We start from the raw sequence: 144179 nt of genomic DNA, 5'->3' as shown, positions 1-144179 counted from the left end.
TGCCATGATCTTTAGAAATGTCTTTCAAAACGAAATAGCTTCCCCACTTGCTCCAGCACGCATTCGCACAGCGCACAATCGTTGCTCCAGCACGCTGTGCGCATGCGTGCTGGAGCAAGTGAGGAAGCTATTTCGTGTCTAAAGACGTTTCTAAAGATCATATTACAGAGGCATGTGAAAAACAACACAACAGGCCTATGCTCTATGTAAGCACAACTAGCGATTCATCAAGACAGATTGATGAAAACAACCGTTTCGCGGCAGAAAATAGATTTTTAGAAACTGCATTCTAAGTGCCCCGACCACCGCCATTACATGGATATACTGGCTCGCGCTGGATTTTACATTTCTTCTACATGCCTCCGAACTACACCAAAGTGATCTCGGTGAGTCAAACGTCTTATAATATGTCGTAAATAAGGTCCAGGTTGTCAAAAACGAGCATTGTCCTTTAAGTCTCCTTTTACTGCACAACAAATAGCTGTGGTAATAGCCTAGGTCTAAAACTAATGATTGGCCTGTCCTATATCACACATAAGGCAGGTGAGTTGTCTTAGCCCACCAGCGCATTTTGACAGTGGAGAGAAAAAAGACTGCTTGACTAACTTTCAGGGGGCAGCCCTAGAGACAACTGTAGCCTACTGTTACTCACACATCGTCGTTTAAATAACAAACAAAGTTCTATTGATTAGATTAGCTTCAACGTTGCCCAGTAGCCTGAGTAACTGAGTACTGGGACGACAAAATGCATTTACTGTACACCAAAATGTAGTTGACACTGAATAGCGTTTTTTCTTAATAACGATCCAATCACATATTCCTAAATCTACATTAAACTAAGTTACAATTTCCTAATTATTATTTGTGAAGACATTGAGCTTATTTCCCATATTTTTTCACCGCACCGACAGCCATGTTTCATATTACTGCCTCATTTCAAAAAGTTTGCAAAGTATTATGTGAATTTTCAACAACCCCCTGGTTTCAAATCAGCATTTGAAAACCCTCGCTTTGAACGTCCGCTAGCCCTCGATATGCCCACTAGCCCTAGGAGTAAACGGAAACAGGACACACTACACTACACAGGAATGCAATGCAAAATGTAGGGGTGGGGCCAAAGGCTAGGGCTAAGGGGGGGTATTAGGACTGCGCCTGACAGTAACAGGCTGCACAAACATAGCCCAGGTCCCCAGGAGGCATACAGTGAGGAAGTGTGGTGTAGTGGTAGTAAACATAGCCCAGGTCCCCAGGAGGCAAACAGTGAGGAAGTGTGGTGTAGTGGTAGTAGTAAGCATCATAAACATCCCCCCTCGGGGCTCAATTGCGCCTCCAACTCCCTGTCTCTGTCCTGTCTCTGTCCTGTCTCTGTCCTGTGATCCCACCATGTCCTTCTCTCTCTTATTCCCTACATCTAAATAAAGAACGGGAAAAGGTGGGTGTCGTGGCGCTGGCCGCTCTCTAAAACACACAGCCCCCTCTCTCTCTCTCTCTTACCTTCAATATGTAGAAGTCGAAGCCGTAGGCGGCGTCTATGAGGTCCAGCGTGCGCATCGTCACAGCAATGGTGAACTTGTGGTCGAGGATCTCACTGTACAGTTCCCGGTTGAACACCTGAGGCTTCCATGTTCTCCTCAGACGGGTGGAGAGCTGAGGAAGAGCGCGCGCGCGCGCACACACACACACACACACACACACACACACACACACACACACACACACACACACACACACACACACACACACACACACACACGACAGTCCATTGTTTATTGTCTATTTTTTTTATACCTTTTCACTTTCTTTATCTTCTAACCTGCCCAGGGAATGCGGGCGGAAAATAGCTTTTTTGCTAAAACAGATACAATCCATCTCTCCTTGTTTTACAAGATTAATGTGTTTCGTTTGTACATTGTCCCTGGTCAAATAAAGAAAAAAAAAATCCACAGACACGGTACTGCTGTATGGTGCTCCAGTAACAGTACAATTAAAATCCCTATCACAGAGTGACCTCAAGGATTCTGAGAAAGCTCACTTTCTTTGAGAAACACTCACTTTGTCATTGTTGGCGTATCTGAAGCCTGATATCCAGCCCTCCCCTCCCCACAGGCCATCTTGTGACTCTGGGGGGTAGTAGATGGGGATGGGCACGTCTTGTACCCGCTCCTTGTGGCCTGTCTTGGGGTTGGCTCGATACTTCACCCCCAGGGGCTTCCAGTGGACTGGGGTGGCCTCCTTCTTCTCCTCCAGAGAGTGAAGGTAGTGTTGAGGCAGACGGGAGTAGATGCCCTGCTTCAGCTTCAGAGCCTCCCAGATCTTCGGGGGATACTTGTGGAGAGGCATGGTGGCTGGTTTGAGTTAGTAAGCCCACTCCAACCTAGAGCACAGAGAAGGAGGGAGCACAACACACAAGCAGACGCAATGTGTTTGTTACTTTGAATATGGTGAACTAAAAGTCTTCTTCGTTTGCAGCTACTTTTGGAGATGGGCCAGTGTCAATTCCCAAGACTGATATCGGTCATTCTCAGAACATCCTCGTACAAGAGGATGTTGACAGCCCAACCTGATTTAGCTAGCCTGCAGCTGGCGAGCTTACAATCTAGTTGCTTAGATAGACGATGAAGAGTATTTGATGCTAGTACCTCTTATAATATAATATTCTGAATAAATGTGTCTTACCAATCAGATGAACAACGAGTTGCACCATTAAACGCACAATATCATTTCCCACGTTTCTTCATAATCAAGGACACAAGCTCGTTTCCGTAAAACCTGGCGACGCCCACATATTGCACGATCATTGGTTAGCAAAACGGAAGTTGACAGTAATGATTGGTGTACTGAACTTGTCTTTCATCATTCACATCCGGCCAGGGTTAGCAGAGGGTAACATTGTTATATACCCTGGGGTATGCCGATCGGTGGGCTTTTTATTTTTCAGCGATAGTTCGAGAACGCACCTGGATTCGGGTTGCAAAATCGACTTGTAGTAGATATGTTGAGGAGATTGTGAAAGCATCTTCAACAAAATACAACTTTCAGTCACCTTTGTTTTGTTTCGCCCGAAAGGTGGAATTGAACCACTCTGCCGCTAAGCAGCTACAGGTTTGAAGCCTGCACCCCGGACCACCGAGGCTCATCCGGGCATTTTGTAGAAGGCGAACGAGGTGTATTTATACTTGGTCAATATCAAGAAGAATCTTCTCATGGTTTTTCCAAAAGGAAACGTGTTAGTTTAATGCACTTCAAAGAGGGATTGTATTTGATTCCGTAATGAAAGACGGCAAGGCTCTTAGACATACGTTTGTGAAATAAACAAAGATATGAACGCAGGATTTTGCTAAAAAGGCGTGGTTTAAAATCATGCAAAACAGACCCAGTTTCATTGGCTCACCGGGGAGCAGAGAAGTGGAGTCTTCATGCCGTCACAGCCCTAGTGGAACATTACAATAGCCAATAAAGCTGCTACGCAGCGATGATGCGGGGCCAGGCAATTTCCGACAAGTTTAGGAGCAATAAGCGAGAGAATAGGAGGACAACAAGAAAGTTGACATTCCAATGTTCATTTTGTACATTCGTATCGTATTGTAAAACATTTGTAAAACATTTTGATGCATTGTAAGCTCGATTTTGATAATTCAACAATCTGGTCAATGAGTTTGTGAATTACAGTCTGAAGATCCAGTGTAGCAAGTTTGGTGTTAATTGATTGAAAAATGTGGGATGAGATATGTTTATTAATTTTTACAGGTTTTGTTTGCTTTTCTTCATAATTGAACATTAACTTCAGCAGCTGTGTAGGCTACTTAGTCAGTTGCCAATCAATCGATTTAGTCATTGTAATCCTCGGCGGGGGTTGGGTAGGGTTGCCAACAGCGATGTCTCCGATTCCTGGAGCTTGCGTTGGATTGTGGGTAACGTAGTTTTCTCTGTATGAAGTGTTGGTTTCAGAGGACAGAATTAAACATATTTTTAAAAATTCTATTTTTGAGATAAAATTCTGAAGAAAATCACACTAAATCTTGGATATGTGGCCAATGTTGTCACTTTTTATGAGGATGATCAGACATTGATTTGGCGAGAATTAATAGGAACTGTATACAGAACTGTTAACAGTAAAACCTTTTGATGTGCTGTGGGCTCAATTTTTCATATTTCAAAAATCTGTGAAGAGCGTTTGGTAAGGACAGTCTGAAGATACAGTATATCAATTTTGGTGTCAATTGAACAAAAAATGTGGGAGGCTATATGTTTGATAGGTTTTACAGTTTATGAAGAAATCAGAGTGATGGACTTCAAAATTGCTGCAAGGTCAGAGCGTATGAAAGTTTTGTCACACTTGGGATTCACGTGGTGGTTTTACAGTGATAGCACCTATGGCTGATTTGTTATGATTTTTTTTAAGTTTTAAACTTTAGACTGTTGCTGTAGCGCCACCTTCAGGTTTATTGACCTACAATGCAGGTTGAGGACTTTGGGTACAGTACTGGAGGTATGTGCACATTTTTGTGTTTTTTTGTCCACGGGAAGTTAGACTTCAGTGGAAGATGGAGAATAATAATATAGGCAAATACAATAGGGTTCCGGCAGCTACACTGCCTGGCCCCTAATTATAGGAAGGACTTACTTGCCTTAGGAATGAATAGAATTAGAATAAATATTGGAGCTTAGTACAGTCTTCTGTAGACAATACAACTACAGCACTCTTATGTAGAATAGGGATTCATATTTGACTTGATGAACTTCATCCAGCAGCGTCAGCAAATTACCCAGGTCTCTGTTCTTCCACTCAGTCATCAAGCATCAACCAAGATAAAACAACAAAACAGCTTGTGGTTGAAGATTTAAAGGTGATGGTTTTATTCAAGCACATTATGGTGAGGACAAAAGACACAAAGGAAAATAAAAGCTTTTATCCATATAATTTATCAGGATCACATACGTACAGTGTATGATGTCACATCATGTACTGTGCACATGGCCCACAACATGAGAAGGACTTAATAAAAATGCAACCCCTGTAGGAGACAGAGCACTGGCATTGAGACAGTCTCAAGTAACAGTCTTGACTTGCACATCTATTTGTTTGTACAGAAAGTACAATGACATTCATGATGTGATTGACATTTGACACACATTCCATTACTTTTACATATTACATTACACCATTAAAGGGGTAGTATGCTATTTTGGACATTTAACATGATTTTTGATCTGTCTACCATGGCAGTCAATGAGGCATACGTAAATGAATTGGAAAAACTATGATGAATGTGCTTTTTGTGCATGGCTGTAAGCCAGCACCATAGATAGCGTTTGTCGGGTTGTCACTCCCTCCCTTCCTTAATCTGGTCAATGTTGACCTGCATTTCTCTGTTGGCACCACAAGAGGCAGTAGTCCCAGCACACCAAAATAAAGGACACCAAAATCAACCCGCCGATCTCCACTGCACAAGTAAAGTAGCGGAGTAGCGGTGAAAGTACTGGACTCCCACCCGGGAGACCGAGGCCGACGGGGATGATTTTATGGGACTATACCCCGAACCTCCACACGTTCATCCTTTCACTCCAACCTTTTCCCAGATAGCACACAGATATCGGTCCTCCATCGGAATCAGAGCAACAATCCGCTGGAGTGTTTCTACTGGGGGGTGTCTAGAGGGGCACCATTGTTAAACAGCTGGAGAATTTCTGCTGGCGAGTCGGTAGCGGTCTCCGAGCGGAATTCCACTCGTATTCGCATGCAGAACAACTTGTCACTCACCTCAACAACTCTCCTTTTCCACTTCACCCTGTGCAGTTTGGGTTCAGAGCTAATCACTCAACCGAAACAGCAAACTGCTTCTTTTTGGAGTCTGTTCAAGCTAAAATGGACAAGCGCAGAGTGATTGGACCTGAGGAAGGCCTTTGACACCATCAGTCATGACGTACTCACCACCAAGTTTTCCAGGTTTAACTTCTCACCAACTGCAATAAAATGGATGACATCATATCTCGAGGGTAGGACACAACTTGTCAGAATTAATGGAGAAACATCACCACCCCTGGAATATGATGTCGGGGTGCCACAGGGATCAATCCTGGGCCCTTTGTTGTTCAGCCTCTACGTCAAGGACTGCCCATTGTCTGCACTGGCACAACAGTCCAGATCCAGATGTATGCAGATGACACCGTGGTTTATGTACATGCTCAGAACAAAACTCAGGCCGCAAATATACTGAACACAATAATGACCCGCATAGTTAAATGGCTCTCAGATAACTGTCTCCACCTCAACGCAAAGAAAACCGTCTGCATGCATCTGTAACACCTGACCTAGAGATGTAACGGTGTGAAAATTTCATATCACAATTATAGTGACTAACATTATCACGGTTATCAGTATTATCACGGTATTGTAAAATGTGCAGAGAAAATTCTACAACTAACGATACACATGCTGAAATAATATATTTAATAACATATAATAACATATAAATATACATATTTATATGTTTTATATTGAAAACCACAAATAAAATTAGCAGCACTATGCACTTTTTTGTATTAACATTAAAATAATGCGTCTGAGACTGTTGCTAGCTTTGGTTGATGCTGGACAGTATTTACAGTGAGTTTTTCAAAAGCGGGGCAATCAAGCACTGTTTTAATGATACAATTATCACGATAAATTTAATCAAATTTAATCACGTTTATCATTATATCGGTTATTGTTACATCCCTAACCTGACCCAGATGTGTTTGCAGCAAAAGAGAGGCTTGAAGTGGTCACAGAATTTAAATACCTCGGCATAACCCTGGACTCAAACCTCACCTTCAAAAAGCAGGTAAAAAAGTCACACAGACAGTTAAATACAACACAGTTAATTTCAAATACATCCGTAACTGCCTCAATATGGAAACCGCAAAACTCTACTTCAATGCAATAATCTTACATACGGTCTAACCAGCTGGTCTCAGACCTGTAAAACCACTCTGTCACCAATCCGATCAGTTTATAAACAGGCTTTGAAGGTTCTAGACAAGAAACCCATTCGCCACCATCACTGCAACCTCCTCAAAAAGCATGCCCTTCTAAGATGGGATAACATCTTGAAGCTCAGTGATGCCAGCCTGGTATTTAAAATCCACCACGGTCTACCCCACCACCCCTCTCTCAGTTCTTTACAGAGAGCAGCAGGTTCACTAGAGCTGTTGTAGAGGGAGACTTCATCATCCCAGTGAGGAAAAGCTCTTTCAGCGAATCGGCCTTCTCTGTTAGAGCTGCTGAATCCTGGAACACCATCCCATCACACATCTGCAGTATTGATACGCACAAGTCATTTAAACACACACTCAAAACCTGGTTGTTACAATATCAGGCATGTGACCACTAACTAGCCCTGTCACAGTCTAGCTGCCTAACTCTGTGTCCCTGCCCGTTTGCCTAACTGTGTGTGTATGCTTGACTGTCTGACTGCGTGCTTGTCTGTGTAGTACTTGATCTTGTGTTGGCCTTGCTGTGTCACTGTATATAATGTTTATAACCTGTCCCGCATAGTGTGTGTGTGTGTGTGTGTTTGTGTGTGTGAGTGTTGCCTGCATGACTGTCTGCCTGCTTGCCCATCTGTACTCTGCGTTGCTTGATCTTGTAATGTTCTTGTATTGTTGTATTGTATTGTATTGCTATTTTTATTATTTAAGTTCTAAAATGTATTTTTATTTAATGTATTTTACCAGGCTTTAACATCTAGCCCAAGGACTGCAGCTGAAAATTAGCAACCCTGCTAATGCTTTATAGTTTTATTCAATCAATCAATCAATCAAAGCTTTATTTGTATATCAATGTGTATCAATCAATTTGTATCATGCTTCATGTCTATCACGGTGGATTGGTATGCACTGTCCCTGATCAAATAAACTCAATAAAGTAAAAGTAAAAATATATTAGGCTGTACTTTGCATGTATTTACCAGGTCAATGTTTAGTAATTGGGGGACTATGAAAGGAAGGGTTACCAAAACATTTTCAGATTAAGTTAATTTAGCAACATAAATCCATAAGCCTAGGGCCAATGGGCCTAGGATATAGACAATAAACTACCTGTGGAATGGTGGTGGAGCAATAGCGGGAGCATTTCAGATTACTAGCGGACCGCTGTCCTTGACACTAATAATCTGCCAGAGGTCCGCTTGCCATTCGATGTGCCAGGGACCTGCCAGCGAATTCGGGGACCCGCTGTAGGTCCACTAGCCTTGTGTTATATTCCGCCGGAGGTCCGCCAACTCATCCATTGGGGACCCGCTGTAGGTCCGCTAGCCTTGTGTTATCTGGGTTTATCCCTTACCTTTGTCCAGAAACAGAAGTTGAACCAACTGCAGCAAAATAGCTAACGTTACAAGAATCATCAGTGTAACTGCTTTAGTCACTGACCGCTACCATTAATGTTATGGAAGCTGCTGCTATTTGCTGTGAGCTCATGAGCTAACTGGCTTTCCCGATCCTATTGTGCTGAATTAGCATTGGAAGCATTGGAACTGATTTGTCCAGGCGACAAGACCCATCTTAATTTATCAGACATTATTTCATGTCATTTAAATTCATAACTATTTTAGTGGCATGACTAAGTTCTGTCCTACCAGTCTTGAACAGAAACAAGCCAGCCATGCACATAATCCAGGCTGGACCTGGCCTGGTTTGAGACAGGAAGCATAGGGTGTAATCTTACCATTCTCAGTATGCTCTCCTGTTAAATGAATCGCAATCCGAATATTTGCAGGTGTTTGGCATGACTTGCACGTAGTCCTCTGTGGGAAGAGTGAACACAAGCTAAAGGGGAATGCTATGTCCAAGCCATGCCAAACATGTAAAAATATTCGGATTGTGATACATTTCACAGGAGAGCATATTGAGGCCAGTAAGATTACACCTGTGCTTCCCGTCTCGGAAAAACACTTCATCATAGTTTTTCCAACGCATTTACGTGTGCCCCATTGACTTCTATTGTAGCCCAGTGAGAGCCTACATAAAAACTGTAGCTAGCTCAATGCTGGAACTATCTTTGAAATTATGGTCTCTATGTTTAAGGTTAATGGTAGAGAGACCACAATTAGGGCTAAATGTCCAAAATAGCACACTACCCCTTTAAATGCACAATATAATTTCCCCCGCTTCTTCATGATCAAGGACACAAGGTTGTTTCCGTAAAATCTAGTGACGCCCACACATTGCACGAACATTGGTTAGCAAAACGGAAGTTGACAGTAATGATTGGTTTACTGAACTTGTCTTTCATCATTCACATCCAGCCAGGGTTAGCAGAGGGTGGGGGGCGAGGCACCTTCTCGTAGTGCCCCCCGTCAGTAGCTGCGAATAACCACCATGAGCGAAGCAAAGTCCGTAAAACCGACGTCATCGAGCATTGGCCTGCACCACCAAGGCCCTCGTCATTCTCCTCCAGGAGACCCACTGCGTAACAGCAGATAAGCCAATTCTCCCAACTTTCGCTCTAGCTGGGTCTACCCTAAGCAGGAAGCATGATCTTGCTACGTTTGTCCATCAAAGGTTGAACTGGACTCTCGTTGACCAATCCCGACCTGCTCGGAGATTGAATGGTTGTGCATGGACATTGCCGGCTTAAAATTTGTCAACATCTACAACAAGCCTCCGCCCTTGCAAATGCCCTTGCGAATCACACCAGTGCATCTTCCAGTCTTCCCCCACCCCTGCCTCTATGCTGGCGACTTCAATTGGCAGCACGAGGATTGGGGCTACAGCACCAATACATCCGATGGAGAAAACCTGTCTGCTTGGGCAGCTAACAATAGCCTGGCCCGATCCTAAGGGAACAGCCAGCTTTGTCTCAGGTCGCTGGAAAACTGGGACGAATCCTGACTTGGCATTCGCGGGCGTCGGCGTTGATAACCAGCTCCCTGATAGATGTGTGCTGGGTAGTATGCCTACGCAGACGATCTTGTGCTGGTGTAGTCAGCTGGAGACTGGCCAGCTGTGAAGGAGACCTTGAGCCAGGACATGCAGACACTAGCGGCATACCTCCAGAAATGAGGATCGAAGCTCAGCGAGGCAAAGACGGTGTCTGCGGCCTTCCACCTTAACAACAAGGAAGCTAAATGTGAGCTCCGAGTGCACATCGATGGAACACTCCTGGAGTCGGGTTGCAAAACCGACTTATAGTAGATATGTCGAAATTCCAATTCCACACACACTGCTGTATGGTGCTCCAGTAACAGTACAATTAAAATCCCTATCATAGAGTGACCTCAAGGATTCTAAGAAAACTCACTTTCTTTGAGAAACAATCACTTTGTCATTGTTGGCATATCTGTAGCCTGATATCCAGCCCTCCCCTCCTCACAGGCCATCTTGTGAGTCTGGGGGGTAGTAGATGGGGATGGGCACGTCTTGTACCCGCTCCTTGTGGCCTGTTTTGGGGTTGGCTCGATACTTCACCCCCAGGGGCTTCCAGTGGACTGGGGTGGCCTCCTTCTTCTCCTCCAGAGAGTGAAGGTAGTGTTGAGGCAGACGGGAGTAGATGCCCTGCTTCAGCTTCAGAGCCTCCCAGATCTTCGGGGGATACTTTTAGAGAGGCATGGATGCTGGTTTGAGTTAATAAGCACACTCCAACCTAGAGCAGAGAGAAGTTTGTTTGTTACCTTGACTATGGTGATCTAAAAGTCTTTTTCGTTTGCAACTACTTTTGGAGATGGGCCAGTGTCAATACTCAAGACTGCCATCGGTCATTCTCAGAACATTCTCGTACAAGAGAATGTTGACAGCTCAACCTGATTCAGCTAGCCTGCAGCTGGCGAGCTTACAATCTAGTTGCTTAGGTAGATGAGGGATGTGCACAGATAGACACAAGGTGGTGTTAGAGCACCTGCCCTTTGCCCTCTGGACAAGGCAAGTGCCCTTTTGAAAGTTACTTTTTTTTTTCTTACAATGTAGGCCTACTGTATGTGGCCCATGGTGACATCGATCAATTCTCAATTAAAAGCGTAATAATAATATATTATTATTATATAATTGTAATAATAATGCCCCAAAAGGCGTTGTAATTTTGCCAGCCCCAGCATTTGTTAAAATAGACCCTTTTGCTGAGGTAAGTGAAGTTTCATGTTTATCTGACACTTGTAAACTTCAGCGCCTCTCCTAACTAGGCCGACACCGATTTATTTTGACGGCAAAGTGAATGGACCGGCAAAGGACTGTTGTCTGGCATGAGCGAGCGGAATGCGACAATGGGACTGAGAAGGGCTAAATCAATTCATGGATTTAACGTAATGATGACCACCACACGACCAATGTCGGTAGAATTTGTTGTTGGTACAGCATGTGAAGCTATCAGTATACTTGTTGAATATTTAGTATTAAATATTCAGTCAGTCGGTCAACAACTCGCACGACAATCAAAAATCTCTGTCAGCCCCCCCTTCAACAACTCGCGCGACAATCAAAATACAAATTATCTGTCAGCACCCCCCCCCCCCCATTAAGGTATATTTGGTGCAAAATAGCTGAGCAACTGTAACAGTGAATTTGTACTTGTAGAAAATAGCCACACATGTGTAACTGTAAATTTTTAGTTGTAGAAAATAGCCACACAAGTGTAACAGTAAATTCGTAGTTGTAGAAAATAGCCACACATGTGTAACAGCAAATTCGTAGTTGTAGAAAATAGCCACACATGTGTAACAGCAAATTCGTAGTTGTAGAAAATAGCCACACATGTGTAACAGTAAATTCGTAGTCACAGAGGAAAAGTTGCACACCTGTAGAATATTTTCTCACAAATACAAATACTGCGCAAACACAAGTCAAACACATTAACTACAACCGCTTAAATCTGCCGCTAGGAGTCACAAATCGCAAGTTCTGCGCGACTGTGACTTTTGCTCCTAACCTTGCGATACCTATGGTGCAAAATTAACTTGTACACTTGTAAGCTCGTTGTTGAAAGCTTAGAGGTGGTGGGCGGGTGTAGTGATTGAGTGCAGTGCTTGACCAATCACAAGTATGGTGTCACATTTATGTCAAACGTCAGAGCGCGTAAAACACACTCACGGGCAGATTATGTTATTAAACACGCGCAGATGTTAACTGCGCACTCGCACGATGTAAGTCCTCGCGAACAAACATAACAACCGAGAGCGATACAGGCTGCGGGCGTATGGAGCCACCACGCGTGAGAGTATCTTTTAGTCGAACACTATGGACGTTTTTTAGGCTCTTTATTCAAATAGCAATGCATTTTGCAATTGGCAATTCAATGTGCAATTTGGTCATGCAGTTTGAAAATGCATTGTACAATTGGCAATTCAATATGCAAAGTGGTCATGCAATTTGAAAATGCATTTTGCAATTGGCAATTCAGTATGCAAAGTGGCAATGCAATCCTCAATTCACTTTGAAGAAAAAATAGAATGAAAGCTGAATCAATTGAATTCCATATTGCCATGGTTTTTTGGTCTCTTTATTCAAATGGCCATGCATTTTGCAATTAACAATTCAATATGCAATATTATGGGATTAGAATCATGCCATAATTCGAAACTGAAAAAAAACGATGTGAAAAGTTGTAAATCAGTGTTTGAATGCTTGAACACGGTTTTGCAAGACTGAAAATAAGTTTTGAAGGCTTGCACAATGTTTTGATAGGTTGAAAATAAAATTTGTTCTCTGAAAATGTTGTTTTAGCTGCAACACTCCTTTTTCAACCATTCAAAGTCACTTTTTCAGAGATTTGGCCACATACCTGCGAGGTTGCAAGTAATGTAATTTTGGCAGCGTTCTTCCGCAGACGGTTTTGAAAAGGTGGACTTGAAACTCCGCAGCAGCGGTCTTAAATGTAAAGTTGAAACTCAGTGTTTGAATGCTTGAAAAAAGTTTTGCAAGCCCGAAAATAAGTTTTGAAGGCTTGCACAATGTTTTGATAGGTTGAAAATAAAATTAGAATCTCTGCAATTACTGCAAACATGGTTTTGTATTTGAGTTTTCCTTTTTCACAGCTGCAACACTGCTTTTTCAAACATTCAAAGTCACTTTTTCAGAGATTTGGCCACACTTACAAGGTTGCGAGTCATGTCATTTTTGGCAGCGATCTTCCGCAGACGGTTTTGAAAAAACGACGGACTTGAAACTCCACAGCGGCGGTCTGAAAATTGTTTTTGAATTGAAAAAAGAGATTCTAATTTTATTTTCAACCTATCAAAACATTGTGTTTGAATGGTTGAAAAAGGAGTGTTGCAGCTGTGAAAAAGGAAAACTCAAATACAAACCAACATTCAGAGATTCAAATTTTATTTTCAACCTATCAAAACATTGTGCAAGCCTTCAAAACTTATTTTCAGTCTTGCAAAACCGTGTTCAAGCATTCAAACACTGACTTACAACCTTTCACCTTTTTTTTCTGTTTCGAATTATGGCATGATTCTAATCCCATACAATTTGGTCATGCAATTTGAAAATGCATTTTACAGTTGGCAATTCAATATGCAAAGTGGCAATGCAATTTGAAAATGCATTTTACAATTTGCAATTCAATATGCAAAGTGAATGCAATCCTCAATTCACTTTGAAGAAAAAATAGAATGAAAGCTGAATCAATTGCATGTCATATTGCCGTGGTTTTTGGGTGTCTTTATTCAAATGACCATTCAGTGTGCAGACCCGCCCCATACTCTGCCCCTGATTGGCTTACTCTAACCCTAACCTTAACTAACGAGTACCAGCCAAGTACTAAGTTTAAGTCAGTTTAGCCTAGCTAGTGAGTGTCCCAGTGCCCGCGTTGCACTTAAAATGGTGACCCACCGAATTGTGTGACCGGAGAGATTTGTTATCGAGAACGGTCAGTAAAATCAACCAAATGTTAAGAGGTGGACATCATTGGATTCCTCTCAGCCTACACAATCTAGCTATATGCTTTTAGCATTTTTCAGTCGATTAGTGTTGTTATAAGCACAGAGAATAACCATCCATGGCTGCTGCTGTCAAAAGCCGCCATAGAGAAGAGAATGAATGGGGAAATATATGTCGCTCCTGAGCCTAAGTCCCAACTGAATGGCGGTCAATGGATGGTTATTCTCTGTGCTTATAACAACACTAATCGACTTAAAAATGCTAAAGTGAAGGGATTAAGAGAGGATGTTTTTCTCCAGTAGGTATTAAGCAAATCGTAACCCATAACCTACAATTATGATGGGATCTGCAAGTTAAGAATTTCTTGTAATATGGCTTCTGATCAGTATTTCTGTTCATTAATTGAGCTTTTTTATGTTTAGGTACCATAAAAGCAAGTGAACTACCTGATCGACAAAGGTATGGCGTCAAGAGCAGCAATGCAGTCATCAACTACGTTTCTTCAACAACTATGGAGTTGCAGAAACACATGTGGACCTTCATTGTGACAACTGCAGTGGACAAAACAAGAACAACTTTGTGCTGTGGTACTGTGCTTGGCAGACCATGCACAAGCTTCACCTGAAGCTAGACCTACACTTCCTGATTGCAGGCCACACCAAGTTTGCCCCTGACTGGTGCTTTGGCTTGATCAAGCAGCGCTATAGGAAGCAGAATGGACACTTTTACTGACATTGCTGGGGTGGTGAGAGACAGCGCTCCTGTGAAGAAAGTCAACATCCCACAGCTTGTCGGACTTGAGGACAGAACAGTGCTTGTTGAAAGCTACAACTGGCACCAGCATCTGAGTAGCTATTTCAAAAAGCTCCCAAACAAGAGTTACCAGCACTTCAGATAATTATCATTGTCATGTATTAGCTATTCCATTTTATGGACATGGTATGGTTGTATTTTATTTGTGTCCAATATTTTAATGCACTATTTTAATGCACTGTCTCTCTTCTGTTCTGTTGCAGCTTTGATGCTGGGATGCCTGGTGTGGTTGAGGCCAGAGAACACAGTGATGCAAAACCAGTCAGGTGTCGGCTGCTGTGCTACGCTGATGTCCAGCCACCCCAAAGATGGACTTCAGGTGCAAGCCCCACCCGGACTGGACATGGCCAGACAGCAGTATCTGATCATGGATGGCTGTGACTGTGGCCATAATACAGGCAGTTCAATTACATAACATGTCAAGTATACTGTACAGTAGTATACAGTAGTGCAGAGTGAGTACTCTATTGTATAAACAAGGTGTTCAATAGCTCAAGTGTTGTCAGGTGTTGGTTCGAGTGTACAGTGGTGCAGAGTCAGTTGTCTATTGTATGTGCAAGGTGTCACATGTTCACTTCTGTTATGATGAGGCTCAAGACATCACTTGCCCCCTGCCAAAGAGTAGCTCGGAAGAAGCCCCCTGCCAACCAGCAGCTCAGAAGAAGACTGTCCATTTATAGTACTCTGGTTGTACTATATATAGGCCCTCACTCTCATTATAACAATGGCACACATGCCACCCCCTGGACCAACAAGTGAACACGTGACACCTTGCACCTTGTCTATACAATAGACAACTGACTATGCACCACTGTACACTCGAACACTTGAACCAACACCTGACAACACTTGAGCAATTGAACACCTTGTCTATACAATAGACAACTGACTCTGCACTACTGTACACATGTGCATTACATGCCTCTCTTCTTTACAAAGATGGTCACAACCACAATATGTCCTGTGCATGCAAAATAACAACTTATGGCTACTTTAATGTGCATGTCTGTATGTTTAATAAAGCATTTAGGAAAAGTTTCAGTCAAGACTTGAGTATTACCTATTCTGTTGAGTACTATGTTTACAATTGTTCATTCATGATATTACAATTGACCTTTCAAGTCTACCTACACTAAGTTACTTAGCTAAGAACCATTTTAATTACAATTTACTTCTAAAGGCAAATACTTTACTTTAATATCTTCATATCAATATAATATCAAGATCCTAGTAGATGTCCAAATAACCCACTGTGTCTTGGGTCTATTTATCCACCACCTAAAGGGAAGTGCAAAACAGCAAGTCATGACTTTTATCCAGAAGCAAAAGTTGAACCCATTGCAGCAAAATAGCTAACATTACAGGAATCATCAGTATAACTGCTTTGGCCACCGCTACCATTAATGTTACTGAGCCCATGAGCTAACTTGCTATCCCGCTTTTATTGTGCTGGATTAGCATTGGAACTGATGTGTCCAGGTGACAAGACACATCCTTATTTATCATTACCGTCCTTCCAGTCCCGCACAGAAACAAGCCAGCCAACGCACAAAAGCCAGGCCTGTTTTGTTTCGCCCGAAAGGTGGAATTGAACCACTCTGCCGCTAAGCAGCTACAGGTTTGAAGCCTGCACCCCGGACCACCGAGGCTCATCCGGGCATTTTGTAGAAGGCGAACGAGGTGTATTTATACTTGCTCAATATCAAGAAGAATCTACTCATGGTTTTTTCAAAAGGAAACGTGTTAGTTTAATGCACTTCAAATAGGGATTGTATTATTTGATTCCGTAATGAAAGACGACAAGGCTCTTAGACATACGTTTGTGAAATAAACAAAGATATGAACGCAGGATTTTGCTAAAAAGGCGTGGTTTAAAATCATGCAAAACAGACCCAGTTTCATTGGCTAACCGGGGAGCAGAGAGGTGGAGTCTTCATGCCGTCACAGCCCTAGTGGAACATTACAATAGCCAATTATAGGAAGGACTAACTTGCCTTAGGAATGAATACAATTAGAATAAATATTGTAGCTTAGTACAGTCTTCTGTAGACAATACAACTACAGCACTCTTATGTAGAATAGGGATTAATATTTGACTTGAAACTTCATCCAGCAGCTTCAGCAAATTACCCAGGTCTCTGTTCTTCCACTCAGTCATCAACCATCAACCAAGATAAAACAACAAAACAGCTTGTGGTTGAAGTTTTAAAGGTGATGGTTTTATTCAAGCACATTATGGTGAGGACAAAAGACACTAAGGACAATAAAAGCTTATATCCATATAATTTACCAGGATCACATACGTACAGTGTATGATGTCACATCATGTACTGTGCACATGGCCCACAACATGAGAAGGACTTAATAAAAACGCAACCCCTGTAGGAGACAGAGCACTGGCATTGAGACAGTCTCAAGTAACAGTCTTGACTTGTACATCTATTTGTTTGTACAGAAAGTACAATGACATTCATGATGTGATTGACATTTGACACACATTCCATTACTTTTACATATTACATTACACCATTAAAGGGGTAGTATGCTATTTTGGACATTTAACATGATTTTTAAATGAGCTAACTGGCTATCCCGCTCCTATTGTGCTGAATTAGCATTGGAAGCATTGGAACTGATGTGTCCAGGCGACAAGACCCATCTTAATTTATCAGACATTATTTCATGTCATTTAAATTCACAACTATTTTAGTGGCATGACTAGGTTCTGTCCTACCAGTCTTGAACAGAAACAAGCCAGCCATGCACATAATCCAGGCTGGACCTGGCCTGGTTTGAGACAGGAAGCATAGGGTGTAATCTTACCAGTCTCAGTATGCTCTCCTGTTAAATGAATCGCAATCCGAATATTTGCAGGTGTTTGGCATGACTTGCACGTAGTCCTCTGTGGGAAGAGTGAACACAAGCTCCAGGGGAATGTTATGTCCAAGCCATGCCAAACATGTAAAAATGTGATACATTTCACAGGAGAGCATATTGAGGCCAGTAAGATTACACCTGTGCTTCCCGTCTCGGAAAAACACTTCATCATAGTTTTTCCAACGCATTTACGTGTGCCCCATTGACTTCCATTGTAGCCCAGTGAGAGCCTACATAAAAACTGTAGCTAGCTCAATGGTGGAACTATCTTTGAAATGATGGTCTCTATGTTTAAGGTTAATGGTAGAGAGACCACAATTAGGGCTAAATGTCCAAAATAGCACACTACCCCTTTAAATGCACAATATCATTTCCCCCGCTTCTTCATGATCAAGGACACAAGGTTGTTTCCGTAAAATCTAGTGACGCCCACACATTGCACGAACATTGGTTAGCAAAACGGAAGTTGACAGTAATGATTGGTTTACTGAACTTGTCTTTCATCATTCACATCCAGCCAGGGTTATCAGAGGGTGGGGGGCGAGGCACCTTCTCTAATGCCCCCCGTCAGTAGCTGCGAATAACCACCATGAGCGAAGCAAAGTCCGTAAAACCGACGTCATCGAGCATTGGCCTGCACCACCAAGGCCCTCGTCATTCTCCTCCAGGAGACCCACTGCGTAACAGCAGATAAGCTAATTCTCCCAACTTTCGCTCTAGCTGGGTCTACCCTAAGCAGGAAGCATGATCTTGCTACGTTTGTCCATCAAAGGTTGAACTGGACTCTCGTTGACCAATCCCGACCTGCTCGGAGATTGAATGGTTGTGCATGGACATTGCCGGCTTAAAATTTGTCAACATCTACAACAAGCCTCCGCCCTTGCGAATGCCCTTGCGAATCACACCAGCGCATCTTCCAGTCTTCCCCCACCCCTGCCTCTATGCTGGCGACTTCAATTGGCAGCACGAGGATTGGGGGTACAGCACCAATACATACGACGGAGAAAACCTGTCTGCTTGGGCAGCTAACAATAGCCTGGCCCGATCCTAAGGGAACAGCCAGCTTTGTCTATGGTCGCTGGAAAACTGGGACGAATCCTGACTTGGCATTCGCGGGCGTCGGCGTTGATAACCAGCTCCCTGATAGATGTGTGCTGGGTAGTATGCCTACGCAGACGATCTTGCGCTGGTGTAGTCAGCTGGAGACTGGCCAGCTGTGAAGGAGACCTTGAGCCAGGACATGCAGACACTAGCGGCATACCTCCAGAAATGAGGATCGAAGCTCAGTGAGGCAAAGACGGTGTCTGCGGCCTTCCACCTTAACAACAAGGAAGCTAAATGTGAGCTCCGAGTGCACATTGATGGAACACTCCTGGAGTCGGGTTGCAAAACCGACTTATAGTAGATATGTTGAAATTCCAATTCCACACACACATGGTACTGCTGTATGGTGCTCCAGTAACAGTACAATTAAAATCCCTATCATAGAGTGACCTCAAGGATTCTGAGAAAACTCACTTTCTTTGAGAAACAATCACTTTGTCATTGTTGGCATATCTGTAGCCTGATATCCAGCCCTCCCCTCCCCACAGGCCATCTTGTGACTCTGGGGGGTAGTAGATGGGGATGGGCACGTCTTGTACCCGCTCCTTGTGGCCTGTCTTGGGGTTGGCTCGATACTTCACCCCCAGGGGCTTCCAGTGGACTGGGGTGGGCTCCTTCTTCTCCTCCAGAGAGTGAAGGTAGTGTTGAGGCAGACGGGAGTAGATGCCCTGCTTCAGCTTCAGAGCCTCCCAGATCTTCGGGGGATACTTGTAGAGAGGCATGGAGGCTGGTTTGAGTTAGTAAGCACACTCCAACCTAGAGCAGAGAGAAGTTTGTTTGTTACCTTGACTATGGTGATCTAAAAGTCTTTTTCGTTTGCAACTACTTTTGGAGATGGGCCAGTGTCAATACTCAAGACTGCCATCGGTCATTCTCAGAACATTCTCGTACAAGAGGATGTTGACAGCTCAACCTGATTCAGCTAGCCTGCAGCTGGCGAGTTTACAATCTAGTTGCTTAGGTAGATGAGGGATGTGCACAGATAGACACAAGGTGGTGTTAGAGCACCTGCCCTTTGCCCTCTGGACAAGGCAAGTGCCCTTTTGAAAGTTACTTTTTTTTTTCTTACAATGTAGGCCTACTGTATGTGGCCCAGGGTGACATCGATCGATTCTCAATTAAAAGCGTAATAATAATATATTATTATTATATAATTGTAATAATAATGCCCCAAAAGGCGTTGTAATTTTGCCAGCCCCAGCATTTGTTAAAATAGACCCTTTTGCTGAGGTAAATGAAGTTTCATGTTTATCTGACACTTGTAAATATCAGCGCCTCATCTCACTAGGCCGACACCGATTAATTTTGACGGCAAAGTGAATGGACCGGCAAAGGACTGTTGTCTGGCATGAGCGAGCGGAATGCAACAATGGGACTGAGAAGGGCTAAATCAATTCATGGATTTAACGTAATGATGACCACCACACAACCAATGTCGGTAGAATTTGTTGTTGGTACAGCATGTGAAGCTATCAGTATACTTGTTGAATATTTAGTATTAAATATTCAGTCAGTCGGTCAACAACTCGCATGACAATCAAAAATCTCTGTCAGCCCCCCCTTCAACAACTCGCGCGACAATCAAAATACTAATTATTTTGATTTTTAATAGTTACTTATTAACACAAGTCATTTACTACAACCGCTTGAATCTGCCGCTAGGAGTCACAAATCGCAAGTTCTGCGCGACTGTGACTTTTGCTCCTAACCTTGCGATACCTATGGTGCAAAATTAACTTGTACACTTGTAAGCTCGTTGTTGAAAGCTTAGAGGTGGTGGGCGTGTGTAGTGATTGAGTGCAGTGCTTGACCAATCACAAGTATGGTGTCACATTTATGTCAAACGTCAAGAGCGCGTAAAACACACTCACGGGCAGATTATGTTATTAAACACGCACAGATGTTAACTGCGCACTCGCACGATGTAAGTCCTCGCGAACAAACATAACAACCGAGAGCGATACAGGCTGCGGGCGTATGGAGCCACCACGCGCGAGAGTATCTTTTAGTCGAACACTATGGAAGTTTTTTAGGCTCTTTATTCAAATAGCAATGCATTTTGCAATTGGCAATTCAATGTGCAATTTGGTCATGCAATTTGAAAATGCATTTTACAATTGGCAATTCAATATGCAAAGTGGTCATGCAATTTGAAAATGCATTTTGCAATTGGCAATTCAGTATGCAAAGTGGCAATGCAATCCTCAATTCACTTTGAAGAAAAAATAGAATGAAAGCTGAATCAATTGAATTCCATATTGCCATGGTTTTTTGGTCTCTTTATTCAAATGGCCATGCATTTTGCAATTAACAATTCAATATGCAATATTATGGGATGAGAATCATGCCATAATTCGAAGGTTGTAAATCAGTGTTTGAATGCTTGAACACGGTTTTGCAAGACTGAAAATAAGTTTTGAAGGCTTGCACAATGTTTTGATAGGTTGAAAATAAAATTTGAATCTCTGAAAATGTTGTTTTGTATTTGAGTTTTTCTTTTTCACAGCTGCAACACTCCTTTTTCAACCATTCAAAGTCACTTTTTCAGAGATTTGGCCACATACCTGCGAGGTTTGTGAGTAATGTAATTTTGGCAGCGTTCTTCCGCAGACGGTTTTGAAAAGGTGGACTTGAAACTCCGCAGCAGCGGTCTTAAATGTAAAGTTGAAACTCAGTGTTTGAATGCTTGAAAAAAGTTTTGCAAGCCCGAAAATAAGTTTTGAAGGCTTGCACAATGTTTTGATAGGTTGAAAATAAAATTAGAATCTCTGCAATTACTGCAAACATGGTTTTGTATTTGAGTTTTCCTTTTTCACAGCTGCAACACTGCTTTTTCAAACATTCAAAGTCACTTTTTCAGAGATTTGGCCACACACTTACAAGGTTGCGAGTCACGTCATTTTTGGCAGCGTTCTTCCGCAAACGGTTTTGAAAAAACGATGGACTTGAAACTCCACAATCCGTGTATGGTTCGTTCTTTGGTTTTTCTGTTTCAAAACGAAATTGGAAAAACAAAAAAACGAGTGAATTTTCGTTTTTCCGTTTTGGTTTTAAAACAAAAAAAGAGAAAAACCAAACCGAGAAAAACCGAGATGATTTGGTTTTGTTTTTCAAAACGGAAAAACGAAAAATCTGAAAAACAAACGCTGTGTGGTTTGTTTTGGTTTGCGTTCGGTGTACGCTCGGCGCATATACCGGCTGCTGCCGAGTGGGCGTCATCTGCCTGTCATCCATGGACTGACTATGAAACGTGCCTAACCCCCGAGTCGCTCTGGCTCCTTCCGACCGTAACACATCTAGAAATCACCAGGGGGGTGGTTATTCTACCTACGGCTCTGGGAACAAAGGGTGCTGTTCCTAAATAAACTAGGTTGATGCAAACTTTTGGCTTCTTCGATCAGTCCATTTTGAGGCAGCATTCCAGGGTGCTGAACCGATCGACACATGCGTAGCCTACAGCATTCATAATTGGCTACATTGTTGATGGAAAATACTCTTTTACATTCTAAGTGCCTTATATATATTTCATATATTTTCATTTATGAATCACCAGTGACAGGCCTACTTGTGTTCCCCACAAAAGTGCCATTGCGAACGCAGCAGAATGTCTGACTCTGAAAACATCAACTGACGCAAATAATGTCCAATAACCCTGATAAAAAATCGGAAAATAAATTAAATGGAAAAAAAAAAGAAATAACATTACATGATGCCGTGACCCCAACAAACATAATGGGGAAAACGCTGAGATATGCATGGAGAGCAGGAGTCGAAGCCATGCCCACCAAATATCAACAGCTCACAGATGCACGGGACAATGTGACAGGTAGGCTAGAAATAATAGAAAGGACACATTCAAGATGGCACAACAAACAACATGTATAGGCAACAAAAATGGCCCATATGATAGAGTATGAATACATGGTCAACCGTGGTGGCCTGATACCCAATGCACCAACTCCCCGTTGCTCGTGTGTGTGATGACAGACTATCCAACAGCTATCCAAATGGCAATCACATCCAATTACGCACAGCTAGGGCTATCGGTTAATGCAGACTATTGTATATAATGATCCGGGGGTAGTTGCACACATTTGATGGGGATGAACTACTGTATCTTATACTGTATGTCCATTCAAATAAGGGATGGTTGCAGAATAATCATGGTCAAACCTGTTCCATCTCGCGAGCGGGTCCAGTGGGGACAACACCGAAAAATATGCACTACAAGGTCTACCTTGGTCCAGGTGTACCGCCGTCCGACAGCTTAATTATTTAAGGACATTATTTATTGGACATTATTTGCGTCAGTTGATGTTTTCAGAGTCAGACATTCTGCTGCGTGCGCAATGGCACTTTTGTGGGGAACACAAGTAGGCCTGTCACTGGTGATTCATAAATGAAAATATATGAAATATATATAAGGCACTTAGAATGTAAAAGAGTATTTTCCATCAACAATGTAGCCAATTATGAATGCTGTAGGCTACGCATGTGTCGATCGGTTCAGCACCCTGGAATGCTGCCTCAAAATGGACTGATCGAAGAAGCCAAAAGTGTGCATCAACCTAGTTTATTTAGGAACAGCACCCTTTGTTCCCAGAGCCGTAGGTAGAATAACCACCCCCCTGGTGATTTCTAGATGTGTTACGGTCGGAAGGAGCCAGAGCGACTCGGGGGTTAGGCACGTTTCATAGTCAGTCCATGGATGACAGGCAGATGACGCCCACTCGGCAGCAGCCGGTATATGCGCCGAGCGTACACCGAACGCAAACCAAAACAAACCACACAGCGTTTGTTTTTCAGATTTTTCGTTTTTCCGTTTTGAAAAACCAAACCAAATCATCTCGGTTTTTCTCGGTTTGGTTTTTCTCTTTTTTCGTTTTAAAACCAAAACGGAAAAACGAAAATTCACTCGTTTTTTGGTTTTTCCAATTTCGTTTTGAAACAGAAAAACCAAAGAACGAACCATACACGGATTCTCCACAGCGGCGGTCTGAAAATTGTTTTTGAATTGAAAAAAGAGATTCTAATTTTATTTTCAACCTATCAAAACATTGTGCAAGCCTTCAAAACTTATTTTCGGGCTTGCAAAACATTTTTCAAGCATTCAAACACTGAGTTTCAACTTTACATTTCAGACCGCTGCTGCGGAGTTTCAAGTCCACCTTTTCAAAACCGTCTGCGGAAGAACGCTGCCAAAATGACATTACTTGTAAACCTCGCAGATATGTGGCCAAATCTCTGAAAAAGTGACTTTGAATGGTTGAAAAAGGAGTGTTGCAGCTGTGAAAAAGGAAAACTCAAATACAAACCAACATTCAGAGATTCAATTTTTATTTTCAACCTATCAAAACATTGTGCAAGCCTTCAAAACTTATTTTCAGTCTTGCAAAACCGTGTTCAAGCATTCAAACACTGACTTACAACCTTTCACATCGTTTTTTTTCAGTTTCGAATTATGGCATGATTCTAATCCCATACAATTTGGTCAAGCAATTTGAAAATGCATTTTACAGTTGGCAATTCAATATGCAAAGTGGCAATGCAATTTGAAAATGCATTTTACAATTTGCAATTCAATATGCAAAGTGAATGCAATCCTCAATTCACTTTGAAGAAAAAATAGAATGAAAGCTGAATGAATTGCATGTCATATTGCCATGGTTTTCACTTTGAAGAAAAAATAGAATGAAAGCTGAATCAATTGCATGTCATATTGCCGTGGTTTTTGGGTGTCTTTATTCAAATGACCATTCAGTGTGCAGACCCGCCCCATACTCTGCCCCTGATTGGCTAACTCTAACCCTAACCTTAACTAACGAGTACCAGTCAAGTACTAAGTTTAAGTAAGTTTAGCCTAGCTAGTGAGTGTCCCAGTGCCCGCGTTGCACTGAAAATGCTGACCCACCGAATTGTGTGACCGGAGAGATTTGTTATCGAGAACGGATAGTAAAATCAACCAAATGTTAAGAGGTGGACATCATTGGATTCCTTTCAGCCTACACAATCTAGCTATATGCTTTTAGCATTTTTAAGTCGATTAGTGTTGTTATAAGCACAGAGAATAACCATCTATGGTTGCTGCTGTCAAAAGCCGCCATAGAGAAGAGAATGAATGGGGAAATATATGTCGCTCCTGAGCCTAAGTCCCAACTGAATGGCGGTCAATGGATGGTTATTCTCTGTGCTTATAACAACACTAATCGACTTAAAAAAGCTAAAGTGAAGGGATTAAGGAGGATGTTTTTCTCCAGTAGGTATTAAGCAAATCGTAACCCATAACCTACAATTATGATGGGATCTGCAAGTTAGGAATTTCTTGTAATATGGCTTCTGATCAGTATTTCTGTTCATTAATTGAGCTTTTTTATGTTTAGGTACCATAAAAGCAAGTGAACTACCTGATCGACAAAGGTATGGCGTCAAGAGCAGCAATGCACGTTTCTTCAACAACTATGGAGTTGGAGAAACACATGACCTTCATTGTGACAACTGCAGTGGACAAAACAAGAACAACTTTGTGCTGTGGTACTGTGCTTGGCAGACCATGCACAAGCTTCACCTGAAGCTGGACCTACACTTCCTGATTGCAGGCCACACCAAGTTTGCCCCTGACTGGTGCTTTGGCTTGATCAAGCAGCGCTATAGGAAGCAGAATGGACACTTTTACTGACATTGCTGGGGTGGTGAGAGACAGCGCTCCTGTGAAGAAAGTCAACATCCCACAGCTTGTCGGACTTGAGGACAGAACAGTGCTTGTTGAAAGCTACAACTGGCACCAGCATCTGAGTAGCTATTTCAAAAAGCTCCCAAACAAGAGTTACCAGCACTTCAGATAATTATCATTGTCATGTATTAGCTATTCCATTTTATGGACATAGTATGGTTGTATTTTATTTGTGGCCAATATTTTAATGCACTATTTTAATGCACTGTCTCTCTTCTGTTCTGTTGCAGCTTTGATGCTGGGATGCCTGGTGTGGTTGAGGCCAGAGAACACAGTGATGCAAAACCAGTCAGGTGTCGGCTGCTGTGCTACGCTGATGTCCAGCCACCCCAAAGATGGACTTCAGGTGCAAGCCCCACCCGGACTGGACATGGCCAGACAGCAGTATCTGATCATGGATGGCTGTGACTGTGGCCATGATACAGGCAGTGCAATTACATAACATGTCAAGTATACTGTACAGTAGTATACAGTAGTGCAGAGTGAGTTCTCTATTGTATAGACAAGGTGTTCAATTGCTCAAGTGTTGTCAGCTGTTGAATCAAGTGATAGAGTGTACAGTAGTGCAGAGTCAGTTGTCTATTGTATGTGCAAGGTGTCACATGTTCACTTCTGTTATGATGAGGCTCAAGACATCACTTGCCCCCTGCCAAAGAGTAGCTCGGAAGAAGCCCCCTGCCAACCAGCAGCTCAGAAGAAGACTGTCCACTTATAGTACTCTGGTTGTACTATATATAGGCCCTCACTCTCATTATAACAATGGCACACATGCCACCCCCTGGACCAACAAGTGAACACGTGACACCTTGCACCTTGTCTATACAATAGACAACTGACTATGCACCACTGTACACTCGAACACTTGAACCAACACCTGACAACACTTGAGCAATTGAACACCTTGTCTATACAATAGACAACTGACTCTGCACTACTGTACACATGTGCATTACATGCCTCTCTTCTTTACAAAGATGGTCACAACCACAATATGTCCTGAGAGCACATGCAAAATAACAACTTATGGCTACTTTTAATGTGCATGTCTGTATGTTTAATAAAGCATTTAGGAAACGTTTCAGTCAAGACTGAGTATTACCTATTCTGTTGAGTACTATGTTTACAATTGTTCATTCATGATATTACAATTGACCTTTCAAGTCTGCCTACACTTAGGTTACTTAGCTAAGAACCATTTTAATTACAATTTACTTCTAAGGGCAAATACTTTACTTTAATATCTTCATATCAATATAATATCAAGATCCTAGTAGATGTCCAAATAACCCACTGTGTCTTGGGTCTATTTATCCACCACCTAAAGGGAAGTGCAAAACAGTAAGTCATGACTTTTATCCAGAAGCAAAAGTTGAACCCATTGCAGCAAAATAGCTAACATTACAGGAATCATCAGTATAACTGCTTTGGCCACCGCTACCATTAATGTTACTGAGCCCATGAGCTAACTTGCTATCCCGCTTTTATTGTGCTGGATTAGCATTGGAACTGATGTGTCCAGGTGACAAGACCCATCCTTATTTATCATTACCGTCTTTACCGTCCTACCAGTCCCGCACAGAAACAAGCCAGCCAACGCACAAAAGCCAGGCCTATTTTGTTTCGCCCGAAAGGTTGAATTGAACCACTCTGCCGCTAAGCAGCTACAGGTTTGAAGCCTGCACCCCGGACCACCGAGGCTCATCCGGGCATTTTGTAGAAGGCGAACGAGGTGTATTTATACTTGGTCAATATCAAGTAGAATATACTCATGGTTTTTTCAAAAGGAAACTTGTTAGTTTAATGCACTTCAAATAGGGATTGTATTATTTGATTCCGTAATGAAAGACGACAAGGCTCTTAGACATACGTTTGTGAAATAAACAAAGATATGAACGCAGGATTTTGCTAAAAAGGCGTGGTTTAAAATCATGCAAAACAGACCCAGTTTCATTGGCTAACCGGGGAGCAGAGAGGTGGAGTCTTCATGCCGTCCCAGCCCTAGTGGAACATTACAATAGCCAATTATAGGAAGGACTAACTTGCCTTAGGAATGAATACAATTAGAATAAATATTGTAGCTTAGTACAGTCTTCTGTAGACAATACAACTACAGCACTCTTATGTAGAATAGGGATTAATATTTGACTTGAAACTTCATCCAGCAGCTTCAGCAAATTACCCAGGTCTCTGTTCTTCCACTCAGTCATCAACCATCAACCAAGATAAAACAACAAAACAGCTTGTGGTTGAAGTTTTAAAGGTGATGGTTTTATTCAAGCACATTATGGTGAGGACAAAAGACACTAAGGAAAATAAAAGCTTATATCCATATAATTTATCAGGATCACATACGTACAGTGTATGATGTCACATCATGTACTGTGCACATGGCCCACAACATGAGAAGGACTTAATAAAAACGCAACCCCTGTAGGAGACAGAGCACTGGCATTGAGACAGTCTCAAGTAACAGTCTTGACTTGTACATCTATTTGTTTGTACAGAAAGTACAATGACATTCATGATGTGATTGACATTTGACACACATTCCATTACTTTTACATATTACATTACACCATTAAAGGGGTAGTATGCTATTTTGGACATTTAACATGATTTTTAAATGAGCTAACTGGCTATCCCGCTCCTATTGTGCTGAATTAGCATTGGAAGCATTGGAACTGATGTGTCCAGGCGACAAGACCCATCTTAATTTATCAGACATTATTTCATGTCATTTAAATTCACAACTATTTTAGTGGCATGACTAGGTTCTGTCCTACCAGTCTTGAACAGAAACAAGCCAGCCATGCACATAATCCAGGCTGGACCTGGCCTGGTTTGAGACAGGAAGCATAGGGTGTAATCTTACCAGTCTCAGTATGCTCTCCTGTTAAATGAATCGCAATCCGAATATTTGCAGGTGTTTGGCATGACTTGCACGTAGTCCTCTGTGGGCAGAGTGAACACAAGCTCCAGGGGAATGTTATGTCCAAGCCATGCCAAACATGTAAAAATGTGATACATTTCACAGGAGAGCATATTGAGGCCAGTAAGATTACACCTGTGCTTCCCGTCTCGGAAAAACACTTCATCATAGTTTTTCCAACGCATTTACGTGTGCCCCATTGACTTCCATTGTAGCCCAGTGAGAGCCTACATAAAAACTGTAGCTAGCTCAATGGTGGAACTATCTTTGAAATGATGGTCTCTATGTTTAAGGTTAATGGTAGAGAGACCACAATTAGGGCTAAATGTCCAAAATAGCACACTACCCCTTTAAATGCACAATATCATTTCCCCCGCTTCTTCATGATCAAGGACACAAGGTTGTTTCCGTAAAATCTAGTGACGCCCACACATTGCACGAACATTGGTTAGCAAAACGGAAGTTGACAGTAATGATTGGTTTACTGAACTTGTCTTTCATCATTCACATCCAGCCAGGGTTATCAGATGGTGGGGGGCGAGGCACCTTCTCTAATGCCCCCCGTCAGTAGCTGCGAATAACCACCATGAGCGAAGCAAAGTCCGTAAAACCGACGTCATCGAGCATTGGCCTGCACCACCAAGGCCCTCGTCATTCTCCTCCAGGAGACCCACTGCGTAACAGCAGATAAGCTAATTCTCCCAACTTTCGCTCTAGCTGGGTCTACCCTAAGCAGGAAGCATGATCTTGCTACGTTTGTCCATCAAAGGTTGAACTGGACTCTCGTTGACCAATCCCGACCTGCTCGGAGATTGAATGGTTGTGCATGGACATTGCCGGCTTAAAATTTGTCAACATCTACAACAAGCCTCCGCCCTTGCGAATGCCCTTGCGAATCACACCAGCGCATCTTCCAGTCTTCCCCCACCCCTGCCTCTATGCTGGCGACTTCAATTGGCAGCACGAGGATTGGGGGTACAGCACCAATACATACGACGGAGAAAACCTGTCTGCTTGGGCAGCTAACAATAGCCTGGCCCGATCCTAAGGGAACAGCCAGCTTTGTCTATGGTCGCTGGAAAACTGGGACGAATCCTGACTTGGCATTCGCGGGCGTCGGCGTTGATAACCAGCTCCCTGATAGATGTGTGCTGGGTAGTATGCCTACGCAGACGATCTTGCGCTGGTGTAGTCAGCTGGAGACTGGCCAGCTGTGAAGGAGACCTTGAGCCAGGACATGCAGACACTAGCGGCATACCTCCAGAAATGAGGATCGAAGCTCAGCGAGGCAAAGACGGTGTCTGCGGCCTTCCACCTTAACAACAAGGAAGCTAAATGTGAGCTCCGAGTGCACATTGATGGAACACTCCTGGAGTCGGGTTGCAAAACCGACTTATAGTAGATATGTTGAAATTCCAATTCCACACACACATGGTACTGCTGTATGGTGCTCCAGTAACAGTACAATTAAAATCCCTATCATAGAGTGACCTCAAGGATTCTGAGAAAACTCACTTTCTTTGAGAAACAATCACTTTGTCATTGTTGGCATATCTGTAGCCTGATATCCAGCCCTCCCCTCCCCACAGGCCATCTTGTGACTCTGGGGGGTAGTAGATGGGGATGGGCACGTCTTGTACCCGCTCCTTGTGGCCTGTCTTGGGGTTGGCTCGATACTTCACCCCCAGGGGCTTCCAGTGGACTGGGGTGGGCTCCTTCTTCTCCTCCAGAGAGTGAAGGTAGTGTTGAGGCAGACGGGAGTAGATGCCCTGCTTCAGCTTCAGAGCCTCCCAGATCTTCGGGGGATACTTGTAGAGAGGCATGGAGGCTGGTTTGAGTTAGTAAGCACACTCCAACCTAGAGCAGAGAGAAGTTTGTTTGTTACCTTGACTATGGTGATCTAAAAGTCTTTTTCGTTTGCAACTACTTTTGGAGATGGGCCAGTGTCAATACTCAAGACTGCCATCGGTCATTCTCAGAACATTCTCGTACAAGAGGATGTTGACAGCTCAACCTGATTCAGCTAGCCTGCAGCTGGCGAGTTTACAATCTAGTTGCTTAGGTAGATGAGGGATGTGCACAGATAGACACAAGGTGGTGTTAGAGCACCTGCCCTTTGCCCTCTGGACAAGGCAAGTGCCCTTTTGAAAGTTACTTTTTTTTTTCTTACAATGTAGGCCTACTGTATGTGGCCCAGGGTGACATCGATCGATTCTCAATTAAAAGCGTAATAATAATATATTATTATTATATAATTGTAATAATAATGCCCCAAAAGGCGTTGTAATTTTGCCAGCCCCAGAATTTGTTAAAATAGACCCTTTTGCTGAGGTAAATGAAGTTTCATGTTTATCTGACACTTGTAAATATCAGCGCCTCATCTCACTAGGCCGACACCGATTAATTTTGACGGCAAAGTGAATGGACCGGCAAAGGACTGTTGTCTGGCATGAGCGAGCGGAATGCAACAATGGGACTGAGAAGGGCTAAATCAATTCATGGATTTAACGTAATGATGACCACCACACAACCAATGTCGGTAGAATTTGTTGTTGGTACAGCATGTGAAGCTATCAGTATACTTGTTGAATATTTAGTATTAAATATTCAGTCAGTCGGTCAACAACTCGCATGACAATCAAAAATCTCTGTCAGCCCCCCCTTCAACAACTCGCGCGACAATCAAAATACTAATTATTTTGATTTTTAATAGTTACTTATTAACACAAGTCATTTACTACAACCGCTTGAATCTGCCGCTAGGAGTCACAAATCGCAAGTTCTGCGCGACTGTGACTTTTGCTCCTAACCTTGCGATACCTATGGTGCAAAATTAACTTGTACACTTGTAAGCTCGTTGTTGAAAGCTTAGAGGTGGTGGGCGTGTGTAGTGATTGAGTGCAGTGCTTGACCAATCACAAGTATGGTGTCACATTTATGTCAAACGTCAAGAGCGCGTAAAACACACTCACGGGCAGATTATGTTATTAAACCCGCACAGATGTTAACTGCGCACTCGCACGATGTAAGTCCTCGCGAACAAACATAACAACCGAGAGCGATACAGGCTGCGGGCGTATGGAGCCACCACGCGCGAGAGTATCTTTTAGTCGAACACTATGGAAGTTTTTTAGGCTCTTTATTCAAATAGCAATGCATTTTGCAATTGGCAATTCAATGTGCAATTTGGTCATGCAATTTGAAAATGCATTTTACAATTGGCAATTCAATATGCAAAGTGGTCATGCAATTTGAAAATGCATTTTGCAATTGGCAATTCAGTATGCAAAGTGGCAATGCAATCCTCAATTCACTTTGAAGAAAAAATAGAATGAAAGCTGAATCAATTGAATTCCATATTGCCATGGTTTTTTGGTCTCTTTATTCAAATGGCCATGCATTTTGCAATTAACAATTCAATATGCAATATTATGGGATGAGAATCATGCCATAATTCGAAGGTTGTAAATCAGTGTTTGAATGCTTGAACACGGTTTTGCAAGACTGAAAATAAGTTTTGAAGGCTTGCACAATGTTTTGATAGGTTGAAAATAAAATTTGAATCTCTGAAAATGTTGTTTTGTATTTGAGTTTTTCTTTTTCACAGCTGCAACACTCCTTTTTCAACCATTCAAAGTCACTTTTTCAGAGATTTGGCCACATACCTGCGAGGTTTGTGAGTAATGTAATTTTGGCAGCGTTCTTCCGCAGACGGTTTTGAAAAGGTGGACTTGAAACTCCGCAGCAGCGGTCTTAAATGTAAAGTTGAAACTCAGTGTTTGAATGCTTGAAAAAAGTTTTGCAAGCCCGAAAATAAGTTTTGAAGGCTTGCACAATGTTTTGATAGGTTGAAAATAAAATTAGAATCTCTGCAATTACTGCAAACATGGTTTTGTATTTGAGTTTTCCTTTTTCACAGCTGCAACACTGCTTTTTCAAACATTCAAAGTCACTTTTTCAGAGATTTGGCCACACACTTACAAGGTTGCGAGTCACGTCATTTTTGGCAGCGTTCTTCCGCAAACGGTTTTGAAAAAACGATGGACTTGAAACTCCACAGCGGCGGTCTGAAAATTGTTTTTGAATTGAAAAAAGAGATTCTAATTTTATTTTCAACCTATCAAAACATTGTGCAAGCCTTCAAAACTTATTTTCGGGCTTGCAAAACATTTTTCAAGCATTCAAACACTGAGTTTCAACTTTACATTTCAGACCGCTGCTGCGGAGTTTCAAGTCCACCTTTTCAAAACCGTCTGCGGAAGAACGCTGCCAAAATGACATTACTTGTAAACCTCGCAGATATGTGGCCAAATCTCTGAAAAAGTGACTTTGAATGGTTGAAAAAGGAGTGTTGCAGCTGTGAAAAAGGAAAACTCAAATACAAACCAACATTCAGAGATTCAATTTTTATTTTCAACCTATCAAAACATTGTGCAAGCCTTCAAAACTTATTTTCAGTCTTGCAAAACCGTGTTCAAGCATTCAAACACTGACTTACAACCTTTCACATCGTTTTTTTTCAGTTTCGAATTATGGCATGATTCTAATCCCATACAATTTGGTCAAGCAATTTGAAAATGCATTTTACAGTTGGCAATTCAATATGCAAAGTGGCAATGCAATTTGAAAATGCATTTTACAATTTGCAATTCAATATGCAAAGTGAATGCAATCCTCAATTCACTTTGAAGAAAAAATAGAATGAAAGCTGAATGAATTGCATGTCATATTGCCATGGTTTTCACTTTGAAGAAAAAATAGAATGAAAGCTGAATCAATTGCATGTCATATTGCCGTGGTTTTTGGGTGTCTTTATTCAAATGACCATTCAGTGTGCAGACCCGCCCCATACTCTGCCCCTGATTGGCTAACTCTAACCCTAACCTTAACTAACGAGTACCAGTCAAGTACCAAGTTTAAGTAAGTTTAGCCTAGCTAGTGAGTGTCCCAGTGCCCGCGTTGCACTGAAAATGCTGACCCACCGAATTGTGTGACCGGAGAGATTTGTTATCGAGAACGGATAGTAAAATCAACCAAATGTTAAGAGGTGGACATCATTGGATTCCTTTCAGCCTACACAATCTAGCTATATGCTTTTAGCATTTTTAAGTCGATTAGTGTTGTTATAAGCACAGAGAATAACCATCTATGGTTGCTGCTGTCAAAAGCCGCCATAGAGAAGAGAATGAATGGGGAAATATATGTCGCTCCTGAGCCTAAGTCCCAACTGAATGGCGGTCAATGGATGGTTATTCTCTGTGCTTATAACAACACTAATCGACTTAAAAAAGCTAAAGTGAAGGGATTAAGGAGGATGTTTTTCTCCAGTAGGTATTAAGCAAATCGTAACCCATAACCTACAATTATGATGGGATCTGCAAGTTAGGAATTTCTTGTAATATGGCTTCTGATCAGTATTTCTGTTCATTAATTGAGCTTTTTTATGTTTAGGTACCATAAAAGCAAGTGAACTACCTGATCGACAAAGGTATGGCGTCAAGAGCAGCAATGCACGTTTCTTCAACAACTATGGAGTTGGAGAAACACATGACCTTCATTGTGACAACTGCAGTGGACAAAACAAGAACAACTTTGTGCTGTGGTACTGTGCTTGGCAGACCATGCACAAGCTTCACCTGAAGCTGGACCTACACTTCCTGATTGCAGGCCACACCAAGTTTGCCCCTGACTGGTGCTTTGGCTTGATCAAGCAGCGCTATAGGAAGCAGAATGGACACTTTTACTGACATTGCTGGGGTGGTGAGAGACAGCGCTCCTGTGAAGAAAGTCAACGTCCCACAGCTTGTCGGACTTGAGGACAGAACAGTGCTTGTTGAAAGCTACAACTGGCACCAGCATCTGAGTAGCTATTTCAAAAAGCTCCCAAACAAGAGTTACCAGCACTTCAGATAATTATCATTGTCATGTATTAGCTATTCCATTTTATGGACATAGTATGGTTGTATTTTATTTGTGGCCAATATTTTAATGCACTATTTTAATGCACTGTCTCTCTTCTGTTCTGTTGCAGCTTTGATGCTGGGATGCCTGGTGTGGTTGAGGCCAGAGAACACAGTGATGCAAAACCAGTCAGGTGTCGGCTGCTGTGCTACGCTGATGTCCAGCCACCCCAAAGATGGACTTCAGGTGCAAGCCCCACCCGGACTGGACATGGCCAGACAGCAGTATCTGATCATGGATGGCTGTGACTGTGGCCATGATACAGGCAGTGCAATTACATAACATGTCAAGTATACTGTACAGTAGTATACAGTAGTGCAGAGTGAGTTCTCTATTGTATAGACAAGGTGTTCAATTGCTCAAGTGTTGTCAGCTGTTGAATCAAGTGATAGAGTGTACAGTAGTGCAGAGTCAGTTGTCTATTGTATGTGCAAGGTGTCACATGTTCACTTCTGTTATGATGAGGCTCAAGACATCACTTGCCCCCTGCCAAAGAGTAGCTCGGAAGAAGCCCCCTGCCAACCAGCAGCTCAGAAGAAGACTGTCCACTTATAGTACTCTGGTTGTACTATATATAGGCCCTCACTCTCATTATAACAATGGCACACATGCCACCCCCTGGACCAACAAGTGAACACGTGACACCTTGCACCTTGTCTATACAATAGACAACTGACTATGCACCACTGTACACTCGAACACTTGAACCAACACCTGACAACACTTGAGCAATTGAACACCTTGTCTATACAATAGACAACTGACTCTGCACTACTGTACACATGTGCATTACATGCCTCTCTTCTTTACAAAGATGGTCACAACCACAATATGTCCTGAGAGCACATGCAAAATAACAACTTATGGCTACTTTTAATGTGCATGTCTGTATGTTTAATAAAGCATTTAGGAAACGTTTCAGTCAAGACTGAGTATTACCTATTCTGTTGAGTACTATGTTTACAATTGTTCATTCATGATATTACAATTGACCTTTCAAGTCTGCCTACACTTAGGTTACTTAGCTAAGAACCATTTTAATTACAATTTACTTCTAAGGGCAAATACTTTACTTTAATATCTTCATATCAATATAATATCAAGATCCTAGTAGATGTCCAAATAACCCACTGTGTCTTGGGTCTATTTATCCACCACCTAAAGGGAAGTGCAAAACAGTAAGTCATGACTTTTATCCAGAAGCAAAAGTTGAACCCATTGCAGCAAAATAGCTAACATTACAGGAATCATCAGTATAACTGCTTTGGCCACCGCTACCATTAATGTTACTGAGCCCATGAGCTAACTTGCTATCCCGCTTTTATTGTGCTGGATTAGCATTGGAACTGATGTGTCCAGGTGACAAGACCCATCCTTATTTATCATTACCGTCTTTACCGTCCTACCAGTCCCGCACAGAAACAAGCCAGCCAACGCACAAAAGCCAGGCCTGTTTTGTTTCGCCCGAAAGGTGGAATTGAACCACTCTGCCGCTAAGCAGCTACAGGTTTGAAGCCTGCACCCCGGACCACCGAGGCTCATCCGGGCATTTTGTAGAAGGCGAACGAGGTGTATTTATACTTGGTCAATATCAAGTAGAATATACTCATGGTTTTTTCAAAAGGAAACTTGTTAGTTTAATGCACTTCAAATAGGGATTGTATTATTTGATTCCGTAATGAAAGACGACAAGGCTCTTAGACATACGTTTGTGAAATAAACAAAGATATGAACGCAGGATTTTGCTAAAAAGGCGTGGTTTAAAATCATGCAAAACAGACCCAGTTTCATTGGCTAACCGGGGAGCAGAGAGGTGGAGTCTTCATGCCGTCCCAGCCCTAGTGGAACATTACAATAGCCAATTATAGGAAGGACTAACTTGCCTTAGGAATGAATACAATTAGAATAAATATTGTAGCTTAGTACAGTCTTCTGTAGACAATACAACTACAGCACTCTTATGTAGAATAGGGATTAATATTTGACTTGAAACTTCATCCAGCAGCTTCAGCAAATTACCCAGGTCTCTGTTCTTCCACTCAGTCATCAACCATCAACCAAGATAAAACAACAAAACAGCTTGTGGTTGAAGTTTTAAAGGTGATGGTTTTATTCAAGCACATTATGGTGAGGACAAAAGACACTAAGGAAAATAAAAGCTTATATCCATATAATTTATCAGGATCACATACGTACAGTGTATGATGTCACATCATGTACTGTGCACATGGCCCACAACATGAGAAGGACTTAATAAAAACGCAACCCCTGTAGGAGACAGAGCACTGGCATTGAGACAGTCTCAAGTAACAGTCTTGACTTGTACATCTATTTGTTTGTACAGAAAGTACAATGACATTCATGATGTGATTGACATTTGACACACATTCCATTACTTTTACATATTACATTACACCATTAAAGGGGTAGTATGCTATTTTGGACATTTAACATGATTTTTAAATGAGCTAACTGGCTATCCCGCTCCTATTGTGCTGAATTAGCATTGGAAGCATTGGAACTGATGTGTCCAGGCGACAAGACCCATCTTAATTTATCAGACATTATTTCATGTCATTTAAATTCACAACTATTTTAGTGGCATGACTAGGTTCTGTCCTACCAGTCTTGAACAGAAACAAGCCAGCCATGCACATAATCCAGGCTGGACCTGGCCTGGTTTGAGACAGGAAGCATAGGGTGTAATCTTACCAGTCTCAGTATGCTCTCCTGTTAAATGAATCGCAATCCGAATATTTGCAGGTGTTTGGCATGACTTGCACGTAGTCCTCTGTGGGAAGAGTGAACACAAGCTCCAGGGGAATGTTATGTCCAAGCCATGCCAAACATGTAAAAATGTGATACATTTCACAGGAGAGCATATTGAGGCCAGTAAGATTACACCTGTGCTTCCCGTCTCGGAAAAACACTTCATCATAGTTTTTCCAACGCATTTACGTGTGCCCCATTGACTTCCATTGTAGCCCAGTGAGAGCCTACATAAAAACTGTAGCTAGCTCAATGGTGGAACTATCTTTGAAATGATGGTCTCTATGTTTAAGGTTAATGGTAGAGAGACCACAATTAGGGCTAAATGTCCAAAATAGCACACTACCCCTTTAAATGCACAATATCATTTCCCCCGCTTCTTCATGATCAAGGACACAAGGTTGTTTCCGTAAAATCTAGTGACGCCCACACATTGCACGAACATTGGTTAGCAAAACGGAAGTTGACAGTAATGATTGGTTTACTGAACTTGTCTTTCATCATTCACATCCAGCCAGGGTTATCAGATGGTGGGGGGCGAGGCACCTTCTCTAATGCCCCCCGTCAGTAGCTGCGAATAACCACCATGAGCGAAGCAAAGTCCGTAAAACCGACGTCATCGAGCATTGGCCTGCACCACCAAGGCCCTCGTCATTCTCCTCCAGGAGACCCACTGCGTAACAGCAGATAAGCTAATTCTCCCAACTTTCGCTCTAGCTGGGTCTACCCTAAGCAGGAAGCATGATCTTGCTACGTTTGTCCATCAAAGGTTGAACTGGACTCTCGTTGACCAATCCCGACCTGCTCGGAGATTGAATGGTTGTGCATGGACATTGCCGGCTTAAAATTTGTCAACATCTACAACAAGCCTCCGCCCTTGCGAATGCCCTTGCGAATCACACCAGCGCATCTTCCAGTCTTCCCCCACCCCTGCCTCTATGCTGGCGACTTCAATTGGCAGCACGAGGATTGGGGGTACAGCACCAATACATACGACGGAGAAAACCTGTCTGCTTGGGCAGCTAACAATAGCCTGGCCCGATCCTAAGGGAACAGCCAGCTTTGTCTATGGTCGCTGGAAAACTGGGACGAATCCTGACTTGGCATTCGCGGGCGTCGGCGTTGATAACCAGCTCCCTGATAGATGTGTGCTGGGTAGTATGCCTACGCAGACGATCTTGCGCTGGTGTAGTCAGCTGGAGACTGGCCAGCTGTGAAGGAGACCTTGAGCCAGGACATGCAGACACTAGCGGCATACCTCCAGAAATGAGGATCGAAGCTCAGCGAGGCAAAGACGGTGTCTGCGGCCTTCCACCTTAACAACAAGGAAGCTAAATGTGAGCTCCGAGTGCACATTGATGGAACACTCCTGGAGTCGGGTTGCAAAACCGACTTATAGTAGATATGTTGAAATTCCAATTCCACACACACATGGTACTGCTGTATGGTGCTCCAGTAACAGTACAATTAAAATCCCTATCATAGAGTGACCTCAAGGATTCTGAGAAAACTCACTTTCTTTGAGAAACAATCACTTTGTCATTGTTGGCATATCTGTAGCCTGATATCCAGCCCTCCCCTCCCCACAGGCCATCTTGTGACTCTGGGGGGTAGTAGATGGGGATGGGCACGTCTTGTACCCGCTCCTTGTGGCCTGTCTTGGGGTTGGCTCGATACTTCACCCCCAGGGGCTTCCAGTGGACTGGGGTGGGCTCCTTCTTCTCCTCCAGAGAGTGAAGGTAGTGTTGAGGCAGACGGGAGTAGATGCCCTGCTTCAGCTTCAGAGCCTCCCAGATCTTCGGGGGATACTTGTAGAGAGGCATGGAGGCTGGTTTGAGTTAGTAAGCACACTCCAACCTAGAGCAGAGAGAAGTTTGTTTGTTACCTTGACTATGGTGATCTAAAAGTCTTTTTCGTTTGCAACTACTTTTGGAGATGGGCCAGTGTCAATACTCAAGACTGCCATCGGTCATTCTCAGAACATTCTCGTACAAGAGGATGTTGACAGCTCAACCTGATTCAGCTAGCCTGCAGCTGGCGAGTTTACAATCTAGTTGCTTAGGTAGATGAGGGATGTGCACAGATAGACACAAGGTGGTGTTAGAGCACCTGCCCTTTGCCCTCTGGACAAGGCAAGTGCCCTTTTGAAAGTTACTTTTTTTTTTCTTACAATGTAGGCCTACTGTATGTGGCCCAGGGTGACATCGATCGATTCTCAATTAAAAGCGTAATAATAATATATTATTATTATATAATTGTAATAATAATGCCCCAAAAGGCGTTGTAATTTTGCCAGCCCCAGAATTTGTTAAAATAGACCCTTTTGCTGAGGTAAATGAAGTTTCATGTTTATCTGACACTTGTAAATATCAGCGCCTCATCTCACTAGGCCGACACCGATTAATTTTGACGGCAAAGTGAATGGACCGGCAAAGGACTGTTGTCTGGCATGAGCGAGCGGAATGCAACAATGGGACTGAGAAGGGCTAAATCAATTCATGGATTTAACGTAATGATGACCACCACACAACCAATGTCGGTAGAATTTGTTGTTGGTACAGCATGTGAAGCTATCAGTATACTTGTTGAATATTTAGTATTAAATATTCAGTCAGTCGGTCAACAACTCGCATGACAATCAAAAATCTCTGTCAGCCCCCCCTTCAACAACTCGCGCGACAATCAAAATACTAATTATTTTGATTTTTAATAGTTACTTATTAACACAAGTCATTTACTACAACCGCTTGAATCTGCCGCTAGGAGTCACAAATCGCAAGTTCTGCGCGACTGTGACTTTTGCTCCTAACCTTGCGATACCTATGGTGCAAAATTAACTTGTACACTTGTAAGCTCGTTGTTGAAAGCTTAGAGGTGGTGGGCGTGTGTAGTGATTGAGTGCAGTGCTTGACCAATCACAAGTATGGTGTCACATTTATGTCAAACGTCAAGAGCGCGTAAAACACACTCACGGGCAGATTATGTTATTAAACCCGCACAGATGTTAACTGCGCACTCGCACGATGTAAGTCCTCGCGAACAAACATAACAACCGAGAGCGATACAGGCTGCGGGCGTATGGAGCCACCACGCGCGAGAGTATCTTTTAGTCGAACACTATGGAAGTTTTTTAGGCTCTTTATTCAAATAGCAATGCATTTTGCAATTGGCAATTCAATGTGCAATTTGGTCATGCAATTTGAAAATGCATTTTACAATTGGCAATTCAATATGCAAAGTGGTCATGCAATTTGAAAATGCATTTTGCAATTGGCAATTCAGTATGCAAAGTGGCAATGCAATCCTCAATTCACTTTGAAGAAAAAATAGAATGAAAGCTGAATCAATTGAATTCCATATTGCCATGGTTTTTTGGTCTCTTTATTCAAATGGCCATGCATTTTGCAATTAACAATTCAATATGCAATATTATGGGATGAGAATCATGCCATAATTCGAAGGTTGTAAATCAGTGTTTGAATGCTTGAACACGGTTTTGCAAGACTGAAAATAAGTTTTGAAGGCTTGCACAATGTTTTGATAGGTTGAAAATAAAATTTGAATCTCTGAAAATGTTGTTTTGTATTTGAGTTTTTCTTTTTCACAGCTGCAACACTCCTTTTTCAACCATTCAAAGTCACTTTTTCAGAGATTTGGCCACATACCTGCGAGGTTTGTGAGTAATGTAATTTTGGCAGCGTTCTTCCGCAGACGGTTTTGAAAAGGTGGACTTGAAACTCCGCAGCAGCGGTCTTAAATGTAAAGTTGAAACTCAGTGTTTGAATGCTTGAAAAAAGTTTTGCAAGCCCGAAAATAAGTTTTGAAGGCTTGCACAATGTTTTGATAGGTTGAAAATAAAATTAGAATCTCTGCAATTACTGCAAACATGGTTTTGTATTTGAGTTTTCCTTTTTCACAGCTGCAACACTGCTTTTTCAAACATTCAAAGTCACTTTTTCAGAGATTTGGCCACACACTTACAAGGTTGCGAGTCACGTCATTTTTGGCAGCGTTCTTCCGCAAACGGTTTTGAAAAAACGATGGACTTGAAACTCCACAGCGGCGGTCTGAAAATTGTTTTTGAATTGAAAAAAGAGATTCTAATTTTATTTTCAACCTATCAAAACATTGTGCAAGCCTTCAAAACTTATTTTCGGGCTTGCAAAACATTTTTCAAGCATTCAAACACTGAGTTTCAACTTTACATTTCAGACCGCTGCTGCGGAGTTTCAAGTCCACCTTTTCAAAACCGTCTGCGGAAGAACGCTGCCAAAATGACATTACTTGTAAACCTCGCAGATATGTGGCCAAATCTCTGAAAAAGTGACTTTGAATGGTTGAAAAAGGAGTGTTGCAGCTGTGAAAAAGGAAAACTCAAATACAAACCAACATTCAGAGATTCAATTTTTATTTTCAACCTATCAAATCATTGTGCAAGCCTTCAAAACTTATTTTCAGTCTTGCAAAACCGTGTTCAAGCATTCAAACACTGACTTACAACCTTTCACATCGTTTTTTTTCAGTTTCGAATTATGGCATGATTCTAATCCCATACAATTTGGTCAAGCAATTTGAAAATGCATTTTACAGTTGGCAATTCAATATGCAAAGTGGCAATGCAATTTGAAAATGCATTTTACAATTTGCAATTCAATATGCAAAGTGAATGCAATCCTCAATTCACTTTGAAGAAAAAATAGAATGAAAGCTGAATGAATTGCATGTCATATTGCCATGGTTTTCACTTTGAAGAAAAAATAGAATGAAAGCTGAATCAATTGCATGTCATATTGCCGTGGTTTTTGGGTGTCTTTATTCAAATGACCATTCAGTGTGCAGACCCGCCCCATACTCTGCCCCTGATTGGCTAACTCTAACCCTAACCTTAACTAACGAGTACCAGTCAAGTACTAAGTTTAAGTAAGTTTAGCCTAGCTAGTGAGTGTCCCAGTGCCCGCGTTGCACTGAAAATGCTGACCCACCGAATTGTGTGACCGGAGAGATTTGTTATCGAGAACGGATAGTAAAATCAACCAAATGTTAAGAGGTGGACATCATTGGATTCCTTTCAGCCTACACAATCTAGCTATATGCTTTTAGCATTTTTAAGTCGATTAGTGTTGTTATAAGCACAGAGAATAACCATCTATGGTTGCTGCTGTCAAAAGCCGCCATAGAGAAGAGAATGAATGGGGAAATATATGTCGCTCCTGAGCCTAAGTCCCAACTGAATGGCGGTCAATGGATGGTTATTCTCTGTGCTTATAACAACACTAATCGACTTAAAAAAGCTAAAGTGAAGGGATTAAGGAGGATGTTTTTCTCCAGTAGGTATTAAGCAAATCGTAACCCATAACCTACAATTATGATGGGATCTGCAAGTTAGGAATTTCTTGTAATATGGCTTCTGATCAGTATTTCTGTTCATTAATTGAGCTTTTTTATGTTTAGGTACCATAAAAGCAAGTGAACTACCTGATCGACAAAGGTATGGCGTCAAGAGCAGCAATGCACGTTTCTTCAACAACTATGGAGTTGGAGAAACACATGACCTTCATTGTGACAACTGCAGTGGACAAAACAAGAACAACTTTGTGCTGTGGTACTGTGCTTGGCAGACCATGCACAAGCTTCACCTGAAGCTGGACCTACACTTCCTGATTGCAGGCCACACCAAGTTTGCCCCTGACTGGTGCTTTGGCTTGATCAAGCAGCGCTATAGGAAGCAGAATGGACACTTTTACTGACATTGCTGGGGTGGTGAGAGACAGCGCTCCTGTGAAGAAAGTCAACATCCCACAGCTTGTCGGACTTGAGGACAGAACAGTGCTTGTTGAAAGCTACAACTGGCACCAGCATCTGAGTAGCTATTTCAAAAAGCTCCCAAACAAGAGTTACCAGCACTTCAGATAATTATCATTGTCATGTATTAGCTATTCCATTTTATGGACATAGTATGGTTGTATTTTATTTGTGGCCAATATTTTAATGCACTATTTTAATGCACTGTCTCTCTTCTGTTCTGTTGCAGCTTTGATGCTGGGATGCCTGGTGTGGTTGAGGCCAGAGAACACAGTGATGCAAAACCAGTCAGGTGTCGGCTGCTGTGCTACGCTGATGTCCAGCCACCCCAAAGATGGACTTCAGGTGCAAGCCCCACCCGGACTGGACATGGCCAGACAGCAGTATCTGATCATGGATGGCTGTGACTGTGGCCATGATACAGGCAGTGCAATTACATAACATGTCAAGTATACTGTACAGTAGTATACAGTAGTGCAGAGTGAGTTCTCTATTGTATAGACAAGGTGTTCAATTGCTCAAGTGTTGTCAGCTGTTGAATCAAGTGATAGAGTGTACAGTAGTGCAGAGTCAGTTGTCTATTGTATGTGCAAGGTGTCACATGTTCACTTCTGTTATGATGAGGCTCAAGACATCACTTGCCCCCTGCCAAAGAGTAGCTCGGAAGAAGCCCCCTGCCAACCAGCAGCTCAGAAGAAGACTGTCCACTTATAGTACTCTGGTTGTACTATATATAGGCCCTCACTCTCATTATAACAATGGCACACATGCCACCCCCTGGACCAACAAGTGAACACGTGACACCTTGCACCTTGTCTATACAATAGACAACTGACTATGCACCACTGTACACTCGAACACTTGAACCAACACCTGACAACACTTGAGCAATTGAACACCTTGTCTATACAATAGACAACTGACTCTGCACTACTGTACACATGTGCATTACATGCCTCTCTTCTTTACAAAGATGGTCACAACCACAATATGTCCTGAGAGCACATGCAAAATAACAACTTATGGCTACTTTTAATGTGCATGTCTGTATGTTTAATAAAGCATTTAGGAAACGTTTCAGTCAAGACTGAGTATTACCTATTCTGTTGAGTACTATGTTTACAATTGTTCATTCATGATATTACAATTGACCTTTCAAGTCTGCCTACACTTAGGTTACTTAGCTAAGAACCATTTTAATTACAATTTACTTCTAAGGGCAAATACTTTACTTTAATATCTTCATATCAATATAATATCAAGATCCTAGTAGATGTCCAAATAACCCACTGTGTCTTGGGTCTATTTATCCACCACCTAAAGGGAAGTGCAAAACAGTAAGTCATGACTTTTATCCAGAAGCAAAAGTTGAACCCATTGCAGCAAAATAGCTAACATTACAGGAATCATCAGTATAACTGCTTTGGCCACCGCTACCATTAATGTTACTGAGCCCATGAGCTAACTTGCTATCCCGCTTTTATTGTGCTGGATTAGCATTGGAACTGATGTGTCCAGGTGACAAGACCCATCCTTATTTATCATTACCGTCTTTACCGTCCTACCAGTCCCGCACAGAAACAAGCCAGCCAACGCACAAAAGCCAGGCCTGTTTTGTTTCGCCCGAAAGGTGGAATTGAACCACTCTGCCGCTAAGCAGCTACAGGTTTGAAGCCTGCACCCCGGACCACCGAGGCTCATCCGGGCATTTTGTAGAAGGCGAACGAGGTGTATTTATACTTGGTCAATATCAAGTAGAATATACTCATGGTTTTTTCAAAAGGAAACTTGTTAGTTTAATGCACTTCAAATAGGGATTGTATTATTTGATTCCGTAATGAAAGACGACAAGGCTCTTAGACATACGTTTGTGAAATAAACAAAGATATGAACGCAGGATTTTGCTAAAAAGGCGTGGTTTAAAATCATGCAAAACAGACCCAGTTTCATTGGCTAACCGGGGAGCAGAGAGGTGGAGTCTTCATGCCGTCCCAGCCCTAGTGGAACATTACAATAGCCAATTATAGGAAGGACTAACTTGCCTTAGGAATGAATACAATTAGAATAAATATTGTAGCTTAGTACAGTCTTCTGTAGACAATACAACTACAGCACTCTTATGTAGAATAGGGATTAATATTTGACTTGAAACTTCATCCAGCAGCTTCAGCAAATTACCCAGGTCTCTGTTCTTCCACTCAGTCATCAACCATCAACCAAGATAAAACAACAAAACAGCTTGTGGTTGAAGTTTTAAAGGTGATGGTTTTATTCAAGCACATTATGGTGAGGACAAAAGACACTAAGGAAAATAAAAGCTTATATCCATATAATTTATCAGGATCACATACGTACAGTGTATGATGTCACATCATGTACTGTGCACATGGCCCACAACATGAGAAGGACTTAATAAAAACGCAACCCCTGTAGGAGACAGAGCACTGGCATTGAGACAGTCTCAAGTAACAGTCTTGACTTGTACATCTATTTGTTTGTACAGAAAGTACAATGACATTCATGATGTGATTGACATTTGACACACATTCCATTACTTTTACATATTACATTACACCATTAAAGGGGTAGTATGCTATTTTGGACATTTAACATGATTTTTAAATGAGCTAACTGGCTATCCCGCTCCTATTGTGCTGAATTAGCATTGGAAGCATTGGAACTGATGTGTCCAGGCGACAAGACCCATCTTAATTTATCAGACATTATTTCATGTCATTTAAATTCACAACTATTTTAGTGGCATGACTAGGTTCTGTCCTACCAGTCTTGAACAGAAACAAGCCAGCCATGCACATAATCCAGGCTGGACCTGGCCTGGTTTGAGACAGGAAGCATAGGGTGTAATCTTACCAGTCTCAGTATGCTCTCCTGTTAAATGAATCGCAATCCGAATATTTGCAGGTGTTTGGCATGACTTGCACGTAGTCCTCTGTGGGAAGAGTGAACACAAGCTCCAGGGGAATGTTATGTCCAAGCCATGCCAAACATGTAAAAATGTGATACATTTCACAGGAGAGCATATTGAGGCCAGTAAGATTACACCTGTGCTTCCCGTCTCGGAAAAACACTTCATCATAGTTTTTCCAACGCATTTACGTGTGCCCCATTGACTTCCATTGTAGCCCAGTGAGAGCCTACATAAAAACTGTAGCTAGCTCAATGGTGGAACTATCTTTGAAATGATGGTCTCTATGTTTAAGGTTAATGGTAGAGAGACCACAATTAGGGCTAAATGTCCAAAATAGCACACTACCCCTTTAAATGCACAATATCATTTCCCCCGCTTCTTCATGATCAAGGACACAAGGTTGTTTCCGTAAAATCTAGTGACGCCCACACATTGCACGAACATTGGTTAGCAAAACGGAAGTTGACAGTAATGATTGGTTTACTGAACTTGTCTTTCATCATTCACATCCAGCCAGGGTTATCAGATGGTGGGGGGCGAGGCACCTTCTCTAATGCCCCCCGTCAGTAGCTGCGAATAACCACCATGAGCGAAGCAAAGTCCGTAAAACCGACGTCATCGAGCATTGGCCTGCACCACCAAGGCCCTCGTCATTCTCCTCCAGGAGACCCACTGCGTAACAGCAGATAAGCTAATTCTCCCAACTTTCGCTCTAGCTGGGTCTACCCTAAGCAGGAAGCATGATCTTGCTACGTTTGTCCATCAAAGGTTGAACTGGACTCTCGTTGACCAATCCCGACCTGCTCGGAGATTGAATGGTTGTGCATGGACATTGCCGGCTTAAAATTTGTCAACATCTACAACAAGCCTCCGCCCTTGCGAATGCCCTTGCGAATCACACCAGCGCATCTTCCAGTCTTCCCCCACCCCTGCCTCTATGCTGGCGACTTCAATTGGCAGCACGAGGATTGGGGGTACAGCACCAATACATACGACGGAGAAAACCTGTCTGCTTGGGCAGCTAACAATAGCCTGGCCCGATCCTAAGGGAACAGCCAGCTTTGTCTATGGTCGCTGGAAAACTGGGACGAATCCTGACTTGGCATTCGCGGGCGTCGGCGTTGATAACCAGCTCCCTGATAGATGTGTGCTGGGTAGTATGCCTACGCAGACGATCTTGCGCTGGTGTAGTCAGCTGGAGACTGGCCAGCTGTGAAGGAGACCTTGAGCCAGGACATGCAGACACTAGCGGCATACCTCCAGAAATGAGGATCGAAGCTCAGCGAGGCAAAGACGGTGTCTGCGGCCTTCCACCTTAACAACAAGGAAGCTAAATGTGAGCTCCGAGTGCACATTGATGGAACACTCCTGGAGTCGGGTTGCAAAACCGACTTATAGTAGATATGTTGAAATTCCAATTCCACACACACATGGTACTGCTGTATGGTGCTCCAGTAACAGTACAATTAAAATCCCTATCATAGAGTGACCTCAAGGATTCTGAGAAAACTCACTTTCTTTGAGAAACAATCACTTTGTCATTGTTGGCATATCTGTAGCCTGATATCCAGCCCTCCCCTCCCCACAGGCCATCTTGTGACTCTGGGGGGTAGTAGATGGGGATGGGCACGTCTTGTACCCGCTCCTTGTGGCCTGTCTTGGGGTTGGCTCGATACTTCACCCCCAGGGGCTTCCAGTGGACTGGGGTGGGCTCCTTCTTCTCCTCCAGAGAGTGAAGGTAGTGTTGAGGCAGACGGGAGTAGATGCCCTGCTTCAGCTTCAGAGCCTCCCAGATCTTCGGGGGATACTTGTAGAGAGGCATGGAGGCTGGTTTGAGTTAGTAAGCACACTCCAACCTAGAGCAGAGAGAAGTTTGTTTGTTACCTTGACTATGGTGATCAAAAAGTCTTTTTCGTTTGCAACTACTTTTGGAGATGGGCCAGTGTCAATACTCAAGACTGCCATCGGTCATTCTCAGAACATTCTCGTACAAGAGGATGTTGACAGCTCAACCTGATTCAGCTAGCCTGCAGCTGGCGAGTTTACAATCTAGTTGCTTAGGTAGATGAGGGATGTGCACAGATAGACACAAGGTGGTGTTAGAGCACCTGCCCTTTGCCCTCTGGACAAGGCAAGTGCCCTTTTGAAAGTTACTTTTTTTTTTCTTACAATGTAGGCCTACTGTATGTGGCCCAGGGTGACATCGATCGATTCTCAATTAAAAGCGTAATAATAATATATTATTATTATATAATTGTAATAATAATGCCCCAAAAGGCGTTGTAATTTTGCCAGCCCCAGAATTTGTTAAAATAGACCCTTTTGCTGAGGTAAATGAAGTTTCATGTTTATCTGACACTTGTAAATATCAGCGCCTCATCTCACTAGGCCGACACCGATTAATTTTGACGGCAAAGTGAATGGACCGGCAAAGGACTGTTGTCTGGCATGAGCGAGCGGAATGCAACAATGGGACTGAGAAGGGCTAAATCAATTCATGGATTTAACGTAATGATGACCACCACACAACCAATGTCGGTAGAATTTGTTGTTGGTACAGCATGTGAAGCTATCAGTATACTTGTTGAATATTTAGTATTAAATATTCAGTCAGTCGGTCAACAACTCGCATGACAATCAAAAATCTCTGTCAGCCCCCCCTTCAACAACTCGCGCGACAATCAAAATACTAATTATTTTGATTTTTAATAGTTACTTATTAACACAAGTCATTTACTACAACCGCTTGAATCTGCCGCTAGGAGTCACAAATCGCAAGTTCTGCGCGACTGTGACTTTTGCTCCTAACCTTGCGATACCTATGGTGCAAAATTAACTTGTACACTTGTAAGCTCGTTGTTGAAAGCTTAGAGGTGGTGGGCGTGTGTAGTGATTGAGTGCAGTGCTTGACCAATCACAAGTATGGTGTCACATTTATGTCAAACGTCAAGAGCGCGTAAAACACACTCACGGGCAGATTATGTTATTAAACCCGCACAGATGTTAACTGCGCACTCGCACGATGTAAGTCCTCGCGAACAAACATAACAACCGAGAGCGATACAGGCTGCGGGCGTATGGAGCCACCACGCGCGAGAGTATCTTTTAGTCGAACACTATGGAAGTTTTTTAGGCTCTTTATTCAAATAGCAATGCATTTTGCAATTGGCAATTCAATGTGCAATTTGGTCATGCAATTTGAAAATGCATTTTACAATTGGCAATTCAATATGCAAAGTGGTCATGCAATTTGAAAATGCATTTTGCAATTGGCAATTCAGTATGCAAAGTGGCAATGCAATCCTCAATTCACTTTGAAGAAAAAATAGAATGAAAGCTGAATCAATTGAATTCCATATTGCCATGGTTTTTTGGTCTCTTTATTCAAATGGCCATGCATTTTGCAATTAACAATTCAATATGCAATATTATGGGATGAGAATCATGCCATAATTCGAAGGTTGTAAATCAGTGTTTGAATGCTTGAACACGGTTTTGCAAGACTGAAAATAAGTTTTGAAGGCTTGCACAATGTTTTGATAGGTTGAAAATAAAATTTGAATCTCTGAAAATGTTGTTTTGTATTTGAGTTTTTCTTTTTCACAGCTGCAACACTCCTTTTTCAACCATTCAAAGTCACTTTTTCAGAGATTTGGCCACATACCTGCGAGGTTTGTGAGTAATGTAATTTTGGCAGCGTTCTTCCGCAGACGGTTTTGAAAAGGTGGACTTGAAACTCCGCAGCAGCGGTCTAAATGTAAAGTTGAAACTCAGTGTTTGAATGCTTGAAAAAAGTTTTGCAAGCCCGAAAATAAGTTTTGAAGGCTTGCACAATGTTTTGATAGGTTGAAAATAAAATTAGAATCTCTGCAATTACTGCAAACATGGTTTTGTATTTGAGTTTTCCTTTTTCACAGCTGCAACACTGCTTTTTCAAACATTCAAAGTCACTTTTTCAGAGATTTGGCCACACACTTACAAGGTTGCGAGTCACGTCATTTTTGGCAGCGTTCTTCCGCAAACGGTTTTGAAAAAACGATGGACTTGAAACTCCACAGCGGCGGTCTGAAAATTGTTTTTGAATTGAAAAAAGAGATTCTAATTTTATTTTCAACCTATCAAAACATTGTGCAAGCCTTCAAAACTTATTTTCGGGCTTGCAAAACATTTTTCAAGCATTCAAACACTGAGTTTCAACTTTACATTTCAGACCGCTGCTGCGGAGTTTCAAGTCCACCTTTTCAAAACCGTCTGCGGAAGAACGCTGCCAAAATGACATTACTTGTAAACCTCGCAGATATGTGGCCAAATCTCTGAAAAAGTGACTTTGAATGGTTGAAAAAGGAGTGTTGCAGCTGTGAAAAAGGAAAACTCAAATACAAACCAACATTCAGAGATTCAATTTTTATTTTCAACCTATCAAATCATTGTGCAAGCCTTCAAAACTTATTTTCAGTCTTGCAAAACCGTGTTCAAGCATTCAAACACTGACTTACAACCTTTCACATCGTTTTTTTTCAGTTTCGAATTATGGCATGATTCTAATCCCATACAATTTGGTCAAGCAATTTGAAAATGCATTTTACAGTTGGCAATTCAATATGCAAAGTGGCAATGCAATTTGAAAATGCATTTTACAATTTGCAATTCAATATGCAAAGTGAATGCAATCCTCAATTCACTTTGAAGAAAAAATAGAATGAAAGCTGAATGAATTGCATGTCATATTGCCATGGTTTTCACTTTGAAGAAAAAATAGAATGAAAGCTGAATCAATTGCATGTCATATTGCCGTGGTTTTTGGGTGTCTTTATTCAAATGACCATTCAGTGTGCAGACCCGCCCCATACTCTGCCCCTGATTGGCTAACTCTAACCCTAACCTTAACTAACGAGTACCAGTCAAGTACTAAGTTTAAGTAAGTTTAGCCTAGCTAGTGAGTGTCCCAGTGCCCGCGTTGCACTGAAAATGCTGACCCACCGAATTGTGTGACCGGAGAGATTTGTTATCGAGAACGGATAGTAAAATCAACCAAATGTTAAGAGGTGGACATCATTGGATTCCTTTCAGCCTACACAATCTAGCTATATGCTTTTAGCATTTTTAAGTCGATTAGTGTTGTTATAAGCACAGAGAATAACCATCTATGGTTGCTGCTGTCAAAAGCCGCCATAGAGAAGAGAATGAATGGGGAAATATATGTCGCTCCTGAGCCTAAGTCCCAACTGAATGGCGGTCAATGGATGGTTATTCTCTGTGCTTATAACAACACTAATCGACTTAAAAAAGCTAAAGTGAAGGGATTAAGGAGGATGTTTTTCTCCAGTAGGTATTAAGCAAATCGTAACCCATAACCTACAATTATGATGGGATCTGCAAGTTAGGAATTTCTTGTAATATGGCTTCTGATCAGTATTTCTGTTCATTAATTGAGCTTTTTTATGTTTAGGTACCATAAAAGCAAGTGAACTACCTGATCGACAAAGGTATGGCGTCAAGAGCAGCAATGCACGTTTCTTCAACAACTATGGAGTTGGAGAAACACATGACCTTCATTGTGACAACTGCAGTGGACAAAACAAGAACAACTTTGTGCTGTGGTACTGTGCTTGGCAGACCATGCACAAGCTTCACCTGAAGCTGGACCTACACTTCCTGATTGCAGGCCACACCAAGTTTGCCCCTGACTGGTGCTTTGGCTTGATCAAGCAGCGCTATAGGAAGCAGAATGGACACTTTTACTGACATTGCTGGGGTGGTGAGAGACAGCGCTCCTGTGAAGAAAGTCAACATCCCACAGCTTGTCGGACTTGAGGACAGAACAGTGCTTGTTGAAAGCTACAACTGGCACCAGCATCTGAGTAGCTATTTCAAAAAGCTCCCAAACAAGAGTTACCAGCACTTCAGATAATTATCATTGTCATGTATTAGCTATTCCATTTTATGGACATAGTATGGTTGTATTTTATTTGTGGCCAATATTTTAATGCACTATTTTAATGCACTGTCTCTCTTCTGTTCTGTTGCAGCTTTGATGCTGGGATGCCTGGTGTGGTTGAGGCCAGAGAACACAGTGATGCAAAACCAGTCAGGTGTCGGCTGCTGTGCTACGCTGATGTCCAGCCACCCCAAAGATGGACTTCAGGTGCAAGCCCCACCCGGACTGGACATGGCCAGACAGCAGTATCTGATCATGGATGGCTGTGACTGTGGCCATGATACAGGCAGTGCAATTACATAACATGTCAAGTATACTGTACAGTAGTATACAGTAGTGCAGAGTGAGTTCTCTATTGTATAGACAAGGTGTTCAATTGCTCAAGTGTTGTCAGCTGTTGAATCAAGTGATAGAGTGTACAGTAGTGCAGAGTCAGTTGTCTATTGTATGTGCAAGGTGTCACATGTTCACTTCTGTTATGATGAGGCTCAAGACATCACTTGCCCCCTGCCAAAGAGTAGCTCGGAAGAAGCCCCCTGCCAACCAGCAGCTCAGAAGAAGACTGTCCACTTATAGTACTCTGGTTGTACTATATATAGGCCCTCACTCTCATTATAACAATGGCACACATGCCACCCCCTGGACCAACAAGTGAACACGTGACACCTTGCACCTTGTCTATACAATAGACAACTGACTATGCACCACTGTACACTCGAACACTTGAACCAACACCTGACAACACTTGAGCAATTGAACACCTTGTCTATACAATAGACAACTGACTCTGCACTACTGTACACATGTGCATTACATGCCTCTCTTCTTTACAAAGATGGTCACAACCACAATATGTCCTGAGAGCACATGCAAAATAACAACTTATGGCTACTTTTAATGTGCATGTCTGTATGTTTAATAAAGCATTTAGGAAACGTTTCAGTCAAGACTGAGTATTACCTATTCTGTTGAGTACTATGTTTACAATTGTTCATTCATGATATTACAATTGACCTTTCAAGTCTGCCTACACTTAGGTTACTTAGCTAAGAACCATTTTAATTACAATTTACTTCTAAGGGCAAATACTTTACTTTAATATCTTCATATCAATATAATATCAAGATCCTAGTAGATGTCCAAATAACCCACTGTGTCTTGGGTCTATTTATCCACCACCTAAAGGGAAGTGCAAAACAGTAAGTCATGACTTTTATCCAGAAGCAAAAGTTGAACCCATTGCAGCAAAATAGCTAACATTACAGGAATCATCAGTATAACTGCTTTGGCCACCGCTACCATTAATGTTACTGAGCCCATGAGCTAACTTGCTATCCCGCTTTTATTGTGCTGGATTAGCATTGGAACTGATGTGTCCAGGTGACAAGACCCATCCTTATTTATCATTACCGTCTTTACCGTCCTACCAGTCCCGCACAGAAACAAGCCAGCCAACGCACAAAAGCCAGGCCTGTTTTGTTTCGCCCGAAAGGTGGAATTGAACCACTCTGCCGCTAAGCAGCTACAGGTTTGAAGCCTGCACCCCGGACCACCGAGGCTCATCCGGGCATTTTGTAGAAGGCGAACGAGGTGTATTTATACTTGGTCAATATCAAGTAGAATATACTCATGGTTTTTTCAAAAGGAAACTTGTTAGTTTAATGCACTTCAAATAGGGATTGTATTATTTGATTCCGTAATGAAAGACGACAAGGCTCTTAGACATACGTTTGTGAAATAAACAAAGATATGAACGCAGGATTTTGCTAAAAAGGCGTGGTTTAAAATCATGCAAAACAGACCCAGTTTCATTGGCTAACCGGGGAGCAGAGAGGTGGAGTCTTCATGCCGTCCCAGCCCTAGTGGAACATTACAATAGCCAATTATAGGAAGGACTAACTTGCCTTAGGAATGAATACAATTAGAATAAATATTGTAGCTTAGTACAGTCTTCTGTAGACAATACAACTACAGCACTCTTATGTAGAATAGGGATTAATATTTGACTTGAAACTTCATCCAGCAGCTTCAGCAAATTACCCAGGTCTCTGTTCTTCCACTCAGTCATCAACCATCAACCAAGATAAAACAACAAAACAGCTTGTGGTTGAAGTTTTAAAGGTGATGGTTTTATTCAAGCACATTATGGTGAGGACAAAAGACACTAAGGAAAATAAAAGCTTATATCCATATAATTTATCAGGATCACATACGTACAGTGTATGATGTCACATCATGTACTGTGCACATGGCCCACAACATGAGAAGGACTTAATAAAAACGCAACCCCTGTAGGAGACAGAGCACTGGCATTGAGACAGTCTCAAGTAACAGTCTTGACTTGTACATCTATTTGTTTGTACAGAAAGTACAATGACATTCATGATGTGATTGACATTTGACACACATTCCATTACTTTTACATATTACATTACACCATTAAAGGGGTAGTATGCTATTTTGGACATTTAACATGATTTTTAAATGAGCTAACTGGCTATCCCGCTCCTATTGTGCTGAATTAGCATTGGAAGCATTGGAACTGATGTGTCCAGGCGACAAGACCCATCTTAATTTATCAGACATTATTTCATGTCATTTAAATTCACAACTATTTTAGTGGCATGACTAGGTTCTGTCCTACCAGTCTTGAACAGAAACAAGCCAGCCATGCACATAATCCAGGCTGGACCTGGCCTGGTTTGAGACAGGAAGCATAGGGTGTAATCTTACCAGTCTCAGTATGCTCTCCTGTTAAATGAATCGCAATCCGAATATTTGCAGGTGTTTGGCATGACTTGCACGTAGTCCTCTGTGGGAAGAGTGAACACAAGCTCCAGGGGAATGTTATGTCCAAGCCATGCCAAACATGTAAAAATGTGATACATTTCACAGGAGAGCATATTGAGGCCAGTAAGATTACACCTGTGCTTCCCGTCTCGGAAAAACACTTCATCATAGTTTTTCCAACGCATTTACGTGTGCCCCATTGACTTCCATTGTAGCCCAGTGAGAGCCTACATAAAAACTGTAGCTAGCTCAATGGTGGAACTATCTTTGAAATGATGGTCTCTATGTTTAAGGTTAATGGTAGAGAGACCACAATTAGGGCTAAATGTCCAAAATAGCACACTACCCCTTTAAATGCACAATATCATTTCCCCCGCTTCTTCATGATCAAGGACACAAGGTTGTTTCCGTAAAATCTAGTGACGCCCACACATTGCACGAACATTGGTTAGCAAAACGGAAGTTGACAGTAATGATTGGTTTACTGAACTTGTCTTTCATCATTCACATCCAGCCAGGGTTATCAGATGGTGGGGGGCGAGGCACCTTCTCTAATGCCCCCCGTCAGTAGCTGCGAATAACCACCATGAGCGAAGCAAAGTCCGTAAAACCGACGTCATCGAGCATTGGCCTGCACCACCAAGGCCCTCGTCATTCTCCTCCAGGAGACCCACTGCGTAACAGCAGATAAGCTAATTCTCCCAACTTTCGCTCTAGCTGGGTCTACCCTAAGCAGGAAGCATGATCTTGCTACGTTTGTCCATCAAAGGTTGAACTGGACTCTCGTTGACCAATCCCGACCTGCTCGGAGATTGAATGGTTGTGCATGGACATTGCCGGCTTAAAATTTGTCAACATCTACAACAAGCCTCCGCCCTTGCGAATGCCCTTGCGAATCACACCAGCGCATCTTCCAGTCTTCCCCCACCCCTGCCTCTATGCTGGCGACTTCAATTGGCAGCACGAGGATTGGGGGTACAGCACCAATACATACGACGGAGAAAACCTGTCTGCTTGGGCAGCTAACAATAGCCTGGCCCGATCCTAAGGGAACAGCCAGCTTTGTCTATGGTCGCTGGAAAACTGGGACGAATCCTGACTTGGCATTCGCGGGCGTCGGCGTTGATAACCAGCTCCCTGATAGATGTGTGCTGGGTAGTATGCCTACGCAGACGATCTTGCGCTGGTGTAGTCAGCTGGAGACTGGCCAGCTGTGAAGGAGACCTTGAGCCAGGACATGCAGACACTAGCGGCATACCTCCAGAAATGAGGATCGAAGCTCAGCGAGGCAAAGACGGTGTCTGCGGCCTTCCACCTTAACAACAAGGAAGCTAAATGTGAGCTCCGAGTGCACATTGATGGAACACTCCTGGAGTCGGGTTGCAAAACCGACTTATAGTAGATATGTTGAAATTCCAATTCCACACACACATGGTACTGCTGTATGGTGCTCCAGTAACAGTACAATTAAAATCCCTATCATAGAGTGACCTCAAGGATTCTGAGAAAACTCACTTTCTTTGAGAAACAATCACTTTGTCATTGTTGGCATATCTGTAGCCTGATATCCAGCCCTCCCCTCCCCACAGGCCATCTTGTGACTCTGGGGGGTAGTAGATGGGGATGGGCACGTCTTGTACCCGCTCCTTGTGGCCTGTCTTGGGGTTGGCTCGATACTTCACCCCCAGGGGCTTCCAGTGGACTGGGGTGGGCTCCTTCTTCTCCTCCAGAGAGTGAAGGTAGTGTTGAGGCAGACGGGAGTAGATGCCCTGCTTCAGCTTCAGAGCCTCCCAGATCTTCGGGGGATACTTGTAGAGAGGCATGGAGGCTGGTTTGAGTTAGTAAGCACACTCCAACCTAGAGCAGAGAGAAGTTTGTTTGTTACCTTGACTATGGTGATCTAAAAGTCTTTTTCGTTTGCAACTACTTTTGGAGATGGGCCAGTGTCAATACTCAAGACTGCCATCGGTCATTCTCAGAACATTCTCGTACAAGAGGATGTTGACAGCTCAACCTGATTCAGCTAGCCTGCAGCTGGCGAGTTTACAATCTAGTTGCTTAGGTAGATGAGGGATGTGCACAGATAGACACAAGGTGGTGTTAGAGCACCTGCCCTTTGCCCTCTGGACAAGGCAAGTGCCCTTTTGAAAGTTACTTTTTTTTTTCTTACAATGTAGGCCTACTGTATGTGGCCCAGGGTGACATCGATCGATTCTCAATTAAAAGCGTAATAATAATATATTATTATTATATAATTGTAATAATAATGCCCCAAAAGGCGTTGTAATTTTGCCAGCCCCAGAATTTGTTAAAATAGACCCTTTTGCTGAGGTAAATGAAGTTTCATGTTTATCTGACACTTGTAAATATCAGCGCCTCATCTCACTAGGCCGACACCGATTAATTTTGACGGCAAAGTGAATGGACCGGCAAAGGACTGTTGTCTGGCATGAGCGAGCGGAATGCAACAATGGGACTGAGAAGGGCTAAATCAATTCATGGATTTAACGTAATGATGACCACCACACAACCAATGTCGGTAGAATTTGTTGTTGGTACAGCATGTGAAGCTATCAGTATACTTGTTGAATATTTAGTATTAAATATTCAGTCAGTCGGTCAACAACTCGCATGACAATCAAAAATCTCTGTCAGCCCCCCCTTCAACAACTCGCGCGACAATCAAAATACTAATTATTTTGATTTTTAATAGTTACTTATTAACACAAGTCATTTACTACAACCGCTTGAATCTGCCGCTAGGAGTCACAAATCGCAAGTTCTGCGCGACTGTGACTTTTGCTCCTAACCTTGCGATACCTATGGTGCAAAATTAACTTGTACACTTGTAAGCTCGTTGTTGAAAGCTTAGAGGTGGTGGGCGTGTGTAGTGATTGAGTGCAGTGCTTGACCAATCACAAGTATGGTGTCACATTTATGTCAAACGTCAAGAGCGCGTAAAACACACTCACGGGCAGATTATGTTATTAAACCCGCACAGATGTTAACTGCGCACTCGCACGATGTAAGTCCTCGCGAACAAACATAACAACCGAGAGCGATACAGGCTGCGGGCGTATGGAGCCACCACGCGCGAGAGTATCTTTTAGTCGAACACTATGGAAGTTTTTTAGGCTCTTTATTCAAATAGCAATGCATTTTGCAATTGGCAATTCAATGTGCAATTTGGTCATGCAATTTGAAAATGCATTTTACAATTGGCAATTCAATATGCAAAGTGGTCATGCAATTTGAAAATGCATTTTGCAATTGGCAATTCAGTATGCAAAGTGGCAATGCAATCCTCAATTCACTTTGAAGAAAAAATAGAATGAAAGCTGAATCAATTGAATTCCATATTGCCATGGTTTTTTGGTCTCTTTATTCAAATGGCCATGCATTTTGCAATTAACAATTCAATATGCAATATTATGGGATGAGAATCATGCCATAATTCGAAGGTTGTAAATCAGTGTTTGAATGCTTGAACACGGTTTTGCAAGACTGAAAATAAGTTTTGAAGGCTTGCACAATGTTTTGATAGGTTGAAAATAAAATTTGAATCTCTGAAAATGTTGTTTTGTATTTGAGTTTTTCTTTTTCACAGCTGCAACACTCCTTTTTCAACCATTCAAAGTCACTTTTTCAGAGATTTGGCCACATACCTGCGAGGTTTGTGAGTAATGTAATTTTGGCAGCGTTCTTCCGCAGACGGTTTTGAAAAGGTGGACTTGAAACTCCGCAGCAGCGGTCTTAAATGTAAAGTTGAAACTCAGTGTTTGAATGCTTGAAAAAAGTTTTGCAAGCCCGAAAATAAGTTTTGAAGGCTTGCACAATGTTTTGATAGGTTGAAAATAAAATTAGAATCTCTGCAATTACTGCAAACATGGTTTTGTATTTGAGTTTTCCTTTTTCACAGCTGCAACACTGCTTTTTCAAACATTCAAAGTCACTTTTTCAGAGATTTGGCCACACACTTACAAGGTTGCGAGTCACGTCATTTTTGGCAGCGTTCTTCCGCAAACGGTTTTGAAAAAACGATGGACTTGAAACTCCACAGCGGCGGTCTGAAAATTGTTTTTGAATTGAAAAAAGAGATTCTAATTTTATTTTCAACCTATCAAAACATTGTGCAAGCCTTCAAAACTTATTTTCGGGCTTGCAAAACATTTTTCAAGCATTCAAACACTGAGTTTCAACTTTACATTTCAGACCGCTGCTGCGGAGTTTCAAGTCCACCTTTTCAAAACCGTCTGCGGAAGAACGCTGCCAAAATGACATTACTTGTAAACCTCGCAGATATGTGGCCAAATCTCTGAAAAAGTGACTTTGAATGGTTGAAAAAGGAGTGTTGCAGCTGTGAAAAAGGAAAACTCAAATACAAACCAACATTCAGAGATTCAATTTTTATTTTCAACCTATCAAAACATTGTGCAAGCCTTCAAAACTTATTTTCAGTCTTGCAAAACCGTGTTCAAGCATTCAAACACTGACTTACAACCTTTCACATCGTTTTTTTTCAGTTTCGAATTATGGCATGATTCTAATCCCATACAATTTGGTCAAGCAATTTGAAAATGCATTTTACAGTTGGCAATTCAATATGCAAAGTGGCAATGCAATTTGAAAATGCATTTTACAATTTGCAATTCAATATGCAAAGTGAATGCAATCCTCAATTCACTTTGAAGAAAAAATAGAATGAAAGCTGAATGAATTGCATGTCATATTGCCATGGTTTTCACTTTGAAGAAAAAATAGAATGAAAGCTGAATCAATTGCATGTCATATTGCCGTGGTTTTTGGGTGTCTTTATTCAAATGACCATTCAGTGTGCAGACCCGCCCCATACTCTGCCCCTGATTGGCTAACTCTAACCCTAACCTTAACTAACGAGTACCAGTCAAGTACTAAGTTTAAGTAAGTTTAGCCTAGCTAGTGAGTGTCCCAGTGCCCGCGTTGCACTGAAAATGCTGACCCACCGAATTGTGTGACCGGAGAGATTTGTTATCGAGAACGGATAGTAAAATCAACCAAATGTTAAGAGGTGGACATCATTGGATTCCTTTCAGCCTACACAATCTAGCTATATGCTTTTAGCATTTTTAAGTCGATTAGTGTTGTTATAAGCACAGAGAATAACCATCTATGGTTGCTGCTGTCAAAAGCCGCCATAGAGAAGAGAATGAATGGGGAAATATATGTCGCTCCTGAGCCTAAGTCCCAACTGAATGGCGGTCAATGGATGGTTATTCTCTGTGCTTATAACAACACTAATCGACTTAAAAAAGCTAAAGTGAAGGGATTAAGGAGGATGTTTTTCTCCAGTAGGTATTAAGCAAATCGTAACCCATAACCTACAATTATGATGGGATCTGCAAGTTAGGAATTTCTTGTAATATGGCTTCTGATCAGTATTTCTGTTCATTAATTGAGCTTTTTTATGTTTAGGTACCATAAAAGCAAGTGAACTACCTGATCGACAAAGGTATGGCGTCAAGAGCAGCAATGCACGTTTCTTCAACAACTATGGAGTTGGAGAAACACATGACCTTCATTGTGACAACTGCAGTGGACAAAACAAGAACAACTTTGTGCTGTGGTACTGTGCTTGGCAGACCATGCACAAGCTTCACCTGAAGCTGGACCTACACTTCCTGATTGCAGGCCACACCAAGTTTGCCCCTGACTGGTGCTTTGGCTTGATCAAGCAGCGCTATAGGAAGCAGAATGGACACTTTTACTGACATTGCTGGGGTGGTGAGAGACAGCGCTCCTGTGAAGAAAGTCAACATCCCACAGCTTGTCGGACTTGAGGACAGAACAGTGCTTGTTGAAAGCTACAACTGGCACCAGCATCTGAGTAGCTATTTCAAAAAGCTCCCAAACAAGAGTTACCAGCACTTCAGATAATTATCATTGTCATGTATTAGCTATTCCATTTTATCGACATAGTATGGTTGTATTTTATTTGTGGCCAATATTTTAATGCACTATTTTAATGCACTGTCTCTCTTCTGTTCTGTTGCAGCTTTGATGCTGGGATGCCTGGTGTGGTTGAGGCCAGAGAACACAGTGATGCAAAACCAGTCAGGTGTCGGCTGCTGTGCTACGCTGATGTCCAGCCACCCCAAAGATGGACTTCAGGTGCAAGCCCCACCCGGACTGGACATGGCCAGACAGCAGTATCTGATCATGGATGGCTGTGACTGTGGCCATGATACAGGCAGTGCAATTACATAACATGTCAAGTATACTGTACAGTAGTATACAGTAGTGCAGAGTGAGTTCTCTATTGTATAGACAAGGTGTTCAATTGCTCAAGTGTTGTCAGCTGTTGAATCAAGTGATAGAGTGTACAGTAGTGCAGAGTCAGTTGTCTATTGTATGTGCAAGGTGTCACATGTTCACTTCTGTTATGATGAGGCTCAAGACATCACTTGCCCCCTGCCAAAGAGTAGCTCGGAAGAAGCCCCCTGCCAACCAGCAGCTCAGAAGAAGACTGTCCACTTATAGTACTCTGGTTGTACTATATATAGGCCCTCACTCTCATTATAACAATGGCACACATGCCACCCCCTGGACCAACAAGTGAACACGTGACACCTTGCACCTTGTCTATACAATAGACAACTGACTATGCACCACTGTACACTCGAACACTTGAACCAACACCTGACAACACTTGAGCAATTGAACACCTTGTCTATACAATAGACAACTGACTCTGCACTACTGTACACATGTGCATTACATGCCTCTCTTCTTTACAAAGATGGTCACAACCACAATATGTCCTGAGAGCACATGCAAAATAACAACTTATGGCTACTTTTAATGTGCATGTCTGTATGTTTAATAAAGCATTTAGGAAACGTTTCAGTCAAGACTGAGTATTACCTATTCTGTTGAGTACTATGTTTACAATTGTTCATTCATGATATTACAATTGACCTTTCAAGTCTGCCTACACTTAGGTTACTTAGCTAAGAACCATTTTAATTACAATTTACTTCTAAGGGCAAATACTTTACTTTAATATCTTCATATCAATATAATATCAAGATCCTAGTAGATGTCCAAATAACCCACTGTGTCTTGGGTCTATTTATCCACCACCTAAAGGGAAGTGCAAAACAGTAAGTCATGACTTTTATCCAGAAGCAAAAGTTGAACCCATTGCAGCAAAATAGCTAACATTACAGGAATCATCAGTATAACTGCTTTGGCCACCGCTACCATTAATGTTACTGAGCCCATGAGCTAACTTGCTATCCCGCTTTTATTGTGCTGGATTAGCATTGGAACTGATGTGTCCAGGTGACAAGACCCATCCTTATTTATCATTACCGTCTTTACCGTCCTACCAGTCCCGCACAGAAACAAGCCAGCCAACGCACATAAGCCAGGCCTGCTTCGTTTCGCCCGAAAGGTGGAATTGAACCACTCTGCCGCTAAGCAGCTACAGGTTTGAAGCCTGCACCCCGGACCACCGAGGCTCATCCGGGCATTTTGTAGAAGGCGAACGAGGTGTATTTATACTTGGTCAATATCAAGTAAACTCTACTCATGTTTTTTTCAAAAGGAAACGTGTTAGTTTAATGCACTTCAAATATGGATTGTATTATTTGATTCCGTAATGAAAGACGGCAAGGCTCTTAGACATACGTTTGTGAAATAAACAAAGATATGAACGCAGGATTTTGCTAAAAAGGCGTGGTTTAAAATCATGCAAAACAGACCCAGTTTCATTGGCTCACCGGGGAGCAGAAAGGTGGAGTCTTCATGCCGTCACAGCCCTAGTGGAACATTACAATAGCCAATTATAGGAAGGACTAACTTGCCTTAGGAATGAATAGAATTAGAATAAATATTGTAGCTTAGTACAGTCTTCTGTAGACAATACAACTACAGCACTCTTATGTAGAATAGGGATTAATATTTGACTTGAAACTTCATCCAGCAGCTTCAGCAAATTACCCAGGTCTCTGTTCTTCCACTCAGTCATCAAGCATCAACCAAGATAAAACAACAAAACAGCTTGTGGTTGAAGATTTAAAGGTGATGGTTTTATTCAAGCACATTATGGTGAGGACAAAAGACACTAAGGAAAATAAAAGCTTTTACCCATATCATTTCTCAGGATCACATACGTACAGTGTATGATGTCACATCATGTACTGTGCACATGGCCCACAACATGAGAAGGACTTAATAAAAACGCAACCCCTGTAGGAGACAGAGCACTGGCAGTGAGACAGTCTCAAGTAACAGTCTTGACTTGCACATGTTTGTACAGAAAGTACAATATAGTGTGATTGACATCTGACTCACATTACATCTTTGGTAAGGTACAATGTTGATGCAAAATACAACTAATCTGATATCATCATACAATACAAACATAAAGGCTAGAATATACGTTCAGTCTATAGAATTAGAATGGATAGAATGTTGAGATGGAATGTTTGGCCAGGCTTTCAATCAGTCTCGCTCAGAGGAAGGTGTTTTCTATGACCAACGTCTGAGGCTCTTCCTCTGTCTGGCCAGCAGTGGGCGCTGGCGGCTCTCCAGTCTCTTCCTCATGGTGGGTACAGCACATCTTCCCAGTGCAGCCCTTCCCACAGGCCAGATTGCAGGGCAGGTGGAGCGGCAGAGGGCGGAAGGGCTCTTGGATTAAGGTTGGGATGGCGGTGGCGTTGTTGTTGTCAAAGTTACCGTTAGCCGCCGGAGAGGAGGGGAGGGGAAACTCTGGCTGGACAGTCCAGCAGGTCACACCGACACTCTTCAGAACCTTGGTGACCCCCAACAACAGGTCACCGCACCTGAGAGTGTAAACATGTATTCACTCATTAAGACTCAAATAATCATTTCTGATTCACCCACTCATAAGCTTGTTTTGATCATTTCAGAACAGATACTACTCTCTCTACAGTGCTACGGTGTCAATAATTCAATCACCTTCTAGTTTTCATAGATTAATTACGGCGGTCTAAGCGCACATTCTGCAGTTGGGAACAGACTAAAGTCAGTCTTTCCCCACCGCCACCTCACCTGTGGGTCTGGAAGCCGGCGTGGCAGTGCACGTGCACGGACGCCACCAGGCAGCTCTCTGTCAGCCTCCATACGTGCAGGTCATGCACGGCCTGGACCCCTGGCACACTGGAGATCCTGCAGCCCAGGTCTGACACGCACAGCTGGGGAGGAGGAGCCTGGAGCAAAAGCAGGCCGTAACTACACACCTAGAGAGAGAGACACCTGGGTCAGATGGATCGATCAAATTCTAAAGAACAGTTGAGGTGCATTTGATTTATATAAAGTTTCCACTTCCGGGTCTGTCCCATTGGTGTTGTTGTACTTGATAAGTTAAATCGAGCACCATAGTGTGAGGAGGACTGGCATGCAGCAGCAGACCATGCTACACAACAGGGGAGAGATGAATACTCTTTTTCACTCAATTAATGCTTTTGATTGGCTCTGCAAAGTGATGAATCCCTGGTTATATCCAGTATAGCTGTTTGTTTGTTTCCTTATTCCACATCATTATAACACTAGTTAATAGAGCCTGTATTGAATACATGTAGTGTTCATGCTGCTCCTATATTGCTATAATACTTAATATTACACTACTGCTACAACCAGCAACTGACCTGAGGCAGAGCTGTGGCCAGCAGGACCAGTACAGCCACTGTGGAGAATCCCGGGTCCAGGTAGACCAGTAGGCCGCAGGCCTCAGGAGAGTACAGGTGGCCTGGGCTGGGCAGCAGCAGGGCCAGCCCGTTGGCCAGGACCAGGACGGAGCCCAGCAAGGCCTGGGTCAGGGTGACCAGAGCTGGGAGGCAGCCTGTAGTCCAGCCCCTTGTCTGAGGCCTACTGTCTTGCTGGTCTGACTGTAGAGCAGGGGTGACGCTGGGGCCAGACTGGGTAGCTGGGGAACAGAGGAGACATGGGTTTAAGTACAAAAGTACTGGAATGTGATTTGCTGATTTGCTTTATGAAGTATGACTTTGTTTGGCTGTTTTGCAGATTGGTTCCCCATGGAGTACAGACCTGCAATCATGGTGACAACTCGTGAGCAAGCCAGCGCTTTTGTAAACTTTACATCGGCAACATTATAATAAAAATGTCCCACTGTGGTAGCTTAGTATCACAAGGAATGTTACCTTGATGGTGTTGAGAATGTATAATTTTTATCTTAGAACTATCATTGCACTTCCAGTTCTAGAGTTGCATCAATAGAAAATAAATGAATTAAATGAAAAAGTCTGTGTGACCAGGACATTGTTTTTTCCAGCCTCCCAAAGTAAATAGATTTTAAGATAGAAGGCCAGACAAATAATTCTGAACAAATTATTCCATCCAGCCAATACACCAACACCCAGGACTAAAAACAGGACGAAGCCTTCCTCACCTGAATGTCCAGCGCAGGCATCTGGCTTGGATGCCTCACAGTAGGGCTCCTCTGAGTGAGAGGGCCCTGGTTGTGGGAGGCTAGTGTGTCTCTCACAGCCCCTGTGGGTGTCTGAGTGGACAGTGTGTGAGTCTACAGAGAGTGTGTGCGCTCCATAGCACAGCTGTGAGGGTAAAGGGTGCAGGGCTGCTATAGGGAAGTCAGCCCGGGGTGACAACGGAGGTTTCTGGGTCGCGACTGGGGTGTCTGGACAGTCGGGGTCCAGGACACTGGAGGTCCCTGGGTTGCACAGCACCAGTGTTCCGTCCTGGGAGGAACCATCCTGCTCGGCGGGTGGGTTACTGACGTCGTTGACATACCCCTCCACAGGTTTGTCTTTGGTCTGGTCCCTGGCCTTGACTGCAGAGAGTCAGGGAGAGGAATGAGAAAGACAAGCAAACAACAGATGTTCGTTGTTGAATGTGTTCCTCAGTGACACACACACACACACACTCGCACACACACAAACACAGGCACGCATGCACGCACACACACACACACACACACACACACTCGCACACACACACCAAGGCACACACACAAACACAGGCACGCACGCACGCACGCACGCACACACACACACACAGACACAATCCCTCCCTCCATACAAACACACTATATACCTTCTCCATTGGTCCAGAGGCTGCCCCTCCTCTCCTCCCAGCCTGCTGCAGCCCTACCCCCCCGTGGGCGTCCCCAGCCCAGCCCCAGCACCAGCAGGTTGTGGAGCAGACTCACAGCCCCCATCACCGTGGCCAGCAGGGGGCGCTGCAGTGGGTGGGGCTGCAGGGCATGGTTGAGGATCTCCATCGACATAGAGACACACAGTGAGGCCAGCAGGAGGGCGGAGATCAGAGAGCCGACGGGGCGGAGCCTCGCCTCGCTGTAGGAGAGACCACACCCGGGGGAGGGAGGGGGGAGAGGGGGAGAGGGGGGGGGGGGGCGGGAGTGACCGGGTGGGGAAAGGAAGGGATGAGTGGCTGTTCGAATCGGGGGAGATATAGTGAGCGGTGGTGGGGGGGTGGGGTCCTGGGGGAGGCTGGGGGTTAGTGGTGGGGGGGTGGGGTCCTGGGGGAGGCTGGGGGTTAGTAGTGGGGGGGAGGGGTCCTGGGGGAGGCTGGGGGTTAGTGGTGGGGGGGAGGGGTCCTGGGGGAGGCTGGGGGTTAGTAGTGGGGGGGATGGGTCCTGGGGGAGGCTGGGGGTTAGTGGTGGGGGGGAGGGGAGGTGTTGAGAGGGGGGAGGAGGGGACGGGGGAGACACAGTTATCGGCTGAGACGGACAGCGGAGATTTGACGGGTGAGTGAGCAGGGGTGGACGACGGAGGTGGGGAGGAGGGAGGGGAGGAACGGAGGGGGGGGGGGTCCTGACTCCCCGCAGCTCCGGAAGAGTCTGTCAGGTGAGGAAGAGGAGGAGGGAGAGGAAGGGCCATGTGCATGAGGATGAAGAGAGTGTGGAAGCCGTCCACCATGTTGATGAGGGAGTTGCAGAGGCGGCTGACAGCGACCTCACACAGCAGGAGGGCAAAGGTCAGGATCAGCATGCATCTGTGCAGCGAGCCGCTGGGCAGCGCAGACATGCTTGCCATCACGACTAGAGGGGATACACACGCACACGTCTACATGCACGCACACACACACACACACACACACACACACACACACACACACACACACACACACACACACACACACACACAAAGTTATGTTGAGGCTGTGTCTGTGATGACAAGGAATTATTTCAATGGTCATTTGAACACTAACAAGGCAAGGCAAGGCAAGTTTATTTGTATAGCACATTTCAGCAACAAGGAAATTCAAAAGTGCTTTACATGAGACATTAAAAGCATCAAGACAAAGTGCAATACATCAGAACATTTAAAACAAAATGCAGGAAAAATAAAATACAGGAATAAAAGTTACAGTGCAGTGTATAAATAAATAATTATTAGATTTAATAAAAAGCAGCGGCAAAAAGAAAAGTCTTCGGTCTTGATTTAAAAGAACTGTGAGTTGCAGCAGACCTGCAGTTTTCTGGAAGTTTGTTCCAGATATGTTGAGCATAAAAACTGAACACTGTTTTGTTTTAACTCTGGGGACAGAAAGCCGGTCTGTGCCAGACAACCTGAAAGATCTGGATGGTTCATAACGTAGCAGCAGATCAGAAATATATTTTGGGCCTATACCATTCAGTGCTTTATAAACCAACAGCAGTATTTTTAAGTAAATTCTTTGACAGACAGGAAGCCAGTGTGAGGACCTCAGAACTGGAATGATATGATCCACTTTCTTGGTCTTGGTGAGGACTTGAGCAGCAGCGTTCTGAATCAGCTGCAGCTGTCTGATCGATTTTTGTGCGTGGCTGTAAGCCAGCGTACCAATGATAGCAAATGTCCGGTTGTCACTCCCTCCTTCCCTCCCTCCATGGCTTCCAGAACTTTCAGTTCTATGTTGCTACCACAAGAGGCAGTGGTCCCAGAACCTGCAGTTATAGATACCCTGTCTGCTGTGGATGTCGTAGCATTTAGTTAACACACACACACGTACACACAGACATACACCAGCCCACTTCTGGCTTTAGGCCTGGGCCATAGCAAACTCACACCAGTATTTGCCATGTCTCTCCTATTATGCTTTTTTAGCCTCTCTTACTCTGAAATGTAATTTAATGTAATGTATTGCTTTATAAATGTTCTTAGTCGGTAGACAAACATACTCCTGGAGCTTGCTCGATCGCCTTGTTGAGAGGGGTCAGGGAAGAATTTTTACAGCTCACTTATCTGGCCCCCGGGTGATTACTGTTTTTTTTTCTTCCCTCTGGAATATGTAGAGGTGGGTCGTATGCCCACCTCCCTTGTTCTCTGTAAAGCGCATTGTGTTGCCTCTGGGTATGAAATGCGCTATACAAATAAAGCTTTGATTGATTGATTGATTGATTGAGTTATATGTTGCTACCACAAGAGGCAGTGGTCCCAGAACATCAAAACAAAAACACTATGACACCACACATTTTCCAGATCCAGGTGTTCTAGTTATGACTACTGCTCAGCGGGCTACACTGTCCCCGACTGGCTCTGACCCGAGGGGGCGGAGTCTCGCCACCACGCCACGGACCCCACAACTCAGTCCTTGAGTGGACTAGAGACACAGGGTCTTCACTGGTGGGGGCAGGTGGGTGGCCCGGAGAGAGGTACACTGTCCACAACCAGCTCTGACCCGAGGGGGCGGGGTCTCGCCATCACGCCACTATCCACGCCACGGATTCCATAACTCAGCCCCTGAGTGGGCTAGAGACCCACGGTCTTCGCCAGTGGGTACATGGAGATTGCGCAGAGGTCACTGTACTGCGTACAATCAGCTCTGACCCAAGCGGGCTAGAGACACACAGTTTTCACCAGTGGGTGTATGGAGATTGCCTGGAAGTAACTGAGCTAACCCTGAACTGCTCTGACCCGAGGGGGCGGAGTCTCGCCACCACACCACTATCCACGCTACAGACCCCACAACTCAGCCCCTGAGTGGTCTGGTGGGTGCATGGAGATTGCCCGGAGGACTCTGCACTGCCCCTGACCCATTCTGTCTCAAGGGGGCGGAGTCTCACCTCCACTCCACACGGGAAACCTGTGTACCCCTACCTCTCCTATGTGATGGATTAGCATTGAAAGCATTGGAACTGATGTGTCCAGGCGACCTCAATTTATCAGACATTATTTCATATCATTTATTCATATCACTAGCTTCCGTCCTACCAGTCCTGAACAGAAGCCAGCCACGCACATAAGCCAGGCTGGACCTGGCCTGGTTTAGAGAGACCTGTAAACACACAGTTACAGTAGTCGAGTCAAGTCAAGTTTTTCCAGATCCTGCTGAGACAAAAATCCTTTAATCCTTGATATATTCTCCAGGTGATAGACCTACTATACTATCAGCCTATAGGCTGACTTTGTAATTGTCTTAATGTGACTGTTGAAATTCAGGTCTGAGTCCATGACGACACCAAGATTTCTGGCTTCGTTTGTGGTTTTTAGCATTACTGATTAGAGCTGAGCGCTGACTTTTAATCGTTCATCTTAGGCTCCAAAGACAATTACTTAATTTACTTCAGTTTTATTTTTGTTTAGTTGAAGAAAGTTCTGGCGTATCCAATCGTTGATTTGTTCAATGCACTTAGTCAGCGCTTGTATGGGATTATAGCCTATAGGCTACAAGGTTAAATGTCCTCTGCCTTTAGCTAGGCTACTCTCTGAAAGAAAGACGCTTCATTGTGAATGTTTCCAGACAGAGGGAGAGCTTAGCATATCTCTTGTCCGGTGGAATGTTACTCTTGGCGAAGGTCCAGCTACTGTGGCCTACATGGAGAAAGTCACTAAATTGAAAATGCGTGAAAGCGTGAATAACCCGGTTCTCTCTTAGTGTGCACCCAGCCAGCATCTTTCTCGTTTTTGGCGGAAAAAGTGGGGGGGAAAAAGAACAACCGTGGTTTATGAATGAGGTTAATTGAATGAGGCCTCGTAATTCGAATTCTAAGTAATTATAATAGCTGATAGGCCTACTGTAGACTGCTGCCACGTGCAGATTGGTTTTTGAACTATAGGTTTTTATTCCATGGTTGGAATTGAATGAGATGGCGACCACCTGCCCAGGGACTCCAGATGAAAATTAGCCAGAGGCTAAATCTGCTTACAAAGCATCTCCTTCCCCTCGCGGGATTAATGCCTTTTGTATAGCCTACTGTCCCTGCCAAATAAACTAAATAAAGTAGGCTAAGTAAAAGTAAAGATAGGCTGTTGTGTAGGCCTAATACTCGTGTCAGCTTGTTCTACTTTTCTACACAACTTCTGATCTATTCTATTTCTCTACTCAGAACATAGGCTATCTGTTCTTGATAAGGGCGCCGCACTTGATTGCTCATCCAATATCAAAATAGCCGAATTTACCATGATTTTAAAATGAATAACAATTATTAATTGGCTGTAGGCCTACAGGTAGCATATATAGTCAATATATTTATATAAAAAAAAGAAGTGTATTTACCTTTGTTACCTTTGTAGAGCGAAAGATCAGAAGCGGCAAATACTCTGCTGCGGTTAACGGACGTGCGCGGTGGCGCTTGTGCGCGCCTAACTAAAAGTCATCTTCAAGTTTTCACCATCTCTCTCTCTCTCTCTGTCTCTCTATCTCCCCCCCTCTCTCTCTCTCTCTCTCCCACGCCCACCGAACAGCCTAGGTTCTAATCGCAGTCATGTGAGGGGATTCGTCCATCCTCCCCTCGTTACCCCCTCGCCCCCCCCCCAAGTCCGCTCCGAGGGGTCGGGATCTGAAGACCGAGTGACGAGGACCCTGAAGCCCACCCACCTGACCCTACCGCTCCTGTTCCCGTCACTGATCTTAACTGGAACTATAGTGTTATGCCCCAGAGGGTAGATTACAGCCTTATAGACCTGTATATTTAGGGAAATGTTCAAGCCTTCGTTAAGACATGGGAGATTAGGCCAGGGCATATGCAATGCAAACATCCTAGTGTCTGTTTAGATCCCCATTACTTATTGCCTAAGCAGCAGCTATTCTGGTCCACAAAAACTCATCAGGTGTCGGACAATTAATAACTAAACAGATGGTAAAAAGTGCTACCTAATGATTTGTTGGTGTCTTCATTAGACAATATTCCACAACCTACTATAGCCTACAACAGACGTTCCAGATAGAACCATGAAATACAACTTTCACCAATAGCTACTAGAATCTTTTTACCATTTTCTTCGTATTTGTTCCATAGTCCTTTAACACATGGGATAAACAGACTTTCCTTTGATATCTCTAGGCATGGTTGCTAAGTGATATAAAGTTCGTCTGCCAAGCCTCTTCTTGGGGCCGGCTCAGGGGTTTAGGTAGGACAGTAGCCCCAAGCAGGATTGGACTTGGAGACACCCCTCAGGTTTTTTTTTCAAGGTTGCCCATATCTCCGGCAATCTAATAGCCCCCGCCATCTTCCCCTCCTTACCACATCGATAGTCATCCAAGAGGCTTACAGACAGAGCCGAGCCTTATGCCTCCTCTTCCCTCTCTCCTCCCCCGCCTGCGCGAGTCTCTGCGGCGGCAGCTCGGTGCACCCCACTGGACAGCGAGCCAACAGACCCGATGAGGTCTGACACCGCGGCCGAGGCCGCTCGGGTCTTAAACCAACACACCGGTGCATTCCTCAGGCTTAGCTCCAAGCCCAGGAGAAAGGACGGGAGCATCTGATCGTTAGTAGCCAGTAGCCACTGGAATCCCCAAACAAATAATCCCCTTAAAGGTTAAAACTAATGATTGGAAGTGGGTCTAACCTGAGAAGAGGTGGATGTGAGAAGAGGTGGTCTGTAGTTTGTTATTTTAGGTACTACTCCTGACAAAACCTTCGGTCTTGTCTCAGATCATGTCTTTGGTCTTAGTTTGTCCAGTGTTTTGAGTCCACCCACAAGCAATGCTGACATCACTACTGTCTGACAGTGGCGGGGGGATTGTCTCAACATAGCTGCTCCCTACAGTGCTGATCAAGGATCAGCCTACCAAACTATTACCTTTACTGTTACAGTCAGAGATTAGAGGGCAAATCTGACCTTGGTATAGCTAATTTTGATGATGTTTAGGGCTGTTGAGTCAGTGCCATTTGGTGAATGATTGACTAAAAGGGACACACATCAGTGCTTGGGTTTGATTCATACACCAATGCCCAGAGAGCTTCATAGCCCAAACTGCTGATCTTTGACATTCCTGGATGGCCAGACTAGGGTCCCATATTCATACTCTAAAAATGCATCCTTCCTTCCTCCCTTCCTTTTGATGAACAACTGATATGGCCAGAGTGGATTAGCAACATATATGTGAAGGAGCACAGGCTTTCTCCCATCCAATCACATTAGATCAGAGGTTCCGGCAAGAATGTCAGAAGGAAGGGAATGAATAAGGGAGGAAAGGACCAAGAAGGTAGAGGATGTATTTCTATAGTATTGAAATGGGGCCCACAGCTCCACAGCCAGGCAACAGCGTATATCATCTCATTAATGAGAATCTGCGATCTGTTAATGGTTACAGCTCTGAAACAGCAACTCTGTCTGTCCCACCTCTGGTTTCACTCTCTCTGCTGACAGAGCAAGGGTCATTGGATGTCCCACCAAGACAGGCGTCATCACTTCCTTTCTAGGACGGAGAGGGGCTGAACTTGTTGGAAAAAAAATGATCAGATGGGAGCCAAATGTATAGTAAAACTCAGAATAATGTGTTGACCTTCTAAAACATGAATTCTTCATTATTTACCTGGAAAGGTTTTAATCATTGAAGGTATGGAACAAATGCAAAAATTGCATGGCATTACTGATATCCTCTTTCAAAGTGTTTTTTTTTTAATCTACTCTGAGTATTACGGTACTTTTTGCTCCAGCAAATTTAGTCCCCAAGGCGACAGTGAGCTTCCACCAGGTTTTCAATGGTTTACGGTACATCCTTTAGATGGTAAATGGTACATTCTTTATAAATGTTATCAACTGCATCAACACACCAGGGACCTAGATGCAGATGTTTGGGTCACTCATGTCGCACATTATGCTCTCTGGAATCTCTGAGCATATAGCCCTGGTTAATCAAAGCATGTTGGACATGGAATCACAAAAATGGCCTTGAGATTCAAAAAAACAAACATGACATTGAGAGAAGCAGGAAATTAGGAAACCTTTTATTTCAACCAAGATTATACAAGAAGAAACCCATCAATGCAGTAAAACCTTTTATCTTAGTTGTGGTTTCTGAACTTCAAGAACAAAACAGACACTGGGCATTAAGAGCCAGCTTCATAAACCGAGTGAAATATATTAAACTTTACTCGCTAATCTGTCATCTTTAGATTAACATGTCCTTTACCCCCATATAGGCGGGGCACAGCAAACCAGAAATTTACAGGGAGGAAGATTGACATAAAACAAGTCTATCACCTCTACATTGATTGAAGACACAGCAGTAGTGAACTGTACACTAATGGCAGGTTGGAATGAATGACAGTTGGGTTGAACGGCCTCCCCCCAAAATAAACAATCCACCACCCAAAAAACTGTGAAAAGGACAGATTAAGTACTTCACCCTCATGGAGGAATGTTGTCTGGACCAGGTTTACTATATAATACGGATCACAATGTACCACAATGTCACTGCTGTTCAAATCACATTGTGTCTGGGCACCAAAGATACTTCCAGTATGTTTCAGATGGACTGAGAGCGAAGCTAGCTCAATGCTGACCCTCGCTAGCACCCCCCCTGGCTTGCCAGGGAGGCTGAGAAAATCCGACTTATAGCTAAGGGTCACTTTTAATTAAGTTTTCAGCCTTGCTCTACCTTCTGAAGTTTTGGGGCTTGAGGGGGAAAGACAAGGGAAAAACTTGCATAGATAGGAAAGGGATAATTGAAAGAGAAACTTTGTGAATGTGTGGGAGTATCATGTTGTTCTGAGTGACCCCCGGGAGCCATATCTGTCCCTAACATAAAACACAACTAATGGGTTAGACTGCTTCTGAGATGGTTTGAAACAAAAATCACATAAATATACAGTATGGAGATCATGAAAGAAATCCGGGCCTAATCCCCCATAGCCTGCTACTGTACTACCTCTCTACACCCTCCATGTTCAAGACCTCAGTTCTGAGGACAGGTGGAGAGGGTGAGTGTGTAGGATTAGTAGCTGGAATTCCTTCAGTACAGTAATACATTCTGGACCCCCCCCCCCCCCCCCCCCCCCTCCATGACACAGTGAACTCCCTCACCCCCCCCTCCCCCATCATGAGGACACACTGTGGAAACAAAAGCTCATCTTCAGGCTGACCTAGCATGTGAACCGTGTTTGTGTGTCATGTGTTTTCCCAAATGGGACCCTCAGGTTTCAACAACCAATTCGTTTAAGGTCAAAATATGCTTCTAGCATTCCTCACTTCTCTTCTCTCTGGTCTTATCCGTCTCAGAGAAGATCCAGACCCTCCTCAGTCCATCTGCATTTCCTTCCTCCTACAGCTGTGAACGGGTTTGTTCCCAAGGAACAGAGCTGTGTATATGTAGGCTCCACACAGACAGCAGGTGATTGCCACTTCGCACAGGAAGGAAGCCCCGTCACTGAGCTACACACTTTCTTCTTCTCTGATTCACACACAAGGTCAACTACTGGTATTGCGTTGTTTTTTTTAGATGACTCAGAAACCCATTCACTCCACTCAAGTCACATTCCAGAAACCCTGACCAAAGGAAGGATTCACAGCCATTATAACATGGGTTTGATCTGAACAGACAGCAGTTTTGTATACAAAGCCAATGTGTGGACTATTGCTTTTCTCCATAAGTTGCTCTGTGCCCTCTGATCAGTGTTGCTTAGGTACAACCATGACAGGGCTCGCCTCTCAAATACTGCCTGCTTTTGATCCCCATCAACGTCGGCTAAAGCCCTCTCCTCTCAGTCTGAAGTGAATTTGGTGAAAAGCTCCAAAAATATAACTACATAGAATTGTACATAACAAGAAAACTCCAGAGATTACTGGGATGTTTGATGTGAAGACAGGACACTGTTAAGCGATAGAACAGCAGCTCAGATCAGACATTCAGGCTGACTTGGTTGACAATGCATCTCCGCTAACAGCAAAACTGTGAGATATAATTATTCTCTGAATGCAATAGTCCTCTGGGTGAAATTCAATATATGCCAAAGAGAAGTAGGTTATTCATCAGTTTTTCCATTCAATTCAATTCTTCCATGCAGATTTTGCTAATTGTCACGATTCAAGGCAGAATTCCCAAAGCGAGTTCATTTCATTGAAACATTCGCAGTCATGTCATTAGTCATTACATGCATTTATTTGAGAGAAAGGAACAAAAAATTTGCCATACATATCTTTGTGATTACCAGCACATTTCGATTAAGTTAACAAATAATTAAAAATTACTAAAAATGAAAGCATTACAAACAGTGGGGGCAGCACGGCCATTTTGATTTCAGCCAAGACATCCATAGTGAGTTTGAGAACACAACAGAATGGAAGGGACAATGAAGTCTGCCATTCAATCAAAACCTGAATGCGGAGGATACCAGAGCAAGACAAACCAGCATGCTTCAGATTCTTTACCATGTAGCATTTCCTGTTTAGAACTTGAATGTCTTGTCCCCGGAAAATTCTGCATAGCAGTTTTGTTTGAACAGAGCCTCAAGGTACCGGTCTCATGGGCTTGTCGTGTGGTATGTCCCTTCTTCCTCTCACAGAACCACAGAAATCCAGAGAAAAGTAATCATAAACAGATTTCTACATCACTGGACTCTGCCCACTAGGGATCACACAGTATTCCATTCTGGCTAGCTTATCACTAGCTGCTGTGTTCCAATGGGTGAATATCCATACTGGGTAATAATATCATTCATATCTATATAAATGAACTCCATAAGCCCCAGCGCCCTCTTGTGGCCAAGTTTAGCCTAGCAGGATAGTGTTTTCAACAGGACGTCCTTATACAGGTCTATGTCAATCATCAATCAGGGTGCCACCACCCTCTTTAACAAAACTTCCACCACGTTTCTTCTCATAACTGCACTCTCCCCCATCCCTATTGCCATATATCGATTCATTATTTCAATAATATATCCCTCCACCCAACATAGTCATCTTAACCCCAGACACCCCCCCTTGAAAATAACGAAATAAACAGATAATTGCTCTAATTCGAATCTGAAATATACACCAAAGAGGGGGTATCTTTAAAAGTAAACCTCCTGGAAATGAAAAGGTAAAAAGAGAGTGATGATCAGGAAGAAAGAAAGAAAAAAAATCACACAAAGGCTCTCGTATATCTATGAAATAAATACAAACGACCGATTTCTCCAAGCAGCAAATCTAAAACAAACAAAAACAGAAAACGTCGAAGAGATGAAATGAAACCTAGTGCTGAGCTGAAGGCAACATGTACGAGGAGGATGAGCAGTAGCAGTGGGATGGATGGTACCCGGCGCTGTACTGTACCTGTGGAAGACAAGAAGAAAGAATGACGGAAGATATGGAAACATGGAGATGGAGAAGGGAGAGAGAGAGAGAGGGAGGACGAGACGAAACTGCTTTTCTTTATACTCTCAACGAGTTTCACATCACATTGAGCCTCTCTGGTCAGGCCGACGGGAACCTTCTGGAAAGGACCGCCGGTGTTAAAAGTGTCTAGAGTGAGTGACTGCAGGAAAAAAAAAGAAAAAAAAAAGAGAGGGACTTCCTGTGTAGGGAACAGTATAACTCCCCCACCAAGGCAGACATTAAGTTTCCCCAACATTCACACAAGTTTTCAAAAGGCGTGAGGGTTTTCAGAGCCGAGCTCCTGTGTCTTACTCCTCAGAGGACAGTCCAGAGAGAGAGAGAGAGAGGGAGGGGGAGAGAGAGAGAGATAGTGAGAGAGAGAGGAGTTGGGCAGGTGACAAGATGGTTCAGGTGCTCCACAGTGTTTCCATGGAGAGGAGGAGGGGGTTGGGGGGGTGACAATTCCTGAGGGAACCAAAGTGCCTTGAGGCTGTGTGTGTGTGTGTGTGTGTGTGTGGGGGGGGGGGGCAGATAAAACCGTCACACACACACACACACACACACACACCAACCCCGTCCCCCGTGAGTCCGGGGAGGGAGTGTTCTGCGAGCTCACAGCCGGTGGCTCCTCGGGAGGAAGGGTCCAACACTGTGGTCAGCGGTGGCCGTGCAGCCTCTCCTCTCTCCACCAGGGGGCGACGGCGAGGCTGTGGAGTCAGTACGAGTGTGCTCACAACGCGGACACAAACCACAGAAGTCACAACGCTAGGGTTGGAGCAAACCAGGGGGGGGGTGTGTATGTCCGGTGTCTTTGGTTAGAGCAGTGATATATACCCAGTCTCTCTCTCTTTCTCTCCCGTCATCTTTGTCTCTCTTTCTGTCTCTCTACCTGCTTTAGTGTAGTTTCCTGATGTAGTGATGAAAAAAAGGATAGTGTGAAAACCTCCATTCATCCTATTTTCTTTCATTGCAATGTGTGTGTGTGTGTGTGTGTGTATGTGTGTGTGTTCTCAGTTTGCACATGTAGTGTTGTTGCGGTGGATTCGTTATACTCGGATGAAGCTGGATGAATATAGTTTTTTTTTCCTTTTAATTTTTTAATAGATTTTATAGAGATTTTCTAGTATTTATATATCTATGTGTTTCACTCCCGACGAGGACTGGTCTCCTTTTGTCTCCGTGGTGGTGGTGGTGATGAGGTCATCAGGAGCGCCGAGCCCCTCAGAGCGCCTGGGAGAGTCCTGCGCGTCTCCTGCACGTCGTGTTCACTGTGGAGGAGAAGGAGAGAGAGCGCGTTACAGCACGGACACTCAGCCAGACCCACGCAACTCCCCGCCAGGAGAGGGCGTAGTTTGTCACTGAGGGAAAGAGTTATGTTATAGCAGATTCTCAGTGAGAATAATGTACTGTGGCTGTGCTATGATTACTACTAAGCTGCTAGGCGATGGATAGTATGGTAAATTGCCAGGTTGGGAACCTTTCAAAGTCTAGCTGAGTACTTGGGACTGGAATGAGGAACTGATTAACACTGATAACATACTGGAAGGACAAGCAATAAGAATTCCAAGGTACCCGTACCTGTACTTGTTACACATGGCAAATAAACTTTATGTTCTATTCTACTACAACCTACTGAATGGATGTGTTTGCATGGTGGGTGGATGGTGAGGAGTTATTTGCATGTATGTGTGTTTGCATAAATACATGTTTGTGTGTGTGTTTGTGTGAGTGTGGATGTGTGTGTGTGTTTGTGTGGATGTGTGTGTGCGTTTGTGTGAGTGTGGATGTGTGTGTGTGTGGATGTGTGTGTGATATTTACCTGCTAACATTAGGGTGCATCTCTCCCGGTCTCCAGACTGGCCTCCAGCAGCAGTTCCTCCAGATCCTGTCCACAGCTCAGCTCTGCTGTTACACTCACTACACACACACACACACACGCACACGCACAGGCACACGCACACGCACCCGCACACGCACACACGCACACACACACACACACACACACACACACACACACAAACACACAAACAAACACACACACACACATACAGAGAGAAGCAGATTTTTTTAAATCCAGACTTGGATGTAGCACATAATCAACTGTAACAGTCACACACGCACACACACACACCAGACTGTCATCAAATGTGTGTGTGTGCGTGTGTGTTTATGCGTGTGTACAGCACAGTATAGGCATTTCCATGACTCTGTAGACTCACCATGCTCCATGACACAGCTGGCAGGCTTGGGGCCCTCTGGGTCCAGCAAGTGGAGGGCGAACTCTGGCTTCAGGCCATTGGGCAGCACCGACCCCACCACCTCCAGCTCCTCCACCACCTCCAGCTCCTCCACCACCTCCAGCTCCTCCACCACCTCCAGCTCCTCCACCACCTCCAGCTCCTCCACCACCTCCAGCTCCTCCACCACCTCCAGCTCCTCCAGCTCCTCCAGCTCCTCCGCCGATCGTTCCCCGTCCTCCGCGGGGCTCTCGTCGGGCGACTCCTCCGGCCTGGTTGGCGTGCCTCCGCTCTCGGCCTGGACAGGGGAGGGGTCAGCGAGGAGGGGGGGTTGTAAGGTCTCCTCGCATTGGACAGACTGCAGTGGCTCCTCCTCCTCGGGTACAGGAAGTGCTTGCGGCTGCGTTACTTCCTGTCGTTGCTGCTGCTGCTGCTCCACCCTGGCTAACTTGGGAGTTGGCTCCTCCTCCTCCTGGCTCTGCCCGCGGTCATCCTCTCCTGCACTCTCCTTGGACCCTGGCCGCTGTGCCGACGGGCTCGCCGTCGCCACCTGCTGATCGACCCGGGGAAGCGACTCAGCCAGCTGCCGGGTCTCGGCGGTCGATGCTAGCTGCGCTACGGCAGTCTGTGGGTCTGTTAGCGGAGATGCTAACGCCGGCTGCTGTGTTGAATCGGTGTCAGTCTGGGACACCTGTGGCTGCGCTACGCTACCCTGCTCCGGGCTCTCTTCCTGCGCACAACGTCCTGTCGTCTCTCGCAGCAAACTCTCACTCTCTACCTCCTCCTCCACCTGTTCCTCCTCTACTCCCTCTGTAGACTGCTGTTGAACAGCTGACTGGTCTGGTTGGGAGTCTTTCTCCTCCTCCACCTCCTCCACTCCCTTCTCCCCCTCAGTGTTCAGGGGTGGGGTAGGTGTGGGTAGCGATTCAGTAGGATCTACGCTGGAAGGTGAGTGCGAAGTCTGCTCTGGGTCTAGTGGACCCTTCTGGCCGGGTTCTACTGCGGTCTGCTCTGCAGAACCTGCCGGGTCGACCGCGTCCGCTGAGGGGGGTGGCGCCGGGGTAGAGGGCGGTTCCAGCGCCTGGAGCTGGACTTCTGTAACATCCACTGCACTAGGGAGTGAGGGTGCTAGCGCCGGCTGTGGTTGCACTTGTGTACTACCTACTACCCCCTCAGTAGGCTGTGAGGGTGCTGGGGTGGTCTGCGGTCGTACTTGTGTACTACCTACTACCCCTTCAGTAGGCTGTGAGGGTGCTGGGGTGGTCTGTGGTCGTACTTGTGTACTACCTACTACCCCCTCAGTAGGCTGTGAGGGTGCTGGGGTGGTCTGTGGTCGTACTTGTGTACTACCTACTACCCCTTCAGTAGGCTGTGAGGGTGCTGGGGTGGTCTGTGGTCGTACTTGTGTACTACCTACTACCCCTTCAGTAGGCTGTGAGGGTGCTGGGCTGGTCTGCGGTCGTACTTGTGTACTACCTACTACCCCCTCGGTAGGCTGTGAGGGTGCTGGGGTGGTCTGTGGTCGTACTTGTGTACTACCTACTACCCCCTCAGTAGGCTGTGAGGGTGCTGGGGTGGTCTGTGGTCGTACTTGTGTACTACCTACTACCCCTTCAGTAGGCTGTGAGGGTGCTGGGGTGGTCTGGAGAGGGGCTAGGGGACTCTGGGTAGGGTCAGTCTGTTTAGAGTCGTCTGGGGACTGTTCAGGCTCCTTGGTCTGCTTTGCTGTTGTCGTGGTTTGGGATCGCTGCTGAGCTGCTAGGCTCTGTTCTTCGTCCTGGCTGGTTCGGGATGGTGGTGCGGCCTGGGCCTCAATTTGAGGTCGCCAGGCTTGGGGTTGGGGCTGCTGGGCCAGGGGATGGGTCAGGGTTTGTGTCAGCGTCTGCTGCTGTGTTTTGGCGGTGTCTGCCTCAGCCTGCTTTGTGCAGCTGTCCTTCCCTATGGACGGCCCCGCTTCCTTGGGGGGCCCGGGGGTCTTGGTCTGCAGGAACTGTGTCTGGTCGGGGGGGCTCTCCACTCGGGTGACCATGAAGATCTTGTGACCCCTCCCCGGACTGGACACAGAGATGCAGCGGCCGGGCGAGGGGGGGGTCCCGGGGGGGGGCGCGGACTCTGTGACGGTGATCCCTGAAATGGCGGTCGGGGAGGGCGGAGGGGGGAGGGGAGAGAGGGAGGAGGCGGAGGGGGGCGGAGTCTGTGAGGCGCTGAGGGGAGGCTGGGGCTGGTCGGCGGGGAGAGTCAGTTTGGCGGGGGTGGTCTCAGAGAGAGTCACCGCCTCCTCCTCATCCTCGGTGTCCGAGTCGGACTCCAGCAGCGACGGCAGCGCCCCCCCACCAGGGCTCGCCGCTGACTGGCGGTCGGTCTGATCCTCCGCGTCCTTCGCTCCTTCCTCCTCTTTCTTCTCTCTCTCCCCTCCGTCTCCGGACACCGCTGGCTCCCCCACCCCCACTCCTCCTCCTCCCCCTGCCGACTCCTCCCTCGTTCCGTCCTCGGTGGCGATTTCGGCCATGGAGGCCGATTGCCTCATCATCTGCTCCGTCTCCTCCTTCTCCTTGGCCAGGATGAAGTTCCTCTTGCAGCCGTTCTGGACCTCCGCCAGCAGGGCGCGCTGCGTCTCGATGAAGCTCTTCACCTGGAGGAGGTGGGGGGAGACAGAAGAAGAAGACGACGGCGACGCCTATTAGACCGCGGGATTGGAATAAACAAGATATATGCTGTGAATTACACTCACTGTCCAGGTCAAGGTGGAGCAGCCAACGTTTCGGCCGTAGCCTTTGTCACGGATCAAGACTGTGACGAAGCCTATGGCTGAAACGTTGTCTACTAAACTTCTTAAACGTTGTCTACTAAACATCTTAAACATTGTCTACCAAACTTTTTAAACGTTGTCTACTAAACTTCTTAAACATTGTCTACCAAACTTTTTAAACGTTGTCTACTAAACTTTTTAAACATTGTCTACTAAACTTCTTAAACGTTGTCTACTAAACTTCTTAAATGTTGTCTACTAAACTTCTTAAATGTTGTCTACTAAACTTCTTAAACGTTGTCTACTAAACTTCTTAAACAATGTCTACTAAACTTCTTAAATGTTGTCTACTAAACTTCTTAAACATTGTCTACTAAACTGCTTAAACGTTGTCTACTAAACTTCTTAAACATTGTCTACTAAACTTCTTAAACATTGTCTACTAAACTTCTTAAACGTTGTCTACTAAACTTCTTAAACGTTGTCTACTAAACTTCTTAAACGTTGTCTACTAAACTTCTTAAACGTTGTCTACTAAACTTCTTTTGCATCTAGACCCGAGTGTGCGGTGTCTTCTTTTTTATACTGGTCTATTTCCCGCTATCAGCTCCTCTTTGAATATTCCTGGTGTGCGTTTTCTTCCCTTTGCCGAGGTGTAGCAGCGACATGAAGCTCCGCCCCCCTTCCCCCCAGCCCCCCCCAAGACTCTCACAGTCTCCTTCTTGGGCTCGCGGTCCAGGTCGAGGCGCAGCAGGGAGGTGTTGACCTTCAGCGCCAGGGAGAGCGCCATCAGGCCGCCCGTCTTGATCTCATTCTCCCGCAGGTCCAGGCGCAGCAGCCGGGGGCTCTCAGCGATGAACTCTGCCACCGCCACCGCGCCTGAGGGGGTCACCGGCGGCAACACGCCCACACACACACACACATATCCACACACCCACATATATCCACACACACACACACACACATATCCACACACACAGACACATATCCACACACACATATCCACACACACATATCCACACACACACATATCCACACACACATATCCACCCACACACACATATCCACACACACACACATATCCACACACATACACACATATATCCACACACATACACACATATATCCACACACATACACACATATATCCACACACACATGCATATCCACACACGCAGACACACACATATCCCCCCCCCCCACACACACACAGAGAGAGAGAGAGAGGGTAGGACACAGTGAGTGCTGATACACAGAGGAACGGCGTCTTCCATTCAAGTGGATGCTGGAGCAAAAACCAAACGCTTCAAATCAGAGGGATCTGAACGCTGGTCAACACCTACATGTACAGTACCAGCACATACCAGAACCAGAACCAGAACGACAAAAACACGCACGCACGCACGCACGCACGCACGCACGCACGCACGCACGCACGCACGCACGCACGCACGCACGCACGCACGCACGCACGCACGCACGCACGCACGCACGCACGCACGCACGCACGCACGCACGCACGCACGCACGCACGCACACACACACACACACACACACACACACACACACACACACACACACACACACACACACACACACCCACACACACACACACACACCTTCGCAGGACAGTTTGGTGGAGGCCAGGCCCAGCCGGAGCACAGAGCGGTTGGATATCAGCCCGTCCTTCAGCTTGTGGACGCCCTCGTTCCCCACCGAGTTATGACCCAGGTTCAGAGTCTCCAGGCTCTGGGTACAGGGCTGGCAGGAGGGAGGGATGAGGAGAGAGAGGGGGGGGGGGGGGGAGAAGGAGGAGAAGAAGGAGAAGGGGAAGGAGAAGAGGAAGGAGAAGAGAAAATGAGAAATATAGGGAAGTGGTTAAAGCGAAGGAGGGACAAAGGAATAGAGAAAGAGAGAGAGAGACAGAGAGAAACAGAGAGAGAGAGAGAGAGAGAGAGAGAGGGACAGAGAGAGAAAGAGAGGGACAGAGAGAGAAAGAGAGAGAGAGAAAGAGAGAAACAAAGAGAGAGAAAGAGAGAAAGAGAGAGAGAGAGAGAGCAAGAGAGAAACAGAGAGAAAGAGAGAAAGAGAGAGAGAGAGAAAGAGTGAGAGGGACAGAGAGAGAAAGAGAGAAACAGAGAGAGGGACAGAGAGAGCGAAAGAGAGAGAGAAACAGAGAGAGAGAGAGAGAGAGAGAAACAGAGAGAGGGACAGAGAGAGAGAAAGAGAGAGGGACAGAGAGATATATAGAGATGGGAGTATAAAGAGAGGGAAAGAGAGGGAGAAGGAGAGAGCGAGACGACAATTTCTCAATAGTTCAAAGTTCGTTTGAAGGGCAAGTATTTCCAAATGGCATTGGGCAGGGGGCAGCAGAGACAAGCAAACGTCATATACATCAGAGCTGTGATATAACATGACTGTCGAACATGGTGGCTGACTAGATTAGAGATTAGGAATCTCTAAATCTGACACAGGCTACTGGTATTGTCACCCAAGTGTAGATATATATTGTGTGTGTGTGTGTGTGTGAGAGATGTTATAAAACCCCCAGCACATTCAGTCATGGGATGTGTTACGTCAGTGTGAAGGGAATGTTCAAGCGGTGTGTGTGTGTGTGTGTGTGTGTGTGTGTGCACCGCTGGGTCCATCCCCTCCGTTGGGAACACCGTTGGACGGGCCTCTCTGAACACCCGGAATCTCGTGTTAACCCGTCAACATTCCCACATGGCCCCGTCACTCCCGAACCCTGTATCTGCCCCTGCCACGATAGTCCCTATCTGCCCCGGTCAGACAGGGGGGCAGTTTGACAGGCAGAGATGGACGGTAGCTGTCACTCCCGTGTAGTTGTGACAGGAACAGCCAACGCGGCCCTGGTCCTATCTGTTCAAACCATGTGGAGAGCTGCTGTATGAAATGTTCACACACAATGTTGTGCGCACAAACACGCACGCACGCACACACGCACACACGTTATAGCCAAACAGGTTTAGGAGGAATGCACAGGGGATAGAAAGAGGAAATGTAACACAAAGGCACATGCGCACGCACATACTGTACGCACACGCACAAATGATTCTGACATTGAGATAGGAAGGTATGTACTTGTCAGATCAGAAAGGACCAAAATAGGAAAGGAGGCGGAGTTTGCGTCCGTATAAGGGCGGAGCAATTAAATGCTACACATGTACAGACTTTGAGAAAGCTGAGGTTGTTTGTCACCGGTGACTTCAACATGGACCCCCTCAAGAATGCCAGTCCTGGATGTAAAACCCTTGAGAATCTTTGTAAAATGTTCGATACGCACCAGCTCATAAACGAACCTACTATAGTGAGTTCCTGTTCCAAACCATCATCGATTTAATATTGGTGTCTGATAAATCATCTATCCATCGTCATCCGCTTATCTGGGGTCGGGTCGCGGAGGCAGCAGTTCCAGCAGGGGGCCCCAGACATCCCTTTACCTAGCAGCATCAACCAGCTCTGCCTGGGGAATCTTTAGCTGCTCACAGGCCAGTGTGGAGATGTAGCCCCGCCACCTGGTCCTGGGTCTTCCTCCCAGCCGGACACGCCTGGAACACCTCCCTAGGGAGGCGCCCAAGAGGCATCCTCACTAGATGCCTGAACCACCGCAATGCTTCTTCTGGATATGGATACACTAGCACCAGTGAAGCAAGGTTATTATAGTTAACGAAAACTATTTAAAAAACGAAAACTAGGTGTGAAAAAACATTTTAGTTAACTGAAATAAAAATTAAAATTAGACTTTACAAAAAAACGATAACTAACTAACTGTATTGTGTTTACAAAATGAACTAAAATAAACTAAAATTATAGAGAAAATGTCTTAAGTTGTATTTTTTCCATACATAAGCCTTATATTTTGTATTTATATCAAATCTATCCTTCATTTCTTTTAGCTGTGCCCCTGCGCCTGCGCAGAATTAACGTAACTTGCTAGCCTAGCTAACTACTGAACTGTGCCTCATGCTAGTTAGGGCAGCCAACGTCAGGAAGCTCAGACATTCGTTACAGTAACAACAATGCAGCTCATCCCCCATTAGCAGTGTGAACTGGGTGCTTCAGCGAACATGCACAGTAGCCAATGTGAATCAAGTTTATGAACGCAGCACGAGACAGGAAAATCCCCCATAATTAAGATCAGTGATGGAATAGTGGCATTCGAATGTGTCAGTAGCCACCACATTTGGGCTTTTATGGCCACATTTTTTTTCACATTTTGTGTCATTTCAAATGAGCTATTGATGTGTCATCAGTAATGAACAGTGAGTAGAGTAGACACCTTGTTCCCAACACAAGAGGGAGAGATGGTTGTACTTGTGGTTGATAGCCTACTGACAGTTTGTAATTTTGTACTGTGTTCTGTCTATTTGTATTGTACTATGTTTGCAAGTCATGTATGTAGGACGTGAATTGTGCTCAGCGTTCTTGGCCAGATCACCCTTGAAAAAGAGACCTCGGTCTCAATGGGTTTTTACATTTTCTGGTTAAATAAAGGTTTGATTGATTGATTTATTGATTGAGATGGGGAGAGGCACAGGCAAGTGACTGTAGATGTTTACAAACATCAGTACATTTGTATTTAACAGCTTTGGGGTGAATTCTTAATGTAATATTTTTAATAATGCACCAGGTTAGAGTTCCAGTCCAATTACAGCTTTTGTTCTGATAATCTTTTTCATATCCAATAGATATTTTTATTAATTAAGTAACTAACTAAACACATTTCATTTTGAATCTAATTCTGCCCACAGCATGTTTTTCAAAGCAATACTATCAACATTCTGGGAGGGGGATTGGTCCTTGCCATGTTCAACAGTTTCAGGCTTTCAGCCATTAACTACCAATATTTCATATTCATTTGCTGTCAAATGTCATTATAATACTAGTATTGATGTGTTGCATAACTGGGCAGTCATCTAATTCAGGTTACAGCTCAAAAAAACGGTTTTAGTAAAACTAACCGATTCGATATTGAATCGAATCAAATCGAATTGAATCGTGATAATTGATTCTGAACCTTGTAAATGGTAAATGGTAAATGGACTGCACTTATATAGCGCTTTTATCCAAAGCGCTTTACAATGGCCTCTCATTCACCCATTCACACACACATTCACACACCAATGGCGGTAGCTGCCATGCAAGGTGCTAGCCTGCTCATTGGGAGCAATTTGGGGTTCAGTGTCTTGCCCAAGGACACTTCGACATGTGGACAGGAGGAGGCGGGATTCGAACCGCCGACCCTACAATCATTGGACGACCCGCTCTACCACTGAGCCACAGCCGCCCCTTGTGAATCGGAATAGAATCGATTCTTGAAATTCGAATCGATACCCAGCCCTAGTCCTGTCTGGTAAAATGGTTTAGAAGCTGTTAGGGTAATGGATGTCGATGATGTAGTTGTCATCAATTTAAGTTGTTTTTGTTGTTGCTTATTGTTTTAGGGGGGTTTATGGATGTTATGTGTGACTGTCCTGTTTTGGGGACCGTGCTGGAAATGCATGTTATTCCTTGGATTTTTACTGTCTGCTATATCCATAATAAAATCAATCAATCAATCACACATAAGCGCGCGCTCACGCATGCACACACACACCACGCACACACACACAGCTTCCTCCTCTCAATCTCACAACCAGAAATGTACCTCTGTATGATTCAGCGCAACGCGTGTGTGGGGTGCAATGTTTGTGTGTGTGTGTGGTGCGTGTGTCTCTAAGTACATACTGTAGGTGAGGTGTGTGTGTGTCTATTCTAGTCCTGTGGACTATGCACTCAGGCAGGCCGTCAGTGGACGGGAGCCAGAGACACCAGGAGCCTCCCGTCGGCTGTGGGACCCAACCATGGAGGGATTATATAAGCGCACACAGGAAGCGATCACGTGGGCGTCCCACGCCGGCGTACGTGGACGTACTAAAGAAGGGCGCAGGGGAGGAAAGTACCGGCGAGCTAAGATGACAAAACGCCGCTGGAGGGGCTTGTGTCCGAGAACGACTTGGAGAGAGTCTATACGCACGCGAGGCGTGTTTGTGTCGGTGTGTGTGTGTCGGTGTGTGTGTATTCACCAGGGCGGCGGCCAGGTAGCCCATGCCGTTGTGTGTGAGCTGGTTGTTCCAGAGCACCAGGGTGACCAGGCCTTTCCTCTGCTCCTTCAGACCCTCACACACGTAGGCCAGACCTGGAGGGAGAGAGGGAGGGAGAGAAAGAGATAGAGGGAGAGAGAGGGATAGAGGGGGATATGGTGTAAGGTAGGGAGAGGGATAGAGACAGATGGACAGAGAGAGGGAGAGAGAGAGAGTTGAGCTACCAAACCAGTTTGGTTTATACAACTAAACAAGGGATATACAATCCCAAAGACAAAAATGCAAAGATAGGTTAACGAGGGAAGAGGTTGTTGTGACTTCAGATTAGGACTACAGGTTAGGGTTGGGATACAGCAGTCTTAATCTGGCGAGCTGACCTGAGTCGAGGATGTGGTTGTTGCGGAGGTCCAGGATCTGGATGTTGTAGTTGAACTTGAGCAGGTTCCCCAGCTGAGCAGAGTCCTGCAGGCCGTTCAGCTTGTTGTCGGCCAGGTAGAGCTCTCTCAGGTTCATGTTCATCTTCAAGGCCGTGGCTGAGAGAGACAGAGACAGAGAGACAGAGAGAGCGAGAGAGAGAGAGAGAGAGGGAGGGAGGGAGGGAGGGAGGGAGAGAGAGAGACAGACAGACAGACAGAGAGAATGGAAGGGAGAGAGAGACAGAGAGAGAGAGAGGGAGACAGAGAAAGAGAGAGAGGGGGGGAGAGAGAGAGAGAGAGAGAGAGAGAGAGGGAGAGACAGAGAGAGAGAGACAGGGAGAGAGAGGGAGGGAGAGACAGAGAGAGAGAGACAGGGACAGAGAGAGAGGGAGGGAGAGACAGAGAGAGGGGGAGACGGAGAGAGAGAGAGGGAGGGAGAGACAGAGAGAGGAAGAGACAGGGAGAGAGAGAGGGAGACAGAGAGAGAGAGAAGGGGGGTTGAAGAGAGGTGGGTAGAGTGGGAGAAACAGAGGAGCGAGAGGAAAGATGAGAAACAACCCAACTTTTGAACCAGAGAATTTGATGCTACTAAAAATAGACCACATAAACGAGCAGCCACTTAGATATGTGTGTGTGTGTATGTACAGTACTGTGCAAAAGTCTTAGAACATTATTTAAAGCTATTTATCTGGACAGCAAGTGTTTATTTGCTTGTAAAACACTATATACCATTACAGTTAATACAAACAAATAATTCTAATAATTCTAATAATAATAAAAAATAATAATAATAAAAAATAAAATCTGTAATCCTGCAAGAAGCTTGTGAAGCATTTACCACGGGACTATTAAATTGACACAGCAGTGTACCAAAGAGAAGTTTGTGTTCTAAGGGAGGCCACACAAAATGCCAACTTCTTTTAAAAACAAGAAATTCATATTTTGGTCCATGATTCAATAAAATATATATATGTTTTAAATGTACAGTGCCTCATATTCTATTCAGACTGCCTGCCTATACCATGGACAGTTGGTTTTTATGCTTAAGATATTTGTATTACTTTTTTGTATTAATGTTTCTTTGTGTTTATTCCAATGTTTCATAGAGTGTTTTTACAAGCAAATAAATAGCTTTAAACATGATTTTCTTAGGTGGCGGTTTAAGACTTTTGCACAGTATTGTATGTGTGTGTTACCCAGCAGCATGAGTGGTTATCTAGATAACCCAGCAGTGTGTGTGTGTGTGTCAAGGTCAACTTTATTTATAAAGCATGATTAAAATCAACCGAAGTTGCACCAAAGTGTTGTACAGGATATAAAACAAACTAAAAGAGTAAACAGAATAAAGTGCACATAATCACAGAACAATAACAGGACAAGGGATGTAGGCTATCAGGCCTCAAAAGCCAGTGAAAACAAGTGTGTTTTAAGCTGAGACTTAATGAGTTTGTGTTGTGTGTGAGTGTGTGAATGAGTGAGTGTGTGTGTGAGTATGTGTGTGTGAGTGTGTGTTATCCAGCAGCATGGGTGTTTGGGTGTATATAGCCCAGCAGTGTGTGTGTGTGTGTGTGTGTGTGTGTGTGTGTGTGGGGATGAGTGTGTGTGAGTGTGTGTGTGTGTACATGTGTGTGTGTAAGAGTGTGTGTGTGAGTGTGTGTGTGTGAGTGTGCGTTAGTGTGTGTGTGTGTGTGTGTGGGGTACCCAGCAGCATGAGCGGTCGTCCAGACAGCCCGGCGTTCTCCAGGTGCAGCACGGCCAGACTGCCACTGATCCTCAGCGCCCGAGCCACGAATGGAGCCGAGTGGTCCAGCAGGGGCGTGTTCCTGGCGTCCAGGTACTGCAGCGAGCTCGTCTGGTGACCAACACACACACACACACCAATTAACACAGACACGCAATGAACAATGGACATAGAGAGAGACAGACACACACAGATTGTCTGACTGTTGAGCCATCAGGAGACTGGTGGGATGTAGGGGTGGGTCCGATGAATTGATTAATCGTTCATGACGGTCAAAGTCGATTTTTGGTCACTAACCGATTTTGGTCAAATTGTGGTCTTTTTTTTTTCATTCAAATAAACATATCCTTTAAAAAAATATTTAAATTGAACTAATGTAATGCATCATCTGTTCTGTAGTGCTATACTGATTGGAATCGGAGTTAAATTACAGCGTCAAAATCAACAGAATTGTGGTCTTAACGTTTTTTCATTCAAATAAACAATTCTTTTAAAATGTTGGAATCAAATCTTTTGAATGTCGGCCAAAAAACGATCGACTATGAAAAATGTGAGTTGTGCACATTCCTAGTGGGATGTAGAATTTACAATCTATAAAGTTTCAATCAGGTGTGAAATGTCACCCCCATGGACATAATGGAGCTGACTTCACACTCAAGGCAGGAACCTGATCTGTGTAATCACTGTCTGAAATGTGGACTAGCTGGAACTAGGCTGTTTATAATGAACAAGGCCAGCGCACACTCAGCGGAGGGCTCTCTCTCTCTCTCTCCCTCTCCCACACTCACACTCACACAGTCTGAATGGAACACACACACCTGTTCTAATCTGTCCTGTATCAGACAGTCTGAATACACGCACATAGGGTCTGAATTGAACAGTACACACACACCTGTTCTAATCTGTCCTGTATCAGACAGCAGTCTGGACCTGGACACACACACGCGCGCGCGCGCACACACGCGCGCACGCACACGCACACGCACACGCACACGCACACGCACACACACACACACACACACACACACACACACACACACACACACACACACACACAGCAGCTCTAAAGACTTCCACTGCTCTGGGTTTAGCCGTGGCCTGGCCTGTCCTTCAATAATCCAGGAACCACTCGTAATCTGTAATCTGAGCTGTGGTAAACTGATGACTCAAATCACAGTGCCAGCAGGGAGATTGGACCAGCTGCTGGAGAACTGAGGGCATTATTCTCTCTCTCTCACACACTCACACACACATACGCACGCACGCACACGCACGCGCGCACACACACACACACGCACGCACGCACGCACGCACGCACGCACGCAGAGATAAGAAAAAGGTACAGTATACAACCTTCATAGGTGTACATGTTGGACACACACACAATCTCTAACATACATGGCATCCGCCCGGCCCCTCCCCTCCCTCAATTCCCCCCCTGACCCCAGTGACCCCCCCCCCCCCCCCCTCGGTCGTGACCTCTCACCTTCCTCATCATGTGGGCGGCGGCCTGCCAGCCTCGCGTTCCGATGTGCTTGTTGAAGGAGATGTTGAGGTGGGTGGCTGACTCGTAGTACTCTATCATGTCAAACAACGCAGACGCACCCTGGATGGAGGGAGAGACGGGGGTGTCAGATATAGTTTCAGCACAAAATTAGACTATCCTGTCAATCTGGAACTGACGACTTGAAAATCTTGTGGAAAGACTCACTTATGGACAAGACCAACGCTCTAAAACTAGAGTCTCGTCGCAGCTGTTGTAAATGAACCCGGCTTTAACACTAATTATGTAGCCTGGCTGGCTGTGGCTCAGGGGGTAGAGCGGGTCGTCCGATGACCGAAGGGTCAGTGGTTTGAATCCCGGCTCCGCCTGTCCACGCGCCGAAGCGTCCCGTCAGCAAGACACCCCAAATTCCGCCAGCTTGCCACCACTGGTGAGCGAACGAGGCCACTGTAAAGAGCCTTGTCCGTTAAGGTAGAAAAGGCGGCACATAAGTGCGGTCCGTTCCGGCCTACGGCGCCAGGGTTCCGGGAGCGCTGAGGGCTGTTATGACAGAGGAGGTCCCGGCGGCAGTGGCGAACGACGGCCTCCGTTGCCACAGCAACGGGCCGCCCAGGGGGTGTGTGTGTGAGGGTGAGGCCCCAGCTGGGTCATACCACTGGGAGATGTGGGGCGGGCGTGCAGGTGGGAGAGACCATAGTGTGTGTGTGTGTGTGTATGTGTGTGTTGTTCTCTAGTACTGTAGATGGTGAGACTTATCCAGGCAGCATGGAGAGGACGTGTGTTGTGTTACTGTATGTTTGACCGCTCCTGAGTGTGTGTGTGTGTGTGTGTGTGCGTGTGTGCGTGCGTCACAGAGCTGGATGACAATGAAAGTGGATTTCATTTCATTTCATGTGCGTTAATGAATGAGGAAGTGGAGTTTTAGCTTATAGTATTATTTCATACACAAGAGTCTTATTGAATATAAACTGTAGCACCAATCAATATAGTTTTAAAGATTCTGGACAGAAAACCTTTTACTTATCACCACTGCAACATTTTAGCAAAATACAACATGACAAGCATTGAAAATTTCAGTTACTTCTCCTCTGTGTGCTTGATCTACAAAGTGCTTTGTGGTCTAGTGCCACCCCCTCTGAATGAGTTTATCAAATACAGATCCACCACCAACCTGTCTCAGCTCTCAAGAGCCGTTGCAAATGACTGTTTGATTACCTTTAGAAAAACCTCCTTCAGTCAAAATGTTCTATCTTATAAGGGGTCCGCAATCTGGAACAGCCTCCCCTTAATCATAAGGGATTGCCCCACTCTTGCCATCTTTAAGGGGCATCTAAAGGTGTGGCTTAGAGCCAACCAAAAGTGTGAACACTTCTAACTGCATGCCATTGTTCTATGTTTTATATATTGTACTGTATCTGTGTTTTATATATGTTTAACTGCCTCTGTACCTCTTGTAACTTTGTTCTGTAACATCAACCTGCCTAATGGACTCCGGATGGAAACTAGCCTCCGGGCTCCAATCTGGCATATTTACATGTTTTGTACACGTTCATCAATATGCGCTGTCCTGATCTAAATAAATAAACAAAACAAAAAAAAGACTAAATCGTTCAATATAGAATATATTATTGATCATTGAATACAGTATATGTAGTCATCATTTAATATAGAAAATAGTACTATTTAATACAGAACGTACAATGATTTGACAGTTTTCTCCCTGCGGGATTTAGACTGTGACGTGGAGACTAGAAGTCAGTAAAGAGGAATCTGTCTTCCAAACACACGGAAGATATTCATGAGAAGTCAAGTTGTGTGGGGAGGACTGGGGAATACACATCTGTCAGACACACACACTCACACACACACACACACACACACTCACACGGACACAGAGGGAGACACGCCCAGACACGCTCCTAAATTAGATACGGTTAGGTCATGAGTCCGGTGGTTTAGCGCCTGCTTGCATACTCTGCAGTCTCTGAGCCATCACACACACACACACACATGCACACACGCACAGCATAATTTCCAACTGCCTCCAGAAATGGCAGAAATGAAACTCCTCCCTGTCCAGTAAAAGAAAATCAGATCACCACCAGTCACCACTCTGGTCTCCCTCCCTCCCTCCCTCCCTCCCTCCCTCCCTCCCTCCCTCCCTCCCTCCCTCCCTCTCCTCCTTTCCTTTGCTCCCCTGTTCATCCTGCTGTCCATCTTAAACTCATCTGTCCATTTCTCATCTGTCCATCCCTCTTTTAGAATAGGACATTTATTTGCCATGTGTAACAAGTACGGGTACCTTGGAATTCTTATTGCTTGTCCTTCCAGTATCTTATCAGTGTTAATCAGTTCCTCATTCCAGTCCCAAGTACTCAGCTAGACTTTGAAAGGTTTCCAAACTGGCAATTTACTATCCGTAGTCTAGCAGTCTACGTATGACCCTGTTTAGACTTGGTTTTGTGTGTGTTTTAAAACCAAGTCTTGAGACCAACATGGTCTATCAGCATCATCCTCATCTACTTCCCCCGGATGACTGCGTCTGTGTCCACAACATAGGCAGCGCAATCAATCAATCTATCTACAGTATCTATCTATCTATCTATCTATCTATCTATCTATCTATCTATCTATCTATCTATCTATCTATCTATCTATCTATCTATCTATCTACAGTATCTATCTACAGTATCTATCTACAGTATCTATCTATCTATCTATCTATCTATCTATCTATCTATCTATCTATCTATCTATCAATCTACAGTATCTATCTATCTATCAATCTATCAGTCCATCTCTCATTTGTCCATCTCAATATAGTCTCTTCCCCCAAACTCAACCCTCCACTCCCCTATGGATCTCAGCCCCTTATAAACCCTAATACGCGAGTGTGTGTGTGTGTGTGTGTACGCACGTGTGTGTAGCTGTTTGATGGGGGTGGCCCGGTCAGTTCCCTAGTTATTCCCCACTGAGATCAGAGCTGACCCTGCATGCAGTGTGTGTGTGTGTGTGTGTGTGTGTGTGTGTGTGCCCGTCGCTCCATGCTCGTGTGTTAGCCCCTTCAACTCCCTCATTTCACCGTCTCCTCTCTCCTTCCTCTCCTCCATCTCTTCCCCTCCTCCCCTTCCCCCCCTCCCCCCCTCCCTCCACCCATCTCTCTCTCACCAGGCCAGTCTGACCGAGAGGATGACCAGTAATGATTCACTAAGAGAGGGAGCTCACTGACATTTCGAGGACATATTACTGTGTGTGTGTGTGTCTCCCTCCCTACATGATGTAACATTATGGTAACAGGATATGGTAAGCCACAGTGACTGTACCTCTGTGTGTGTGTGTGTGTGTCTCAACCCAAACCTCCCTAATGGTGTTTACATTCACACAGAGTTCCAGAGTCATCATCCAACTCTGAGAAACGCTACACATCCTGCCAGGAGAGACAGAGACGCATTCTGCCAACCAGAACATGTCCCTCTTGAAAGATCTTTTTAGATTTGAGAGAAGATATGAAGAGAGGAGCAGACACAAGAAGAAAGATATCAATGGAGAGGAGCAGACAGAGAGGAGAGAGAGAGAGATGGAGAGAGATGGAGAGAGAGAGAGAGAGGGAGAGAGGGGAAGAAGAGAGAAGGAGAGAGGAAGCGAAAGAGAGAAGGAGAGGGAGAGAGAGAGAGGGAGAGAGAGATGGAGAGTAAGAGAGATGGAGAGAAAGAGAGAGGGAGAGAGAGATGGAGAGTAAGAGAGAGGGAGAGAGAGAGGTGGAGAGAGAGAGAGGGAGAGAAAGAGAGAGGGAGAGAGAGATGGAGAGTAAGAGAGATGGAGAGAGAGGTGGAGAGAGAGAGAGGGAGAGTAAGAGAGATGGAGAGAGAGGTGGAGAGAGAGAGAGAGGGAGAGAGAGATGGAGAGTAAGAGAGGGAGAGTAAGAGAAATGGAGAGAGAGGGAGAGAAAGAGAGAGGGAGAGAGATCCTCTTACGTCTTCGTCCAGGCTGGTCTGCTCCAGGTCCACCATCTTGAACTGGACTCTCTTCAGAACCTCCTCCAGAGACTCACAGGCCTTGTAGTCCAGCTTCTCACCTACACACACACACACACACACACACACACACACACACACACACACACAGTTACACGTGCGCACGCACAACCACACACACACAGTTACACACGCACACACACACACAGTTATCAGCAACACTCAGAAGCAGCGCGTGTGAGTGCATGTGTCTCAGTAATGTCAGAGCTTACCTTTAAGGTCTAGGCATTCATTTCGCTGAGTCAGATCTTTCAGCTCCTGAGAAAACAGAGAAACAGTCAGAAACACACACACACACACACGCGCAGTGAAAAGTAGATGGTATAAAACTCCTACTGGGTACAGAGATAAACCCCATGCTCCTAAGAACAGGAGCTGCAGACGTGTGTGTCTGTGTGTGAGTGTGTGTGCGTGTGTGAGTGTGTGTGTGCGTGTGTGAGTGTGTGTGTACAAAATCAATCCATTAGTGTGTTCTCTAGGGTACAGTGACATGGCACTGTCCTCAATCACCTCTAAACATTCCTCAAAGCTGTGTGTGTGTATGTGTGTGTGTGTGTGTCTGTAGGTGTGTGTGTGTGTGTGCGTGCGCATCCATGCTCACCCACTGTAACAAATTCTCTGCAGTGATATAACACCACAGTATTCTGAGTGTTCTCCTTCTAGAGGTGAAACCTACACCACTGGAGGAATGTCTGATACACAGAGGGCTATTCCACCCTTCACCCGGTCACACAAACACTCACACACACACACACCCACACACATCCACACACACACACACACCCACACACAACCACACACACACAACCACACACACACAACCACACACACACACACACAGTTACACGTGCGCACGCACACACCTCTCTGCTGCCCAGCCTATTTCAACAGACAGGAACTTGATGACCTGGTACGGCAGATATGAAATCAGTGACCCCTCACGCTCCTGTTCCCATGTACCCTCCGCTGGCTGGGCAGGGGTTTTGACGCCCCCTCCAAAGAGATTTTAGCCAGAGCCAAAAGAAAATCAACCAGTGCCAAAATGCTAAAAATTGAGAATAAAAACAGCAATTCAAATCCTCTCCAAATGTGTTTGATAGCTTGTTTCAAGTGCAGCCCATCCCTCTTTCTTGCATTGTCCATGGTTTGGACCACTAGTAATCAAGATCATTAATAGACACAATTGGGGACCATGTATCCGTTTTTTTTGGCTTCATATCCATTTTGTGTCATGTTGGGAGATTTCCCGCGATTGTGAAAAGTGAGCTCAGTCAGAACGATTAGCAAAGAATATAGGCCTATACTGTATATGCTGGTAGGCTTCTCGGCATAAAACTGAGGTTTCCCCCCAAAATTGTGTGTGCATCACCCCCCAAAGACCCATTCTGAGCCAGGAAAAACCCTGCTGGGGGTTAGCGTAGCGTAGCTCACTCTAAACACTTGACTGCACTTAATTTCTCTCACCTAGTGCAATTAAACCAATAGACGAGTCCACTGGGAGAAAAATCAAATGTACCTTAATTACTTTCAAGTAATTACAACTGCGTAGGTCTAAGCTGTCACTCAGCTAGCCAGTCATCCCGTCAGCCACGAGACGGCAAAGAAGCTTTCCTGGGTTGGACGTGCACTGACTGACCTCCATGTGACCCTGAATTAGCCTTGTGACATCCTGTGACCATCCTGATCCTGAGCTCACATTCTGCTTCTCTCCACAGATCAGTTTGGACTTCCCCCTGTCTAGAACGATTTGCAGAAATCACATTGTGTGACCAGGCCAATCAGGGACTGCGTTCTAACCACTGTCCCGCCCCCCCCCCCCCCCCCCCAGTGAAACGCAGCTCCTGATTGGGTCCCGTAGTTGAAAGCGTTAAATACGGTCTGCTGGCAAAACAGTAACAGTCGTAGCAACGAGCGGCAACCTTAACGTTAGTAGAATAAACAGTCACATAAGTGCAGTTATTGCTGAAACAGACGCAATAACCACAATCGGAACAAAAGCAAGAAGGTGCACTAGTGCAGTTTCTTGGAGGAGAAGCCATTTTCGCTGCTCCTCCGACTGGATTTGGCCAAAGTTTTGTTACGCTGATTGGCTGAAGGAGTTTGTCTGTCAAGGCAAGCACTCCCACCCACTGAACTCGTTCTAACTGCAGAGAGAAACAGAAGGTCAGGATAGTCTCACAATGCTAACCCTGTATAGGGTTCTGTCTGTGTGTTTGTGTGTGTGCTTGTGTGTGTGTATGTGTGTGTGTGTGTGTGTGTGTGTGTGTGTGTGTGTGTGTGTGTGTAAGTGAGTGAGTGAGAGATAGAGAGAGAATATTATTAAGGGGGTTAGGTTGTACCTATAGGTTTTATGTATGTGTGTGTGTGTGTGTGTGAGAGAGAGAGGGAGAGAGAGAAAGAGAGTGTATGTACATGTATGTGTGTGTGAGAGAGAGCGAGAGAGAGAGCATATTATTAAGGGGGTTAGGTTGTACCTATAGGTTTTATGTGTGTGTGTGTGAGAGAGAGAGAGAGAGAGAGAGAGAGAGAGGGAGAGAGAAAGAGAGAGTGCATGTACATGTATGTGTGTGTGAGAGAGAGAGCGAGCATATTATTAAGGGGGTTAGGTTGTACCTATAGGTTTTGTGTGTGTGTGTGTGTGTGTGTGGAGGACTATGGAAAGGTAACCTGGTATGTTTCTGAACCACACCCCCACACACAATACAATGGTGGAGAGTATGCGTCAGCCAGCCTCCATGTGTGTGTCTATAGGCTTGAGTACAGTATGCAAATGTATGGGTGGGTGTGCTGGCGATTACACCTTGAGAGTGAGCATCTATGTGTGTGTGTGTGTGTGTGTGTGCGCGCGCACATGAGTGTGAGTGAGTGAGTGAGAGAGAGAGAGAGAGAGAGAGAGAGAGAGAGAGAGAATATTAAAGGCGTTAGGTTGTACTTATAGGTTTTGTGTGTGTATGTGTGTGTGAGAGAGAGAGAGAGAGAGAGAGAGAGAGAGAGAACATATCTTCAGGATGTTTGGGTTGTGTGTGTGTGAGTGAGGGGGAATGTGTGTCTATAGGGAGAGCAGAAATGTGACACAGGACCGCCACATGTCCAAGCATTAAAAGATACTGAGGAGCACGCATTCAACACACAGTCGTCAAACACACACACACACACACACACACACACACACACACACACACACACACACACACACACACACACACACACACACACACACACACACACACACACACACACACACACACACACACACACACACACACAGCCTGTAGGGCCCCTGGCCTCCTCCCATGTGTACAGTCCACGCTCACTAAATAAGGACGGCATTTAGAGAGGGGGAAAAAACAGTTTAACGTCTGAACGCCACCGTAAAGCCCCCCCCCCCCCCCCTCTCTCTCTCTCTCTCTCTCTGCTATGTGGTCTGTTTCCAAGGATGACTAAGCACAAAAAAGGGGAGGGCTACAGTGGACTAGACTGAGTGGGTAGGGGGACAGACAGGGGGGGAGGAAGAGAGAGAGGGAGAGAGAGATAGAGGGAGACAGAGAGAGGGAGAGAGAGAGAGACAGGGAGAGAGACAGGGAGAGAGAGAGACAGGGAGAGAGAGACAGGGAGAGAGACAGAGTGTGGGAGAGACAGTGTGGGAGAGAGACAGGGAGTGTGGGATGAGAGAGAGAGTGAGGAAGGTTGAGAGAAAGACAGGGAGTGAGTGAGGCAGAGAAAGAGAGAGGGATTGTGGGATGGAGAGAAAGAGAGAGGGAGTAACGGAGGGACAGAGAAAGACAGCGAGAGAGAGAGAGACAGAGAGAGAGAGAGAGAGAGAGCACAACCAACACAGTGATGACGATGTACGCGTGTGTGCGTACAGGCAGTTGACCCTCAGTGGAAATTTACAGACTTGGCCCAGGCCAGGGCCAGAGCAGAGCCGGACCAGGCTGGATAGCCTGTGAGGCCCCGGGTGGAGGTTAGGGGGTAGAGAGCAGCCTGCCTGGCGGACAGCAGGCCGGGAGGGCCTATAGGCTAATGATGAGTCCTTCCACCAATGGGATGGGGTGTCAGCTGCTCTAAATACCAAGACACATGGGAGGGGCTTCAGCTGAGGGATGCCGTCTACATCATCACCACGCACGCACGCACACACACACACACACACACACACACAGACAGACAGACAGACAGACACACACACACACACACACATAGACAGACAGACAGACAGGACAAACGAGAGAAAGAGACAGACAGAGAGGATAGGCCCAGGGGAGAGGATAGGCCCAGGAGAGAGGATAGGCCCAGGGGAGAGGATAGGCCCAGGGGAGAGGATAGGCCCAGGAGAGAGGATAGGCCCAGGAGAGAGGATAGGCCCAGGAGAGAGGATAGGCCCAGGGGAGAGGATAGGCCCAGGGGAGAGGATAGGCCCAGGAGAGAGGATAGGCCCAGGAGAGAGGATAGGCCCAGGAGAGAGGATAGGCCCAGGAGAGAGGATAGGCCCAGGAGAGAGGATAGGCCCAGGAGAGAGGATAGGCCCAGGAGAGAGGATAGGCCCAGGAGAGAGGATAGGCCCAGGGGAGAGGATAGGCCCAGGGGAGAGGATAGGCCCAGGAGAGAGGATAGGCCCAGGAGAGAGGATAGGCCCAGGAGAGAGGATAGGCCCACCTGCTTAAAGATTCAACAAGGCTTTGTCCATACCAGTATTCTAGGGTGGGGGGTCTATGTTCTATAGTGATGTTTGTGAAACATGTTTATAGTGAGCTGGAGTCTGAGGAAGTCTTTGTTGATGTTTCAGTGCGTGCGTGTGTCTGTCTATTTTTCTGTGTGCGTGAGCTTGTAGGGCGGGTCCTGAGTGAGTTCTGAGCACTTACCTAAACTTAAATGTTACCGTGTCTCGACCAGACAGAAAGACAGACGAGTCGTCAGACAGGAAACTAGGAAACTGTAACAAACTTACTGTAGGAGGCTGCCTCCATCTCTCTCTCGCTCTCTCTCTCTACCTTTCTCTCTGTTCCCTGTTTAGATTTCCAGGTGGACACGCATACACACCCACGTGCCTGTGTGCCACACACACACACACACACACACACACACACACACACACACACACACACACACACACACACACACACACACACACACACACACACACACACACACACACACACACACACACACACACACACACACACACACACACGACAAATAGGGCACACACTGAGAAACAGTCAGTGACTTTTTACACACACTGCTGGCAGAGAGCGCAGGCTGAAGGTAAACAATAACAACAACGTCATCCTTCACACGGAACACAAATACAACCAGATCAGTCACTGGTCTGGACCAATAAGCCCGTGGTCTGAGGACAATGAACCAATCAAATGAACCGTGGTCCTGTCCTATAACCCTGCAGATGTCAGGGGTCACCTGAGGTGAACTAGGCAGTCTTCATTCATTCATGTTTAACTCAAAACATGCGTGAGGCAAAAAGCTTGATAGAATCCGCACACGAGCGGATAAACATTTTTTACATTAATTTTGGGTAAATTAAGTGTTATATTTATCGAGCAATAACAAATAATTGTTAAAATAATCGTTAAATTAGTCGTTAGATTAATCGACTAATCTGAAAAATAATCGCTACAGTAGATTAATTGCTAGGTGCAGCCCTAGTTCACTGTAACATCAGCTGTTTACAATTATCAGTGTTGATATGATCTGTTCACCTGCCAATTTGTTCAAAACAAAGTGTCTTCTGCCTGCTGCCTGCTGGAGTCAGACATCATATTCTGCCTTTCCGGGATTGTAATGTCATGTACAGTATGAGCACACTGTACCCGGCAATGTTGAGGCAATGGGCTGCAAATGTGAACGGGGGAATCCGCCAGCATTGCCGGAAAAATTAATCCAGCAACGCTCTGGGATTTATATCTGAAAGAGGCTATAGAAGCAGCAGAATATAACCTAAACAAACAAGTCATTTGATATTAGATCTTAAAGACCTGCTTATTCCAGGGGATTAACACTAAACTGATAAAGCAAACCCACAGCAACTAAAATTAATTAACTGACAAAAACATGAGATTAACGACAACATCCTGCCAGGAAAATGATCTACACTGATTGGCTGCCGTCGATTTCCCCTATGAAGGCTGAGCCAACAGGTTCAGGCGGCCAGGAGTCATCTGATTGGTTGCCAGAGGTGATTATGTAGTTCCAGATGATGGAGAGGTGCTGAAGAGTTCAGAGGTCCAGTTGTAATCCAGCTCTGAGATTGATGCAGGGGTCTATGCGGGGGAGTACTGTGTGTGTGTTTATGCAGCGTTTCCGCTGGTAAGGTCCTTGCCGCCACACCAAACATTTGATACAAAAAACAATAATACAAATGAGGCTATATATATATATATAAAAGTCTTAAATTAAAAATCTTAAACTTTTTAAATATTTCTGCCTAAATGCACTTTCAAAACCACTGTCGCGCCCACATTAGGACTATTTATTTTCAATAAGACTAAGAGCCTATAGGCCGCGCGCTCTGTGCCGCTCCATTCTGCTCCATGCTGCTCCTTTCTGAGGTGATCGGAAGAATCGGCGCGTGAAGTGATTTTTTCTTCAGTGAGCGGCATGAGGTTACAACGAAAGAAAGGTAGGCTATTGACGCTCAAATATTACCATAGTGTTAACCAGTGTTTGAATTGGGCCAAACTCTGGTGCTGGCACCTAGGCCTACTCCTCAAAATGCCTACTGTCTAAAATACATTTATGTTAGTAATCTAAGTGCCGTTATAGCTACAGTTAGACGTGCCGACAGCTCCTGCCCATCTCAAGCACGTTGGTAAAGCCTTTGGTTTTATAATTCCCTGATGACAACTAGCGGATTCTATAACCTAATATATCAATACAATTTTCCAGATGGGCATACAACAATTTTTGAAGAGGAAGAGAGAGGAGAATGATGAGACCAGTCAGGTAGGCTAGGTTATTGCTGGCTAGCCATGATTCACATCAGGGGGATTCAGGAACAAGGCAAGCTACCTGTAGGCTAACAGTTTTGCCCGCTTCCCAGAGACCAGTAAACTCTGTTCGGGCAAGAGGAATGCCTCATGCAGTTGTCTGATCGGACAAGTAAAAAATTAATATGATAAATTGGCCTTGTGTTGCTAACGTTACGTAACGTAGTTTGAGCCGAAGCGGAGCTGCTCCATTTGAGCTACGCGCTGCTGTCTGTCTGTCTGTCAGCCCTTCAAGCGAGCGTTGTCAAGGAGACATAAACCACAAGCGCGAGTAGGTTCTGCAATTTTCGTGCGAGTCAGGCGCAGCGCTGCCCGATGGATTATGCGACCGTCTTTTTGGCTGGCTGAACTAACACTAGCTTGCGTTAATGTTCCTCCAGCCACCTAAAATGTACCAATCAAAATAACAGAAAAAGCAACTAATTATTTAGGCATGTTTAAAGACTAGCTTACCTTTTTATTTATTTGTCTACAGCTGCTGTTATAATGGTAACCTACAATACATTTGATTAAAATATGTCTATTAACCATATGATTTATTAAGTGCCTGTGTGGGTTTACTGTTTTATCCCGTCCAGTTACATGTAATTAATTACATTTTAAGCTCTAGGACTTTACCAGCCTTACGAGATAAGTTAGGCCATCTTTATAGACCTACTCTTCAGTTAATAGTTTTTTTTTAGGCAGAGGCAGGGATTGTGGTAGGAGAGGACAGGACTGTGGCACAGGCACAGAGTGGAGGCACAGGTGAGAGAGAAGAGGAGAGAGAGGTTGTTGAGAGGAGCGCAAGAGAGGAGAGAAGAGAAGGAAGGGGACAGGAGAGAGGAACAAGGGAGGAAGAAGGGTGGTCTCCGATCCCCCGCTTTTTCCGTTTCGAAATCAGACTCTTTTTTTTCACACACCACCACACCAAGAGATCAGTTCCACAGGAAACACCGTTATGCCTAGTGTATTAGTGTGTGTGTAAAACTTACCTGTATCTGTTTGAGCACTTTAGGTATGGGTTTACAGCTGAGCTTCTGGCAGGCCTGTCTGTAGGTAGAGAGGATCTCCTCTACCGTCACATTCTGGGCTACGGGAACACAAGAAATACAACGGTTAGATTATGTCTCTCTCCCTATGATTTCCAGAGGTGGACGGACACGGACACGGACGGACACACACACACACACACACACACACACAGAGCAACTACTACATAGTATTGATTAGCTGTCTTAAAATTTTAACAGGGCAGGGAGACTATATACAGGTGCATCTCAGTAAATTAAAATATTGTGGAAAGTTCATTATTTTCTATAATTTAATTCAAAAAGTGAAACTTCCATATATTATTGTTACGACCCAGCTCGTAGAGTCGCAACAAAAAGGGGAGTCACACTACCAACGCAAACTGTTAAGAATATTTAATACTTGGCTACTTAAATCATACAAACAATAATCAATAATCAATTAGTATGGGATGTGAATATCAGTATATCAGTGGTGTAGTGTAATGTATGGATGCAAAGACAACAGTATGGTGAAGATGGATGTTGCAAGGTGTAAACCAAAAGTCTAAATCAAAACTAAGGTGCTCCTGGGGAGAGAGAGAGAGAGCTCTGCTCCTGGATGGCCCTTATAACCCAGGCACACCTACGCCAGGTGCACCTGATCAGGAGCCACTCCCAGACTCCACCTGCTGGACTGGGAAGAAAAAGACCCAGCCTGTTTCCAACCCCCAGCCAGGGGACTGGGAGTCGTCACACCCCCCCCCATAAACTCGGGGACCCCAAAAGGAACCCCGAGACCAAAACAAACACACAAAGCATCCTATAAACCTCCCAACCTCCAAACCCCACCTCACAAGCCCGCAGACCGCACTCCAGCAACTCGGCACCTGAGAAGCAATTTAAGGAGAAGGACAACAGACAGGGAAGCAAGAGGAGGACAGAAGGCAGGGACAACCTAAAAACGACAAAACGCGGTTAGTCTGCAGGCAAACTACGCTCCATCCCCGCTCCTCCCCTACTCGGAGAGCGAAGAGGACGGTCTGAGCCACGGCGAGAGCACTCGTCCGTAGCGCGGGGCTCATAACCACTTCTGTGAGTGATCACATAATCGTCGGCCAACGCAGCAGCCTCTAGGGCTGTCTTAACGTCTTTGTGGTCACCCACATAAGTTGCCACGCCCCCAGGCACTGAATCCTTAAACTGTTCCAACACCATTAGATCACACAGAGCCACAAACGTGGTAATTTTTAACGAGGTGCGCCAACGAGTAAACTGACACACCAAGTCCCGAGCAAACTCCAAATGGGTCTGCTTGTCGCCCTTTTTCCAAGTCCTAAACCTCTTACGATATGCTTCCGGCACCAACTCATACGTTTTCAATACCGAATCCTTTACTTTAGCATATGTAAGATTAGGCTCTGGGGCCAATGAACAAAAAGCCTCCTGGGCTTTCCCAGTAAGAACGCACTGTAACATTAGAATACGGTTTGCGTCGGACCAATCTCCAGCCTCCGCTACACGCTCAAACAATGCAAAAAACGTGTCCGGATCCTTTTCATTAAAGGTTGGAACGAGCCGCAAACTCGTCCTAATGTCAAATACAGGGAGCAGGTTAACAGCACCCCCAGGCATGGCCACACCCCCCTGGGGCCTACCGGGCTGACCTAGCTCGAGCCGACGAGCCTCAAGTTTTAACTTCTCCTGCTCAACTTGTAATCTCTCACGTTCCAACTGCATCGATTCACGTTCCTTTTCACGGTCCGTTTGCAACAAATACATTTCTCTATGCTGCTCAAAAGTCCACCCGGACCCCGATGCGCTAAACCAATCCCCACTTTCGTCTTTCCTACGAATAACACCTTTAGCCACTAAACCATCAACCAAAGCAGCTGCTAGGCTGTCCTTAACTCGAGCACTACTGCTACTAATAGCAATACCATAGTGCTTCGCTATATCCATAAGCTGATCCTTGGTAAACTCAGCCAAACCGGACTCCGAAGGAGTCGACAAAAAATCATCGACAGCAGCCATAATGACCCGATGTTATATCACTAACCGAAAGTCACATATGCAGGTTGTTATACAACCTACGTCCCGAAGCAAGCGACCAAACAATGAATGAACTAACCACACGAAACTATTGAATGAACCAAAGCAAAACCAGGGACCAATCACATGTTGACGTACTGTGACGCACAGCGGCCGAATCCACACAGCCAACGCAGAATGCGCTTCCCCTCTAACTGCCTACCGAAAACTATCTAATCTCCCCCCCTAGTCTTCATGTGACCACATAACGGCGGGTATTTATGCACTAAAACCCGCTGCTGCGGGGAAGAGCGATCGGCAAGCCGACAACCCGCCCGGAGCAGGGACGTGCTCCCGAGACTTTGTCTCTAACCGCGTTCGCCACAACACTACAACCCCCCCTCAACGAAACCCAAAGGGGAATCGCTGCTTAGCCTGACCAGGGGAATGGTAGCAGAGCGCAAAGTGCACCAGCCGTATAGACCCACCCGCCGACGCACAAACGCAAACCAGTAAACAAAGAAGACGGTCCCAACCAAAACTATTCCTGACAATCGCAAAAATAGCAATAGCAAAATAGTAGCCTACTAAAGCATAGCACTAAACTCCCCCCCCCATAAAACAACAAACGCAAACAACGCAACACAAACAAGAAAACCGAAAACTCACCAAAGCGCGACTCCCAGAACAACAACGCACAGAAAACCAAACTAACAACCACAAAGGACGAGCCCCCACTTTTGTTACGACCCAGCTCGTAGAGTCGCAACAAAAAGGGGAGTCACACTACCAACGCAAACTGTTAAGAATATTTAATACTTGGCTACTTAAATCATACAAACAATAATCAATAATCAATTAGTATGGGATGTGAATATCAGTATATCAGTGGTGTAGTGTAATGTATGGATGCAAAGACAACAGTATGGTGAAGATGGATGTTGCAAGGTGTAAACCAAAAGTCTAAATCAAAACTAAGGTGCTCCTGGGGAGAGAGAGAGAGAGCTCTGCTCCTGGATGGCCCTTATAACCCAGGCACACCTACGCCAGGTGCACCTGATCAGGAGCCACTCCCAGACTCCACCTGCTGGACTGGGAAGAAAAAGACCCAGCCTGTTTCCAACCCCCAGCCAGGGGACTGGGAGTCGTCACATTATACATTCATTACACATGTAGTTAAATATTTAAAGGCTGATTGCCTCCATGCCACGCTCCACGTTGACGCAGTAATTTGTGTAAAAGGGGCCCTGACCAAGTATTTAGTGTATAAATAAACATACTGAACAAACTGTACAATCATAAAGATTAAAACAGAAAAGGCTTGAAATATTCCACTTTGTGTAATAGATCTAGAATACATGAAAGTTTCACTGTGTGAATTAAATTATGGAAAATAATGGACTTTTACACAATATTCAAATTTTCTGAGATGCACCTCTATTTGAAAGTGTATGCGTACAGGTGTGTGTATGTGTGTTTGCGTGAGAAAGAGTGTGTTGTGTGTCTGACTCGGGAAGAACCCTCTTGTCAGAGAAAGGATCTTATGACCTATTTTTCTATCTATTTAGTTAGTTAACTTAATTAATCTATATCTGAATATACTTAATTTGTTTTCTCATGTTATTATTGAATTGTATTCTTGACGCTTTGGCAACATGACCAATACTGACCATCCAGGTCAGTATTGTAAAAGAGATTTTATCTCAATGCTTTTATCTGGTTAAATAAAGGTTAAATAAAAAAAATAAAAAAAACATTGTTCATCTGACATTCATGCCAAAAAAGCATACTGAATTGAATTGAAAGGATCAAAGTGGAGAGAGACCCCATGACTCTACTCCACTGAAGCCCAGATAAAATCTAAAAAGAACTATGTGTGTTTTTGTGTGAGACATAGAGAGGGAGGGTGTGAGGGGACAGAGAGAGAAAGAGAGAGAGTGTGTATGTGTGTGTGAGAGAGAGAGAGAGAGAGAGAGAGAGAGAGAGAGAGAGAGAGAGAGAGAGAGAGAGAGCGTGGGTGTATGACAGCTTACCCATGTATATGAAGGGCATCTGTGTAGAGGAACGTTTGTGTACAGTATGTGTGCGTGTGTCCTAAACATAGTGTGTGTGTGTGTGTGTGTCAGTCAGTGTGTGTGTGCTATGAGGAAAGTCACACACTGCGGCTTTTGTCTCTCAAGTGAACAAGCGTTCAGTGTTCCTAAACACACACACACACGCACACACAGGTCTGTGCCGTGAGAGCAACCACTCAGTCCAAATAACTCATGACTAGGGAGCAGCACCGAAGAACAGTTGTAGTTGCGTGTGTGAGAGAGATAGAGAGATAGAAAGAAAGTGAGAGGAAGAAAGAGAGAGAGAGAGGGAGAGACAGAGCACGAGACACAGAGAGAGAGAGAGAGAGTGATGGTCCCACTATATCAGCCTCATTATGAGGGCAAGAATTTAACTACCCGACTGGACATGATCCAGGACAGCACCACTTCTAACAGCAGCGGCAGCACCCCTGCGTTCTGATAGGCTGGCCTCAAATACACAAACCGAAACTTGGACTCTTTATGAGTGAAGTGAAAGCTCAGCATTATTTCTGAAATGTGCAATCATTCAGAATCTCTGGCTGGTTTAGTCCTTCCTCCCCTTGATTTCTTCCAAATTAACTTCCTAGACTGGAAATCTCCCTTTTAGTCTTTGACTCTGGACCCGTCTCCAGTCTGGTAACATCCAGACCACCTCCTCTCCTCCAGTCTGTTAACATCCAGACCACCTCCTCTCCTCCAGTCTGTTAACATCCAGACCACCTCCTCTCCTCCAGTCTGTTAACATCCAGACCACGTCCTCTCCTCCAGTCTGGTAACATCCAGACCACCTCCTCTCCTCCAGGCTGTTAACATCCAGACCACCTCCTCTCCTCCAGTCTGTTAACATCCAGACCACCTCCTCTCCTCCAGTCTGTTAACATCCAGACCACCTCCTCTCCTCCAGTCTGTTAACATCCAGACCACCTCCTCTCCTCCAGTCTGTTAACATCCAGACCACCTCCTCTTCACCGCGACCACAGGGAGATACGGTCTTCCGTCATCTCCAGCACCCCAGCTCAGTCTGATGTAGGCCTGCATGTCTGCTCCTGTGAGCTGTGTGTGGGTGTGTTTGTGTAATGCGTGTATGTGTGTGTGAATGTGTGCTACTGTGAACCATGTGTGTGTGTGTGTGAATGTGTGCTCCTGAGAACACGGTGTCCTTGGGAAATCGTAAGCCTGCAGTGTGTGGCAGTAGAGCCAGGGTGTGTGTGTGTGTGTGAGAGTGAGTGAGTGAGTGAGTGAGTGAGTGAGTGAGTGAGTGAGTGAGTGAGTAGGGCTGGGTATCGATTCGAATTTCAAGAATCGGTTCGATTCTGATTCACAAGGTTCAGAATCGATTATCACGATTCAATTTGATTTGATTCAATATCGATTCGGTTAGTGTTACTAAAACCTGTTGTTTTTTTTTAGCTGTAACCTTAATTACATGACTGCCAAGTTATGCAACACATCAATACTAGGGCTGGGTATCGATACTGATTTCCAAAAATGAATGAATGAATCATTGAATGAATGAATGAACTATTCATTCCTTAACTTATTCATTCATTCATTAAATAAAAGATTGATTTGGGGATTCATCATTTGATTCAGAATCGATTCATCGATTTTTTTAACCCAGCCCTGTGAGTGAGTGAGTGTGTGTGTGTATGTACAGATGTGGGAACATAAGAATGTAACTTGACCCGCGGTATTCTAACAGGCGCTTTACGGCATTCCGCACCACCGCTCGCCTGCCCATAGGGGCGCAGTAATACTACTCATTGACCCATTGCTGTAGCTCATCTCGCACATTAGATGAGCCTACCGTTCTCAAACTCCTTGTTCTCTGTCTGGTTGTAATTTAATTATTACAAACAAAGCCTATCTATTTATAGTTTCTATCTCTGTAACTGTCGCCGGGTCTATATCTGTTAACTGTCGGGGCAAGTAGAAGTTTAATACATTAGGCTGACTGAGTGTTCTCATATGGAACATGGCATCAGGACGAGTAAGATGGCTAACGGAGATGACCAGAGATGTGTTTGAAATGGTTCACTCACTCCCTATTCCCTATTACCATGGATGTATTGAGTGCGACTCATAGTGAACTACATGGGGAATGATTTAACAGTTTTGGGACACATGGAATGTAACTGCGTAAGATATTCATGACTCAAACAAGCAGACGCGCCGATCACTGATGGCAGCAAGTTGAAATATCAGGTAGTATTCAGGTTCCATGTTTAGTTGAATGATAAATCCCATATAAATGGTTGGAATTCTAATGATGTGCAAGTGTGATTTTGTCAACTTTAGTGCTGTCTGCTAATAGCAGGCTGTGAAGCTGCACGATAAGACCGTGATAGCAAGTTAGCTCACGACAGCAGCTTCCATAATATTAACGGTAGCTGTCGGTGGCTAAAAAACAGATAGCTAACTTTACAACGTTGATTCCTGTAGCTATTTTGATTTTGATGCTATTAGTTAAACTTCTGTTTCTCGGGCAGGAACGGAGACAAACTCGCATTAGCAGCAAAGCAGCTAGAGGAATGATCTTAACATTAGCTAACTGCTTTAGCTACTGCTAGCTACCGTCTTCTTCACTTCTCCTTCGGTAAAACATGACACCGTTGTATTGTGGAGGGCTTAGGCAGAAGCAGGAAGAGAAACCACTTTTGCCCCATATAAGTAAAATAATGGTCTCATAAGCATTTTTCGAATGTAAAATTGTGTTCACTTGTTTTAGTTTGCAAACATATGCAATTTTCTTAGCATATCTACTGGCTACATGATAATAGCTGCAGGGGTGCGCGAGTGACATTTGGGCAGAATGAACAGGTGAAATGAAAGCTCTCGAAGAGATCTTTCTAATGCTATTGGTCAGCTTTGTATGTAGTTTTAATGTGAAAGATACATCTTGAATGCAGTCAAGACAAATTATTTTGCCTCTTAACTTTTGTCAAACCCCCTGGTTCCAGTCAATTGGATATAGGCTATAGGCTACTTTCGTTTACAATGACGTTACCTTATGAACACAAATAGCTTAACCTATAGGCCTACATAAAAACAATAGCCTCAAACCATGTTTATTTACATGTATTTTCTTTCATTGATAGCATGCCAATAGTTAGGGTGAGGAAAACGACGCGCGGTCTCTTTAGCCCTGAGACCATCAGGCAGGCAGCTCAGGAGGTTGTTGAAGGCTATATATATTATTATGATATTATGTCTAATAATACACTCGTTGAAAGTACACAGGCGGATCTACTATACGGAATTGGACCGAGGAGTGTTCTCATATGGAACTAGGCTGCACACGCCCGCCCGCGACAAGAGCTGAATTGTAGTCAGCTTTCCCCGCTGCGCGCAGGACGCGTGCGTGCCCCGCTGATCCGAGCGAGAACGCAGGCGGAATGTCGCTCCCCGTCTGAAACGGCCTTGACTCCTGGAATCCCAAGGTCTTTCATATTGAAATTCTCTTGATGGTCTGGGGAGTTGAGACGTGTTAAGGGAGTGCATCAGTCGTGAGCCTTGACAGTAGGCTACCAGCCTGCGCTGCGCGCAGCACAAAGTTGGATGAATGGATGGACTTATTGGAATCCTGGAAAATGTTGATTGCGCTCTAAAATCATGAAAGCATAAATGTAAAAATGCAGCAACAGAAGTAGTCTAGATGAGATGGTGGTTTAAATGAATGGCAACACGTAGCCTAGAGGAAAACATAAATTGAGACTGGTGATAATGCTGATAATCTACAGTAGGGCCTACCTCTGGCTGAGTTCATGGTTACAACCATTCATCTCTTACACATGGGCCTATACAATACTTGCACAATCTACTTTGGACGTTAAATCCATCTATCAATCAAACTAGCGAATTCAATGGCCGGTCATGGCAAAGCACCCGCTAACGCAGGCTACCCCCCTCCCCACGATCCAGGGCTAGGAAACCGGTTCATCCAGTTTATTTGAATATAAAAGAATTGGGGGGGGGTGTTACAATAGTCTAGTCCAGGTTCGCTGGCGAGTGACGAGCTAGTCAGATGGCGCAGGCATGTGTGGACATTGTAGGCCGATTCTGTAAAACCTAAAGAATAAAAGTAGGCTACGTTCAACATTCATTGGAGTGGTCCAGTTGGATTTTCAGTGTTTGCTGGTAGCGAATGCCACAGACAGACAGGAAATCTTTTCGTTTCATTGTTTCATTGTTTGTGCTCTGTATGCACAAGATAGTTAATGTTCGGATATAATTGGCAGTAGGGCGGGAAAAAACCCTATCAAAGGCCAAGATTAGAAGGGATTTGAAGATGTAATTGGTCATTTTAAATGGGCCTACTTTATCTTTTGATGCCTATTTGAACGGACTGCATCGATCAATGCAATGACTCTCCATGTTTTTCAGTTTTACCCTTTTCATCAATAAAACATCATTTTTACATTCATGTCTCAACCATTATTAACGAATTATCTAGTTGATATATGAATAAAACAATAAGCCGTTTTAATGGCTATGGGCTACTAGTTGTAGCTATACACGAGTTGATGCGCTCTGCTCTTACGCACGGTTGAGGCGGCAGCTCAAATACACTTCGCACATATCCTCTGCTATAGCCTCTCACAGACAGCTATGGTGCACTTCATGCATTGGTAGACAGTTCTGTTCTTGCTGCAGCTTGTCTTCACCAGGACGCCAGAGCGCGCAGCTCTTCAGCCAACTGGAGGATGTCGCGTCTGGGGAGGCTCTGCGTCTCTCCACCAGTCCCCAGCGAGTCCAAGCTCCCCCAATGAATAATACTTATTTATAATAGCCTACGTAGCGCGAAACTGTGCATATAATAGGCTGTAGCCAGCGCGAAACTGCGCATTCCCTATAGCCGTTCATGGAACGACTGGCGGCCGGTATAAATAAATAAAAACATACAGGATATTTTCTTATTTGAATGATCTTGAATATATATATATTCAAGATCATTCAAATAACAAAATATTGTGTATATTGTGCATGTGAAGGCACTCACTGTCAAACCTGCCGCTATCTATGCACAAGATAGTTAATGTCCGGATATGATTGGCAATGAGTGATCTTTACTCATGGCGACTATGTCAATTTTGTATGGATCCACAAGTCGATCAAGCTTATTTTTTCTTTGTATCGTGCTGAAGCCATATAGCCTACTGCGCTCAGACTTGGCTACATTAGCTGGTGCCCCGTCTTCAAATTTACTTCCGGGGTTTACGAGTAGCCTACCAGTTGAATGCGTTCCAGAAACAAAACCCAAAACCCCCACGTTCACCATATCTTTACTTACAAATATATTAACAATACTGTTATTTTGCGCATTTGACCTAACAGCCACCACGTCTTGACCCGACGTCAGTTACCGAGATAGATAGGCTACTGTAGGCCTAGATATAGGTGTTCGTAATAATTAAATTACATCCAGATGGAGAAAACATGTGTTTGAGAACAAGGTAATAATAACAATTAAACGTTATTTGTATAGCACCTTTCATACAGATAAATTCAGCTCAAAGTGCTTTACAACAGAGCATTTAAATTAAAGAATCTGAAACTTAATGATGCTTCATTCGTAGACTATAGGAGAAAAACAGAGCCCAGCCTGCTAAATCTAATCAAAGACGCCACCTGGCGGTGGTGCATCACTAAAACGAAATAACACCCGTCTGAAATCCCACGAGATTTCCAACGGGATTTCCCTGCCAAATACCGCGACGTGAAATGCTGCAGCATGTGACATTTCTAACTTCCCACATCTGTATGTGTGGAGGTAGGGTCAGGGTGTGTGCGTGCCTGTATCTGTGTGAAGCAAGGTGGTGTGTGCTTCTGTAGGCCTGAGTACGTGTGGAGGCAGTGTGTGTGTGTGTGTGTGTGTGTGTGTGTGTGTAACTAGTAGGGATGGGAATTTCGACTTATTTTAAAACCGAGTAACCTAACCTGATCCTACTCGAGTAACTGATTACTCAAAAAAAGATACCGTCCAGACAGCGTATTTAACCCCGGCCCCTCGGAGGGGAAAACTTTTTTTTCCGCCGTCATTACCGTGGCGGTGCTTTCATGTCTCTTCCATGTCCTTGCAAATAAACATATTTAAAAGCTGATGTGTGGTTGGATGCATTACTTACCATCAGATTGAATAACCCACAACCAAGTTTTCATGAAGCTATTGGAATCGAAAAACGCAGCCTTTTAATGTGGATGCACTGCCCAGCTCCTATTAAGCCTATCGTTAGGCTACTCTGAAAACTCTAAGCCTACAATATAATATGCAACCAGACCTCTAATTTACTAATCAAAATTAAGTATTAAACCAAGCCTTTACTGCCGATGCCGGATAACAACTGAATGAATTTTTAGCGTTATCTAAAAAGCAGAAGAACCGCGGAACTCACTGCCTATTTCCAATTTATTGGACAATAGCCTAATGGATGTTTCGGCGTCAAGCCTTCATCAGAGAAATGTCCATGCAAAAAAAACTAAATAGATTTATTGAACAATAGGCCTATTCATTCAATATTTATTTATAGCAGGCTGGAAAACTATAGGAGTAGGATACACACATGGACCTGTGGTGGTACTTGCTGTCTTTTTCAGCACCACCTCAGGGCTCATTACCAACATGATTAGCCTACCGCAAAATGATGGGAGTGCTGCGTGGAGCCAGAGTACAAAGCCCACTCACACCACTGCCTACTATGCAGAGTTTTCGTGACCATGTAACTTTGCACCCAAGAACTGTGTCCATGTAAATAAATATAGCTTTTAAAACGTAACCAGTTAGCTGGCTAGACAGTAGTCACTAGTAATCAGTCATCACTGCCCCTGACAGCTGGCTGCATTTATTATTTTTTACGATTGGTGCACTTTCAGATATTCCGTACGGAATAGCCAGACAGGGGGTCCCCCGGGATCCCCAGACAGTTGAAGAGTCATGCCCTCTCTAATATCTGATCATTGGTTGCCTGAAAGAGCCGCAGTGATGTTGGCATTGCCTTTCTGAAAAGTTGAGATGGCAATGTTTTCAAAAAGTCGGAGTGCTCGAAAAAAGACTCCGTATACAGCGCTTTTCTCCAGGCAGCCGCCAACGCTCTATCCTCTTTGGTAACAATTGAAAAAGGGCACAGGCGCTCAGAAATGCGCGCTTTCACGGCCAAACATGCCATATTGTATAACCTTTAGATTAACTGAGTAGTGTTTATTTTTCCGACTAGCAGATCGCCTACTCGGGTACTCGAGTACTCGGTTAGCCGTGCACATCCCTAGTAACTAGTGTGTAGAAACTCCACAACAGAGGTGTTGGTGGAGAAGGAAGAGAGCATATTCCCACACACACAGGAAATAAACACGTGCATGCACAAGCTATGAGCAAAACAGGCCTACACACTAGGGCTGCACGATTATGACAAAAGATAATAATTGCGATTATTTGCTTCAAAATGGTAATTGCTATTAATAATTGCGATTAATATTTAATATATAATATTAATATATAATAACCAAAATCCTAAATCACGGACGTTGATCCCTTTCTTGCTACTAACTCACTGACCTAATTTTCATTTTTTCACTACTCACGGCTGCAGGTACTCTTGTGACACTTGTCTTGACCTGTTGCTATCTGTCTCCTCAGTGAAATTGCTACGCACAGCGCACTCAGTGGGAACGCATGTGATTGGTCAGACAGCATAAGTGCCTGTGATTCGTCCGTGTAGTCCTAGCACACTCAATTCAAAGCAAAATTATTAATCACATTAATTGCGGCCTTTTGCGAGTAGTTAATTGCGGAGGTCATAATCGCGATTTCGATTAATTCACGATTAATTGTGCAGGCCTACTACACACACACACACACACACACACACACACACACACACACAGAGAAACAGTCAGCGACAGGATAATCAATGCCAGGAAGCGAAACCTCAGCTTAAAAGGAGTTGTAGTGTCTGTGTGGATCTGTGTTAGTGTTTGTGTGTTCACGCGTTTGTGTACTGTTGGGCTGCCAGAACCCCAGAAGTACACTGTGTACCCTACAGCTGCCTGGTGGAGCTGAGCCGAGCTGATGGTTAAAGGAGAGACGCAACAAGCAGGCTTGTAAAAGTCTGGCCTCCCTCCTCCTCCTCCTCCTCCCCCCACCTCCTCCTCCTCCCCGTCTCGCTGATCAGGGCTTCTCTAACAGCTGTTGTTCCAACTCGGTTTGCAGCGTTACAAACGTCCACTTGTCCACCGCATTTGACCACCTCAGCTTGACTTGGCTTGGCTCGCTTTGTTGTTTTTTTTGCTTTGTTTTCCACTACAGATAGTAGTTAGTTCAGGGGCCTCAATGTCAATGCGACGTTGAAGAATTCACCAAAAGGAAAATCAGTTTTTCCTAATTTGAACATATACTAATCCTTTCAGTGCAGTAAGTACAGTGCCAGCATTTCAAATATTAATTGGATTTTCACTATAATACTAGAAAGCATAGTTTTCAGCTTTCAGGTGAGAAGTGCTGGATTTTTTATTTTATTTTATAAAGATTTTTTAATCGTTTTTATTAAATGGTAAATGGACTGCACTAATATAGCGCTTTTCCATCTTAGCGGCACTCAAAGCGCTTTACAATGGCCTCTCATTCACCCATTCACAAACACACTCACACACCAATGGCGGTAGCTGCCATGCAAGGTGCTAACCTGCTCATTGGGAGCAATTTGGGGTTAGGTGTCTTACTCAAGGACACTTCGACATGTGGACAGGAGGAGGCGGGATTCGAACCACTGACCCTTTGATCATTGAACGACCCGCTCTACCAACTGAGCTACAGCCGCCTTTTTTTTATTTTTATAAAAAAAATATTTTTAACATTTTGCCGGTCGTATTCAAAGGGTCAATAATGAGCGAAACAGTGATGAACTGGTACAAAGCATCGTTATGCGATAACATTTACAGCGGCAAGGAGACGTTCCATTTCTCTATTTCATTAACCAGCACATACTGTAGGACAGCAATCTGGGCAGCATCCAATATTTCATTGTGTACTAGGCTATATTAAAACCATTAAAAACCACATTCCACATAGCTCCCAATTTGAGGATTTATTGTGACAATAAATGACAAAGAAACGATCTGTCGTTAAATGTGTCTGCAGCTTTTCCTCAACGTTCCCTCTCGTAGGCTGCAGCAGGCTGTGGGCGCTACTCTCAGATGCCTTAGAAAGGCGTTAGCCGACCGTCCACAAAACGTTTCAGAATTCCCCTCACAGCCCCACTCAAAAGTCCCAGCAGCCGGTTGCACCAGCTCATCTTAAGTTCCACCTTAAAGGAGTAGTAAAGGGAAAATGCATGTTTAGCCTTGTTTTAAGGTTACTTATGATCATATACAATGGTTCAGATCAAAACGTTGACAAAACTAGCACTTTTGAGAAAGTCTGATAATTCCTCTACCACCGTTTAGGTCATACAATGGATGTGGGTGGGCACTGTGAAAAATCATTCAAAAACATGTTCAACTTTCGATTTCAAAGACAAGACGTTTTTGCTGTCTTAGCCGATCATCGCCACCTGGCTCAGGCCGGCTGCGCTGTCAACATTGCAGTCGCTCCGTTTGTGAAGCAAGCAAGAATAATCCTTTTCCCCTATTTACCAAATGGTTTTAAAAGGCTATGGTTTATTATAGCCTATTGATTAACCTACTTGTAGCGAGTGGGCGATAGCAACTCGTCCTATTTGCAGTATAATTAACCACAATATATGTGATCCTTTCGGAAATTCAAGTAGGCTAGCCTAATCAATCGCTGTGTAGGCTAACGTTATAGTCATTTTTAATGTACAGTAACATGTTAACGTTAGCTATAGGCTACAAGTTCAACCTGTACGTGTAACCTGTCATGATTGTGTACTTTACATGATTGGGTACCAGTACCATGCTGGATGTCAATTGCTAGCAGGTCAGTGATCCTTAATATAAGGGTTCTTGGGAACCGAAAACGCCGTGGAATAGCGTTTTCTTCATGATCCTCCTCAAAATCTCTCTCGAGGAAGCACCATGGCTACCATTAAAATTATGCCAACGGAATACTTACACCTACTAAGGGCTAGGTGTAACATTTAAGTTATAACTTAGGCCTACGTTGGACTTATTTCAGCTGGTGCAACCCAAAAATCTAAGTAGGATGTAAACTCCACCCTAAGTTAGAACTTAAGTTCAAACTACGCTAAGTTTGAATTTACGATCAGCTGGTGCAACCCAGTCCTGGTGAGTTTTTCCAAGCTGAAGACAAAATATATCTCAAATTAGCCTTGTGTGAATTTCCTCCCATTTGTAGTTTTCCCCTGAGTTCCCTTTGTCAGTCCTGTGCAGTGTTTCACCTTTCGGGTCACCTCAGCTCCCTCAGAACCTCGAAGGAGGTCATGTGAAAAAAGCCACAACTTGACTCGACTTTACTCGACGACTGTACTGGAAAATCCCAAAGCGAGTAGTTGAGTTGAGCCTCTTTCATGTGGGGGAAAAGAAGCTGTAGACTCACGGCCCTGGAGAGGGCAGGAGAGGAGAGGGGAGGAGAGGAGAGCAGGAGAGGAGAGGGGAGGAGAGGGAGAGGGGAGGAGGGCAGGAGAGGAGAGGGAGAGGGGAGGAGGGCAGGAGAGGAGAGGGAGAGGGTAGGAGGGCAGGAGAGGGGAGGAGGGCAGGAGAGGAGAGGAGAGGGAGAGGGGAGGAGGGCAGGAGAGGAGAGGGGAGGAGAGGAGAGGGAGAGGGGAGGAGGGCAGGAGAGGAGAGGAGAGGGAGAGGGTAGGAGAGGGGAGGAGGGCAGGAGAGGAGGGCAGGAGAGGAGAGGGAGAGGGCAGGAGAGGGGAGGAGAGGGCAGGAGAGGAGAGGAGAGGAGGAGAGGGCAGGAGGGCAGGAGAGAAGAGAAGATGAGAGGGAAGGAGGGCAGGAGAGGGAGAGGGCAGGAGAGGGGAGGAGAGGGAGAGGGCAGGAGAGGGGAGGAGAGGGCAGGAGAGGGGAGGAGGGCAGGAGAGGAGAGAGAGGGGAGGACGACAGGAGAGGGAAGGAGAGGAGAATAGCAGAGCTGACAGCACGTGAACAATGATTAAGAGAAGGTTCTATTATGACATCACGCGTCACTATAACTCAGATCCCGCCCATGCCTCCGGTTTATTGTGATTGGCTGCCTTCCACCAGCTAGGCCAAGTAAATCAAGTGTCTCTGAGCTCAATAGCGTTACCTGCAGCACACGTACGCCTACAGTGTACGCACGCAGGCACGCGCACACACACACACATCCTCACACACACACACCCACTGCAGCGACCATCATAATGGTTGGTCTGAAGCAGATCCCACAGGAGATGCAAGATCCTAGACTCCAGAATATCCTGGTTCACAGCGGATAAACAGGAAGTTTTCGCTGTGCTGTGTGTCGGTCTCGATAAGCCAAACAACCGGTCTCCCCTCTGCTCTCTTCCCTATAAGGATCTGATGGCGCCGGATGGGTGGAATCAAGATGGCGGAGCCTGGGTGAAACTACTGCTTACACCTATCCAACCTTTTCTTATCAGTTCATGAGTGTACGGGAGGGGAGAATGAAGGAGCTCTGGAATGCAGTGCAGCCCAGGCCTGGATCGATGGATGAAATGACGAGAGAGAGAGAGAGAGGCTGAAGGAGAGAGAGAGAGAGAGAGAGAGAGGGTGAAGGAGAGAGAGAGAGACTGTCTGTGTGGACTCTGCTCCACATTGATTAACCTAGTTCCTGCTTCAGTGCACTGTGTGCGCCAGGCAGGTTACACACACACGCGCGCGCGCACGCACACACACACACGAGAGATAGATAAAGAGAGAGAGTGAGTAAGAGAGAGTGAGAGAGACAGAGAGAAAGAAAGAAAGAGAGATACAGAGAGTGAGAGATAGAGACAGAGAGAGAGAGAGAGGGAGGGAGAGAGAGACCGACAGAGAGAGAGAGAGAGAGAGAGAGAGAGAGAGAGAGAGAGAGAGAGAGAGAGAAAGAGAAGGGAGGTAGGCTGTTGTTCTTGGAGGGTGTGGTGCAGGAGGACAGCACTGAGCCAGCAAGGGCAGGTCTGCTCTCTTTGTGCCACATAGACAGACAGGAGACTGGGAGGAGGACAGAGGTGGACAGCAGCTGGTCACCGTCCCGCCTCATTCAGCACAAGCGAAAGGCTCTACGCACCAACGTAGACGAGACAAAACACTACTGACAGACGAATTACTCTGAAGACAGCCGTCCAATCAGAGCACAGCCTAGCTAATATGTTGCTGTGGTGTCGTAGCTTGCCTGTGTGTGTGTGTGTGTGTGTGTGTGTGTGTGTGTGTGTGTGTGTGACGCAGAAGCTCATGCAGCCAGGCCAACTAGCGACAACAGGCTCTCACACCCACTCACCATCCCTCCATACTAGAGGTCTTCACGGGTCGGGTATACCCGAGGGACCCGAGACCCGACCCGAGACCCGTACGGGTTCGGGTCCACGTTTCCTCGTTTTATTATGGTCAGTCGGGTCCGGGTCGGATCCCATTCTATTACCGTCGGTCCCGGGTCTGTTTATCATTATGTGTAATACCCGAGTGGATCTGAGAAGATCCGTGATCAGCGCAGCGCTGAATCGTTTCTTTTTTTTAATCATTATTTTCTTTTGGCGCGCAGCGCTGAATCTCACGAGACAAAACGCATGCGTGATTGCGAGTTGAGACAGAGCGGGGAAAATAGCAAACAAAGAAAGATGGACACCGTTAGCAGCTTGTCTGATGTTAAACTAAAGTTACAGAATAATGAATATAAAGAGGTCAAACCCACCAGCACCTCTTCTGTCTGGGCCAACTTCATGCATATTGTCAACAAATAGGAGAAGAAAGTAGGCGCTGTTATATATAGCGATTGATTTCATATAGCCTAGACTAGTTCTACACGTTAGGTCTTTCTCTTTGATCGATTATTTGATTGATTGTATGAGGCTACCATATGTTGTAGGGAGACTACGACCTGATAAACGTTTTTAGCAGTGTGGCATTTTAGTAGCAACTTTAAATAGTCTGTCGGAACCGCCGACCCGACCCGAACTCGGGTCTCTGTCCTACTCCTGCTCTCGGACATTTATCGGATCGGGTCTGTAATGTCTCGGGACAAATTTGGGTCGGTATATATATTTTTTTCAAATGATCGGATCCAGTCGGATCTCGGAACGAATTTATCGGATCCATTCGGGTTCGGGTCCGTCTTTTTGGACCCGAGAAGACCTCTACTCCATACACAGAGGGCTACATGATGGATACACGGATAACGTTACACAAACAACGCGCCACGCACAAACAGAAACAAATAAAAAAAAGAACAGACCGCTTCAAATATGGCCAATCCATCACATCTGTGAGGAGGACACAGACAATTAGAGGCCATCAAAGAGAGAGAGAAACAGGCAGAGCCTCCCTCCCTCTCCCTGCTTCCATCCAGCACACTGGCTCCCTCTGCCAACACTACTCCCAGTGTGATCGGCTAAACATCGCTTTCAAATGTCCAGTCCAATCATGGTTCCCCAAGGGCATAACGTCGTTTAGGTATTGGTTCAGGACGGAGCCTATGGCTACTCTGCTGTTGAAGTCTGACGCTGACCAATTACCTACGCAGGGACCTTTCTCACTCCCGCCTACATACTCTCAGTAACCAATCAGAATACAGTGAGCGGTGATTGACATGACAGAAGGCAGCGATGCTATTCAGTAAAAGACAGCAACTATCAATTCAGCCAAGTCCATGCAAGGTTCCCAGGCCTCCACAAACATCCGTAAGGGTGTAGAGTCTGTTTAGAAGCAGGAAGAGCTTCCTCCTGGGACCATCCTCCTCGGAAAAAATATGTACGCTAGTCAATGGCGATAAACAAATAATTTTGCGATCCCGTTGGAACTGTGCCGTGACCATACACGCATGAGGTTTGTCACTTTTAAACAATTTTAATTTTGCAAGTCGTCAAATTCGCAGTTTGTCGTAAAACTCTACAGCAATCATTCAGCAGTTATTAATGTGGGACCTCGACGGGTCTTTAATTCACCACACGGCAGGTGACACACAATTACACTCGTGAGCAGCAACGCGTCACACACATGCAGTCAGGGGTCGGCGGTGGAAAGTGTTCTCTGCATTTATCCCTTCCAACGCCGTCCTCCTCCAGGGGCAGCCAGGAGCAGAGGGCAGCCATCGTTCATGGCGCCCGGAGATCAAAGTGCTCAGTCTAGGTCTTGGTCAGGGACCGGACTGAAGAGCATCTGTTCTTCCACGTTTTTCATATTGTGTTCTTTTGAGAGGAAAGCCGAGCCAACGTGGGGAGAGCATGCAAACTCTGCACAGAAACAGCCCGGAGACCTTCTTGCTGTAAGGCGACAGTACGAAGTACTGCACCACCATGCCGCACATGAGCAATTTTGGGGTTCGGTGTCTTGCTCAAGGACACGTCGGCACACTGCCGGGAGCTGGGATCGAACCGGAGACCTTGCGATCCCCAGCCGGCCGCCCTACCTCTCGAGCTATGTGCTGCTCAGAAAGAGTTTAAAATGATTCAAACAGGTGAAATCACTACTAATAGCCATGTTGAGAGCTGCAGCTACGCGAAAGGAGAGATAGTTCTGTAAGAGCCAGCATGCAGGACCGCCTTTACAAGATTTTAGTGCGTGTTGAACAAGTGTAATGTCAGCTAATATTAGCTAACTTGAGAGTTAGCAAAGAAATATTTCTCTCTCCCCATTGACTACCTTTCATATTTTCTTTCAGATTTAAAGTCCCATGGGGCATTTCTCTTCCTGCTTCCGCTTCGGTACTCCAGTGACAGGACTTCCAAAGACATAGATCAGAGTGTTGTTGACTCTCTACTCCAGCCATGCCAGATGGCCGGCTACTATACAGCTCAAGGAGAAAGCCGTGACCTGAGAGAAAGGTTGAAGGTTGGGGGTGCTGCTAAGAGGGGTTAGAATCAAGGCTTTGGTTCAGTCGATAGGCTGGTTTACCAGACGGAGATTACGCCTATAATCCAAGACTGGAAACATGGAGATTATCCAGTGAAATGGCCTCATAACTCTAGTCTTAATTCCAGTCTAATCCTAGTCTGGGACTAAGAAACCCTTTCAATGGAGCATCTCCACAGAAATGTTCTTTATAATCTGGGACTAATCTGTGCCTGGGGAAAGCCTGCCTGAAATCTCTCTGACCTGAACCCCATTCATCCTAACGAGCCGAGATCTCCCACACATGAGAGATCTTACCTTATCTGCCATGCCGTCATCGTGGCTAATAGAGGATCTGATCTAATTTAGTCTAATAAGACAGCAAACTTAAAGGAGTAGTAAGGGGAAAATGCATGTTTAGCCCTGTTTTAAGGTTACTTATGATCATATACAATGGTTCAGATCAAAACGTTGACAAAACTAGCCTTTTTGAGAAAGTCTGATAATTGCTCTACCACCGTTTTGGTCATACAATGGATGTGGGTGGGCACTGTGAAAATGTTTTAAAAAAAACATGTTAAACTCTAAATTTTAAAGACAAGAAACTCACCTAGGTGTTAGTTGGTGTTCTGACATATAATTCGCCATAAAGTAAGATTCTAGTTCATCTGGAAAGGCTTTTAAAAAAAAATATTTAGCATAGAACTATTTGGTCGCAGCACATACATGTGTAAACTTTCGCTTGAACTGATTCCGATCTTGCTCAATGCCTTGAAGTAGTTCTGCTTCCTGAATCCCCTCTGCGGATTGATCTACACATCTACCAACGGTCGCTTCAATACAAGTCAATGGATTTCATAAAATGATCAATAAAACCCTACAGGATTCATACTTTGTGGCGAATTTGATGTCAGAACACCAACGGACACCAATTACCCCCTTGGTGAGCTTCTTGTCTTTGAAATTGAGAGTTAACATGTTTTTGAACGATTTTTCAAGGTGCCCACCCACATCCATTTTATGACCAAAACGGTGGTAGAGCAATTATCAGACTTTCTCAAAAGTGCTAGTTTTGTCAACGTTTTGATCTGAACCATTGTATATGATCATAAGTAACCTTAAAACAGGGATTAACATGCATTTTCCCTTTACTCCTTTAAATCCTTTATACTGTATAGAAATTGTACTTGTGTAATTTGTAAATGTGTAACTTTTAAATTAGTAATTAGTAAATTGAGTATTGGAGTCTATCTGTTATTGAGTCTGCAGCAACACGTAAGTTACATGTGACAAATAAAGAATTGGTGAATCTTGAGGTCTGGGTATCCACAGTATAACGTGATGCCGCTACCCAGAAAATGAACCCAACTACTAATGCTGTTGCTAACTACTAATGCAAAATCCATCTAAGTGAACGTTCTGTCTGACCCAATTTCCCCGTGTGTCAAATCAATCTCTCATCTCCCCTCTCCTCCTCCCCTTGCATTCTGTCTGTCTGTCCATCCGTCTTTCCCTCATCACCCCATTCTTTCCTCCTCCTCACCTCCTGTCTCTTTCTTGTATTCTCCTCTCTCTTTTGCTGTCTCTTCACCTCTTCATCCCTCTCTGTCTCGTTGATGGGGAACAGTGCAAAGACACAGTGGCCGTCGGTGCCGAGCGTTCTCTCATCTCCCCGGTGACAGAGGGAGGGAGAGGAGAGATGGAGGGGTGCAGAGGAGAGAGGGAGGGGTGGAGAGGAGAGGAGGAGGGGTGGAGAGGAGAGAGGGAGGGGTGGAGAGGAGAGATGGAGGGGTGGAGAGGAGAGGAGGAGGGGTGGAGAGGAGAGATAGAGGGGTGGAGAGGAGAGATGGAGGGGTGGAGAGGAGAGGAGGAGGGGTGGAGAGAAGAGGAGGAGGGGTGGAGAGGAGAGGAGGAGGGGTGGAGAGGAGAGGAGGAGGGGTGGAGAGGAGAGGACGGGAGGACTGTGGGGGGAGAGTGAAGAATCTGAGCAGAGCAGCTGAGTGTGTGTGTGTGTGTGTGTGTGTGTGTGTGTGTGTGTGTGTGTGTGTGTGTGTGTGTGAGTGGACAGGAGAGGGACAGACGAGCTGCCTGGTCTTGTCTGGTTGTCTATATAAATAGAATTAGCAGGAAAAGATTTCCACGCTAAAATCCTGGATGTCTTGGCATGTCTTATTTTTTTTTACATGAACTAAACATGGGATATGCCACCCTGTTGCCATACTGTAAATGTTTTCATGAAGATCCACTGGTCATCAATATCCATTCAATGACCAGTGAGCCCATCTCTCAGCCCTGTACTGGAGGCTGGGGCCGGACCTGCGGTGGCCAGCATGGGGGTCAGCCCTGTACTGGGGGCTGGGGCCGGACCTGCGGTGGCCAGCATGGGGGTCAGCCCTGTACTGGGGGCTGGGGCTGGACCTGCGGTGGCCAGCATGGGGGTCAGCCCTGTACTGGGGGCTGGGGCTGGACCTGCGGTGGCCAGCATGGGGGTCAGCCCTGTACTGGGGGCTGGGGCTGGACCTGCGGTGGCCAGCATGGGGGTCAGCCCTGTACTGGGGGCTGGGGCCGGACCTGCGGTGGCCAGCATGGGGGTCAGCCCTGCGGACGTCAGCAGGCGTTCACTCACACCATCAAACAGCAAACAAGATGAAGGAGGGAGTGAGAGGGAGAGAGAGAAAGAGAGGTGCACAGAGAGAGAGGGAGAGAGAGAGAGAGGGAGATAAGAGTGCTGGGAGAGAGAGAGAGAGAGAGAGAGAGAGAGAGAGAGAGAGAGAGAGAGAGAGAGAGAGAGCTAGACCAACAGAGGCAGATGAGTACTTAGAGAGTTAACTGTCCTGGGATTGGTAAAGGGTTTCAAGAGGACAAGGAGGTGTGAGGATGCAGGACAGGGACTAGTACAGGAGAGGGACAGGACAGGGACAAGGTGGTGTGAGGATGCAGGACAGGGACAAGTACAGGGACAAGGACAGGGACAGGAGAGGGACAAGGACAGGAGAGGGACAGGACAGGGACAGGAGAGGGGTCAGGAGCGGGCGTGGCGGAGGACCAGTCAGCAGTCAGACAACCACGTGCAGCTAGTTGAATGTATGGAATGGGGCGGGGAGTCCTCAGTCCAAGCCTTTGTGTGTGTGTGTGTGTGTGTGTGTGTGTGTGCGTGCCAGAGCCAGGCGGCACCCTGCTGTTTTACATCTGAGTGTTAGCGTCTAAAATAGCACCCCTGGCCCGCCCTCCTCCCCCTCCTCCCTGCCCTTTCACACTGCCGTGTTGTGGAGGGCCACAGCGGGCGGCGTCATTCGCACGTAACAGCTGCATGGCTGCCCGGTCGCGGAGGGCAGGGAGGAACGCTCCGCACCCGGGACGGGGCGGCTCCGCCGTGGGCCGGCGCACCTGCTGACCGGGGCCCTCCTGGGCCTCTGGGAGGGGGGCAGGATCAAGGGCAGGGGACAAAATACGCGCAACACTCGCGGCCGATGTGACTGTGAGGCGAGAGATAGCTGACGAATGCTTCCGATGAAGACGGACAGGGGGCCCTATCTAGGCCGGCGAACCCGGCAGCTGTTAGTTCCAACGGGTAGAATGTTCTGACAGATTCTGACGGCGAAATCCCAATCGAAAGGCGACGTCGCGGATCTAAAGTAAAGGTGACGTCACACCAGCTGACGATGACGTCACAACCGAAAAGGTGACATCACCGGCTAATGGTGACATCGCAAACAGTGACGTCACAAAAGGCTGACAGATGAGGTGACAGAGGATTCAGTAATAGAACAACAGACTAGTGTTGTCAAGCCTCTTCTATCCTCAGTAACCCCCCCCCCCCCCACTCACACTCACACACACACACACACACACACACACACACACACACACACACACACACACACACACACACACACACAACTCCTCCTGTATCTCTGCTCCCTCTGTATCCAAACTGCTGCTCCAGCTGGCTGAGGAAGTTTGGCTACGGCGACGTGTCCAGGCCAGGCGGCCCGGCGTCAGAGCCAGAGAGGAAGGAGATGATGATGATGAGGATGGCCACGTCCACAGCTCGATCAGGGCCAAGCAGCTCAACCGTCAATCATTAACTAAGAGCACTTAGCAGTCAAGGAGGCTCGGGCTGGGGACCCGGACACGGTTCCGCCTCTCTCTCTCTCTCTCGCTAGGGTTGGAGGGATAGACCTCTCTCTCCCTCTCTCTCTCTCTCTCTCTCTGTGTGTGTGTGTGTGTGTGTGTGTGGCAGTCAAGACATTCCCAATCCACAGATGAGGCCTGATCTATGCACTCACTCAAATGGAGAATTGCACTTAAATTATAACACGTAACAGCCCTTCCAACAACGCATTATAACATGTAACAGCCCTTACAACAACGCGTTATAACACGTAACAGCCCTTACAACAACGCGTTATAACACGTAACATCCCTTACAACAACACGTTATAACACGTAACAGCCCTTACAACAACGCGTTATAACACGTAACATCCCTTACAACAACGCGTTATAACACGTAACAGCCCTTACAACAGCGCGTTATGACACGTAACAGCCCTTCCAACAACGCGTTATAACACTTAACAGCCCTTCCAACAACGCGTTATAACACGTAACAGCCCTTACAACAACGCGTTATAACACGTAACAGCCCTTACAACACGTAACAGCCAGGGCATATTAGCAACAAAGCTTTATGCTGAGTCAGCACAACACATTCAGGCCACGGCAATCCAACCCAATCTTAAGGACGAACTATGCCAGCACAGCGACGACTCGGTGTGTCAGGACATCACTGACCCCGTTTAGACTTGGTTTCAGAATGTGTCTTGAACGATCAGATTCAAAGTGGACAGCGCTAAATACCAGTGTAAACGGCCACCAAAGAGTTTTGTGAAATGTTTCGTCCGACCACTTGCCGAGGTGGTCTGGGACGCATTTGACCACATATCTTTAGTAGTCTGAACGCTAATGCGTCCCCGATAAAAACGTAACGGGAAAACACGTCATCGATGCAGGGTAATGTTTCTCCTTTTTCGCCTTAGCCTGCGCTTTTTAAATCAGAACAGTTGGAAAAAGTCCTACTATGTTCATTAGTTCTTTTCACTTTTTTCAATCTGCTCGAAGTCAAACCGACTGATTATTGATTTGTTTACATGGAGCAGTGTGTGACACGCACGCAGGCAGGAGTGAGTTACTATGGTTACTACGTACGAACACAAGTGGTCAGCTGGACACATTTGGAGACGCGTGATAGACACGGGTGTAAACGATGATGTGTCTCGCTGTCCACTTGTGATCCGATTGTCCAAAACACATTTTAAAACCAAGTCTCAGCGGGGTCATCGTTCTTCACGCTGACAGTATGATAGAACAACCACTGTAGCGTCGGTCTTTGTCAGAGCAAGACCCCCCTCGAAACAGAAGAGTGACATCACGCTTCTAACAGTAGGACTGACCCTTCTGAAACACATAAGTGAGCGGACATTTTGTGACAGGTGTTTATTGGCCGCCAGCCTCCTCCTCCTCAACACTCCTCTTCCCCTCTCCTGTCTTCGCTGGATAAGAGGAGAGATAAGGGGTTTATTGCCTGATAATAATATGCTGATGATACTCTTGTGACGCGCGTGGAGGCAGAGAAACGTGTTCTTCTTTGAGCTAAATGGGATCATTTCAAACCAGTCTAGGCATGAATGACTCGGAACAGTGGCTGAGTACGTGCCAACAAGTTGATTATCTAGCTGGCCTACCGAATGTAGGAATGGTACTTAGTACGTAATCTATAATTTAGGACATGATCTATGTAGGCCCAGACCCATGTGGTGGTTAGATTTATTTATTTATTTAACTTTTACTTAGCCAGTGATACGTCTTTGTTTCTAGCCATCAATGTGTATAATCTGTGTATCCTTGTCCTTGTCCCTGCTCAAATATTGGACATGAATGTGGATGGATTTCACAAGGGTACTGGCAACCTGACCCAGTGAAAACACAGCCAAATAAAATGGATGCCTTGGCTGGTTGCACTGGCTGAACTCCAAGGTCACATGACTGAAGTTTAGACATGCACGCGCACACACGCACGCACGCACATAAACACAGAAAGGCCAGGGTTCAGGTCACGACCCCACACTGCAGGAGAAGAACGGACAGAGCAGGACACACAAACACACAAACACACAAACACACACACAAACCGGGCCAGACTCAACACGGGGAGTTATCAGGTTCGTTGGTCTAAAGCCACATCAAACAACATCTCACGGGTCAATGAGTCACACGAGCTCCGGTGCCAACTGGGTCCAGGGTGGGCTGACTGACATGAGACTGCACGTAGGCTCGGGCACAAATGCCCGGTCCAAGAACAGTTAGAGTTACCGCCCTCACTGCTAGGCCCTGTCCAGGTCATGGATGTATTAATAGAACTGGACAGGGTCACTCCATTCACTGACTGCTCGAAAAAGTGAAGCCCTATCGAACCGCGCCATCTTTGAAAAAAATGCGTCACTGATACCTTTGACATGCGCAGTCAAAGGTCTCAATGATGCGTTCTTGTAGTCCACGAACAGATTGCGTTCATGGCTCTCCCCGCTCTGAGTTAGCGATTAAAAGCGGCTTGCTTATTAATCTACTTTGTCAAATATATCCGTTGGAAAACATATTTTTTTATCCAGGCATCTTAGTTTTAACAGTATAATTGTGACTGAACATGTTTTGTTTGCTAGTAGGTGGCATTCATTCTGTTCACAACAACGCGATGGGCAGCCAGGCGAAATAGCTCCAGGGGACCTGGTCCCAGGCGAGTAGAACAGCTGTCCACCCAGAGATGGGATCTCTCGTTGCGGCATGAAGTTTGTGGCTAACCCGCCGAGCTTGAAACAGAATGAATATCACCCATTAGCAAACAAAACATGTTAAGTCACAATTATACTGTTAAAACTAATATGGATAAAAAATATGTTTTCCAACGGATATATTTGACGAAAGTAGATTAATAAGCAAGCCGAGCGGGGAGAGCCATGAACGCAATCTGTTCGTGGACTACAAGAACGCGTCATTGATACCTTTGACTGCGCATGTTCAAACGGTTCAATAGGGCTTCACTTTAGATGTAGAATCCTGGGGGCCTGGTCCAGGTTTACAGTCCAAGGCTCATTTTTTGTAATTTAACCTAAAACAATGCTGCAGTAAGCCTATTAGTCATAAAATGTTGGCTAAATGGCGCACGAATGAACCCAGAGTTGGTTCAATGCCCCCCGGCTCATGTGTGGAGCCTGCAGAGACTCTAGACCAGGGGTCGGCAACCTTCACTATCAAAAAATAAATACAAACGTTGACTGGAGCCGCAAAAGATTTGAGCCTTATAATAAAGGCAGTGTTTACTCTAGATTTTTTTTCAGGCCAGGTGGTAAGCACCTGTGTGGTGGTGGTGGTGGGCGGGTCATTAAGGGAGGGGGAGGTCTGGGGATCCTCCCCCAGGACACTTTGAGCATCAAACACTTCATTTGAAGCATTCTGGGTAGTTTTTATGAGAGCCAGTGGAGAGGGGATAAAGAGGCGCAGGTTGTCGACCCCTGCACCAGACAGAGAGAGGGAGAGAGGAGAGGGGGAAGGGGAAGGAGGTGGGATAGGAAGGAGAGGTGGAAGAAGGGAGGGAGGGAGGGAGGAGAGGGGAAAGTGAGGAGGGATTAGAGGGGACAGAAGAAGGGATGAAGGCGAGGGTGGAGAGGGAGAACGAGGGAGGAAGGGAGGAGAGCTGGGCACTGGGAAGTTCAGGAATCTCAGGATGTGATGTAACATGTGCCTGGGACTGGGAGGAGGGAGAGAGAGAGGGGGAGAGAGAGAGAGAGAGAAAGAGAGAGAGAACAAGAGGTGCTAGAACAGCACAGAACACGGTCTCAGACACTAAAGTTGAACCCCCCAAAAACAGAAATACATTGAAATTCACACTGTTCTCTTCAGCTGCAAAGTGACACTCGCACTATTATTGGCAGGGGATCAATAACAGCCAAGTGCAGTATTGTATGACCCCGACATGCTTGATAAGACTGTGTGACATCCAGCTTAAATGTCTGTGGTCTTTTGTACCATGGAAACCTGAGCCCAATTAGACAGCACCGGGCCTATAACTAGGCGACTTGCTAGAGGGGACACTGCTAAATTGCTTATTTTGTAAAGAACTAGCTTAGGGCACTCGAAGAGGCAGATGATTCAAGCAGCATACTATGTAAAGCAGGTAGAGACTAGAGTCCCTAGAACCCACGGGCATGCCGGCATAAGGCAGAGAGAGAGAATGAAAAACGGGGAAATGATACACCAGCCAGGCCTGCTATAACTACAACACCTTGTTGACTACGGCGTCTAAGGCCTCTTTAGTTTCAACAACAAGATAATAGGGTTTAGTCTTCTAGGTCTAATACTAGATCTAACAGAGAGTGGCGGAACTCCTGTTACAAGACAACCCCGCCCAATGGGGTGATCTCTGACCACGGGACCAGGAAGAGGCAGGGAGGAGGAGGAGGAGGAGGTGGTGTGTGTGTGTGTGTGTGTGTGTGTGTGTGTGCGTGTGGAGATAGTCCTACTAGTCCCGTTTCCTGGGCTTCAGCTCAGTGACCGTATCAGCCTCCCTCAGGCAGAGGATCTGACTTCCCCTTCGGTGAACATGACCCCGGGATATACTGCTAAGAGATGGAGGGAGGGATGGAGGGAGGGAGAGGGTGGATGGAGGGATAGAGAGAGGGAGGGATCGGGGCCTGTTCCTTCACGTCACATTACAGAGGAGGAGAGAGACGAGGAGGGACAAGGGTGGTGTCCGGTGCCAGCGCCATCTTATACTCTTCCTCATCTTATACTCTACCTAATACTCTTCCTCCTCTTATACTCTTCCTCATCTTATACTGTTCCTCTTATACTGTTCCTCCTCTTATACTCTTCCTCCTCTTGTACTCTTCCTCCTCTTGTACTCTTCCTCCTCTTGTACTCTTCCTCCTCTTGTACTCTTCCTCTTATACTCTTCCTCATCTTATACTCTTTCTCATCTTATACTCTTCCTCATCTTATACTCTTTCTCATGTTATACTCTTTCTCATCTTATACTCTTCCTCATCTTATACTCTTCCTCAAACCAACTTTACTTTTGGATGAAACATCCAGACTTGGGATATGAGGAAGACTTGTGTAAGAAGGTTAAGGGGTGTGACAGCTAAACGATCAGAACAAGCAGCTCAGCATTTTGGATCAAGGCCCGACTTCGGGTGGGTGTTGTTGAGGCAGAGACGGGTGCAGGAGAGACACTAATGCTGCAGCTACTGTGCTTCAGAGGGCCATAGTTGAGAGTGAAAATGATTATCAGACTAGTATAGACAGATCATCAAGGTCAGATGGGCCTAAAGCCAGTCGACGGCAATCTAACATTGACCCGAGTTGATCTGCAATTAAGTACAGATGCTATGCTAATGTTCTCCCAGGACTGACACTGAGAGTGCTGTCCGCTCCCAGGACTGAAATAGTACCAGGGCTGCCCCCTGACAGTCGACAAGTCGAATCATCAGTCGGAGACCCTTAAGTCGATTGAGATTCTTGAAGTCGACCAGTCGTTTTTTTGCTCCACTGTCGATATGCGCTGTTGGGCTATGACGTCTCGCCTGCCTTGTGATTTATATAGGACAGGCCAATCATTAGTTTTAGACCTAGGCTATTACCACAGCTATTTGTTGTGCAGTAAAAGGAGACTTAAGACTTGTATTGTGGAGGGAAGAAGACGGGGAACCCCTCTCCCCTCCGCTGTGTGTCTAGCCTAGCCTACTGTGCGCCAGCAATCATGTGCGTTTCCCAAAAGGAATATCACAACACAAAACAGCTTTCCTAGATCAATCTTCTTGTATTAACTAAGATAACCGCTGCCAAAAATACATTTTCCCATAGATTGAGCTCTAACGTCTGCGAAAAAAAGTCTTTAGTGACCGCCAAAACATTTCCTTACTGACTGCTGCCCAACGCATGAGACTATTCGCGCACGCTTTGAAATGGGCAGTTAAGGAGACTATCGTCAAATCGCCCAACCCTAATGTAGGCTATGAGAATTGGGAAACACTTCATAAAAACATGGGGGCATCTGAAGCCGATGGACAATGTGCGCTAGAAGAAGATTCATCTTTAGCAAGAAAAAGATGCGTCTTTTATTGTGCTGCCTGATTTGTGCTGTTTGAGTTTAAAGTCTGACTCTGTCCCGACTCCTGCAGGCTCACCTCCTAGAGATAATGGGCAAAAAAGGACGAACAAATCGTCGAATCTCTGGTTTGAAGAGGCGAATCTGAACCGACGTACAAAATTCAGAGCCCTAAATAGTACAGTACCGATAATATCATATCATCAGTGCTCTCAGTTTTTAACTGGCATAATGTTATCGTGTAGGGCCTAGGCTAAATGGTTTATCATGTGTTTGCCCAGACCACTCTCCCCTGGCTGGCTGGCACTATCAGTTGGACCTTTGAAACTTAAATAAACTGATGATAATGTCTTCCCTCCGCCTAAAAGCTTGCTGTAGCCTCAGCCGCATATCTATTTCCAGAAACATTTTTCTGAGAAGTCTTGTGATGGAGTAAGCTGGAAAACGCTGGGGGCCCTGTTGGATGATTAAGACAAAAAAATGTTCAGATTTTAAATCTTCAGATTTGCAGCCTGCTCCGCCACTCCACGCCATTCCACTCGTGGATGGATGTTTGCGCAACCGCTAATAAACCAATCGGATAGAGCCGTAATCCATGAGTCAGCATTAGCAAGTAGATTCCTGTCCCTGACCTGAAATCGAAATGGAACAAATTGGAGGTAAGAAGAACAGAAAACGGACTGATTTGTGAATGTCATCTCTGCTGAGAGCTGATTGGTCGAGGATGTCAGTGTACTTGTTTTGGGGGGAAAACAATGGCTCTCTCGCTCTCTCTCTGTGAATGGCTCTCTGCAAGACAATTATGATGTCATCATCTAGACCGTTCCAATTCAACAGCACATTAGGTAACACAAGACTGTCCTGCTTGTGCTTCAGTCACTTCCAAAATGACTAACGACTAGCCTCCTCTGTCGGATGCTAACACTACATCAAGCAACCTTGTCTGGAAATGCGCCCATGAGGAAACTATAGACACACACAAACACCACGCACACCCCTGCCTTAAAAACTGTCAATGACTAGGCCCATTTACCATATTTTCACTGAATCAACAGTAGCCTACTAAAACAACACACCTGCAAGGAGTGTCTGCTTCAGCTCACTGAGGTCTACGGATATCAGCTTGGCATCGCCATCCTGATCACATGACCTCACATTCTGCTTTTCTCCACGCATCAGTCTGGTAATGCTCCCATTAAGAGAGATTTCCAGAAACTCAGATTGTGTGGTGGACCAATCACAACCGTTTATCTAATATGGGGCGGGTTTAATACAATGACTATATACCATATCTAGGATACGATATGACTCACTCAAACCAATGAACTGACAAGTTTCCAGACTTGCCAGGCTGTAAGGATGTGGCTAGCAGCTAAACCAGCACTAGGGGCAGCCCGCCGTTGCCTTCCCTACGGTGTCTTTCATTGGTGTCTTAAATCTGCACTCTCTGAAAACACAACACATAGCCTAAAGCCTTGGCCTAGCTATGTGATGACATCACAAGAACCACAACGTGAAACATACTTGATAGGTCTTCTTCTGCCTGCATCAAATACATAATGCGAGACGGCAGAAAAAAAAAAAAAAAAACGCTCCAGTCGTCGCTGTGAAAAGAAAAAACAATGAAGGTGGCCAGCTGGGTAGGCCGCGCCGCCTCAGGATGAAACCGACACTGGTGAGATCACGCGTGAGGTGTAGGGGGTTGCTATGGAAGTCAGTGGGGGGTGGAACCTGGGGGCTTCAGAGGGAGCAGGTGAGACCAGAATCATGGAACAGTCCTTTCGGAACACCGGGACATTCCACTGTGACACTGAACCCTAATTAGCCTGATTCTAGGCTGGGGGGTGATACACTCACCCACTGGCCTTAATTTAACACAAGTAGAATGAAGCACAAGCTACCTACTGATCGTGTGTGTGTGTGAGACTGGTGTTTATGTGTGTGTGAGAGAGAGAGAGAGAGAGAGAGAGAGAGAGGGAGGGAGAGAAATCGTGAGTGTGTGTGTGTTTACCAGGTCTCCAGGGAGTGTGTGTGTGTGTTTTACCATGTCTCCAGGGAGTGTGTGTGTGTTTTACCATGTCTCCAGGGAGTGTGTGTGTGTTTTACCATGTCTCCAGGGAGTGTGTGTGTGTTTTACCATGTCTCCAGGGAGTGTGCGCGTGTGTGTTTACCATGTCTCCAGGGATCCTTGGGCTCCACCGCTCCAGAGACGATGTCTTCATCCGAGGGGAACGTCACCCTCTTGACCCCCGGTTTGTGCCCGTCCTCCCCCTCCTCCTCCGTGGGGGGGGGGGGCTGGTCTGGGGCAGAGGCCGGAGTCCCGCTCTCCTGCCCCGGTTCTGGGGGACTGCCTGCCCCCTCCTTGGCCTCATCCTGGGCTGTGGAATCTGGACGAGCACAGTCCGAGGAGTGGGTCTCCTCCGCTAAAGATGGTCCCTGTTCTGTTGGCTCGGACTCCAATACGCCACTCTCGTCCAGGCTCAAATCCACCCCGATGTCCATATCACCGCCATCCTCCTCCTCCTCCTCCGGCCCCGTCGCCATTATCGGAGCTGGCGGCTCCGTGTCTTTGAGAACGTCCACTCTGTGTCGGTCGTCATTGGGAACGTTCAAGTCTGGACTCACGACCGCTGAGGTGTCCGGCGAACCACTGTTCTTATTCCCGTTCACCTCGTCTATTTCCAGCATGTCTCTCGTCCGACTGTTGTCCTCCTCGTCCCCCCGTGGGTTGTCGGTCAGCCGGGGTGACGGCGTCTCCGCGGCGTCCGTGTCAGTGTTTTGTTTACCCAGATCCCCGTCCATTAGTGCAGTGAGCCGCGGTATGATCTCCTCTGTGCTGTTGACGCTGTTATCATCCACATTGTTCTTTGTCTTGACATTGCAAGAATCTAGAGACTGCTCCCCGATATTCATATTTTCATTCCCGGGGATTGAGCAAAGTTGAATGCAGAAGGGCTTAACGACACAGATATTATTGACTTGATGATGGCCTGTGGAGCAGCCTAAATGTTTTGCCTATGTGCCATGTGAAATGTCAACAACACTTCTAAACCTGCATGCTGCCTATATCACAGACATGTCACATTTAAGAATATTCACACCTGACAAATACATTATTTTAAAACTAATAATCGTAAACAACTTCATTAATAGACAACTTGACCATTTACTTGCCAATTAAAGCAACGGGTTGATTTAATGATGGGCTGCCAGATATGTTTACAGGTACTTTGGAGTATTAGAGGCCTGAAGTTGTAATTTCCTTGCATTGATGGATAGTGTAACGTTACACAATAACAATTAGCTAGGCCTACCTGCAGGTACTTGAATGATATGGGTGTCAATTTATTCTGACTTATGTAACACACCTGATATAATTGTGACAAAACGGTGATTCCCTTGTTATGCACAACTACTAGTCATGTTCCTAACAGCAGCTGCCTAGTCTCCAGCTAATGCCAACTATTGCTACCGTGTTAGCGTGCGACTAGCTGATGTTCGATGACTAGCTAACAATGAACTGCACAACAACGGAATATTCAATAGCTACACTGTGGTCACAAATGCGTCTATCTTAATTTTGGTCAGACGGTTTTGTAACGTTAGCTGGATATGGAAGGATACCTCGAGGTATTCTAGAAGGACTAGCTAGCTAGCTACCTGTCTAGCCAGCTAAAAATTGAGTCAGTCGCTCATGGTGCCTCCATTACGCGCTAACGTGAGCTAACAAAAGTGAACTGTCTAGCTCCAGCCACGACCATCGTTTGCGTAAAACAATATAGCTAGATAGCTGAAGTTATTGCCCGGTTAACAATGACACCTACGCCAAAGCGACTGCATGCGCGGTCCTGTTTGTGAACCCGAATGCTTTGTTTTCCTGAATCCAGCCTTCTATCCCAAAATAACAATTCCCGAACGTGTCTCTCGGTCTCCCCCCGTGCGCCTCGCATCCCTCGGCTAGGCGAGGAAGAAAACACGCGTCACAGTCCCGAGCATGTTTCGGCGGTGCTGGCGTGTTTATGCCGAAGGATTTCCGACCGACGATCTTCCAGTCTTAAGTATTGTCAAAATAAAGAAATATCACGTCGTGTCATATTCCACATGTATATCGCTGCGCCTCTCGTCGCAAAGTTGCTGTTTTTGTGTCCCCCCCGTGCTAGCTAGCCGAACTCGGCTCCAACAACTGTTTGTTGTCTATACGTCCATACGTCATCACATCGCGGGGCATGTTCAGCAGACGCAACGTTACAAAACGTTCCCAATAGAAATGTGCCTATTACGCACACTTTACCCGCGCGGCTCATGTAATTGCAATGTTGCAGTGTTCATATTCAACTTCTATGTGGCGTATTTCCTTTACGCATGCCCGCTTTAGAGTTCATAGCGGGCCGGTTATTGACCAGGTGAGTGAAGTTTGTAAATCAATCGATGTTAATCATATCCCACCGGAAGTTGTAATATCGGGTTAGAATCGATCTCGATGCATGTGACACCCATCGCAATGGTTATTCCAAGGAATGTTTTGTTGCCAGTGTTCAGTCGCGGAACGTTTCTGTACATCACATCCGAAAGTTATTGCATTTTATTTTAATCTATGTATATTCCCTATGTATATTATCTATCTATCTATCTATCTATCTATTACCCTATGGTACAATGTTATTTACTGATCATATAAGCAAAACAAATCAGCAATTGGCCAGAATCAACCGCAGTGTAAACATCCACGTATAAGCGACTGTTTAACGGTTTGTTTGAACTGTTGAGGCACTGTTGGCTAGTTGACACATTGGCTTTCACCACATGCCAGGTGTCAACAGTAAAACATTAATGTCACTAAACTATTAACACGTACATTAATGCAAATATCTAAATATCACCACGGGCAATCTCTCCCAGATGGTTTTAGTTGGAAGTGTTGACGAGCCAGACCTCCACCCACACTTTTTTCCAAATGTTTTCAGATCGTGTCATATTCGGCATGGCTATTACAAGATGGTTTGTCAGACATTCTGTTCCAGTGGTGAGAACACTAGGTTGGGACAATAGCCAAAGTCAACCAAAAAATAAAATGTCAGTTCTGAAAGGCTACCTTTTTAGATAATAAAATCTTGCTAAAAAAAATTGCTGTCCGTGTGTATAGTTCACCCCACTGTGTGTGTACGGCGTTGTAATGCTCCAAAATGATATTACAGACTCTCAGTCTTCTCAGACGACTGGCTTCACTTGAGACCCAGTTGATGCCAACCACAGTACTACAGTGCCACCTAGCCTTCAACTAAGGTAAGAGGAGTATTTTGACTCGAGACTCACGAGTCAGTCAGGGGTCGGCAACCTTTACTATCAAAAGAGCCATTTTTGGACAAAAAATGAATACAAAATCTGACTGGAGACCAAAGACCAAGACCAGTATGGACCAAAACATATTTGAGCTTAAAATGAAGGTAATGCTTCCCCTTAGATTTATTTTCAGGCGTGGTGGTATATGCACCCAGGGGGGACACGTAAAGGGGGGCAGGGGTGTCTGGGGGTCCGGGGGACATTTTGAGCACCAAACACTACATTTCCTGCATTCTGGTGAATTTCTATGCAGTCTGCTGCTATCTAACCTGACGCACCAGATAGTTTTCTTCGCATAATCATCTGGGAAATCTCCTTTAGTATTGCTTGGAAAAGGGCAGACACGTTCAAAATTAGCCTACTTGGCAGGTGATTAGATGAACCATCTGTGTATCACCATCTATCACGCGCTAACTTCAACCGCTCCTCACTGTCGTCACACTTAAACCCACCCTGCCTGTTTGTGTTTCAAATTCCTCACAACCAACGCTGATTGGCAAAATCGTTTTCTGATCTGGTACAAACGGATCTTTATGGAGAGTATCCAGACTGATTTGCGAAAGAAACAGAATGTGAGCTCACAAAATCAGGATGGTCTCACGAGGCTAGCTGCTATCTAGCTAGTTAGCTGACTTGAATGCCAACATGACCATTTATTTTAGTAATAAATAAATGTTATTAATAGTAATATATTTATTTAGTTATTCATTTCCATATAATGTTTGTCAAAGCCAGGGAGCCACTGCAGAGGGGCTAAAGAGCCGCATGTGGCTCCAGAGCCGCAGGTTGCAGACCCCTGCTCTAGACGCTGCGCTCTACTCCTGTAGTAACCCGCCGAGCTAAAGCCCAGTCACACAGGCAGGATCAATAGGATCTTTATCTCATTTCTGGGACAGGACATCCGTTTTTGGGGAAATCTCTGAAAAGGGACCCATAGGCTACAGGATATCTGGTCACCAGACCATCTCCACAACACATTTTTTCGTGCTCTTCTCACTCATGCCTGATTAACAGTATTTGGACTGCTGCCTTTGGCCTCAGCATTCTCCCAGGATAATATAGCCTACGGTAACAATATTGACAAATAATGATTAAACCAACAAGCACAAGTGTCACTGACCAAACTTAAACACTAGGGGGCAGCAGCTCTCTTGTCACTGTGTGTTCTCTAGTCCTCAGAAGGACTCCCATTCAGAATGCAGGGCTCAAGTATGATGGAAGAGCCTTCATGGAAATCAACATATTCTTCACTTAAAGGTGTTATAATGCTACTAATCATGGAGTATATATTTAGATGCCTCTCTGTTCCTGCACTGTGGTTTAATCTCTGGAGTGCTTTTCACTAAGGTTCTTCTGATGGTGTATTCTACTACCGATATGTAGCACTCAACAAACACAAGCAAGCACGCCTGCACGCACACACACACACACACACACACGCACACACACACACACACACACACACACACACACACACACACACATATACACATACATGGACACACATACAATCACACTTACAGATGTGGGAACATAAGAATGTAACTTGACCCGCGGTATTCTAACAGGCGCTTTACGGCATTCCGCACCACCGTTCGCCTGCCCATAGGGGCGCAGTAATACCACTCATTGACCCATTGCTGTAGCTCATCTCGCACATTAGATGAGCCTACCGTTCTCAAACTCCTTGTTCTCTGTCTGGTTGTAATTTAATTATTACGAACAAAGCCTAGCCTATCTATTTATAGTTTCTATCTCTGTAACTGTCGCCGGGTCTATATCTGTTAACTGTCGGGACAAGTAGAAGTTTAATACATTAGGCTGACTGAGTGTTCTCATATGGAACATGGCATCAAGACGAGTAAGATGGCTAACGGAGATGACCAGAGATGTGTTTGAAATGGTTCACTCACTCCCTCCCTATTACCATGGATGTATTGAGTGTGACTCATAGTGAACTACATGGGGAATGATTTAACAGTTTTGGGACACTACATGGAACACTGTAACTGCATAAGATATTCATGACTCAAACAAGCAGACGCGCCGATCACTGATGGCAGCAGGTTGAAATATCAGGTAGTATTCAGGTTCCATGTTGAATGATAAATCCCATATAAATGGTTGGAATTCTAATGATGTGCAAGTGTGATTTTGTCAACTTTAGTGCTGTCTGCTAATAGCAGCCTGTGAAGCTGCACGATAAGACCGTGATAGCAAGTTAGCTCACGACAGCAGCTTCCATAATATTAACGGTAGCTGTCGGTGGCTAAAAAGCAGATAGCTAACTTTACAACGATGATTCCTGTAGCTATTTTGATTTTGATGCTATTAGTTCAACTTCTGTTTCTCGGGCAGGAACGGAGACGAACTCGCATTAGCAGCAAAGCAGCTAGAGGAATGATCTTAACATTAGCTAACTGCTTTAGCTACTGCTAGCTACCGTCTTCTTCACTTCTCCTTCGGTAAAACATGACACCGTTGTGTTGTGGTATTGTGGAGGGCTTAGGCAGAAGCAGGAAGAGAAACCACTTTTGCCCCATATAAGTAAAATAATGGCCTCATAAGCATTTTTCCATTGTAAAATTGTGTTCACTTGTTTTAGTTTGCAAACATATGCAATTTTCTTAGCATTCCCAGCTTTGTATTGTGAAAGGTATTTTTGATTAAGTGCTATTATAGTTGTTTAATACAAGGCCTGTCTATTTAGGCCTAGTTATGCTTCAATACTGAATGTCAGCAGTTTGTACTTTTCCAGAACACATAGTTATTATCTGTGTTCCAGTAGCAGATAAGTTGACTGCCAAGGACACACATCCTCACAATGGAAAGCCTGTTAAAGTTGCAGAAAATGTAACTTAACAGAGAACACCTTAATCACATCGGCTGAATGGAAAACGAAACTAGTGAGCTCATAGGACAAGCACTAGATAAAAGTTTCAACCAATCAGGTACTAACACATGTAGTCACGCGCCAATGTATTGTGTGGAATAGCATAGCATAGCATAGCATAGCATAGCATATATATAAGGCGTCCCGACATTTAGTTGGCGCGCTTGCCCAGATACCCCTTGTGTCTCTGTGTAACCGTCCCTTTGCTGCAATTGTAAGGTAATAAAGTATGTTTCTTTTACTCTACTCTGTTATATTTCGTGTCCTCATTTGACAAGGTTGTGTGATTGTGTTGGTCCTTGGGAGGAGAACCCTGTGGTAGGCTACTGGTGAATTCAATCTGAAGTGTTATAATAGTACTTTGTGAGTGTCCGAATGTCATAGGTCAACCGAGTCCAGCCGCCACATTTCACTGGTGTCAAGAAGTGGGATTCCAGCTGATCTGCCCGCCTGAGTGAGCCTCCGTTGGACTGATCACCATTCACGCATCAACTTCATAGCCAAGCCACCACACGAGGTTGAGGGCGGACGCAGGGTCGCTCAGAGGGGCAGGGAGGCCTGGAGTCCCTCCCTAAAAAGGACAACCAACACACCAACTGGAGGATTTGCTTTTCTGACATTATAGTAAGTTCCAAACGTACACCAATTGTTCACAGTGTTAAAAATTCCTTTTTAATGAGAGTATATACCTAGGGCTACGCTTGTGACGTACGGCATAGGATATAAAGAGATTATTAAGGTCCACACATACACATTGGTTGCCACGGTGAGGTTTTAATGCTTGCTACATTATAACTACATAGTCCGTCCATAGACCAAGAATTCCCGCACCCAAAACATCGGTTATAGGCTCACAGAGAAGTGCTGCGCCCGTGTTTAACATTTTAGTTGTTGAAGAATTATTCTTTTGGTTGGGGTTTTCAAATTCATTGACTGTGTGAAGTGTTTTATCCGAGCGGTGCGAAATAGAACCATAACGACTCCGATATTAAACAGTGTTGCTGTTCCACATAAAGTACGTTCCACATTCTGACTAAAGGTACCATTCTGTCTACTACTATTCTACTACTACTGTTCTATTACTATTACTACTACTATTCAAGAAGTTGTGATTGAAGTGACTGTTGTGTTGTGTGCGTTAGAGACATTGCCTTACAATTGCAGCAAAGGCAATTATACATATTTGTAACATTACACATATTACTGTCATGTTGCTCACGGACGTGGTCACGTGAGCAAAGGGGGGATTAGTCAGATCCTTACCCCATCCTGGTACTGCCCAGGCATCACACAAACAGCAGTAAAAATTTGTCAACCCCCGACCCACCACTGCCATCGAGAAGACCAATCAGGCCGCGCAAGCAGGGGAAAACAGCGCAAACATACAGGTGACAAACGAAGAAAATGAGGCCGAATTTCTCTCCAATAATCACGATCCCCTAGTAGGTACAGACCACCATGGACCCACCCAGGAGGCCAGGAACGCCCTTCGCCGCTGCGGAGGAAACATGGCCTGCGCCCGAGCTGTCCTCACCAGTCAAGTCCACAACGGACCCTGCTGGGTGTGCCATGAGGGAGTCAGGAAGGACTCCTTCGAGGGCATCAGCAGCAAAGATGTGAACTTCAACAACACTGGTAATTGCACCACACCATTTGACATTCTAAGTGTTCTCTCAATTGACCAAATGATCAGGAACAACGCAACCAGCCCACCTCCAGTAACCTGTCAGCACCAGAACGAGCCAACATCCGACGTCCGGAGACGCCGCCGAGTGATCCTAAAAAACGCACCAGTGTGTCTCTGCCAACACGACCCCAAAGCACCACTGTTGGGATGGTCTCAGTGCGCCACCAACGTCCATGTCGACGCCCACAACCCCAACTGCACGGTAACCTATCGGAATGTCACACACAATGTAACCTGTCCCTGGGGAGCTATAACCACTCCTAAGAGCATGCTGGCGTATGGGTGGGTCTGTGGAGAAAGACACAGATACACCCTAGGACCAGCAGGAACCTGGAGGGGAAAAACCGTGAAGCCCTCGACCTAATCACCGCCAGGGAAGGTGGAGTATGCAAAATGTTAGGCTTAAGTTGTTGTTTCTTTATCCCAGACGCCAAAGACAATGTCACTAACTATCTCAAACATAGCGCCACCATGATTGAACAAGTATTGAGCCAGACCGCCCCCACCGGAGGAGACCTGCATTGGCTGACCGAGTTCTTCTCTGGCTGGGCGGGGAAAGCAGTCTCCATGATCGTGAGTGTCCTGGTTCTAATTGGAATACTAGTGTTCTGTGGCATCCCTATCTGCAAGTGTCTCATCACCAAAGCAACCCGAGCCACCCTGGGAGCAGACGCCACCGAGATGGTCCTGCTGCAGGATGAAGAAGCCACCCTGTCCCCGGCCCAACAGAAGGCCTGGGATCTCCAGAAGTATCACGAGGATAACCCCAAGGCGATCCTCCAGTAACAGGCAAGATCTGAGCACATACACACATTTCCAGACACTGATAACCAACATACACCCCACACTGGGACCTCCTAACTCGGGTAGACACGAGAGCCGTGGCCCCTGCTAGTCGAGCTACAAACACCTCCCTACAGTGACAGACCAGCTGGCAGTCACCTAAAGGTTGAGCACCGGAGAGGACTTTTGGAGTCCTGAAGACCAAACCACCAAGAAGCTGAGTAACTGACCAATAGGGTCAACCCAAAAGCAATAATACTGTTGTAAATTTCACTATTAAAGACTCATGCCATTCCTGACATTTTAAACTGTTGTTTTATGATTGTACTAGTTACAGTACAGTAACTATGTTCTATTATGTTTTATACTCTGTTTTAAAGTCACTGGGCTATTTAGATGTGTCTTCAAGTACTCTGTTATTCCCCATTCTGATAGCTTAGCTTAGCATCATTCACCAGTAATGTTAACAGTAGAGTGATCCATAGTATGGATCAAAGGGGGGAAATGTGAAAGGTATTTTTGATTAAGTGCTATTATAGTTGTTTAATACAAGGCCTGTCTATTTAGGCCTAGTTATGCTTCAATACTGAATGTCAGCAGTTTGTACTTTTCCAGAACACATAGTTATTATCTGTGTTCCAGTAGCAGATAAGTTGACTGCCAAGGACACACATCCTCACAATGGAAAGCCTGTTAAAGTTGCAGAAAATGTAACTTAACAGAGAACACCTTAATCACATCGGCTGAATGTAAAAACGAAACTAGTGAGCTCATAGGACAAGCACTAGATAAAAGTTTCAACCAATCAGGTACTAACACATGTAGTCACGCGCCAATGTATTGTGTGGAATAGCATAGCATAGCATAGCATAGCATATATATAAGGCGTCCCGACATTTAGTTGGCGCGCTTGCCCAGATACCCCTTGTGTCTCTGTGTAACCGTCCCTTTGCTGCAATTGTAAGGTAATAAAGTATGTTTCTTTTACTCTACTCTGTTATATTTCGTGTCCTCATTTGACAAGGTTGTGTGATTGTGTTGGTCCTTGGGAGGAGAACCCTGTGGTAGGCTACTGGCTACTGGTGAATTCAATCTGAAGTGTTATAATAGTACTTTGTGAGTGTCCGAATGTCATAGGTCAACCGAGTCCAGCCACCACAGTATATAGTTTTAATGTGAAAGATACATCTTGAATGCAGTCAAGACAAATTTAATTGCCTCTTAACTTTTGTCAAACCCCCTGGTTCCAGTCAATTGGATTATAGGCTATAGGCTACTTTCGTTTACAATGACGTTATCTTATGAACACAAATAGCTTTACCTATAGGCCTACATAAAAACAATAGCCTAAAACCATGTTTATTTACAATGTATTTTCTTTCATTGATAGCATGCCAATAGTTAGGGTGAGGAGCGACGCGCGGTCTCTTTAGCCCTGAGACCATCAGGCAGGCAGCTCAGGAGGTCGTTGAATGCTATATATATTATTATGATATTATGTCTAAT

At 45.0% G+C, this 144179-nt stretch overlaps 4 protein-coding genes across 5 annotated transcripts in view; all 4 read right to left on the bottom strand.

Moving 5' to 3' along the window:
- The window catches only part of LOC311317307 (large ribosomal subunit protein bL28m-like), an 8576-nt gene extending 5813 nt beyond the window's left edge, over positions 1 to 2763 (bottom strand). For both annotated transcript variants that reach the window (XM_084448389.1, XM_084448390.1), the window contains exons 1-3: positions 2677 to 2763; positions 2053 to 2374; positions 1495 to 1647 (exon numbers count right to left, since the gene is read on the bottom strand). In XM_084448389.1, the coding sequence (XP_084304515.1) occupies positions 1495 to 1647; positions 2053 to 2340 (441 nt within the window). In that variant the 5' untranslated portion in view covers positions 2341 to 2374; positions 2677 to 2763. The remainder of the gene's footprint in view (positions 1 to 1494; positions 1648 to 2052; positions 2375 to 2676) is intronic.
- A 53241-nt stretch (positions 2764 to 56004) lies between these two features.
- LOC311311063 (large ribosomal subunit protein bL28m-like) lies at positions 56005 to 56316 on the bottom strand (the record flags this gene model as incomplete). Its single annotated transcript, XM_084440690.1, has 1 exon — positions 56005 to 56316. One exon carries the CDS (start codon positions 56314 to 56316, stop codon positions 56005 to 56007), a length of 312 nt encoding a protein of 103 aa, XP_084296816.1.
- A 6429-nt stretch (positions 56317 to 62745) lies between these two features.
- On the bottom strand, positions 62746 to 66519 carry LOC311310969 (proton-coupled zinc antiporter SLC30A1; the record flags this gene model as incomplete). The annotated part of the gene is made up of 7 exons (XM_084440573.1): positions 62746 to 63318; positions 63548 to 63735; positions 64144 to 64421; positions 65157 to 65303; positions 65624 to 65826; positions 65897 to 65972; positions 66312 to 66519. The coding sequence occupies 7 exons, from the start codon at positions 66517 to 66519 to the stop codon at positions 62988 to 62990; spliced, it is 1431 nt and encodes a 476-aa protein (XP_084296699.1). The 3' UTR covers positions 62746 to 62987.
- A 7235-nt stretch (positions 66520 to 73754) lies between these two features.
- Positions 73755 to 136169, bottom strand: ppp1r37 (protein phosphatase 1, regulatory subunit 37). Its single transcript, XM_084440461.1, has 14 exons — positions 134142 to 136169; positions 102763 to 102860; positions 94997 to 95042; positions 94725 to 94825; positions 90733 to 90852; positions 89207 to 89357; positions 87467 to 87622; positions 87072 to 87184; positions 82605 to 82746; positions 81698 to 81864; positions 78436 to 80868; positions 78219 to 78372; positions 77819 to 77916; positions 73755 to 77267 (listed from the first exon to the last, which is right to left on the bottom strand). The coding sequence occupies exons 1-13, from the start codon at positions 134881 to 134883 to the stop codon at positions 77828 to 77830; spliced, it is 4512 nt and encodes a 1503-aa protein (XP_084296587.1). The 5' UTR covers positions 134884 to 136169; the 3' UTR covers positions 73755 to 77267; positions 77819 to 77827.
- Between the last annotated feature and the right edge of the window lie 8010 nt (positions 136170 to 144179).

The sequence above is a fragment of the Borostomias antarcticus genome (genome assembly GCF_949987555.1).
Source record: "Borostomias antarcticus genome assembly, chromosome: 1".
Classification (NCBI taxonomy): Eukaryota; Metazoa; Chordata; class Actinopteri; order Stomiiformes; family Stomiidae; genus Borostomias; species Borostomias antarcticus.
The sequence above is the reverse complement of the archived record's forward strand: the minus strand, read 5'-3'. Positions and strand labels throughout refer to the sequence as shown.

Bases quoted from the DNA above. Each gene is read 5' to 3' on its own strand.
- ppp1r37 (XM_084440461.1), bottom strand. From the start codon at position 134,883: ATGAATATCGGGGAGCAGTCTCTAGATTCTTGCAATGTCAAGACAAAG. The intron at 89,358-90,732 runs GTGAGAGGTCAC...GTTGGTCACCAG, and splicing joins CCGCCCACATGATGAGGAAG to ACGAGCTCGCTGCAGTACCT. The intron at 81,865-82,604 runs GTGTGTGTGTGT...TGACCCCCTCAG, and splicing joins CACCAAACTGTCCTGCGAAG to GCGCGGTGGCGGTGGCAGAG.